Source organism: Notolepis coatsorum (genome assembly GCF_963971535.1).
Source record: "Notolepis coatsorum genome assembly, chromosome: 13".
NCBI lineage: Eukaryota > Metazoa > Chordata > Actinopteri > Aulopiformes > Paralepididae > Notolepis > Notolepis coatsorum.
Window position 1 is genome coordinate 33,773,787 of NC_140177.1, and position 144,179 is coordinate 33,917,965.

The 144,179-nt window shown below is 43.8% G+C and overlaps 1 protein-coding gene across 15 annotated transcripts; it reads left to right on the forward strand.

Moving 5' to 3' along the window:
- The first annotated feature begins 22,622 nt into the window (after positions 1–22,622).
- Positions 22,623–97,059, forward strand: asph (aspartate beta-hydroxylase). 15 transcript variants are annotated; one of them, XM_084327879.1, is made up of 19 exons: positions 22,623–22,786; positions 44,878–45,036; positions 46,233–46,277; positions 48,555–48,623; positions 69,927–70,010; positions 71,898–71,966; positions 72,735–72,862; positions 74,712–74,813; positions 77,421–77,486; positions 80,187–80,643; positions 83,161–83,190; positions 83,283–83,318; positions 83,463–83,504; positions 85,879–85,905; positions 86,469–86,504; positions 86,683–86,736; positions 88,499–88,540; positions 88,764–88,808; positions 92,130–97,059. In XM_084327879.1, exons 1-19 carry the CDS (start codon positions 22,744–22,746, stop codon positions 92,135–92,137), a joined length of 1,542 nt encoding a protein of 513 aa, XP_084184005.1. In that variant the 5' UTR covers positions 22,623–22,743; the 3' UTR covers positions 92,138–97,059. The 15 variants fall into 15 exon arrangements, with proteins under 15 accessions (XP_084184005.1, XP_084184007.1, XP_084183995.1 ...); XM_084327881.1 differs by lacking the exon at positions 22,623–22,786 and adding an exon at positions 31,162–31,223; XM_084327869.1 differs by lacking the exon at positions 22,623–22,786 and adding an exon at positions 36,649–36,771.
- Positions 97,060–144,179: the final 47,120 nt, after the last annotated feature.

Here is a 144,179-nt window from a genome sequence, read left to right on the forward strand (position 1 = left end):
CTGGTCCAGAGTACGTTGCTGCTGGTCGGGGCTGTACTGGGCCTCCTGGTCCAGAGTACGTTGCTGCTGGTTGGGGCTGTACTGGGCCTCCTGGTCCAGAGTACGTTGCTGCTGGTCGGCTTGACATTCCTCCTCTTCCTCTTCCTCTGCTAGGTCCTGGAGTCTTCTGTTCAGTCTCTCGGCGTGGTCCGGTTCTTCCCGGTTGCTGGGTCTCGTATGGACCGGCCGGGGAGGGGGTTCGGAGCCGTGGACAGGATCCTCCTGTTGGCGGGGTCCCGGGTCGCTTGGTCGGGTAGGGGAATGTGTCCTAGACCCTTGTCGTGACGATCTCCGGGAGCTCCGTGCGGAGCGGGGGGGTGTCGCCATGGCCATCAATTGTTCTACCATCTTCGCCTGCTGCCGGTCGCGCTCTGCTTCGCGCTGGGCATGGGCGGCGTCGCGCTCTGCTTCGCGGTGGGCATTGGCGGCGTCGCGTGTGCATTGGCGCTGGCATGGGCGGCGTCGCGCTGTGCATTGGCGGCGTCGCGCTGTGCATTGGCGCTGGCATGGGCGGCGTGGAGCTGTGCATTTGCGGCGTCGCGCTGTGCGTTGGCGGCGGTGTGCTGTGCATCGGCGCGGCTTCTTTCAATGTTCTCTTCCGTCTGAAGGCGTCTGGTCTCCAGTCTTATGCGGTCGTCTTCACTCCTTTGTTGCGCCTGGAAGCGCTCTCGCTCGGTTGCAGAATGTTCGCGTTCACGGAGGGCTTGCGCTTGGAGTTGCGCGTGAAGGCGCTCTCGTTGGTCTGCAGCTTGTTCGCGCTCGCTCGTCTGTTGCGCTTGAAGTCGATCGCGTTCGGTGGAGGCTGCCAGGGTGGCGATGAGTGCCTGCGCCAGCATCTTGTCCGCTTCGCTGGGGGAAGACACAGGCGGAGGTGATCGGCTTCTGGCAGTGCTCGTTGGAGATCCGTTCTCCTGTCGCGCTCCGAGGAGGTCCATCTCCTGGGTGTGCGTCTCTTCTGTTGGTGGGTCGGGCTCCGTCCCTGGAGGGCTTTCTTTATCCTGGAGCTCTCCGGGGACTGTCTCGTCGACCTTGGCGGGGGGTAAAGTCATGTCATGTCCCTCCTGGTCCCCCCTGTGAGCTTGGTCAGTTACGTTAGAACCCACTAGGGTCTCTACTGGCGGGGTCGCCTGGTCGGTAGGGTTTGACATACCTTTACTATCCGCTTTAGTTATTTTATCCGCATTTAACTTCTTATTAAAGCTAGGTATTGGACTGACAGCGTATGCCTCTAGATAGGGAGGTGGCTGACGTCTGCGCTCCGGGCGATCTAGCTTAGGAGAACCGTTTGTGGAGTGTTCATCATCGGCCATGTTAATATTAATATTATATTAATATTACGCTAATTACCCTCCGGCTCGAAGGACCAATTGTAACTGAGGGGTACAATTCCCTGACTGTATTAATAAGTATGGTATCATTAAACCACTACTGTCTTATGTACATTACTACTGGCCATACAGTACACAGGTATATCAGATGAACACTTCCCACAATGACACGGTTCCACACAAAACTGGGTTATAATAATATTTATTAGCAGCAATGATAGTATATAACAATACTTTACGTAGGGTCGCGCTTATAAGGCGAAAGAATGTGCGTGAGTAAATCAATAACGTAAGTCCATTATCATATTACGCAGGAGATAATGAATACCACCTGTATCTTAGGAATTATATCTATGGTACACTAGTAGGGCAGCGGGAGATACTAGTAGGGTCCCTCCGGTTGTAGGCCAGCAGGGGGAGGAAATGTTCGAATGCAAACTCTGGATCAACGGGGAATCAATAAGCTCCAGCTACGGGAGTCGGTACATTACTCCCTTGATCGGCAGACGAAAGCAGCAGCTGTAATCCAAGTATGCGTGCAGCATAGGTGAAAGCCGGCCAGCCTCTCCCAGAGACGGGCTCGAGTGATGTTCCTCACGGGTAAATCCCACACAGTAGTGGGTGTAGACGATTCTCTTCCGCTCCAACAGCCACAGGACCAAAGCAATATAATAATAATCCAGCCGGAAAAGGGCTCTGCATTCACCGGTGTAGATTCTCCGGTGCGCGGTACTTCACATTAACTAGGTCGAACTTGACGTTATTCCACTAAGCTCTGATACTTTTACTGTCCTATTCGCACGCGGTTATAAGTGCTCTATTTAGACGCACGGTTGCTCACTTCACTTGGTCGTTGACTCGTGATGAAGGCTTTTACGGTTGAGGGTAATGCGTTTCTAGGTTAACTTGACTTTAGGCTAAGTGCTGCTGTATCCACCTGCGACGTATTTATACGTACAGTGAATAATCTAGTACCAGCCTTATTCCTGTCTCGTATTCTTGCGCCGAACCGGGCATGTCCAGGCAAGCCTTGACGGTGACTTTGAACTAGACCTTGGGGGTATGGCTGTGGCGCCTAGTGGATCGCTATCCAATAGGAGAACGAAATATTATGGTCTGTACTAGGTAAAAGGGATATTCCGTGTATATGTACAAAGAATACACAAGGGATATCAGACGATATACAAATATTATGCAATATATATCAAGTAGTAAATATATATATTCGGTTTAATCTGATCCTTCGTAACACTTAGGTCGAAAATAGTCCTAATGAAACTGTTCACGGTCTGTGGATTATCTTCAGTAACCGTGTCGTGATTTTTGGAAAGAAACTGTTGGGTTTTTCAAATGTATCTTTTAGCGCGTGATGCACCACAAACATAATGCTGCCATTCAGCAGAAGCTATGTGCACTTATTCTGATAAACTACTGTACTCCTAGTGAACACTTATTCTGATAAACTACTGTACTCGTCTCCTAGTGAACACTTATTCTGATAAACTACTGTACTCCTAGTGAACACTTATTCTGATAAACTACTGTACTCGTCTCCTAGTGAACACTTATTCTGATAAACTACTGTACTCCTAGTGAACACTTATTCTGATAAACTACTGTACTCCTAGTGAACACTTATTCTGATAAACTACTGTACTCCTAGTGAACACTTATTCTGATAAACTACTGTACTCCTAGTGAACACTTATTCTGATAAACTACTGTACTCCTAGTGAACACTTATTCTGATAAACTACTGTACTCCTAGTGAACACTTATTCTGATAAACTACTGTACTCGTCTCCTAGTGAACACTTATTCTGATAAACTACTGTACTCCTAGTGAACACTTATTCTGATAAACTACTGTACTCCTAGTGAACACTTATTCTGATAAACTACTGTACTCCTAGTGAACACTTATTCTGATAAACTACTGTACTCCTAGTGAACACTTATTCTGATAAACTACTGTACTCCTAGTGAACACTTATTCTGATAAACTACTGTACTCGTCTCCTAGTGAACCCTTATTCTGATAAACTACTGTACTCCTAGTGAACACTTATTCTGATAAACTACTGTACTCCTAGTGAACACTTATTCTGATAAACTACTGTACTCCTAGTGAACACTTATTCTGATAAACTACTGTACTTGTCTCCTAGTGAACACTTATTCTGATAAACTACTGTACTCCTAGTGAACACTTATTCTGATAAACTACTCCTAGTGAACACTTATTCTGATAAACTACTCCTAGTGAACACTTATTCTGATAAACTGCTCCTAGTGAACACTTATTCTGATAAACTACTCCTAATAAACTCAAAACCAACATTCAAACGAAAACACAACCTTATATTATAACTGAAGGATTTTGAGTACTATTTTCACCAGACCTACTGTTTTTGAACCTTCAGCTTCTCTCAAGCCGTCACTTTTACCATAAAGCTGGGAACGAGGTTACTCGCATTACACGCATACTCAGTATGCACTCCGAAATATTGGCCGCTATGACAACCAGAGAGAACAAATGCTCTGAGTTTCGTAAAAGTCAGTCAAAGCTTACAAAAAGCACGAGCAGTGAACTCCAAGCCCACGTGACTGAACTCAAACTGGAAAGAAACAGACAAAGAAGCGACGTAAACTCCATGATCAAAACTGCAAAAAAGAACTTCATCAATGACAAAACTGAGGAAAACAAAAACAACCCACGTGAACTTTGGAAATTACTCAACAATCAACTAGGCTGCAGTAAAAAACTTAAAACCAGATTCTCAAACATAAACATAAAGACGGACAACACACTCATCACAGACAAGCTAGATGTAGCCAATTACTTAAAAAATGTCTTCACAAACATAGCCACAACACTGGTAAACAAACTACCCTCCTACTCAGGGCATTATGGGGTAGAACACATAGTAGCTTACTACAAAAACCTAGGGGTCCGCAAAGACGACTTCAAACTGGAAATGGTAACAACAGATGAGGTCCTCAAAAAACTGAGCGCCCTCCAACCTAACAAGGCCACTGGCCATGACAACATCCCCTCCAAATTCCTCAGAGACTCAGCAGCTGCCATCACCCCAGTCATCACACACATAATAAACCTCTCCATAAAACAGTGACACGTCCCCAAGGACTTCAAAATTGCGAGAGTGACCCCTCTGCACAAAAAGGGCAGTAAATTAGACCCAGGCAACTACCGCCCTGTTTCTATTCTTAGTAAGAATTTCTTACCTCCATCTCGAAAGTCATGGAAAAAATTGTCTACGAACAGGTCGAAAAGTACCTAGCGGAAAAAAATCTAATCTACGAATTCCAATCTGGCTTCAGAACATCCCACTCCACTGACACATGCCTTCTCTATTTGAACGACCACATCAAACAAGAGGTGGACGCGGGCAAATACTGCGGCATGGTCATGTCAGATAGTGCAAAGTTTAGTTTTATGTCATCTTGACTATTTCTCTGCGATGTGGTCATCTGCTCCAGGTGGTCCAGAACAGGGCAGCACGGTTGGTACTGGGCTGCTCACTAAGGTCTAATGTGAGCCGTATGCATGCCCGCCTCTCTTGGCTTAACGTTGAAAATAGATTGTCTTTTAATATACTTGTGCTGTTCAAGTTGGTCATGAGCAGTAAAACTCCTGTTTTTATACATAATCAGGTTGTTTTTAGTAATACTGTGCATGAGCATTACACTAGAGGTTCCAGTAGTGGGCAGCTTGAATTGCCAGGTCCTAGAACCAGCGCTTTGGGGAGATCTTTTATTTTTAGAGCATTAACTCTTTGGAATGGCCTGCCTCGGAACCTCTGCTGCATTTACAGTAGATTCACTTTTTAAAAGAATCATAAATTGTTTTTAAATTGTAAAACACTGTAAAGTAATTTTTTGTTTTTGTTTTAAACTAATGTAATTTTAGCTATCTTAATTGTTACAGTAGTTCAAGTTTCTTTATTAGTTGACATGCAAAGATACAGAATACCTTCACATGGAATGCTTTTTTCTGTTATGCTCCTATGAGGATCATAGGACGCTTGGATCATACACATACAGCTCATTACAGTAATATTCCACAATTATTACACTTTAGATAGTAATAATGGTACAGAGCCTTGAGACAAACATATGCATATTCACCACCGCAAACAGACTGGCAGCCGTCATAGGCAGCGCCATTTACGGAAGGAGGGGGGAGTGGGTTGGGGTTGTTACAGGGCTGTAGGGGGGGGGGGGGGGGGGTGGGAGGTGGGGGGGAGTGCACAAGCCAAGTCCTGGGTTGGGGAGGTCTCCCTCACACGAGGCAGCCGACAGTGCAGCGCCAATGCAGAGGAAGGGGGGGGGGTGGGGGGGGGGGGGGGGTGGGACTAGGGATTGGGGGTGTGGGAAGCCGCTCGCCACTCTTATCTCCCAGAGGGCCTTCGACTCCAGAGCTCTCGGTTCGACCTTGGTCCAGGAATTTGTTTTGGCTGACTGACTGGCACAATTTATCCCAGCCACGTCCCTTTAAATTTGATTTGAATAGAGTGGAATATAACTCTATTGATTTGAGTGGAGTGAGTTTTAACAACTCCGTCCAAATGACTGAATGCATTATTAGTCCAAGTGTCCAAGTGTCTTATCAGTTCATTTTGGTAGATCCTGTGTGCGGTAAACAGATCCAAAATCTTCTTATTGCAGTCCAAAAGCTTTGATAATCCAAAAATGACCACGTCTTCAAGTTGGTAACCCGATTATGATGTCCCAATAGGCAGAGAGGGTTAGCCTTATTCTGCTTCTTGAAGAAAATATGCAATCCACTGATTAGATCCATTTAGAGTTGATTTGAGTATAGTCCGGCCACCGGCACGAAGCAGGGCATAGCAGCGTCGGGCTCCATGGAGCAGTAGAGGCGGCGGTAGGAACGGCCTTGAAGGCCTAGGGAGAGAGGAAAGAAATGCGACTTGTCTCTGCAAGAGGTGGGAGGTACATCAGTAGTTTCATTATGCATTGTGTGTACTGACTTTTAATAATTTTGTTTTTGCAATAGTGATTGTTTTTGTGTGTGGACCCCAGGAAGACTAGTGGTTGCTATCGCACCAGCTAATGGGGATCCCTAATAAAATCAAATCAAATCAAATCAAATCAAATGCTGGACCTACAAAAAGCCTTCGACACTGTCAATCACTCCATTCTGATTGACAAGCTAAAAGCAATTGGTTTTGATAGTCTATCAGTGAGCTGGATGCAATCCTACCTGGAGGGGAAAGAACAGATGGTGGAGGTAAACGGCACCCTATCCCCCCCCGCCCTCACAGTGAGCTGTGGGGTTCCACAAGGAAGCATACTAGGACCGCTACTGTTCTTAATTTACGCAAATGACATGTCGTCAGCTTGTGACTGCAACTTGTTCTTGTTCGCAGACGAATCAGCCCTGCTGGTCTCTGACAAGAACAAGTTACAGGTTGAAAAAACCCTCAGCTCGGAACTAGGCTAAATCTGCATATGGCTCGCTGATAACAAACTATCATTACACATGGGCAAAACAGAGTCCATTCTCTTCGGCTCAAATAACAAACTCAGCAAGACCGACAGCTTCTCAGTTACAGTGGGTGACAATATTGTCACAAGGAAAGATGAAATTACCTACCTGGGTTCCATCCTAGAGGCTAATCTTTCCTGTGACAAAATGGCATCCAATGTAATAAAAAAAGTCAACCAACGAACTCGATTCTTGTACCGGATCTCCTCTCTGGTAAACAAGAATACCATGAAGACTCTGGCAGGAGCACTCATTCAAGAGTACTACGACTATGCTTGCACCTCATGGTACCAAAGCACCTCAAAGGCGCTAAAAACAAAATTACAAACATCTCAAAACAAACTGGTCAGACTACTGCTTGACCTTACTCCTAGAACCCACCTCACCCCTGCCCACTTTGACAACCTAGGATGGCTTAGAGTAGACGACAGAGTACAGCAACTTGCAATGGGCCTGGTCTACAAGATACACTATACGACTAAGGTACCCATGTACATGTCAAAATACTTCCCAAAGGTCAGTGAATACCACAATCACAACACCAGAGGGAGCTCCACAAATCATGTTAAACCCAGATTCGGCTCAAACAAGGGACTAAACACGTTTCGCAATTATGCCACGTCAATGTGGAACGCCCTACCCAAAGCTGTAAAGGAATGTGAATCACTACCCACTTTCAAAACCACTATCAAAGAACACCTACGGGGGACTGCAATTAGAAACTGGCCCCTGTAAATGTCCTAACCCAACCCCCTCCAATGTACAGTAAATGACCAAGTATGGTTTTGTCAATATTCCAATGTACAGTTTTGCTTGTACAGTTGTACAGTGTTCCCCACCCACCCCTCCTACCCCCCCACCCCTCCTACCCAACCCCCCCCCCCCCCCCCCACCCAACCACCTCCAATGTACAGCCCCCCCCCTACCCAACCCCCCAGCGTGAATGCCTTCTACAACAGAACTTCGTTTCCGTGTTCGAGTTTTGCGCTCTGATTGGCCACTGACCCCTCGTGACCCTACCCTATTACGCCCCCCTTATCGACGCCAGTTATGCGACGCTCTACAGCTCTTTCCGTGACTTCCTCGCAGAACAGCTGTTTCCGTATTTATAATATTAGAAACGCCGCGCTGTGAAGCACCTCTGTATTAAATGCTGACTCATCAATCAATAACAACATTAACGAGACTCTCGTTGTGTCTATTCTGCTAACGCCGACTCATCAATCAATCAATAACAACATTAACGATAACGCTAACGTTAGCATTAGGCTAACGCCAAGCTGTAATGTTACCAGTCTCGCGTCTATCTGCTAACGTTAGCATTAGGTAATAACCGGTTTAAAATGGATGGTGATTACCTCACGTTGTGTCTATTCTACTAATGTCTAACTATGAATGAACACAACACTCTAACTTAACATCTTTAGCTAATAAAGTACTCAACCTCTACTGTCTTTAACTATGAACAAACACAACACTCTAACTAACTTACCATCTTTAGATAATAAAGTACTCAACCTCTACTGTCTTTAACTATGAACAAACACAACACTCTAACTTACCATCTTTAGATAATAAAGTACTCAACCTCTACTGTCTTTAACCAGGCCCGGACTGGCCATCGGGAGCACCGGGAGTTTTCCCGGTGGCCTGGCCTGCACAGATTTAAAAAAAAATATATATATATATAAAAAAAAAAAAAAAAAAATTATTATAATTTTTTATTTATTTTTTGCCAGGCCATTGTTTCTAGTTGTGGCGGCGGCGCGGCGCGATAGTTAGATAACCTAGGTGGGTGGGGAACAACCAGGATTTCACTGTCTGCGACAGAGTTGGAGAATATCTGACTCTCTCTCCCTCACGCGGATCACACACACACACAATGGAGCCGTGCTGCCGCTTGTGATTGGTGGAGGCGGGACCAGGCGATACAACTGATTGACAGCGGAGGCGGCGAATGGAATGGCAGACGGCACTCAGATGCAGAATAACAGCCAGGCAATGAGCCAGGTAGTGAGGGACTCGGGAGAGATACAGTAGAGCGAAAGTCAATTAACGTTGATGTCAAGATAGACAGTGGAAGAAAGAGAAAGGGTGGAGGAGAGAGGGATAAAAAAAAAAAAAAAAAAAAAGGGCCCTTACAGGAGAGAGTGGTTAACTGTATTATAATAGTAAATAGAAAAATATGTTGTGCTCTTGCTTTTTTCTTTTTGAAGGTGGAGAGAGTAGCATTGCTAGTGCCACAACAGTTTTATTTGAGGTCCATAACAGTACATTGTACTAAGCAATTGTTGGCTCATTAGTTTGTGATTCACATGCACTCAAATTCACCAGAATGCAGGAAATTAAGTCTTTGTAACAAAAAAAAATCCTGGTGGGGGACCCCCAGACCCCCCGCTTAAAAAGTGGCCTGATTGGGGCTATATTTCGCGCTATATCTCCTGGTATGAATTATTTCCCCAGTCCGGCCCTGTCTTTAACTATGAACAAACACAACACTCTAACTTACCATCTTTAGATAATAAAGTACTCAACCTCTACTGTCTTTAACTATGAACAAACACAACACTCTAACTTACCATCTTTAGATAATAAAGTACTCAACCTCTACTGTCTTTAACTATGAACAAACGCAACACTCTAACTTACCATCTTTAGATAATAAAGTACTCACCCTCTACTGTCTTTAACTATGAACAAACACAACACTCTAACTTACCATCTTTAGATAATAAAGTACTCAACCTCTACTGTCTTTAACTATGAACAAACACAACACTCTAACTTACCATCTTTAGATAATAAAGTACTCAACCTCTACTGTCTTTAACTATGAACAAACACTCTAACTTACCATCTTTAGATAATAAAGTATCAACCTCTACTGTCTTTAACTATGTACAAACACAACACTCTAACTTACCATCTTTAGATAATAAAGTACTCAACCTCTACTGTCTTTAACTATGAACAAACACAACACTCTAACTTACCATCTTTAGATAATAAAGTACTCAACCTCTTCATAGTTAAAGACAGTAGATAAATATACAGCACCCCCCCCCACCTACGTCAAATGTATATACTCTCTTTGTATAACAAACAGTACTGTATTTGCAAATCTGGTATATCATAAATGTATAGATGTAGCAGTACTGTCTATCTGTATGTCATGTATGTCATATCCTGATTAATTGAAAATGGGGGACCCTGATGTAAACAAGACAAAAGTCTTTCTCTGGTCTGCATCCCCTTAACAATTGTGTGTATTGAGCTGTATTGACCCATTCTGCAATCTGTTAATAAAGTTTTCAATCAATCAATCACGCACGATAACCACAGCGTTTGAGTCCGAGCAGGGCAGCTTCTAATTGGCTGACACCGCTGTCACTCTATACAGTGTATATAATATACAATACCTTACCTACCTGGGTTCCATCCTAGAGGCAAATCTTTCCTGTGACAAAATGGCATCCAATGTAATAAAAAAAGTCAACCAACGAACTCGATTCTTGTACCGGATCTCCTCTCTGGTAAACAAGAATACCCTGAAGACTCTGGCAGGAGCACTCATTCAAGGGTACTACGACTATGCGTGCACCTCTTGGTACCAAAGCACCTCAAAGGCGCTTAAAACAAAATTACAAACATCACAAAACAAACTGGTCAGACTACTACTTGACCTGAACCCCAGAACCCACCTCACCCCTGCCCACTTTGACAACCTAGGATGGCTTAGAGTAGACAACAGAGTACAGCAACTTGCAATGGGCCTGGTCTACAAGATACACTATACGACTAAGGTACCCATGTACATGTCAAAATACTTCCCAAAGGTCAGTGAATACCACAACCACTACACGAGAGGAAGCTCAACAAATCATGTTAACCCCAGATTCGGCTCAAACAAGGGACTAAACACGTTTCGCAATTATGCCACATCAATGTGGAACGCCCTACCCAAAGCTGTAAAGGAATGTGAATCCCTACCCACATTCAAAACCGCTCTTAAAGAGCACCTACGGGAGGCTGCAATTCGAAACTGGCCACCGTAAATGCCCAAAACCCCCACCACCTCCTAATAGACAGTCTCCTCCCCACCGCATGTATATATTCCCTCCCCGCCGTATGTATATTTCTCTCCCACCCACCCACCCCCTCCTAATGTACAGTCCCCTCCCCATCATATGTATATACTCTGTCAGGATCTAGGGGTAACAGTACTGTATATTTGAATACCGTTTATGTCACAAATGTATCAGTACTAAATACCTATATGTCCCTATGCCATAAATGTCATGCATGTTGTGTATGTCATAAATGTCTATATGAATTGAAAATGGGGGACCCTGATGGAAACAAGACAAACGTCTTTCTCAGGTCTGCATCCCATTAACAATTGTGTGTATTGAGCCGTACTGTATATTGTACCCATTCTGCAATCTGTTAAATAAAGTTTTCATTCATTCATTCATTCATTCATTCATTCATTCATTCATTCATTCATTCATTCATTCATTCATTCATGGGTTTCTGCCGCTCTGCCACGTCAAGGTCAATATGATGTAAATGTCCAGTAACACCATCAGTGTGTTCGGACAACATGGGAAAATGACACCTGTGTCCTATCTGCCTGAGATAGCTGCTTTATTTAGATCTACCATGAAGACTGTTGACCGACATTTTTCTCAACAGGTTCTATGGACAGAGAATCTAGGAAATGTATTTATTCTATAGTCTACTTTAAAGGGTACGTTTATAATTCGTTTACCCTTATCCCTATTTCCTACTTCGATCAGTAGAGCTCCTTCACACTGGACACCTGCAGCTCCAGCTAGAAGTTCAGCATTTATGTCAGGGCTCATACAGACCGGAGCGTTGGCCCCATTGACGTTTCATTGGTCGCGTGGCTAAACCTTCCTCGAGTGGTATTTTCAAGTCAAGTCATCAAGGCTTCATGAGATGGCCACTGGAGGGCGTGTTTGGCTGCCAATTGAACACAGGCGCCGTGGGCTGTATCTCTGCTTGTTTTTATTCAGTTGCTTTTGTAGCTCAGAGTGAGTGAGTGAGTGAGTGAGTGAGTGAGTGAGGTCATGGAACAGAAAGAGGATTCTTCCACTCTGCACAATCATATCTTTATTTGGTAACACTTTCTATGATACCCATGTCTATAATGCATTATAAACATACTTATAATACCTCTCCATCCTACGACCCCCTACTTCCACAGTTCAACCACCCTCCTCCATCCTACCTCAGGAAACTGCTAAAAGACCGGATTAAGGTAATAATTAGCTGTCTTTTATTACAATTATTGCTTGTAGTAGAAAGATATGTTAAATGTATAAAAACTGAATATTTTCTGATACAAAAAATAAATAAATTGTAAATGGTGCATTTATATATTGCTTTTATAAGATACGATATTCCTTTATTGATCCCCTTGGGGAAATTCAAAAGCGCTTATCCAAAGCGCTTTACAATTTTGTTCCTCACATTTTACCCACTCCCTCACACATTCACACACCGACAGCGGAGGCAACCATGCAAGGTGCCAACCTGCTCATCGGGAGCAGTTAGGGCCCGGGGTTAAGTGTCTTGCTCAAGGACACTTCGACACACTGCCCGGGAGGAGCAGGAATCGAACCGGGAACCGCTAAGGGCCACTTGCGGGCGGGGGGTTACTCAAGGCTTATGCAATTCACTCACCACACCAGGTGTACAAACACTCGAACACAGCAAAACCTCCCTCTGAAACACAGCAAATGAGTGCAGAAAGGCTGATCCCAGTGCAATTAACATTATCACACTCACACGTGCAAACGGTGATGGGCAGGGCCACTACCTGTGACTGTCTTCAGATTCTGTGAAGACCCCAGCACGCACTCTGTTAACAGACAAGCCTGCTGTTTAACTTCCTGTGGCCAAGAACTGATCTCAGAGCAGTCTTGAACAGGGACCACAAAACGTCACTAGTTGGAACCCTTAACTCTATTACTTACGTACCAATGATGTGGTTGTTTGGTAGAGAACTTTTTCTGCATAATCCATGTTCCTCATACTAGCTTGGATGGTTAGCCACAAACTAATGCAAAGTCAATGGGGTCGAGCTCCTGCCTGTACAAGCTGACTGAAGACAACTGGAATCTACTTTGTGTGCCTGGTGGAGAAGGAATAGTAATGGGGAAATTCAACTTGACTGGGGAGTCAATGGAACCCCCCTCAGGACCCCTGGAGGGCCCCAGACCACACATTGAGCACCACAGGGCTAGTTAGCAAGGGGTCAATAGTGCACTGCAGTGGTATTTGTATTTCAGGTTTGACAGACTGGTGCCAAAGACAACCTACCCGAACACTAACCAGCTTTAAACTACAGCCCAGCTCAGAGAGAAGGGACCCGAACACTAACCAGCTTTAAACTACAGCCCAGCTCAGAGAGAAGGGACCCGAACACTAACCAGCTTTAAACTACAGCCCAGCTCAGAGAGAAGGGACCCGAACACTAACCAGCTTTAAACTACAGCCCAGCTCAGAGAGAAGGGACCCGAACACTAACCAGCTTTAAACTACAGCCCAGCTCAGAGAGAAGGGACCCCAACACTAACCAGCTTTAAACTACAGCCCAGCTCAGAGAGAAGGGACCCCAACACTAACCAGCTTTAAACTACAGCCCAGCTCAGAGAGAAGGGACAGTTGGTTTTACAGCTAAACTAGTGGACCTTAATAAAGGGACATGCCACCCAAATTAATTAGTTATTTCCATGGTCTAGGAAAGTTCAATGAGTATTTGAGCTACTCTCTGGCTCTCCCTTCTCTCTCTCTCTCTCTCTCTCTCTCTCTCTCTCTCTGTCTCTCTCTCTGTCTCTCTCTCTCCCTTCTCTCTCTCTCTCTCTCTCTCTCTCTCTCTCTCTCTCTCTCTCTCTCTCTCTCTCTCTCTCTCTCTCTCTCTCTCTCTCTCTCTCTCTCTCTCTCTCTCTCTCTCTCTCTCTCTCTCTCTCTGTGTGTCTCTCTCCCTCTCTCTCTCTCTCTCTCCCAAAGCCAGGAACCAGGGAGGTAAGAATCACACTCACTCACTCTCTCTCTCTCTCTCTCTCTCTCTCTCTCTCTCTCTCTCTCTCTCTCTCTCTCTCTCTCTCTCTCTCTCTCTCTCTCTCTCTCTCTCTCTCTCTCTCTCTCTCTCTCTCTCTCTCTCTCTCTCTCTCTCTCTCCCCCAAAGCCAGGAACCAGAGAGGTAAGAGTCACACTTGTGATGTAATCTGGTATAAAGTAAATGGGGGTTAAGTGTCTTGCTCAAGGACACTTCGACATGCTGCCCGGGAGGAGCAGGAATCGAACCAGGAACCTTCCGACTACCAGACGACCGACTCTACCTCCTGAGCCACTGTCACCCTCAGTCTGAAGCTGCTCCACTGACAAAACAATGAATGGGAGATTTTCTGGACCCACAGAATGTTTGTTTTCTTATTTATAACAACATTAGATGTATTCTATTGTAGTGTTCTCAGTTCTGAAACGTATCCCCATACTGTAAACTCTGGGTGCTCATCTCTACTTCCCATTTCCCCACGTGGAATGCACCTGATTGGATAAATGACATGCTGGTGTTCTAGTGCGACATCTATGAAAACTGGACTTTGAAGTCTGAAGAAGTCTTTATTTGTAGCACATTTCTACATCGTCATGCAGCTAACACACATATGCGAGATGGGTGACACACACACATGCATTTTTATTTATTTTTTATCCACTTTTTCTCCCATTTTCTATATTTTCTCCCATCCCAATTTCGTATCATCCAATTCAACCATCCCCTGTCACGAACGCTGTTTCTTTCCTCCCACAAGCCGGCTACAATGTGGACTAAGTCATACATAGCACAAGTCCCCTCCGTTACTTGAGGTAACAGCAGTCGCATCTTTTCACCTGCGCAGCTCGATCTCTCAGTGGCGAGGAGTAACGCGTGGGAGGCTCACGCTGCCCCCGACACTTCCTGATTCTACTGCGCAGGCGCACCAACCGACCTGTAGGAGTCGCTGTCCACAACGCCCGATCCCCACCCATCAGTTTCCCACCCCCTAATACGGCCAATGTGTATTAGTATGAACGACCAGCTAAACTGAAAGCAATGTGGAGCGCTGGGCTCGAACAGGCAAGCCCAGCGTCTCCGTCATTCGTGGCGAGCGCCTTGCCCACTACGCCACGTAGCCGCCCTACACACATGCATTGTTTTGGTCGCTGTTGAAATGTCCTCTCTGTGCTTGACCCATCCTGTTGTCCTTTCCCCCAAGATCAGATATGGGTTGCGGCGTGGGTCCTAGCCCGGTCGACCAGTCCAAGTGCTCCTGTCTGGCTTCGACAGCATTAGCGATCTGTTCTGCATGTTTTTCCATTGTTGTTGTTTTTAAGGGGGAAACCCTTGCGAGCACGGGGAGAACATGCAAACTCCACACAGAAAGGCCCAGGAGATACCCCACCTGGGTATCTGGCAACCCGGCAACCTGATCCCCAAGCAGGAATCAAACCCAGGACCTTCTTGCTGTGAGGCGACAGTGTTAACCACTACACCACCGTGCAGATTATAATTCTAATGGCTGAATGTTATCTATAGTACTGTTAACTCCTCTTGGAGGCATGACTTTGACCAGACAGATTGTTATCTGCTCAGAAAACTTGTCACCAGAGCACCTTTTCACATTCCTCCCCTGGAGAGGGAGAGCTTCTCTGTACTTCCCTGAAATCTGAGTAGCATGCCTGTGTGATGTCACTAAAAGGTAGAACCTCTCATAGGTAAATATGTGGTAACTTGACACCGTTAGCTTAAGCATACACAGAAAGCTGAGTAAGATAAGATATTCCTTTATTGATCCCCTTGGGGAAATGGCATGTACCTAAGAGTAGGTCTTTCAATTTGCATATTCATAGATCCTTGCATCCTCAATGAGGGTAAAGGTGTAGAGATGCTGCTGAGTCATTTTCAGTCGTTTATTGAACAATTTGGTGGGAAAAGCACATTTATACAAATTGTTATTCAATATAGAAAAGAAGGGTTTAAAACACACCCGGAGGGGATCTTTAAATTGGGCGTAGTGGTAGAATCTTAATATACCCCCGGAATCTAAAAACTGTTGGAATAACATATAGGATATATGCCCTGGATTACTGTGTAACTGAGACGCAACTAACCGCTTGAATTATGTGTTGCATGATGTCTTTCCCACAACTGCGTCCATCCTCCAACTTTGTCCTCCATCCATAAATCTTCTCCTTCTTCTCCTACGGGTGCAGAGACCTACTCATCTGGGGGTTCTTCAACACGCTCCTAACCTCGTTCCCAGTTTGATCTCCTCCGTGAGATAAAGACTGGTAAAGCACTACAATCGAAAGTGTGAATTTTCGGTGTATGTACTTCCCCTGGAAGCTGCCTCCGAACGGACCAAACTTTTCCCGAATCCTGTCAGCAAACAAGCTAGAACGTCCCGGTCATGTAGTAAATTCTTCAGGCAAAGCCGTTGCAGTGGCTTAAACGAGGAAATATTGTGCACTTCACACGTTTCTTTTTTTTGTATCCACTTTTTCTCCTCTTTTTCTATTTTTCTCCCATCCCAATTACCTGCTGTGCCAATTCTCCCATCCCCTGTCTTGAACGTTGCTCGCATATGCCCCCTACTGGCCGGTTGTAGGGAAGATAGAAGCCTTCCATCACGTGTCCCTGCCGATACACGAGGAGGCAGCCTGTCACATCTTTTCACCTGCCAGCGCGGACTCTCATTGGTGAGGTGTAACGTGTGGGAGGCTCACACTACCCCCGCCATTTCCTGTCTGTGCTGTGCAGGCGTCCCCAACCAACCTGTAGGAGTCGCTGTCCACAACGTCCAGATTACCACCCATCGACTTCCACCCGCTAACTCTGCCAATTGAGTTAGTATGCCGACTGGCCCAAGCCGGAGGCAACGCCGACAGCCGGAGTCGAACTGTAAACCTAGCTTCATCACTAAACCTAACTCAATCAGTAAACCTAGGTTCATCACTAAACTGGCTCCATCAGTAAACCTAGCTCAATCACTAAACCTAGCTCAATCACTAAACCTAGCTCAATCACTGTCTAAACCTAACTACTAACTCCATCAGTAAACCTAGGTTCATCACTAAACTGGCTCCATAATAATAATACAATAATAATGTATACTCAGTAGATAGTAAATTATAACACTACCTCATGCATACTGCACCTTATGTGACACTGTGAATAATGTGAATATTCCTCAGCTAGTCAGATAGTAAATTATATTGACCATATTGATCAAATTGTTTACACTGCCTGTGTTGTTTTTTACTACCTGTATACTGTGTTGTTTTACTACCTGTACCCCCCCTCCCCCCCATGCTGCTATGATGCCTGAATTTCCCCAAGGGGATCAATAAAGGAATATCTTATATCTTATCAGTAAACTTAGCTCTATCATCACTGATGAGCACCATATCTATCACCAGCCCGCGGGGTGGCGTCCCCGTCGCCGTGCATGGCGGTGTGAGTGGCGCGCAGGCTGTTTGTGTTTTCCTTCGGTCATGACGTGTTTTATCAGCGGGTGTGTCTTGGGGATGTGGTGGGGATTGATGTGTGGGGTGTTTGGGGACTAGCTGTTCGGAGGGGGGGGGGGGTTCACATGCTTTCGAGCAACACTGTACTTATTGTACTTATTTTATGCCTATTCTTATGTCTGCACTTTCTACATTGTACTAGTTTTATTGTCTTTTATACCCATTCTTATGTCTGCACTTTATACATTGCTTTTATTCTGTCAATTGTATGCCAATGTTCATTTTATGCTACTTGCTGTGAAGCACTCCATGTATCCATGTATGAAAGGTGCTATATAAATAAAGGTATTATTGTTATTATTATTATTATTATTATTATTATTATTATTATTATTATTATTATTATTATTATTATTATTATTATTATTATTATTATTATTATTATTATTATTATTATTATTATTATTATTATTATTATTATTATTATTATTATTATTATTATTATTATTATTATTATTATTATTATTATTATTATTATTATTATTATTATTATTATTATTATTATTATTATATCACCAGTAATAAATCAATGGTGAGCACCATATCTATCACCAGTAATAAATCAATGGTGAGCACCATATCTATCACCAGTAATAAATCAATGGTGAGCACCATATCTATCACCAGTAATAAATCAATGGTGAGCACCATATCTATCACCAGTAATAGATCTGAGAGCAGAATGTGTGTCCAGAGGTTAAGAGTGGAAGGAGCTGCATTTTTTTTTTTTTTTTTTTTTTATTATTGCAAAACAAAACTTATTAAAAGTCAGTACTCAACACACAATGTATAATGAAACTTTCAGTAAAGGTGGTTAAAATATATGCAAGTACAGAAACAGGATAAAACAAAAATAGTCAATAATAACATTTTAACCGTATACAGTGTATATCCAGCGAAGTTACAATTATATAAATGTTAGTATATAATATACCCCTAATACCTATTTTCTAAAACCCTACACACATATGCTCAGCCTCCAGCTCAAACCCCCCCCTCCCGGACCCCCTCTTGGATAGTACCTCCATTATCCCTCACTCCTAACCAGACACTACCATTATAGGCTAGCTTTTATTCTCTCCACCACTTCTAACCACATTGACATTTTGGATTCATTGAGCCCCAGAATTCTTGCTGTAGATATTTCTTGATATATCACATCGAGATATGTAAGAAACCACACTTTCCGGCACATTTTTTCCGGTTGAAACCAACGTGATGCGATCAGTTTTTTTAGCTACTGTGATACCCGATAAAACCAATCTTTTTAGTTGTGGATTCACTGCAAACTCAAAAACATCATTCAATAGCAATACGGAGCTGCATTTCTATAAATTACATCTCAAACTGCTTCAACCATTCCTTCATAGCTGGTTCTGTTTCTGTAAAATAAACCAATTTTCTGTCACAGTTTGTTGGCAAGATTGTTGCTTTACAACTCATGCCTCACATTCATTCACACACCGATGGCAGAGGCAACCATGTAAGGTGGCCGACCTGTTCATCAGGAGCAGTTAGGGCTCTTAAGTGTCTTGCTTAAAGACACTTCAACATGCTGCCTGCGAGGAGCCTGGAACCTTCCGATGACCGGTCTACCTCCTGAGACACTGTCGCCCCATATATGGTATTTATATATGGTGTACGACCTTTCTTTGTTAGTGATGGTCCAACAATAAAAAATACAACCTTGAGTTTCTCTCTCTAACCCTCTTTGCCTCTCTCTAACCCTCCTCTCTGTCTCTCTAACCCTCCTCTCTGTCTCTCTCTAACCCTCCTCTGTGTCTGTCTGTCTCTCTAACCCTCCTCTCTGTCTCTCTCTAACCCTCCTCTGTGTCTGCCTGTCTCTCTCTAACCCTCCTCTCCTCTAACCCTCCTCTGTGTCTGTCTCTCCTCTAACCCTCCTGTGTCTGCCTGTCTCTCTCTAACCCTCCTCTCCTCTCTGTCTCTAACCCTCCTCTCTTTTCTCTAACCCTCCTCTGTGTCTGTCTCTCTAACCCTCCTCTCTGTCTCTCTAACCCTCCTCTCTGTCTCTCTCTAACCCTCCTCTGTGTCTGCCTGTCTCTCTCTAACCCTCCTCTCCTCTAACCCTCCTCTGTGTCTGTCTCTCCTCTAACCCTCCTGTGTCTGTCTGTCTCTCTCTAACCCTCCTCTCCTCTCCTCTCTGTCTCTAACCCTCCTCTCCTCTCTCTAACCCTCCGGTGTCTGCCTGTCTCTCTCTAACCCTCCTCTCTGTCTGTCTCTAACCCCCCTCTCCTCTCTAACCCTCATCTCCTATGTCTGTCTCTCTAACCCTCCCCTCTGTCTGTCTCTCTAACCCTCCTCTCTGTCTGTCTCTCTAACCCTCCTCTCTGTCTGTCTCTCTAACCCTCCCCTCTGTCTGTCTCTCTAACCCTCCCCTCTGTCTGTCTCTCTAACCCTCCTCTCTGTCTGTCTCTCTAACCCTCCTCTCTGCCTGTCTCTAACCCTCCCCTCCTCTCTGTCTCTCTAACCCTCCTCTGTGTCTGTCTGTCTCTCTAACCCTCCTCTCTGTCTCTCTCTAACCCTCCTCTTTGCCTGTCTGTCTCTCTCTAACCCTCCTATCTGTCTCTCTCTAACCCTCCTCTGTGTCTGTCTCTCTCTAACCCTCCTCTGTGTCTGTCTCTCTCTAACCCTCCTATCTGTCTCTCTCTAACCCTCCTCTGTGTCTGTCTCTCTCTAACCCTCCTCTGTGTCTCTCTCTAACCCTCCTCTGTGTCTCTCTCTAACCCTCCTCTCTTCTCTCTAACCCTCCTGTGTCTGCCTGTCTCTCTAACCCTCCTCTCCTCTCCTCTCTCTAACCCTCCTCTGTGCCTGTCTCTCTCTAACCCTCCTCTCCTCTCTGTCTCTAACCCTCCTCTCCTCTCTGTCTCTAACCCTCCTCTCCTCTCTCTAACCCTCCTGTGTCTGCCTGTCTCTCTCTAACCCTCCTCTCCTCTCTGTCTCTCTCTAACCCTCCCCTCCTCTCTGTCTGTCTCTCTCAAATATATATATATAATATATATAAACATGGATATTGGATGCCAAACTTATTTTCGTTGTACTGTACTTGTACTGTATAATGACAATACATTTGAATCCAATCTAATCTATTTCTCTATGAGGGTGTAAATGTGAATGAATGAATGAATGAATGAATGAAAACTTTATTTAACAGATTGCAGAATGGGTACAATACAGTACGGCTCAATACACACAATTGTTAAGGGGATGCAGACCAGAGAAAGACGTTTGTCTTGTTTACATCAGGGTCCGCCATTTAAATGTAAATGTGGTTCGATTGTTCTGTAGAAATCCAATGAGTCTTTTTCTCAGGATGTTGTGATCACTGAGAAGATGGAATAGAAGAAGAAGTCTTTATTTGTCATGCAGATCAACACACACATGCGAGATGGGCGACACACAGGAACACACACACATAGGGTCGCCAATGAAATGGCTCTCTGTGCTTGACCCATCCCGTCGTCCTTCCCCCCCAAGGGCAGCCGGGAGCAGACATGAGTTGCGGTTGTGGGGCCGTGCTGCGAGGACCAATCCAAGTGCTCCTGTCCGTCTTCATCAGGGACACGACAGCGTTCGTGATCTGTTCTGCATGTTTTTCTGTTGGGTTTATCTTATTGGGAGGGGAAAACCTTATGAGCACGGGGAGAACTTGCAAACTCCACACAGAAAGGCCCGGGAGATACCCTCACCTGGGTACCTGGCAACCTGGTCCCCAAGGGGGAATTGAACACAGGACCTTCTTGCTGTGAGCCGACGGTGTTAACCGCCCAGAAGGCGCTGTGATCTATTGTTGATAATTGAGCAGAACATCTTCCCCAGGTTGCTGCCGACACATATTCCTCTATAATCGTCAGGGTTAAATCTATCCCCGTTTTTAAAGATGGGTTTTATTAGTCCTTGGTTTCCAGATGTCATGGAAACAGCCCACGCTCAACACCATGTTGAATAGTTTCAACAACGCAGTTTGGAACTTTTTGCCGACATATTTAAACAATCGATTAAAAAAGTTCCAATTTGTTGTATATTGTGTCTTTTTGTGTGACATTTATCGAATCTCTCTCTCTCTAGTCATAAAGTTCTAAGTGACATTTTGTATCCAATAGGAGAGCAGTGTGTACTTAAACTATGTGGGTGTTGGCTGTTCCAGTCCGGTGTGGTTTGGTGTACTCTGGCAGAGTTAAGATGATGTGGCCTTCTGTGGGGTGGGGGAGGGGCAGAGGGAATGTATGGAACCCATAGGGTCTGTTGTAGAATACACTCTCTCCCTCTGACTGTGAGTGTATGTGTGTGAGAGAGAGAGATGGAGAGTATGTCCACTAGCATATAAGTAGAAATACAAGATCAGCAACAGTGATATTGGAATATTGGTGGCATTACCACATTTCTTTGTTGTGGTGCCTTGCAGCCTTATAGTGCCACCCTGACTTGCAGGAATACATTCGCAGCTCAGAAAGAGGTATATGCGCAAAAGATACCCAAACGGTTGTTGTGTTCTGCAGAATAATTTGTTTTAATGTATTTTTAATGTTTAATAGTTTAGAGTGGCACACCGACTCCAGGTCGGAATAGTGTGTCGTCATGGCTTCGGTTACTACACCGTCCAGTGCGCACTGCGCAGGCGCGCAAACACTCGGGCAGAAAGTCCTGCTGCAGCTCGTTTGACTGTTGTGGACAGTTCGTTTTATTAAACACATCCGTTCCACACTGCGTTGTTAAGACTTAAGACAACACGTGCCGACGTTTCCCCGTGTCGTGCGCCTTTAAAATACAGTTTAAAAAAAAGCACATAGACCAGTTCGGAGATTACAGAGTTATGTAATAGTGGCGAGCTATTACAGTCCTCTGACGGAAAAACAGCCATATAACATCTCGCGATGCCTAAAAACATCTACCATCTTGCCACGTTCCAGAGCCGAGAGAGGGGAGGGGCCGTGGGGCGGGTCCAATCCAAGGCCGTCCACACGATTGAATAAGGCAACCACCTCTCCGCTCCCATTGGACCCAATGTCCCTTCTCCCGCCCACTCCGCGAGAGCGAGACTCTCGTTGGCGGTGGGAGCCGTCGGTCATAACGCGGACAGGGTTGCTACGGGCTCGAGCTTTATGAGACAGGAGGGCAGATTTTGATTTGTACCGGAGACCGCCTCGCGCTGCTAGAAATACAGACTCCAGCTCGCCGTTTTCTCCTTTCCGCACGGCTCACAGTCAGCTAAACCCAGCAGCGCTCGCCATGGCTCCCAAGAAAAACGCCAGAGGACACGTAAAAGCCAAGGGTGCGTTGGTTTTCCTTTCTGTCTGTATCTTGCAGCAGCGGTGGGGTGATGATGCTGTGCGGCAGCGGGGCCTTTCAGAGTTAAGCTGCTGTTCGTTCATCATCCTCCATAACGGCCGCTGAGCTGTTACAATACGCTGCTGTTGACATGTCGGGCTCTTTACGCGTCGTGCGTAGAGCTGGTTCAGGGCCTTCGGTTCCGCGTCTGATGTATTATTAACCCAGGGCTGTGTGTTTACCAAGCGCTATGTTCACTAAACTACTCGTGTTTATTGTTAATCAGACTCGCCTCTTGTTGTTTTTACGACGGTTGCATGTCGTTGATATGATGCATTGGCCCGTTACGCACGGCGCGTTATAATCTCGTTCCAGACCTCCAGTCTGCGACATAGTTGTGCTTTTTGTGGTGCTAATAATAATAATAAATACAGGGTCGAACGTAGTGTTCCCTTTGTTGGTTGCATAACGGACGTTTTGATATATTGATGTTGCAGCCGCTTCTGTCGCTGCTGGACGCAACAGTTTGTCCTTCTACCTACTCGCTGCGAGCCGTTAAACCCGGGGGTTGTGTCCGTGCCGGTGGTCGGCCTGGCGGTGCATTATAGGCCTAACTGTGAACCGTACGGTTCCGTGTGATGCGAGTGTTAATAAGTAGCGCATAGTAGTAGTAGTAGTAGGCCTAATGCACGGTCAGCGTTTACGCAGCAGCGTCAAGAAGAGGGGCTCCGGGGTCTCGGTACAGCCCCCCCCTCTTTAAGCCCAGTCACTTCTCCATATTATGCTCACGTGTCAATACTGTGAGAGAGAGAGACGAGAGAGAGGGGGGAGTCTGCCGTGGGAGGGGTTCCACGTGGCTCCCGTGCAGGTCGCAGTTCTTTAATTGTAGATCAAAGCAAGATACTATGAAGAGACAATGTCTTCATAAAACATAGTTGTTGCTATAGTGACCAGGTAGACTGTCTGCATGCATGGCCATGGTTTCTCTCTCTCTCTCCATTGGGCTGTCTCTCTCTCTCTCCATTGGGATGTCTCTCTCTCTCCTCTCCATTGGGATGTCTCTCTCTCTCTCTCTCCATTGGGATGTCAGATGTATGGCTCCAGGGGGGCTGGGTTCAGACCATTCCTGTCCCACAGTGACACGTGGCTTTATGGATAGTATGGCTGTGGGGTTGAGATTCCTGTGTTGGTGGTAAATACACGTTCAGGGGGAGAAGGAACATGTTGTTCCAAATACCTCTTTCCACCGTCATTCACCACAATGCACTTAAAATGGCTTCTATAATATATATATATATATATATAGTTGCCTACTGGTGGAATCTTGCCGCGCCAATTTCCCCACATAGTTTACATGATTACATTTTTATCAGACCCATTTATTATTTATCAGATCCATATCCACTACTTTGTTTGATCAACTGTAGCGCGCATTCTTTTTCGTGCGCACGTGGACCTGAACCTGGGCTCGGAGCTCGAGCTCACTTCAAACTTTTTGAATTCGAGCCCAGGAGAGAGCGTGCGCACGAAAGACTCCGAAGTGTACACTGTTATAGCGAAGCTATAAACTTAAATGTTTTATTCCAGTGATTGCACATGAAATCAGAGAGTGTTGTAAGTTTGTTCTGACTGATTACCCAGAGGTGTGACGATAGGAAAGGTCTAAAGAACAAAATGTTCAGATCTTATCGTTCCTCTCTCAACTCTGGCCACGCCCCCTATAGCATATACAGGGATATGGATGTTGACCGTTGCTCGGGATAATAAGCCCCCCCCCAAATACATACCCGCCCTCTATATCTTTTGTGTCTGGTGGTTTCCAGGCCTCCAGCTATTTCTTAAATTTTTCTATTTGAATGCTGTCAAGTTGTTTCCTCATCTGTCCCACATTATCCAGCCTGCTACTATGTGTATGTCTGATTACTGATGTCTATTACTGATGTCTACTATGTCTGCTGGCTTTGAGAGGTTTCAGTCATGTGGCATCAACTTTTAGTTAGTCCATTACATTTGTTGCATTATGAAGTATTAACTTGCGATACCAGTGCTACATGATCATATTAAAAGTTAAAATTATACTTCTTTTAACTGGGGACAGTGTTTCAGGGACTTCCTAGGGAACTAAAATGGTCATAGGATTTTGTCGACTAATTGATTATTACGGTTGTTGATTTAATGGACATCTCAAATTGCGTTTCCCACAAGGACTGCTTTAAAACTTATCAGAGATGGGCTCATCATTTTAAATCTAGTGCTGACCAGAGATGTGATATACTTTTCAGGTATTAACTTATTTACCCAGGGGGTGGGTGTCTAGTGTCTACAGACACAATCTTGGCCTAAAGCCGACTTTAGACCAAACCAGCAGATCAAGGGACTGACTGAAGGGGCCGTCCTGATAACTTGCTGTTTCAGCCTCACTCGTTCATACTGTATGTTTTTCACACACGCATGCACACACAGAGACAAACAAAAAGTTTCATACTTTTGGTTTAATTGGCAGCGGCCTGTTGGCGTTAGCAATGTTGATCCAAGTTGACGTGGTTTGAAACATTACCCTTAAAATAGCTTTAGTAGGAAGGAATAGGAATAAGTACTACGACTGACTTTGGTTCAGTTTTGAGATCAGGCCTACGGTTTCTAAAGTTTTCAGGGATAAAATGTTCTGGTGTGATAACTTTGTGAACCGCCAATTTACGAGCAACCCAAATTGGTTAAATTACATGCACCCAGAGAGACTCGAGAGGCGACATTACTGATTATATAATGTGTATATATAAAGGAAATATCTGTTAAGCACAACATAAGGCATACTGTAGCCTGTCAATCACTCGGGAGCATGAAAGTTAAACTAAGGACATGATTATTTTTATTATAAACATTAGGGGTGGGAATCACCAGTTTCATCACGATACGATATAGATTATTTGGACAACGATACGATATTTGTCGATATCACAGTCTGCTACGATACGACCAAATAGGCAGACTATGTCTGGAGCTGTGCTGTAACGTCTACAAACACAGAGCTAGTGCTGTTAGGCGGATATGAGACTCGTCACGGGATTTTCAATATAAGAGTATTGATATGAACCGATCTTTTTACGTTTCATTGATCCTATTGGATCATTGATAATTAGATCGATGTATCGATCTGGATTGGTGTATCGTCCCACCCCTAATAAACATACAGGCAGCTAAATGTTGTCCCATAGGCCTAGAGTATTTATTTTAAGTAGATTGTGTTATCAAACAGTTTATGTTGGCTTATCAAATATTTATTTGGGCAATAGTCCTAAATCATACTGGACATGAATCGCAAGAATATTTGAACGGTCAGCTATGACTGGTAAGTAAAGAATTATTCTGCGCTTTATATCTGGTATTTATCATACGTTGATTGAATCACAGAGGTTATTGATGAGGTGTATTGATAAGGACTAGTTTCTGTTAAGTCTTTCTCTCCTTTCTCCACTGTGCTTTTTGTCATCAGATGGATTCCTGTCAAATCACTCACTGTTAGTGTTTACCACAAGAGTCCTATCATTGGCTAGAGGGCATTTCACTCAGTCCTATCATTGGCTAGAGGGCATTTCACTGAGTCCTACTGTATTATTGATTGATTAGTGGGCATTTCCTTTCTAAGTATTCTCTGTTTCACAGGCATATATTTTAAGGCAAATACTGTTGCGTATGAGTTAGTGTTGTCACGATACTGGAATTTCGATTTCGATACGATACCTTGAAAAGTATCGATACTTTCAATACCAAAAAAAAAAAAAGTATAATAATTTTTATTTTTATTTTTTTTTTTTATTTTTTTAGCAAATTTTGCTTTTGTTGCTCATTGATTCTCCTCAGCTTCTCTCTGGTACTATACGAGAAGATAAATACACTTTTAAAACCCTTTGTTTATCTTTAGATCGGAGAGAGAGAGAAAGAGAGAGTGGCTGCTGGAGATTTTAGGTCTACTGAGCGCACCTTCCTAGTTATGACGAGCGAGAGAGAGAGCGAGAGAGAGAGCGAGAGAGAGAGAGAGAGATTTCTCCGGAGCTATGCTCGGAGCATTTATTAACGTTACGCGTGTACTGGTGTAGGATGGGCTCCGGCTCCGCTCGACCGAACGTTGGCAACGGGGTAGTTGTGTCGAGTTCATGCGTGTACTGGTGTAGTGGGCTCGGCTTGACGTTACTCCGTTTCCATGAAGTAATAGGTGGCCAGCTAGCTAGCATTAAGCTAACGGAGGAACGACGGCTAACGTTAGCTAATAATAGCGTTGTTTACAAACTGAAGACGGGGCTGCCTGCCCGGCTGTGAGGGGGAGGAGGAAGAGAGAGAGAGAGAGAGAGAGAGAGATTTCTCCGGAGCTATGCTCGGAGCATTTATTAACGTTACATAGCATAGCATAGCTCCGGAGAAATCTCTCTCTCTCTCTCTCTCTTCCTCCTCCCCCTCACAGCCGGGCAGGCAGCCCTGTCTTCAGTTTGTAAACAACGCTATTATTAGCTAACGTTAGCTGTCGTTCCTCCGTTAGCTTAATGCTAGCTAGCTGGCCACCTATTACTTCATGGAAACGGAGTAACGTCAAGCCGAGCCCACTACACCAGTACACGCATGAACTCGACACAACTACCCCGTTTCCAACGAGGAGGCTGCAGCAGCTTGTGTCTGTTGCTCTGAGCGAGGAGGCGGAAGGGCAAGGCTCTGGCAGCGCGTCTGTCTGTCAACAACTTGCGGGAGCAAGCCAGCTGGTACCGATACTGCAGAAAGTATCGGTACTTCGGGAAATGAGTATTGAAGCCGTTTTAAATATTCAGTATCGATATGTATCGATACTTCGATATTTTTGACAACACTAGTATGAGTGTATATTTTCATTTGTTTATCTATCCAGTGTTTTATAGCTGTTTGAGCTGCTTCAGGCTGTACTACAGTGGTTAAAGCTGTTTGTCCTGCTGGCTCTACTAGTGTTTTAAAGCTGCTTCAGGCTATATTACAATGTTGTAATGCTGTTTTAGCTGCTTCAGGCTATATTACAATGTTGTAATTAGGGGTGGGAATCATCAGTTTCATCACGATACGATACGATATCGATTCTTTGGACAACGATACGATATTTGCCGATATCACAAAGTCTGCCACGATACGATACGATACGATTCAATTCAGGTGTCTGCGATCGATATGAGGCGATATTATGTGCCCATTTAACACAATCAGTCACATTTAGATCAACTAAAAAAAGGCTACGGAAATATCAATTGATGTATTTATTTTTGAGCTCTTCCAGACATTTAAATGAAAAACAATCTATTGTTTTTAATACAAATAGACCTCCTGTTCACTTTTGTTTTTATATATTGAGCTTTAACACACACACACACAGACACACACACACACACACACACACACACACACACACAGTCCCCCACAGCCCCCACCCCTCCTCCTTCCAAGTCCCCTTTCCACTCTCCTGTTCTCTCTCACGGTTAGCTGCTTAGCTTTTAGCAGCCAACGCGACGTTCATTTAGATATTTAACGCGACGTTGGCATAAAGGAATGGCGACGATGCAACGCCTGTTATATGCATTTGACCCGTTGCGGGGAAAAAACTGCACAGACTTATATCGGCTCGCAAAATAGACGCTCTGTAGTGCTTTACAGCAGACGCAAACACTGCTGTAATTTCTACACGGAGTTTCACAATACTGGGCGCCGGCGGATATGACTCGCGGGGATTTTCAAAATAAGAGTATCGCAATATGAATCGATCTTTTTACGTTGCGTCGATCCTATTTGATTATTGATAATAGATCGATATATCGATCTGGATCGATGTATTGTCCCACCCCTAGTTGTAATGCTGTTTGAGCTGTAGGCTCTAATAGAGTGTTTTAGTGCCGTTTGAGCTGTAACAGGCTCTAATACAGTGTTTTAGTGCTGTTTGAGCTGTGTCAGGCTCCCAGTGTTTTTGAGCTGTGTCTATTACAGTGTTTTTGAGCTGTGTCAGGCTCTTAATACAGTGTTTTAGTGCTGTTTGAGCTGTGTCAGGCTCTAATACAGTGTTTTAGTGCTGTTTATCTACTCTCTCAAAGAAAAAGTTACTCAATGTTTAAACTGCCAATCCAAACATAGACTAATGGGTGGTAGCCCTGCCTTCCCTCAAAACCAAAATCTGCTAGTACTGGAGTCATTTTCTTTTATTCTCAAAAAGCACTCTGTGATTTGTTTGTAATAAACATTGGAGTGAAACAGACCTGTTAAAACCCCAACCAGCATATTTTCATCTATTGAGTCAAACTCATATACATACTGCAGTGCACACCACAAATTATAAAGTCAAATGTGCTTTTATACCTTCTAACTTTTGTCTCTTACCATTTACAATTCTTACTTTATCAAGTACATTTTCTTAACTTTTCTTCATCATAGATTCTTTCCACTCGGGTTCCTCCACTTCTTCCTCCTTTACAACCTCAGGTGCTGACTAGTAGAGCCATATGAAATCCGCGATCACGGAATCGCGGAATTGAGCAATAAAAATGGAATCAACTGTAAATAAAAAAGAAATATATAAATTTTTTTTTTCTTTAATGTGAGACTTGTACAGCACTTTGTTCAACTTAGTCAGTGCTATAAAGTTTAAACCTTTTTAAATCTTAGACAAACAAAACACTTTGCTTTCATGAAATATTGTAAGCCGTCATTTGAGGCTTTATAAAAGCAGCACAATGAACACAAATCTGTCAGTGCCGAGTCCGACCTCATCTTAAATAACAAACAGCATTGCTTGTTGTAATTAACAAAGAGAGGCAGAGTTGATTTAGCAAAAAAAAATATATATCATTTATATTTTTTAATAATCAAAATTTATTTTCATATTCGAATCCCATGCCCATCGTACGAAGCTTCGAAGTATTTAAGACAGCCCTATTAAATGGACTGTTATATCTTATTAAATTGTGGACATTTATTCATTCCCACTTATTAGACACTATTTCTGATGGTAAAATGAGTGTACAAAGCAAAATGCAGAATTCTGAAATATTAAAACGGAAAAAACGGAATTTGGAAAAAAATAAAATGGAATTTGGAAAAAAATAAAACTGATTTTATATGGCTCTATGACTAGCCGATGCCAAGTCCGTCTTCTAGAGATGGTAACGACCTTCCCGGTCCGCATTGAGGCTGCTGCCCTTTCTGCCATACTGCTGCTGTGTCCAAGCAAACTAAACACTGCTGTTGAGGTGGCAGCATCTAACCTTGCTTTCTGGTGTGTGTGTTGGGTCCCTAGGCCTTGATGCTCGTGTTGCGTGGTGCTGTTGGTTCTGTCTGTCGTTGAAGGCCACAGGAGAGTCTGAGGGATAGAACAAGTTACTAACTCACCAGTACTCTTAGTGTAGAATCTCTACAATAACAGGGTTGGTTAATACAGAAATACTAGTCCCAAACCAGGGAAAATCTCCTGCTACTATTATTTGTTTTGAAAGTCCCACTCTTCAGGACCTGTGAACATGCTGAAGCTGTAAAAACGGCTGTTTTTCTATTTTCTGGGTGTGTTGCTGTGCTAGAACACAGGCACCTAGTCTGCTCACGTTTGACTAGTTTAAATAGAGCTCACGTTTAATTAGAGCTCACGTTTGACTAGTTTAATTAGAGCTCACGTTTGACGAGTTTAATTAGAGCTCACGTTTGACTAGTTTAATTAGAGCTCATGTTTGACTAGTGTAATTAGAGCTCATGTTTGACTAGTTTAATTGGAGCTCATGTTTGACTAGTTTAATCACTGATAACATAGTGGGATTGAACTAATAACACAGTGGGCTACAACTAATAAGACAGTGAGATAGAACTAATAACATAGTCTGATAGAACTAATAACATGGTGAGAGAACTAATAACATAGTGGGCTACAACTAATAACACAGTGAGATAGAACTAATAACATAGTGGGATATAACTAATAACATAGTGACGTATGAGTATAACCCCTTGTTGTTTTTGAGATAAGTAAACTTAGTTTATAATAAAAAAAACACATACAAAATAAGGCAGGATATGTGTATAGAACAGTTTGTTAGCAGTCTGTGATCATCAGGGTCATGTCTTTTGATGTGGTTTTGAAGGAAGTCACAGAGCCAGTAGAGAAGACATTATATAATGCTGAGTAGAGGCACACTGAACAATATGTACTAGAGAGATGTAGTGAACAAGAGGGGGCCAACAGAAGAGAGAGGTAGTGAACAGAAGAGGTGAACAAAGTAGAGAGAAAAGAGAGAAGGGGAGTGACTGAAAGATTGATTGGGGGGGTGTCAGAGAGAGGGAGTGATTTGAAGGATGGGGGAGTGAGAGAGGGAGAGAACATTTTCTCTAGTTTGGAAAAGAGAGGGGTGTGTGAATCAACTAGCCTGCCGCACTCATGGAATTCACAGGAGCATATGGTACGTAATTACATATGTATTTAATGTGTGTGCATTTGTTTGTGTTTGATGGTGGGGTGCCACCATTTTCCGCGTGTCAGACTGCGGCTCAGTAGCGTGCTCGGACGTGTACTGTGTCCCGTACCACGCCTGTACTGTAGTTGGCTTTAAACACTACCATGCCTGTACTGTATATAGCTTTAAACAATAGCATGCCTTTACAGTAGTTGGCTTGAAACAATACCACGCCTGTACTGTAGTTGGCTTGAAATAATACTATGCCTGTACTGTTGTTGGCTTTAAACAATACCACACCTGTACTGTAGTTAGCTTTAAACAACACCACGCCTGTACTGTAGTTAGCTTTAACTGAGTAGCAGCTAGCTAGTTCCTGCTCAGTTCACACACATGGGACTAAACAATGCCACATTGCTTTTGGATCAGGGGTGTAGCCATCTCAATACAGAATAGAACATTTTAAGAATTGTGTTCATTACAGTGTATTGATATTCAAAACTGTATAGATGATTCTCCTTCTCTGGTTCTCCTTTCTTCTCTCTGTTTAACTGGTGGTACAGTATAGCTAGCTAACTGCTATTAGCATAATGTTCAAGACTCATTCTCAATCTTCCTGAGCCAAACAAAGCTGTATAGTGTTTATGTACAGTATTGGAACTCTCTAGTATGAATACATTTTAACGTATTTAAGACCTGAAAATCGGAAAAACCTGAAACTATGCATAGAATCTGAATGTGTATCGTCGCCCTTGTCATGTATTTTGGACGTGTTCATATGGACAGTGGGATGTTCTGTTGCTGGGAACTCGATGTACTGGAAACCTAGTATTTTCTATGTATATATTGTGTTTATCATACGTTATGCTCTTGCTAGAGACCCGGGCTTGGAATTCCAACCGGCCCTAGCTTTGTGAAACGGGACTTTGTGAAATTGCAGCTCTACTGGTAAATCCCTCTTTAATATTTGTACGACTGGTAAAACATTGTTCACACAAACTATTTCAGTAGAACTCTATTCATATTTTGACAGTCTGAAACCCCTCCCTAATAACAAATGGCGGCATTGTAAACTAACCAGTCGGGTCTCGTCTTCTAATATCATGCATCGTCCACCATGTCTCTCGTTGATGACATCACAGCTGAGGAGCGATGCATGCTGTGTGATTACTGCTGGTTGTCGTGTGTATATATATTATATTTACTAAAACTAGTGTAGTCTCACCATGTGATCATAGGAAACTTAGTTCATTGCTGAGTCACCCCCTCCCCCCACTACCCCCCAGGCCAGTTACATTAATGCAAATTCTTATCTGATTATATGATTTGAAAACAGGACGACATTAGTCAGGGTTCTCCAGCTGACATAGAAGAGAAGCTAGCCAGGCAAACCTTGTTACCGATTTATATCGAGTTTTCTAATGTCTAGGCTTGAGGGGTGTGTGAGAGCGAACGAGAGAGAGAGATACTGGACAAGCAACTTTTGATTGATGTGTGTCTACTCCAAACACTGCCTGCCTGCCTACACCCCATTCATACAATGAATATACTGCACACACAGTCCCCCTGCCATAGAATCTATAGTGCCGGATGGAAATCCGAAGGGTCAAACGTAGTTTCAGAAGCCTAGAGAAGACTTGTCTTAACCTGTCATCATGAGTGATGCAGGTGAAATAGGAATGTGTAGCTATAGCTGTTATCTTGAGAGCTGGCTATCCGAACTGGTTGAAAACCGGTTAGTTGTCTATTCGATTTTCTTTTGCACATTCTGCCAATTTCACATTCTCCCTCTCTCCCTTCCCCCCTCTCTCTAAAAAATAGCAAATATAGGTATAGCTTAACAATGAATATGAAATCGACTGCTATTAATTGAGGCTGGGTGATTTATTGAATTTAAGATTTTGGCTTCCCACGATTATGAAAACAACGGCGCATGCCTTGTTGTTCTCATTTTGACTTGTGTTGTAAATGCAACGGACCCTTCCCTCACATCTGGTATTGAGAGGGAGGAGCCACGTTTCTCCAGTTGGTAACTTGTAGAAGGTGACAGCAAGGCAGCCTTTGGTCGAGAAGAAAGCTAAAACAAATTCAGTCGTCATATGATGTTCTCAAATCAACGAGTAATCATGTTTAATAATGGTGATTTCAATATCGATCAAAATAATAGATTTTTGCAATAATGAAGCAGCCCTACTATGAATGCTCTGGCCTATAGATATTGAATATGTTTCATTTAGACGTGGCATGTCTCCATGCCAGCGTTGCTAGTTATCAACTATATATTTCACTTAGCATTGTATCTTAATGTACTGTTACGCTGAATGTACTAAGATTCCAGAATGCTGGTATTCTGTATAAAAGCACACTGGTGTCTGTCTCTCTCTTGTCTGTCTATCTCTCTTATCTGTGTCTTCTATCTATCTCTCTTATCTGTGTCTTCTATCTATCACTCTATCAGTCCGTCTCTCTCTATCTATGTATCTATCGATCTCTGTCTGTCTCTATATATCACTCTTATCTGTCTATATCTCTTATCTGTCCTCCTATCCATCTCTCCATTGTCTGTCTCTATTAGGGATGCCCCGATCTAGGGGTGGACGGTATGGTCTAAAATTTATATCACGGTATAATTTGAAGCATAGACGGTAACGGTATATATCACGGTATCAGTGTTTCCGTTAGAATATTTTTTTTGCCTGATAGGCAGGCTATATAAAGAATGACATCCTCAAGGCATGTAGATTTATAATATTTTAACTTAAAACTAGGCTACTTTTGCGTATAAAGTCATTATATTCCAAATAAAATAAGTCCCGAGTCGAGACTCCGTGCTGCTCCCATTGCAAACAGCGAGGCTGGATGCTGGATTTTGCTAGAAGCATATGTAGCTGCAGAGCCGCAGAACCATGGGCGCTTTCAGGAGCCATTGGCAATTCAGCCGTTGGGTGGGGGGGCGCTGTTGAGCGGGCCTGTGACCAGACCTAAAAGCGCCCATGGTTCTGCAGCTACATGCTATTCGCAACTCCACTGCTGCAGCCTTCCTCCCGCTGCAGCCGTCGTTATCATAACACTACATACATATCATAATGTTTACAGCAAACTGTAGTTGATCACCAGGTATGTTTTATTAACGTAGAATAATTCATATAAGAAAAACGATAGGGAAATCCCTTACCTTTCTCCACTGGTTAAAAATGCCAGGAACTGAAATAGAAACTTGCTGTGCGCGCGGTGATATGTGTTTATTATGAAATGACAATTGCGTGTTGACACGCCCACTGCGCGAAGCCTCCTAAATAAATTTTCCAGTTTGCACATATCTATTATCTATGACTAATTCTATCAATTTTTAGGGGCAAATGCGATTGAAATAGTCGCGCTGTGGTTCCATGACGTCATTGCTAGGGATGCCCCGATCACGTTTTTTGTCACCGATCACCGATCGTCGTGAGCCATATCGGCCGATACCGATCCGATACCGATCGTTTTTGATTAAAAAGAAATTAAAAATTATTTTATAATTTTTTTTTTTTAATAAAATATATATATTATATAATTAGACTTGTACTTGTATTATCTGCGAGACATCGCCACCACGCAACAAGTCAAAATGCTCGCTATCTGCAAACAGCTCCACTGTCTGTGTGTACTCCAGCTACCAAAAAGGATTCTCCGGCGCTGCAGCGGGACCCTATTGGTAACGTTATGCTTTGGTCATTTCACATTCAGCAAGCCCTCAGCTCGAATACGCATTCAATCAATGTTATAAGACATTGATATCAGGAGCTATCTGTAGCTACTGCTAGCCGGCTAGATGACGTTAAGACAACTATTTAGTTCAATCGGACATTTCGTTTTGAACAGTGAATTAACGTCAGCTAACGCGAGCTAACGGAGGTATCAACATGCACTACAAGACTTGCTGGAGCATTTGTTGATATCAGGAGCTATCGGTAGCTAGCCGGCTAAATACCGTTAGACAATGCCTACTAAAAGTGAATAGTTGACTGGGTAATTTTGTTTAAACAGTAACGATAGCTAGGTAGCTAACGTTAGCTCAGGTCGAATGCACTATCTAGACTCAGCAGAGGAGGTCCGCCTCCTCTGTGTTTACAAACTCTACACGGGTACGGGCGGGGCTAGGGAGGAGGAGCAGTTTGCAGGTCCTGTGCGTCTGAGACAAGCGAGTGAGATATCCACTTGATCAGTTTCCGCGATCGGCGAATATGACTAATTATCGGAATTCCCCGATCGCATATTTATACTAATTATCGGCCGATAACGATCGGTGGCCGATCGATCGGGGCATCCCTAGTCATTGCTCTTTTAGAGCTGCTCTACCGGTTACACGGTATAGTCAAAATCCATACCGTAGAGCAAATTCATACCGTTTATACCGTATACCGTTTATACCGTCCACCCCTACCCCGATCACGTTTTTTGCCACCGATACCGATCCGATACCGATCGTTTTTGATTAAAAAAAATAAAAAATTATTTTATATAATTTTTTTTATTTTATATAAAATATATATATTATATAATTAGACTTGTACTTGTATTATCTGCGAGACATCGCCACCACGCAACAAGCTCCACTGTCTGTGTGTACTCTAGTAGCCTCGAGCTACGGCCAGGATTCTCCGGAGCTGCAGCTGGACCCTATTGGTATAACGTTACTGTTCTCAGCAAGCCCTCAACTCGAATACGCGTCGAATCAGGGTTATAAGACATTGATATCAGGAGCTATCTGTAGCTACTGCTAGCCGGATATATAACGTTGATACAGCGCCTCAGTGAATTATTTAGTTCAATGGGACATTTCGTTTTGAACAGTGAACTAACTTGCGCTAACGTGAGCTAACAGAGTATCATACACGTCTCTACTAGACTATTGCTGGAGCATTTGTTGATATCAGGAGCTATCGGTAGCTGGCCGGCTAGATACCGTTCGGTTAGACAATGCCTCATCATGTATTAAACTAAAAGTGAATAGTTGACTGGGTAATTTTGGAACGGTAGCAGCTAACGTTAGCTCAGGGAGACGCCGTCCTCCCATCCCACTAGACTAGACCTGTGTTTACATGCGTGCAGGAGGGGCTGGAGGGAGAAGCAGGCGAGTGAGATCGGTTTTGACGATCGGCGAAAATAAAGCATTATCACCGATCGCATATTTATACTGATTATCGGCCGATAACGATCGGTGGCCGATCGATCGGGGCATCCCTAGTCTCTCTATCTATCTATCTCTGTGTGTGTGTGTTGGGACCAGCTGGAGAGTCAGTACTATAAATAGTTCTATTGGACCGCTGGACCCATATCTGGATCAGAGGCAGGGAGAGAGGGGGGGGGGAGTGGGAGTAACGTAGGACAGTGAGAGAGGAGAGGGACGTTGGAGCAGTCATTGTTCTTGTGGTCAGTCTTTGGGTCAGTCATTAGTTTGCTCGGTCCATCGGTTGGCCGGCAGGGATGGGTGACCCGGTGAGCCTGGTGGAATCCACCGCCGCTCCCATCGTCACGGCGACCCCCACAGTGATCACTGCCGAAATTCAAGGTGAGGTTGTTAGCTAGTTGGTGCATAGCTTGACATTTTGAACTCGTTAGCTTGGGGCTAGCTTTAGCTATTGGTTTGAACGGCAAGTGCCAACAATAACACAAAGTTGTTTTTGGTTACCTAAAGTGCCCAAACGTCTCCCAACCCAGTGAAAATGGATAATAGAGTGAAAATGTCAAGAGTAACTTTAATGACCATTGGGATGACGAGGAGCTTTAACATCTGGTTTGCCTGGAGACGGGTGCCTTTCGTATGGAAATGGGGGCTGTGAGTCCTTAGGCTAGTATACTAGAGCAGTATCTCTCTGTAACTTAAGGGTTCTTAGGCTTGTATACTAGGGCTGAACAGGGCTTGTTGGATGACCAGTAGCAGTAATTGGGAGCGTGTGCTTTCAATAGAAATCACCTCTGAAGTTGATCAGACCATGTGTAAATATACTTGTTATAACATACATATATGGTGTGACGTCTTTCTTTATGGTGAAAATACTTTCTGAATTATTCGTTTTGTATATAGATGCTGTAGGTTTGGCAGACAGAGTTGTAAACCTGTCATGTTGAGTTTGAATGACTACATACTAGTATATACTCTACATCTTATATAATCGTAATTACTCTACATAGTATTATGGTCTTAATGGTATATACTCTATATGGTATAAAGCCTTAATGATATACTCTACATCGTATAAAGCCTTAATGGTATACTCTACATCGTCTATAGTCTATATAGGCCATGTGAGTGGTTTGAACTGTGATCTTTGTGTGTGTGTATGTGTGACCTAGTGTTGCGTAGCGGTCGTCCCCAACACCTGTTCATTCTCTACGCCTGTGAATACCACACAATTTCTACCCACAATGCACTGGGTGGTGTCAACAACACCCGGGAATAACCCAGCCAGCCATCCCTCTCCTCCTCTCCTCTTCTATTCAGCTTGGGAAGATTGATTATGAAGAGACGATGGATGATGGATGGATGGTCTCTATCACAGTCCGTCTTGCCTCTAGTCTTGACAGACATATTCTCCAGCTTACTGTAGACGAGAGAAGAGAAAACATTATTCTGTCTCCAATCATCATGTCCCAAGTTGACCAGCCTGTCCGCTCTTATTTAACCCATTAATGACTTAACCACTATATTTAGTTTGTTGAGGAAAAGACCCACAGAATATTTTCTGTTGGAGGTAGTAACACAACATATGCTGTGAGAACTGATGTATGAAACCCATAGACAACCCATACAAAAATAGACATCAACACCATAGCCTCATATGTTGAAGGTTCTAACTAATGTCTTGCCTCCACTAGCCAGGGGTTACCCGTGCTGTGGCCTTGCATCCACTAACCAAGGTTTAGCCGTGCTGTGGCCTTGCCTCCACTAGCCAGGGTTTAGCCGCTCTGTGGACTGTCTGGCGCACAGTGAGAGTCTCCATTGTCTTTAGAACCTGGCTGGACCTTCGCTGAGACAGCCACCTTTCACAACCTGGCCAAAGCTGGCTGGGACATTTGTATCATCATGGTTTAGCTTGTGTACCACAGTTGTTGGTGTGAATTTTGAAAGGTTGCCTGGCAACCAGAGAGCTGACAAGAAACGCAATGGCCCTAGCCAGACTGAACACTAATGGAGACGAGGCATAACTGATCCAGAAATGAAGTCTCTACAAGGTTTCTACAACTACTAACTTAACTAACACCAGTTCCTATACACCAGGATAACAACTAGCTAACACTAGTTCCAACACACCAGGATAACAACTAGCTAGCTCACACTAGGTCTTATACACCAGGATAACAACTAGCTAACACTAGTTCCAACACACCAGATAACAACTAGCTAACACTAGTTCCAACCAGGGTTTCCGTTAGAAAAAATTGTTGCCGGTCTCCGTGTTGCCGGTCTCCGTGTCCTGCAAGATTTCAATCTACCGGACAAATGGGATCAATTCCGGTCAGAGTTTATTGAGCTTAAAAACAATTGATAGGCAGGCTATATAAAGAATGACATCCTCAAGGCATGTAGATTTATAATATTTTAACTTAAAACGAGGCTACTTTTGCGTATAGTCATTATATTCCAAATCAAATAAGTCCAGAGACTCCGTGCTGCTGCTGACTTTAAATCAAATAGGTGTCTCTGGGCAGTCTGCCCGACATTAAATACAGCAGTGTGTTATCACGTTTTTATGAGCTAACGAATTCCGTTATATTGGACATTTGTATTAATTATATCAAGCGAATAACTGAGAAATTTGGCAGAGAGAGACTGCAACATTATCGTGAAATATAAACGTTGCGTGATGACTATTATATCTCCGCCTCCCAGTCCCAACGAAGAACATACCAATAGTATGCAACTGCAGAGCCAGCGGCGCTCTCGGGTCCGGTCTGGGGACCGCTCAGCAGCGCCACCCACCCAACAGCTGAATTGCCAATGGCTGAATTGGGAGTATTGCACTGTGCGCGCCAGGGTTTCCGTTAGAATTTTTTTTTGCAGGTCTGAGTGTCCGGTAGATTTCAATCTACCGGACAAATGGGATAAATTCCGGTCAGAGTTTATTGAGCTTAAAAACAATTGATATGCCTATATAAAGAATGACATCATCAAGGCATTTATAATATTTTAACTTAAAACTAGGCTACTTTTGCGTATATACAGTCATTAATATATTCCAAATAAAATAAGTCCCTCGAGACTTCGTGCTGCTGCCGACTTGAGGTGTCGGTGGGCAGTCTGCCCGACCTTAATAAACAGCAGTCTGTTATAATCACATTTTTATGAGCTAACGAATTCCGTTATATTGGACATTTATATTAATTATATCAAGCGAAGAACTGAACATTATCGTGGGTTTGCGTGATTTATATCTCCACCTCCCAACGACTTGGTGCTGGTCATAATGTCCGGTGAAAATAATTCCCTCTAAACACAATTTGTATTAAAATAGGCTAAAATTAAATAGCCTATGCGATGAACAAAACAATCATTTGTTTCATCGTTGCTTCACCAAGCAGCCGGTCTAATAATGACATTCTGTTGTCAGCGCGAGCTGGCTGCTGATATATTTACGTGAAGCATGGAGCAGCAGTGTTTTTAGGTCCGGTCTGGAAACCGCTCAGCAGCGCCCCCACCCAACAGCTGAATTGCCAATGGCTGAATTGGAGTACTGCACCCTGCCGGCCGGCAGATGGATGCTTCTCGCAAATATATCAGCAGCCAGCTCGCGCTGACAAGACAATGTCATTATTAGACCGGCTGCTTAATGATTGTTTGTTTCGTTCATCGCATAGGCTATTTAATTTTAGCCTATTTTAATACAATTCAAATAATCTAATTGTGTTTAGAGGGAATTATTTTCACCGGACATTATGACCGGAGAGATTAAATATGTCGGACTTCAACAGATTTTGCCGGTCAAAAACCGGTAATTACCGGCTAACGGAAACGCTGGTGCGCGCACAACTGTCAACTCTGCGGCTCTGCAGTTGCATGCTTCTCGCAAATCTAGCTCCCGCTGCCAAACCAAATTAATCTCGACATCGCTTCACCAATAGTAGTTATCGGAACACTACACACATATCATAATAGAACACACATCGTTGTCATTATTAGACCTGCTTGGTGAAGCAACAATGAAACAAATGTAACTATTTTAATACAATTCAAATTGTGCTTAGAGGGAATTATTTTCACTGGACATTATGACCGGAGAGATTTAAATATGTCGGACTTCAACAGATTTTGCCGGTCAAAAACCGGTAATTACCGGACAACGGAAACCCTGGTTCCAACACACCAGATAACAACTAGCTAACACTAGTTCCAACACACCAGATAACTAACTAACACTAGGGGCTAGATCCACAAAGAATGGATTGCACGGAGCAAGTTGCACCCTTACTTACAATTCATTATGAATTGAAAATGGGGGACCCTGATGTAAACAAGACGAAAGTCTTTCCCTGGTCTGCATCCCCTTAACAATTGTGTGTATTGAGCCGTACTGTATTATACCCATTCTGCAATCTGGTAATAAAATTTTCAATCAATCACCGTGCAGATTGATTGATTGAAAGTTTTATTAACAGATTGCAGAATGCGTACAATACAGTACGGCCCAATACACACTTGTTAAGGGGATGCAGACCAGAGAAAGACTTTCGTCTTGTTTACATCAGGGTCCCCCATTTTCAATTCATAATGAATTGTAAGTAAGGGTGCAACTTGCTCCGTGCAATCCATTCTTTGTGGATCTAGCCCTAGGTCTTATACACCAGGATAACAACTAGCTAGCTAATAGGGATGGGTACCTTTCACATTTGAACCGGTACCTGTGAATCGATACCGGTACCCAACGGTACCTATTTTCGGTACTTTAGTCTCAAGAAATTTAATTTACCTACCTCAGTCGTAAAAAAAATATCCAAACTTCAAATAACTACAATTTCGACAATTTTTGGCTTGTCATTGCTCCGACTGCTTTGTTGTTGAATCAAGTCAAATCCTAGGTAAGCATATATTGTGCGTGTGAACGTTGACATGGAAAAAAAAAGTAAAAAAGTAAAAAAAAAATTAATCGCTTTTTTTTTTTTTTTTTTTTCTCTCCGGTTTCTCACTTGATTCGATACTCGGTAGTACCGACGTGTTTCGGTTTGGTACCTCAAAAGTACCGAATTCGGTACCCATCCCTACTAGCTAACACTAGGTCGTATACACCAGGATAACAACTAGCTAACACTAGTTCCTATACACCAGGATAACAACTAACACTAGTTCATATACACCAGGATAACAACTAGCTAACACTAGTTCCTATACACCAGGATAACAATTGGCTAACACTAGTTCCTATACACCAGGATAACATTTGCTTAGCTAACACACTAGTTCCAACACACAGGTATAACTAGGGCTGGGCGATATGACTATATTATATAAATATCGGGTACAGTTCATTAACGATACACTTTTTAAACGTATCGTGGATATCGTGATGTTTTGCCCAAGAGGCTTGTGTTGCGTCAATCTGGTCCACACGTTGACACTTTTGAACAGCGCCGCCCCACACACACTACTGCATCAAAAGTTACTACTTATGATAACAAAGGCATTCGTTTTGTGGCATTGACGTTATATAGTTACACTTTCAATAACATCAGCGTATTTACATAGCAACGACCGAGGTCGACCTAGATATAGCAAGCATTAGCCGTTCATATCTCAGCCCGTGCTGACTCCGTTGTGCCCATTCTGCGGTCTGTTAATAACGTTTTCAATCAGACAGATGTATGGAAATGCTTTTATTATAACATCCGTTACAGTAAAATCATTATGCCTCCAGTCGTTTAGTCATTCTGCAGAGCTAAAAGGTAAAAGTCGGCGCGGTGAGCTACCGCTGCCATTGTTGTTTTCATTGAGCTCTCCAATAGCGGAAGTAAAAATTTAATACGCGCTTGCCGATTGGTGCTAAGAACAGCAGGGCGGGTGCAAGCGATGTGACGTAATTGGCAGACGCGACTGTCAATCAAACTGATTCTGTTTGCCGACTGAATGAATATAAACGTTATTAACAGATTGCAGCATAGGTACAATACAGTACAGCTCAATACAACAACAGTCAACAGTGGACTGGAGGATGCAGACCAGAGAAAGACTTTCGTCTTGTTTACATCAGGGTCCCCCATTTTCAATAGAGTTGTTCCGATACCGATACGAGTATCGGAAAAGCCGCCGATACTGGCTAAAATGCTGGTATCGGTATCGGCGAGTACCCTCTAATACTGCGCTCCGATACCATATGACGTAATTTATCAACAACACTGTGGTCTGTTGAGTAAGCATTATAAAACAAACGTGTGCTTAATCGATTAAAGTGTCAATGCCATTTGTCATTTTAACAGCAGATACTTTCTTAAATGTCATCGTCCCGACAGAGCGGTGTTGACGGAGAGCTCATGGGTTCGCTTGGTGGCTGGTGTTATTACTATTAGCATTGAACAGCTAACCGAAAGCTAGCTTTAACATTACCTTGGCTAAAGTTGGGGCTATTCATATAATCCAGCAATAATGGCTGCAGACCTGCAAGCAAAGTACAGCAAGTTGGCAAAGGAGTATTCCAAGTTAAATCACAATGTCACCAGTAACGTTACAGTCTTCTATGGTCTTCCCATATACCGGTAGCTCATGCTAGCTAACGGTAACGTTGTCATTGCACAATTGCACGTCGCGTACACAATTAATGACATGTTGCGGACAGCCATATCGGCGACAATGTTTAGCTTTTAGTGCCAAATGATAAGAGTCTGAGGCGGAGTCTCAAAAGAGAATGTTGAATATTTATTGTGCAAAAATCACAACAGATGCGACTGCTACTGAACGGAGCCTTGTAGACAGACTGAGTAGGGTATATCTGCAGAGCCAGTGGGTAGCGAGTGCAGCAACGTATAATGTCCGTGTGGATCATTGGAGTAGGGTATATCTGCAGTGCTGAAGCCCCATACTCATTGATTAATGATACTAATACAAATCTATACAATCACCTGTTGTTGAATAAATACCATTACTTTCTAGTTATGACTAAAAAACAGTATATATAAAACAGTATTTGTTTAAAAAAAAAAAAAAAATTATATTTATAAAAAATTTATATAATATCGTTTTTTTTTTTTTTTATGTATGCACTGGTATCGGATAAATATCGGTATCGGCCGATACCCAAAGCTTAGGTATCGGAATCGGATCGGAAAGGAAAAAATGGTATCGGAACATCTCTAATTTTCAATTCATCATATTTCGTATCTAAATCATATAATATCTCATTGCTAAATATATGCAATATATAATCTAATAATCCAATAATCTAAATCTAATATATAATATAAAAATGCTAAATGCATGGGTATTTTATTTTGTCTTTAATGTTAGCTTGCAAACTCAAATACTGTCTTGGTAAGCCTCATAATGAATTGTTTGGGGGAAAAAAAGAAAAACATCGTGATGCGTATCGTGTATCGCCGAAAGGTCAGAAAATATCGTGATATCATATTTAGGCCATATCGCCCAGCCCTAGGTATAACGGTTTAGCTAATGCTAGTTCCTATACACCAGGTTAACAACGGTTTAGCTAACACTGTAGGACTTGCTACTGGACACTAAATGATACAGGAAACCGAATTGTTTCTCCTTATTGCTCCGTTTTATAGGGGCTATTCGTTCATGTTGTACAGACTGGTATGCCAAAGCAGTCTTGTCAGCTAATGCATACTATAGAAGAGACCTGATTCATTAGTGTCTGACAGAAGAGGCCAAATTACTGAATAAATGACTGAACATGACAACTTCCACCTTGTCCTTCACACTCTTTGGAGAAATTGGCGAATAACGACTTTGGCTTCCCACGATCATGAAAACAAGGTAATCGAGATAAAAACGATTATTGTGCCACATGCCGTGTTGCTCTCATTGTCACCAGCTTGGCTGGCCGTTCACTTCACACTAATACAATTGGCAGTATTAGAGGGTGGGAGAAGCTGGCGGGGTGGGTCCGGGTCGTTGTAAACAGCGACTCCTACAGTTCGGTCGGGGCGCCTGCTAAGCGCGGATAGGATCTAAGGGGGGTAGTGTGATCCTTCCACACGTTACACGTTAAAGAAGCGGTTGATTGGCTAGACGTGGAAGCATGTGATATTGATAGCCTCCACTCTCCCAGACCGACTGTGGGGGGTAAGTGCGCAGCGACCAGGAAGGGGATTGGGAATTGGCATAACGACTAACATTGGGATGGGAGAAAATCGGAGGAAAAAGGAGGGGGAAAATATCAATAAAAAACAATAAAAAAAAAAAATGGGTAAAGTGCTTCAGGAAGGGGATGCTGACGAGGCCTCCAACGGGCCTGATGGAGTTCCTGTTGAACTGGTTTCAGTGCCGCAGGTCAGGAGACACTGGGATCCAGCGGGGATTGTTGACTTTGGAAACTTGAATTACAAACATGAAACCAGTTCATTGCTGGTTTACCAGATTCTTCGGCAGATGAGGATGAAAATGAGCACATGGCCTACCTTATACCTAACTCACTCTCTCTCTCTCTCTTTGTCTCTGTCTCTCTATCAGATGCCAAGCCCCCGGTGGCCAGTAAGAATGGGAAGAAGTCGGAGTCCGCTGCTGGAGGCGGTAGTTTCTTCACCTGGTTCATGGTCCTGGCCCTGCTGGGAGTCTGGACCTCCGTAGCTGTGGTCTACTTCGACCTGGTTGACTACCAGGGGGTCCTTGGTGAGTCACACAGATAAATGCACACACATACCTTTGAGGTTGTGTTGTATGTCTTTTATAGGTAAATGTCGACTTAATTGAGAGGACACTCGCACTCATACTCGCACGCGTGAGCGCACACACACACACACACACACACACACACACACACACACACACACACACACACACACACACACACAGACAACGCAGTCATACACACCATCTGTCCTGGAGGTGAAGTTTAGCCCTGATCTGGGGGTCAGTTTCTCCCCACTAACCCTGCTCTAGCCCACTGATATACAGGTAACCGCTGACCTGAGGTCAGTCTCTACTAACTCTGGTCTCTGATGAAACAGCTGACCTTATGTCAGTCTCTCTACTAACTCTACTCTGATATAGCAGCTGACCTTAGGTCAGTCTCTACTAACTCTGCTCTGATATAACAGCTGACCTTAGGTCAGTCTCTACTAACTAAGTCTACTGATGATCTTGATCAGTAACCCTAGTCTACTGATATAACAGTTGACCTGAGGTCGGCCTCTATTAACTCTAGTCTACTGATAGAACAGCTGACCTCAGGTCAGTCTTTGTGTCCAGGCTGCTTTCACGTCTGCCATTTTATGTCCCAAGTGTTTGAATCCAAATGCTTACAGGACAAAATCAAAATGTCTGCCACTCGATGTGAAAACAAGGGATTCTCTGCTTTTATTATAAAGACCAGCGTACAGTCTGTCTGTGTGAGCGTCTAATCTGTCCCTTGGATGCACTTTAAACATGAAGGAAGACTTTAAGTCCCTCTGCATCCTTCATATCATAAACATTGAGGCAGCAGTTCACGTCAAGTGAATCAAATTTGAGTTATTTTGTTGTGTGACTATAACACAAATGTTGTTTCATACACTGTACATGGTGTATGTTAATGGATTAAAAACTAGATGCAAATGGTTGCTTTTTGTGTTAAGTTCAATATATTAACTTGTATCCGTTTTTTTTTTTTATGTGTAAATCTGCCTCAGTGACTAGTAGTTCTGTTCGCTGCATGTGTGTGTGTGTGTTGGGATCTGAATCACCAATCGACACACCCATCAATTAATCTGGAATGTTGTTTCTGATTTAGCAATTTATTAACCTGTCTTGTTATCAGTTTAATTTGCTGTCAATTCCAATATGACTGTATGTTTTGTGTTTTCTCTCTCTGCGAATGCTGCATGCAGACAAGGCTAAGGATTTACAGATTAACCTGTCTGAAGCCTTGCAAGGTAAACGAATCTGGCCTTATCATTCCTAGGCCCAATAATAACATAACCACAGCAGTATAATCATAAACTTCATCCTCATTATTAAGTCCGCCTCGCCAACCCCTTCCCAGAGCCCTGTAACTAACATAGTTCTGCCACCAACCCCTTCCAGAATCCTGTAGCTAGCAGAGCTCTGCCACTAAAATAATCTGTGCCACGGTCCCTCAGTGTCACTGCCAGGGGAGAACTACTATAACAAATATCTTGAATCAAATCTGTATCTTTCCCTCTCTTTTCAAAATCTGACTGTTTACTATCCAGTTGGTCTCATTTGTTTTAGTTGCAAGGCTCTGAACCTCGTTTCCTGAATGATCATTTCACCTCCTTCTCCCCTCTGTGGTCTACTCACTCAGTAGTCGATAGGGAGCTCGAAAACTCTGACATAAGAGACAGGGAAGGAATCATAATCTGTATTGTAGCCAGTTAGCTAAGATGCTAGCATCTGGACAAATTAATAATAATATACATTGCAGCCAGATAGCTAAGATGCTAGCATCTGGACAAATTAATAATAATATACATTGCAGCCAGTTAGCTAAGATGCTAGCATCTGGACAAATTAATAATAATATACATTGCAGCCAGATAGCTAAGATGCTAGCATCTGGACAAATTAATAATATACATTGCAGTCAGTTAGCTAAGATGCTAGCATCTGGACACATTAATAATATATATTGCAGCCAGTTAGCTAAAATGCTTGCATCTGGACAAATTAATAATACTCTATATTGTAGCCAGTTAGCTAAGATGCTAGCATCTGGATGAATTAATAATATATATTGTAGCCAGTTAGCTAATATGCTAGCATCATTGTAGCTAACCCTCTTAGGCCGATGTTTTGACTTTATTAATAGTGGATAATCTGGGCTGTGATGCTGACACCAGACCAGTCAACCCTGTGTCTTATCCCCATGTCCCTCACCATACGTTAGCCCATAGCCAATCACAACCCTGTATTTTATCTTCATGTCCTCCACCTACACAACCCCATAATGTTACTGTTTAAATGTCCCTGTTTACCAGGTATCCCACACAACCCCATAATGTTACTGTTTAAATGTCCCCGTTTACCAGGTATCCCACACAACCCCATAATGTTACTGTTTAAATGTCCCTGTTTACCAGGTATCCCACACAACCCCATAATGTTACTGTTTAAATGTCCCTGGTCCCTGTTTACCAGGTATCCCACACAACCCCATAATGTTACTGTTTAAATGTCCCTGTTTACCAGGTATCCCACACAACCCCATAATGTTACTGTTTAAATGTCCCTGTTTACCAGGTATCCCACACAACCCCATAATGTTACTGTTTAAATGTCCCTGTTTACCAGGTATCCCACACAACCCCATAATGTTACTGTTTAAATGTCCCTGTTTACCAGGTATCCCACACAACCCCATAATGTTACTGTTTAAATGTCCCTGTTTACCAGGTATCCCACACAACCCCATAATGTTACTGTTTAAATGTCCCTGTTTACCAGGTATCCCACACAACCCCATAATATTACTGTTTAAATGTCCCTGTTTACCAGGTATCCCACACAACCCCATAATATTACCGTTTAAATCCCATATTACTATCTTATTAATATCTCATATTACTAACATTAATATCTAATATTACTATCATTAATATCCCATATTACTATCATTAATATCCCATATTACTATCTTATTAATATCCCATATTACTAACATTAATATCTAATATTATTATCCCATATTACTATCTTTAATATCTCATTAATTCCCCATATTACTATCTCATTAATTCCCCATATTACTATCATTAATATCCCATATTACTATCATTAATATCCAATATTACTATCATTAATATATCATTAATTCCCCATATTACTATCATTACTATCCCATATTACTATCATTAATATCTCATATTACAATCATTAATATCCCATATTACTATCCAATGTTACTGTCATTACTATCCCATATTACTATCATTAATATCTCATATTACTATCATTAATATCCCATATTACTATCATTACTATCTCATGTTACTATCATTAATGTCCCATATTACTATCTCATATGACTAAACAATGACCCTAATAGTGTTACAAGCATATGATACATACATGTATGGGATACATGTCATATCCCATATATACCCCCCCTCCCCTCCCCATTGCTGAAGGTAAATGTTTTACTGGCTACTGTTAAAGCTAAATATTAAATGTCCCTGACTGCCCTGCTGTAGGTAAACTGGTGTCCTACGATACAGACGGCGATGGTGATTTTGATGTGGAAGACGCTAAAGTTCTGCTAGGCAAGTTTTGATTAATCTAGAAAATGATTGTTCCTACTATGCCTCAGTGTACCACAGACCTGAGGTCTCCAGAAAAACGCACGTATTTTTCTGATTGGCCTATTTCAATATGACGTTACTATGGAAACAGAATGCCACAACAGCAGCAGCTGCATTTAAATGAGCTTTTCTGAAAATGATATACAAGATCTTCATTTCAGTTGCAATTTGTGAAATTGGGCTTATTGACTAACAATACACAACATCATCTCGTCTTTGACCAAAAAGCTGTTTCAAGAGCTAAAAGATGGCAAAAAAAATCCTTCCACAAGTCATACTGTTTACATAGCAACGTGATGTAGGTCCATTTTAAAGTGATGTTTGACTTTAGCAGAACTATTTCTAAAGTCATCTACATCTAAGCTAGTGACCACTGGTGTCCCTGTTGTCCGCTGTCAACACCACCATTCCTTCCAGGTGTCTGTTTCCTCATTCACTTTTAAGGACCAAGTCTAAATATGATACTTCTGAAGTATAAACAAACTATACAGCAATATTATTCTGTGTAATATATATTTCTCTGTCAAAGGTACTTTTTTTTAAGCTACTGTAGTCATTTTCAAATAGTCGGTAAAGGAACTATTGCTCACTTGAGGTGTAGTTTGACTGTAGTAGAATTTTTCTTCTAGGTAACCGTGGTAACCACTCCCTGAACATTTCATGCAAGGCTAAGCTACACGGAGCACTCCAACCTACAACATATTGAAATAAATATGTGAAGACACGTCAAATGCCAAAACAAACGCGTCCATTTGACTCAGAATTGTCGTGTTTTATTGAAATATGCGCCACAGTAATTTGTTTATACTTCAAATGTACAATATTTACACTAGGTCCCCAAAAGTGAATGAGGAAGGAATGGCGGTGTTGACCCCAGACGGCAGTTTACTTGTAGATGATTTTGGATAGAGTTAAGACTGCAGAAAAAAGACAAGTTATACTCAAGTGAAATATCCCTTAAAGGAGCTGTAAGTGGTATTATTTTAGTTAAAATAAGTGGTCTACAGGTACATGCTAAAATAATAGCTCTACATTCTAACAGTTATCGCAGATATAGTGTCTGGTCAGTAACATGGGTCTCCCAGTCCCTCCGCTCTGCAGTAAACACAAAATGCATTTCCTGGTATCGGTAAAGAAGATAAAAACTAGTTTTAAGCAAATATGGGCTTGAAACCAAGTAAAATAATCGACCAGTGCAGTAAGAGTGGGCGGACTGGGAGACCCATGTTACTAACCGAACACTCGCTATTTAACACTTATTTTAACAAGAATATACCTCTTACTGCCCCTTTAGTAAAGTCAGATGGGAGGTCTCTCACTGATGCTGTGTTTTGACTGTTTATTGATCATAACAGACTGTGGGTTTTCTTTTGCATGAATAATTTAGCAATTTCTCTTGTTAAGTTGACTGCAACCTGAGAACCAATTTAAGTTAATTCACCTGAACCAACGAACCAAACCTCGAGTTGAGCCCCCAAAAACCTCAAGAGAAAAGAGACGTTGCTAGGGTGTAAAGAGACACCTACAGTGTCAGAAGAGAACTTTTATAACCTTGATTCACTCTTAAAGTCAATTAATTCAACCCTTCGAGTGAATTGATTGAGTTGAAAGTGAAAGCTTTTCTTTTTCTCAGTTATTCTAATGTCACATCTTCTATTTTATGTCATCTATTTATTTAGAGGTTTTTGGGGCAGCTCTGGTGTGTGTGTGTGTGTGAAGCCAATTAATTGGAGGTGCTGCATGCTGCATGGTCGTGATGTGGGGTCCGTTCCATTTCTGTCTCGTCTGAGGTCCACTACTCTCACTCTGAGGGTGTGAAGTACACTAGCCCTGGTCTACAGGTTGGAACACAGCCACGGGGTCCAGTTGTGCCAACATAAACTGAGCTGCGAGGAATTTAGCAGATTAAGAAGTTCTAATATAGAACATAAAAGGATTGCATTGCTCCTAACGGATGATGAGCGTCTAATATAGAACATCAATGATTCCTTTGCTCCTAACAGGACATTTTGTTTTACCAAATCAAAGAGCTCAGGGTTTACTCTGTTTCATGGCAGACTTATCCAAAGCTCTGGGCTGCTCTGCTTTTATTGCAGTCGTCTACAGCTCTGGGCTGCTCTGTTTTTATTGCAGTCATCTACAGCTCTGGGCTGCTCTGTTTTTATTGCAGTCGTCTAAAGCTCTGGGCTGCTCTGTTTTTATTGCAGTCGTCTAAAGCTCTGGGCTGCTCTGTTTTTATTGCAGTCTAAAGCTCTGGGCTGCTCTGTTTTATTACAGTCGTCTACAGCTCTGGGCTGCTCTGATTTATTGCAGTCATCTACAGCTCTGGGCTCTGTTTTCTGATCCCAGGGCGCCACGCCAAAGCAGTTGACACGGTTGCACCGGTGTGCGGGGGCTCCGTAGATACAATGGGAATCGCCTCAATGGAAGAACGTCTTGGCACAGCGGTGCAGTGTGCAGGGGGGCTTGAAGGGGTCGCCCATTAAAGTTATGTGGGGACTGGGGACCCCTGCCAAAATGGGACTGTGAACCCTGTCTTAGAGGCAGTCTGTAGTCTGTCTTGGAGTCCGTCTTGGGCTCCAATTGTCTGGTAATAAAACATTTGTCTGTTGTATTGCGATGTCCTTTCCAAACAATTGGATTATGGGTCGTTTTACGGTGCTGCACGTCGGTTTTCTCTAGAGAAGCCCTTTCTTTGTCACTATTCCCCTCCCCCACTCTTTCTCTCTCTCCTCTCTGCCATGCTCAGTTGCTCTGCAGTAATGAACGTAGTTTAGAGTAGTTGGTCCTGTCAGCTAGATGTTTGGGCAGACCGCTCTGCTGCTGCTAACTAGGATCTGTAGTCTCATCGTTCCTCTGCATGCATCACCTCTCTGTCGCTTTGTCTCCTCTGTTCCCTTTATCTCTCTCTGTCTCATTTTTAAAGGGATAGTCCATCTGGTTTATCAGTCTGTCCAAAACCCATTGCTACCAGTGTTGTGGTTTTATAGATGTTGGGAGGAAGGAAATGTGTGTTAGCATCATGTTAAACACACTAGTGTAATGTGTTAGCATCATGCTAAACATGCTAGTGCAATGTGTGTTAGCATCATGCTAAACATGCTAGTGCAATGTGTGTTAGCATCATGCTAAACATGCTAGTGCAATGTGTGTTAGTATCATGCTAAACATGCTAGTGGAACGTGTGTTAGCATCATGCTAAACATGCTAGTGTAATGTGTGTTGACATGCTAAACATGCTAGTGGAACGTATGTTAGCATCATGCTAAACATGCTAGTTTGATTAGATTAAAATATATTGTTATCATACAGCATAAGTACAGTACAACGAAAAGTACATCCAACCAGAGTGCAAATGTAACGGTAAAGTGCAACAGTAATATACAATGTACAGGTGATTTATGTGGATATAAAATATATAAATTCGTACTACTGAGTAATAGTGCTAATCAGATGTATGTACAGAGGTAGTATTAATATGTACAGTGATACAGGTATAAAGACACTATGGTAGTAAGTAAGTCATACTGGCCAGCCAACTAGTAACAGTAGGTAAGGGATGTATAGATATATAGTATCTACAGAAAAGGATTACATGCAGGTATGTACAGACAGATGTGGATATACATATATATCCTTATATACGGTAAGAATAAGTGTATATATAGCATTATTGTGCATGCTATCATGCAGAATTGTATGGGTTATATGCAGGTGTATAAGTAGGTGCTAATGTTTGTTAACATGCTAAACATGCTAGTGGAATGTGTGTTAGCATCGTGCTAAACATGCTAGTGAAATGTGTGTTAGCATCGTGCTAAACATGCTAGTGGAATGTGTGTTAGCATCATGCTAAACATGCTAGTGGAATGTGTGTTAGCATCGTGCTAAACATGCTAGTGGAATGTGTGTTAGCATCGTGCTAAACATGCTAGTGGAAGTCAGTGGGGGACATGAATCATTCTATATTTTACCATTTATATTCTCGCTAAGCAATAATGCTGCTTCATGTCTCATTGACTTCTACTAGCATGTTTAGCATTACGCTAACGCTATGCATGAACCACAACATTGGTACCAGTGTGTACAGGACTCCGTGTTTTACAAACCAGATGGACTTCTTAAAAAATTATTAGGGATGCCCCGATCGATCGGCCAGCGATCGGTATCGGCCGATATTCAGTATAAAACCGATTGGAAAAACATGATCCAATTCTTAGCAGAGATCTCACTCGCTGAGTTCTCTCTCAGACACACAGAGCTGCTTGCAGTGTACGGCCCCTCCTCCTCCCCAGCTCCTCCCGCACCCATGTAAACAAGAGGCTCCTAATGCCTCGCAGTCTGCTAGGGCTGACCCCTATTAATCGATTAGTCGACTAATCGGTCGAAAGGAGCCGTAGTCGACTGACCAACCTTAGTCGAATATAATAATTTTTTTTTTATCATTCTTTCCAAAAGAAAAGAGGCCTAGAAGCGTGGCTAACGCTAATGGCACGCATACCAGAGGCTAACTGCCTACAAAAACAGGCACAGAGGCTCTGAAAGAGGATTTCACCCATCTAATGAACACACTAGACTAGACAAATATCAAGATGTATCCATCAGTGGACCAATTGCATGCTTTTGCAGAGCACAAGAAGCCTTCAGTCGACTCCTTCAGACATTAAGCACCCCCACAGCCCAAATGGAATGATAAAAAAAAATAAAAAATAAAAAAAAATATTGTACTTTTTTTTAGGTCGACCAATAGTCGACTAACGGCAGATTTTGGCCAATCCTAGTCGACCATCCAAATAGTCGGGGACAGCCCTACAGTCTGCTATAGTCTGGTGCATGCGACGTGAGCTAACGTTGGCTACCTACCGAGCTAACGTTACTGTTTAAACTAAATGACCCAGTGACTACATGAGGCATTGTCTAACGTTATCTAGCTGGCTAGCTACTGATGGCTGCTGATATCAACAAATGCTCCAGCAATAGTCGAGTGCATGATAAGTTACCTCCTTAGCTCACGTTAGCTCTAAACTAAATAGTTCACTGAGGCGTTGTCTTAACGTTATCTAGCCGGCTAGCAGTAGCTACAGATAGCTCCTGATATCAATGTCTTATAACATTGATTCGATGCGTATTCGAGCTCAGGGCATGTAATGCTGCCATGTTAAGAGCTACAGGCTGTCTCCATCTATCTCAATCACCTACTCGAGATAGAAGCCTGTGGCCGCTCGATATCCCCCAGCGAGGTGCTAAACTCAGTTCTCGAGTCAATTACTATTTCTGTCAAGCTTACTTCATAGTCACTGGTTTAGTTATATCCAGTTGATATGAAATGTAAGCATAGAAGAGTTGTTAACCTTTTCTTGTTTGTAATAATGTATGTCTAGGAGAACTCTTATTGAGGGCGGAGCCCTCTTGTCCATATACATGGAAGTGGGAGCAGGCAGTGTTCGGCCTGTTTCTATGAGGCATGGTGCATTCAGGATCTGTCCCTGATGTTGACCAACTCCTGGGTCTTGACCGTGTTCCTGTGCTACCCCCATCTGGGTGTGTCTTGCACAGGTGGAGTGGAGCCCAGGGCTTTCAGGGTTAGTGAAACCCCCTGAGCCATCTTTCTCCGGGCTTGGAGGCCGAGTATCTGGTGTTTCCTCATATATCCTTCCTTGTCCTGACCGCTGTCCTGTAGTCCTGTAATGCTGAATGTGATTTATACCAATAGGGTCCAGCTGCAGCGCCGGAGAATCCTGGCCGTAGCTGGAGGCTACTCGAGTACACACAGACAGTGGAGCTGTTTGCAGATAGCGAGCATTTTGACTTGTTGCGTGGTGGCAATGTCTCGCAGATAATACAAGTACAAGTCTAATTATATAATATATACATTTTATTAAAAAAATATATATAGTATAAAACATTTTTTTTTAAATCAAACTATCGGCATCGGCCGATATGGCTCAAGACGATCGGTGATCGGTATCGGTGGCAAAAAACGTGATCGGGGCATCCCTAATATATATACAAAAAAAAGGGGGGGGGGGTGCGATATCTCGTCTGTTTCTCTTGCTGACTCCTTCAAATAGTATTTGCACATAGCACTAAATGATGTTTGTTTTAACCTACTTTTAGTGCCAGATGGGTGGGGTTTACCATATAGTACATTACAACAGTTTAGAGTCTGTTCAGTAAATGTTACACCGCCCACCCCAAACTAAGTTATTTACCAATAAATACTATTTACCCTCCTCAGTCTCTCGCTCTCGCTAACAGTTCATATAGCGGATGTCTTCCCTCGCTGCCTAACCTTGGCTTAAAACTTCCATCTTTTCTTTTCCTCTTCTCCCTTCTGCTCTCTTTCATCCCTCACTAATTCCATCTCTTCCTCTGCCCATTGCATTACATCCACCTTTCATTTAATCTTACTACCACGCCCTCTACTTCATCCTCCCTTTTTGTCATATTCTTCTACTCTTCTTTTCTCTATCTCTACCTTCTCTTTCTCTCCCCTTCCTCTCTTTTTGTCTTCACCCCTCCCCCCCCCCCCCCCCCCCCCCCCCCCCTGTCTGCGTAGGCCTTAGTGGGGGCGGAGCTCAGGCTGGGTCGGAGGTTCTGGATTGGTTAGCCGAGGTGGAGGAGGGCAGCTCTGATTGGCTAAACGGCTTCTTCACTTTCCTGTACGGTCTGATAAACCCTCTGGATCCCCTAGAGGAGGAGCGCGGTACAGCAAGAGGAGGCGCTCTGGAGGATGAGGATGATGAGGATGATGATGAAGACGAGCAGGCGGCGAGGCTGAGGAGAGCGAAGGAGAGCGGAGATCAGGGGCAGAAGATCGTCATAGTGGGTCTCCACAACCAGTAGCCTCCAGAGTCCTGTAGGTCCTCTAGTTCGACTCGGGGGCCACTCTGGGTTCTGGATACATTAACCCCTCCTCTCAGGGCACAGTGCTGACGGCTAGGACCAGGAATGTGTCTGTCCATCTATGGCTGAAGACCCCCCCCCCCCCTGACGATGCACATTAATATTCATATATCATTTATGATACTCTACTATTCCACGCTTACTCCCATGGTAATGATCAGAATGTGTGGATCTACTCTCTGGATGTCGGCTAATGTCCCTGGAGTGGTTTACATGGATACGAGGTTTGACTAATATCATTTTAAATATTAATATTAAAACATAAACTGACTGTAAAACCCAGCAGTAAACAGTATCGTGTGTGTGTGCAGTTCTAGTCGGGATATGACCCTATCCTGGCTGTTGTAAATGGGATGTGCCATCGACACAATGGGAATAGTGGAGTCTCACAGATAATGTAGTGCAGGTGAACTCGTTGGTTGACTTGCTTGACCTCAACGAAGCTCTCGATGAACGTGTTTCTGACCGTTTTTAAAACCACATTCTGATACTAGAGGAGTTACTGCTGGACAAAATCTTAAATGAGGAGAAATCCACCAGTTCTGGAGGGAAATGGAAACCGCAAGGACGTCTCGGAGATGCCACCTTGGACAGACGTCTCCTTTGTTGGGACAAATACTTTCCCCTCAGGAGATGTCCTTTTTCTTAAAATAGTTTATTCTTTAACTGTTGTGACCAACATTATACAAAGACCAGCATCACTGGGACAATGGCTTGGCTTCCTGTCTTCTCTTTGTCTACTCCTGTCCTCTCTTTGTCTACTCCTGTCCTCTCTTTGTCTACTCCTGTCCTCTCTTTGTCTACTCCTGTCCTCTCTCTGTCTACTCCTGTCCTCTCTCTGTCTACTCCTGTCCTCTCTCTGTCTACTCCTGTCCTCTCTCTGTCTACTCATGTCCTCTCTCTGTCTACTCCTGTCCTCTGTCTACTCGTGTCCTCTTTTAGTCTACTCTGCTGCATGTCTTAAAAGCTCATCTTTGAAATGCACACTGTACAACTGGAATATCGGCATGTATTTGTACTTTTTTAAGAAAAAACTGACATTTAGAATTAGTTTGTCCACTGGACTCTTGTTGCATCACGGGGGAAGGCATGTCTAAATGAGTTCTTCGGCGCTGTTAGAAATGGATTAGCGCTGTTAGCATGTCAGTGTCTGTGTCATGTCATTAACTTAAGTGCCAAATACGGAAACATCTCCCCAGATGTGACGAGGTCATGTTGAAGATAACCGCAGACTGAACATATCAGTGTTATGGTTGGCTGTCGTTTTATAATAAATAATATCTTGACATTCATAAACTGCTAGAATCGTTTGTTTCTAAACTTTTTTTTAAATGGGTTTGCAGGTTTTGTGCATTCCGGGTTGTTAGTGACTCGAGGTACTAACCTCCTTTCATCTTTATTGTTTATTGCTTGTATTAATATTATTCCTCAGTTGGTAGAAGTTGATGTTCATTTTCCATCACAGCTTCTTCATCTCTACTCCACCTTTAACCCCTTCATCTCCACCTTTAACTCCTTCATCTCCACCTTAACTCCTTCATCTCCACCTTTAACTCCTTCATCTCCACCTTTAACTCCTTCATCTCCACCTTTAACTCTTTCATCTCCACCTTAACTCCTTCATCTCCACCTTAACTCCTTCATCTCCACCTTTACTTACTTACTTAGGCCCATCGCTCCCAATGGAGCATAGGCCATCTACGACTTTTCTCCATCCAACACGGCTTTGGGCTGTCCTTTCTGCCTCCCCCCAGCTAGTTCCTTGTCTCTTGAGCTCCGCCTCAGTGTCCCGCCTCCAGGTGTTCTTAGGCCGCCCTCTCTTCCGTTTCCCCTGGGGATTCCAAGTCTGTCGTGTAGTACTGGTAGCCGGTTTCCTCAAAGTGTCCATCCTATCCATCCCCACTTTTGTCTCAGGATCTGCTTCTCCACTGGTTCCTGTCTTCCTTTCAGCCATAGTTCCTCATTCTTGATTTTGTTTGGCCACCGGATCCCAAAGATGCGTTTCAGACGGCTGTTTATAAAGCATCTCCACCTTTAACTCTACCTTAACTCCTTCATCTCCACCTTTTACTCTACCTTAACTCCTTCATCTCCACCTTTTACTCCTTCATCTCCACCTTTAACTCTACCTTAACTCCTTCATCTCCACCTTTTACTCCTTCATCTCCACCTTTAACTCTACCATAACTCCTTCATCTCCACCTTTAACTCCTTCATCTCCACCTTTAACTCTACCTTAACTCCTTCATCTCCACCTTTTACTCCTTCATCTCCACCTTTAACTCCTTCATCTCCATCTTTAACTCTACCTTAACTCCTTCATCTCCACCTTTTACTCCTTCATCTCCACCTTTAACTCCTTCATCTCCACCTTTAACTCCTTCATCTCCACCTTTTACTCCTTCATCTCCACCTTTAACTCCTTCATCTCCACCTTTAACTCTACCTTAACTCCTTCATCTCCACCTTTTACTCCTTCATCTCCACCTTTTACTCCTTCATCTCCACCTTTAACTCTACCTTTTACTCCTTCATCTCCACCTTTAACTCTACCTTAACTCCTTCATCTCCACCTTAACTCCTTCATCTCCACCTTTAACTCCTTCATCTCCACCTTTAACTCTACCTTTAACTCCTTCATCTCCACCTTTAACTCCTTCATCTCCACCTTTAACTCTACCTTAACTCCTTCATCTCCACCTTTAACTCCTTCATCTCCACCTTTAACTCTACCTTTAACTCCTTCATCTCCACCTTTAACTCCTTCATCTCCACCTTTAACTCCTTCATCTCCACCTTTAACTCTACCTTAACTCCTTCATCTCCACCTTTTACTCCTTCATCTCCACCTTTTACTCCTTCATCTCCACCTTTAACTCTACCTTTTACTCCTTCATCTCCACCTTTAACTCTACCTTAACTCCTTCATCTCCACCTTTAACTCCTTCATCTCCACCTTTAACTCTACCTTAACTCCTTCATCTCCACCTTTAACTCCTTCATCTCCACCTTTAACTCTACCTTAACTCCTTCATCTCCACCTTTTACTCCTTCATCTCCACCTTTAACTCTACCTTAACTCCTTCATCTCCACCTTTTACTCCTTCATCTCCACCTTTAACTCTACCTTAACTCCTTCATCTCCACCTTTAACTCTACCTTAACTCCTTCATCTCCACCTTTAACTCCTTCATCTCCACCTTTAACTCTACCTTTAACTCCTTCATCTCCACCTTTAACTCCTTCATCTCCACCTTTAACTCTACCTTTAACTCCTTCATCTCCACCTTTAACTCCTTCATCTCCACCTTTAACTCTACCTTAACTCCTTCATCTCCACCTTTTACTCCTTCATCTCCACCTTTAACTCTACCTTAACTCCTTCATCTCCACCTTTAACTCCTTCATCTCCACCTTTAACTCTACCTTAACTCCTTCATCTCCACCTTTTACTCCTTCATCTCCACCTTTTACTCCTTCATCTCCACCTTTAACTCTACCTTTTACTCCTTCATCTCCACCTTTAACTCTACCTTAACTCCTTCATCTCCACCTTTAACTCCTTCATCTCCACCTTTAACTCTACCTTTAACTCCTTCATCTCCACCTTTAACTCTACCTTAACTCCTTCATCTCCACCTTTTACTCCTTCATCTCCACCTTTTACTCCTTCATCTCCACCTTTAACTCTACCTTTTACTCCTTCATCTCCACCTTTAACTCTACCTTAACTCCTTCATCTCCACCTTTAACTCCTTCATCTCCACCTTTAACTCTACCTTAACTCCTTCATCTCCACCTTTAACTCCTTCATCTCCACCTTTAACTCTACCTTAACTCCTTCATCTCCACCTTTTACTCCTTCATCTCCACCTTTAACTCTACCTTAACTCCTTCATCTCCACCTTTAACTCCTTCATCTCCACCTTTAACTCTACCTTTAACTCCTTCATCTCCACCTTTAACTCCTTCATCTCCACCTTTAACTCTACCTTTAACTCCTTCATCTCCACCTTTAACTCCTTCATCTCCACCTTTAACTCTACCTTAACTCCTTCATCTCCACCTTTTACTCCTTCATCTCCACCTTTAACTCTACCTTAACTCCTTCATCTCCACCTTTAACTCCTTCATCTCCACCTTTAACTCTACCTTAACTCCTTCATCTCCACCTTTTACTCCTTCATCTCCACCTTTTACTCCTTCATCTCCACCTTTAACTCTACCTTTTACTCCTTCATCTCCACCTTTAACTCTACCTTAACTCCTTCATCTCCACCTTTAACTCCTTCATCTCCACCTTTAACTCTACCTTTTACTCCTTCATCTCCACCTTTAACTCTACCTTAACTCCTTCATCTCCACCTTTAACTCTACCTTAACTCCTTCATCTCCACCTTTAACTCCTTCATCTCCACCTTTAACTCTACCTTAACTCCTTCATCTCCACCTTTTACTCCTTCATCTCCACCTTTAACTCTACCTTTTACTCCTTCATCTCCACCTTTAACTCTACCTTAACTCCTTCATCTCCACCTTTAACTCCTTCATCTCCACCTTTAACTCTACCTTAACTCCTTCATCTCCACCTTTTACTCCTTCATCTCCACCTTTAACTCTACCTTTTACTCCTTCATCTCCACCTTTAACTCTACCTTAACTCCTTCATCTCCACCTTAACTCCTTCATCTCCACCTTTAACTCCTTCATCTCCACCTTTAACTCTACCTTAACTCCTTCATCTCCACCTTTTACTCCTTCATCTCCACCTTTAACTCTACCTTAACTCCTTCATCTCCACCTTAACTCCTTCATCTCCACCTTTAACTCTACCTTAACTCCTTCATCTCCACCTTTTACTCCTTCATCTCCACCTTTAACTCTACCTTAACTCCTTCATCTCCACCTTAACTCCTTCATCTCCACCTTTAACTCCTTCATCTCCACCTTTAACTCTACCTTAACTCCTTCATCTCCACCTTTTACTCCTTCATCTCCACCTTTAACTACCTTAACTCCTTCATCTCCACCTTTTACTCCTTCATCTCCACCTTTAACTACCTTAACTCCTTCATCTCCACCTTTAACTCTACCTTTAACTCCTTCATCTCTACCTTTTACTCCTTCATCTCCACCTTTAACTCTACCTTAACTCCTTCATCTCCACCTTTAAGGTGAGGCTAAAACTTATATTTTTTTCATTTCTTAAATGACAATTTGACAAGCCTGTGTGTATATTATATTTGTTTGTGTATTTTCAGTCTAAACTAAGCCCTCGCTGTGAGAGCAGAAAGCCTTTCATGACTTAAGAAAATGCAGGTTACTGGTTAGCTCTAGATGACTGAAGGATGACACATAGGTGTGTGTTTGTGTAGGAACCGGCCAGGCTTGCCTGCGGCTGGATCACATTCCAGTTCTTATTACAGGAGAGAGACTTTAAACCTTCATACGGTAGCTTGACTTACAGTGACCGTACAACATACATACTGCTAGTGTACACATCTAGAATACTGCTAGTACACATCTAGAATACTGCTAGTCTACACAACTACTCCACAGCTAGTCTACACAACTACTCCATAGCTAGTCTACACAACTATATGAATCTCCCTCTGCCCCCCGTCAGGTTCTTTCTTTGTCTTATCCGTTGGTCAATTGCCTCTCTTTTGCCCCGTTTCCCTTTCTCTCTACTTCTGTTACACTCCTCTCTGTCGGTATGTGTAGAATCAGGTCATAGGTCAGGGTGTAGAATCAGGTCGTAGGTCAGAGTAGTGAACCCAGCAGGACCAGCTGAGTCATCCTCCCTCCTTCTCCAGTCAGGTTGACTAGCAGTACGAGATGTCGGTGTGTTTATATTCTTATTACATGTTGAGGTTCCCACACAGTTAAAAGCAGCCCAGAGCTGCTGCAGGTTGTTGGGCTTGATGGACCATGAGCAGAGCCATCCTGACTGAGTGTTGATGGTATTTCAGCTCAGGGGAGCGATGAGCCAAATGGTTACTTGACACCTTTTTTATTATTATTTTTAAATGTCCCTTACATTTACATGTATGGTTTTAGTTGATTGCATCTATTCAGAGCAGCTTTACACCAAGCACACCGGTAACTAACTACTGACCTAGAGTCAGTAACCACTTAGTCTCACCTAGCCACATCTCTCTCCACACACACCACATCAGCACTGTGCAACTACTGACCTAGAGTCAGTAACCACTTAGTCTCACGTAGCCACATCTCTCTCCACACACCACATCAGCACTGTGCAACTACTGACCTAGAGTCGGTAACCACTTAGTCTCACGTAGCCACATCTCTCTCCACACACCACATCAGCACTGTGCAACTACTGACCTAGAGTCAGTAACCACTTAGTCTCACGTAGCCACATCTCTCCACACACCACATCACCGCTGTGCCAGCACCGCAGATAGGTCTGGCTGAACCGGTTATCATTCCAGCTCTGCCTTGTTTGTGTTTCTTTAAACCAATCACAATCATAAGATTGCTAAGCTGTATAATGTAGAACCAGAGGAAGAAGCCTTTTAACAGGAAATCTTAAGGCACATGTTTGGTTTCTCCTATCACTATAGGTGTCACAACTCTCTGTGATACGGTGACCATATGCATTACTAAAGTCATCATAATTGCATCCTGGGTGCAGTACAGTGGGAGAGGGCGGGGCTACTGTTGATGGTAGAGGGCGGGGCTACTGTCGATGGGAGAGGGCGGGGCTACTGTCGATGGGAGAGGGCAGGGCTACTGTCGATGGGAGGGGCGAGGCTCCTGTCGATGGGAGGGGGCGAGGCTACTGTCGATGGGAGGGGGCGAGGCTACTGTTGATGGGAGGGGCGGGGCTACTGTCGATGGGAGAGGGGCGGGGCTACTGTCGATGGGAAAGGGGGCGTGGCTACTGTCGATGGGAGAAGGCGGGGCTCTTCTCGATGGCACGTTGTGTACTCTGACATTTAACAGGCATGTGTTATGAGACTTTTCCCTCTTCATTCTGATTGAGGTGATGATCGGGTGTCTTTGATTTCTAACTGGGAATGGGCATATTTTGCAATGTACACCGGCTGCAAAGATGCCTGTGTACATTCCCCCGTTAATCCAGTGTTTCGAATTTTGAGTTTGAGATGACTGGTTTGGATTTTCATTCTAACTGAAAAATTGTTTGGTTTGGTGTTTTGCACTTATTTCTTGCATATTATGGAATGTCAGTTGTTGGTTTTTTGATGGTGATGGATGTTGGTGTTCGTTTGGAATCAGTTGGGGATATGGGGGTGTTTGGTGTTTCTGAACCCCCCCTGTCTGTCTGGTGTAACCATCATAGTGGTCTGCTCTGCCTGAAGTGTCTGATTTCTCTAAGTGTTGTCTCCACTCTTTATTGTAGGAGGATAATCAGCCTCTCAGCTAGTTCAGACATTTGGAGTCATCTTCAAACAACCGTTTCCTGGTGTGTATCCAAGCTAGAGATGTTCAGCAAATAAAACCGTGGATGACGGATTCCTGGCTCTTAGCTCTACACTGTCTGGAATTATAGCATGCTAGCTGCTACAGGGCAGATGGGCTATATTTTCACTTGAGGACATGGGCTTCTATAAGCCTTTCCTCAGAAGAGAGGCCATAATTCTAACTGTCTTGCTTTAAATAGTGCCGTCACAACAATGGAGCAGCCAATGTGTCAGTACAGCCGCATGGCTAGCTAGCAGGTCCTCTTATATCTCTGTTACATGGCTAGCTAGCAGGTCCTCTTATATCTCTGTTACATGGCTAGCTAGTAGGTCCTCCTATATCTCTGTTGCATGGCTAGCTAGCAGGCCCTCCTACAGTATATCTCTGTTACATGGCTAGCTAGCAGGCTCCCCTATATCAGTAGCTAAATGCTATGAGACAAGCAGTTGCAAGCAACATATCATTGTGATTGTTCTGACCTCGTTTAAAAAAAAAAAAGAGAAAAAAAAATATATATATATATATATTTTTTTTTAATCTTTCTTCCCCTCCTTTTTCCCGATTTTTCTCCCATCCCACCCTTCCTGGTTGTTGCGTACTTTCCCCTACTGTTGGTCCGGGAGACCGGAGACTGTCGCATGCTTTCCTCCGACGCATGTGCAGCCTGGGGCAGGCCAACCTGGCCGCGCAGGTTCTCACCGGGGAGAGTGTAGCGTGTGGGAGGCCACACTATCTCTCCTCAGATCCAACCCTCGCTGAGCAGGCGCCCCGACCGAACTGTAGGGGTCGCTGTCCACAACGCCCAGGACCCACCCTTCAGCTTCCCACCCCCTGATACAGCCAATTGTATCAGCGTGAGAGGACAGCCAAGCTGATAGCAACGCCGGGAGCTGGATTCGAACAGGCGAATCCTAGTGTCTCCCGGTGTTGGTGACGAACGTAATCTCCGTGCGCCACCTGCCCCCCATATATATATATTTTACATAAATGTATTTAAATGTTTTTGTATGGCTAGCTACCTTTTTATGTCCAGTGATCCTCTATTTACATCAACCCCCATGTATTGTGTAAATATGTCTTCCTCCCCAGTCGACTCAGATTCTCCAGGGTATAGGTTGAGGAGGAGAGGCCAGCTATTAAGACCAGCAGCACCGGAGGTCTTCCTGGCAGCCATGAGAGCAGCTGCTCTGGACCTGTGTAGGTGGGCTGGTCTGGCACACTAGCTACTGTCACTGCTGTGTAAATGGTCTGTAGTACGCTAGCTTCATACATGTGAGAAATGACCAGAGCTGTCTTGACGGGGCTGGTCTGTTAGTTGCTGTGGTAGCTTTAAGCTGTAATTTGTTTGTTTGCTTTAAATGTAATTTTAAAAGATCTGGCATCATTTATCCCTAGTAGGAAAACCACTTTCTGTTCTGGCTGTCTATTTGTCTGTCTGCTAGTTTGCATAGCTAGCTAGTTGGTTACCAATGGAGCTTGTATGCTATACAAATGGTCTGTCTGCTAAGTTGTTTAGCTAGCTAACATTAGTTGGCCACAACTGGAGCATGTCTCCTATACAAATTATCTGTCTGCTAAGTTGTTTAGCTAACATTGGTTGGCTACAACTGAAGCATGTCTCTATACAAATGGCCTGTCTGCTAAGTTGTTTAGCTAGCTAACATTAGTTTGCTACAACTGGAGCATGTCTCCTATAGAGGTGGGTCTATTTGCTACCTTTGATGTTGGCCATTTCACTCACCTGGTACAGGGAGTGGCCATAGCTTTGCCTTGAAATGCTGTGATTCTGTGGATGGATATGATGTGGTTTTGTGAGTGGATGAATGGATACTCTTTAGTGTAGTTCCAGTGTGTTAACTGTTCTGTCTCTGTAACATCAGATGAGAAGCCGACCGAGGCGTCGAGGAAAGCAGCTACGCCAGGTACCGGTCTGCCTGCTGCATGGCCCAGTGATCTAGGCTTAATCCATCGCCAGGGAAATGTTGCTCATGGTGTAAAGTTCACTATATACTTCAACTAATAAGGTTGAGGTATTATTGACTAAAGAGTTAACAAAGTAAATGTATTTGGTTTGACGTGAAGAGGTTGTTTGGCTTCAGTCATGCTTTGGGTTGTAGTGGGATAAATATTAAAATGTATTCTAATGGCACATCCTATTAGAAGTAATATGAATGGTTTCAAGTCATAATAATTTATTCTGTTCGGTCTGTGTGAATAACGCTGGTGTTGACTAACAGACGGACATTAACAGAAATATAGACTAGACTATTATATGTGATAATTCATGGCTAATTCATATTGTTTTATAAAATTTTAGGCACTGCAGAACACTAATGTGAGGATGAGAATGTGTGATTTCTGAGAACATGGTACTAAAGCTTTGCTGTGTGGTGAGTTACTGTAGTACATATAGGTTACTCAGTTTAATCACCTGGACCACCTTGCGTAGCTTGCATATTGCGTGAGTCTTTAGGCTGAGATATGCTTCAACGTCGGCTGTCACCGATCATTTGCGCGTGGGAGCTAGACCGACATACTTCCACATCAGTTCAATGTGTGGGTCGCTGTACACCGCCGAACCACTAGGTGGCTGCGTTTCGTTGTACAAAAAGCTATATTTTGGGACTTCCTCTGCCAATCTTTCTTCGGTTTGGTCCATGTTTGTAATGTAGTTAATCACGATCGATGATGGAATGCTCCGACCGAGCTCCTGAGATGATTAATAGTAAATACGGAAGTACGTCAGAGGAACGCGTACACGGCCCAGGGCAGCGGCCAATCACAGCTCTGTGCTGTCCACGCCAGCTCACCAGCTGCATGTAGGCGTCGTCGATAGGCTCACCGCAACCTTCGCAACCACTTTGGCGTCTTGAGTATAAATGAGGTATTATCAAGCTCCTTCCTCGGGAGATTATAAAATCCAAAGTGTGTCCTTCTTAGGCCGCTTGCCTTCGTTGAAGATGAAGCTGGCTTAACGTAGTTTAGCTACTTATCGTCCTCCACCGCCTGTCTGCGCCCCCTGGTCATAAATAAGCCACGTATACTCGTCCACTGTACGTCTTGCTCACGGCAAACGGGTCTATCCAGAAACAGGCCTGGTAACATAGCGCCATCTGTAGGATTTAGAGCTAAATGATTTCTAGTAGGGATGGGCATCCATTTTAGAATATTCGTTAGATATATTTCTTTTAACACGGCCGTCCCGGGTTCGCCTCCCGCTCCCGGTGACATTTGTCGCATGTCTTCCCCGCCTCTTCTCCTGTTCAACCTCTCCTCCTCTGTCGGTCATGTCTGATCATGAAAAGCAATACATGCTAAAAATAATCTAAAAAAAGAAAATTATATATATATATATTTTTTTAGATCTTAATAGTTTTTATGTGCAAGTTGTCTCAAAAAATATATTTCCCCTTGTTTTTACCGGCGACTACACTGTGTAGTGTATCGAGAGGGGACCCTATCAACTGTTGGCTGAACAGCATGCTGCGTACAGCTCGCTACCTAGCCAGGTAGCATAACAATCTCGTTACACGGTAGCAGCAATGTTTTGTACGTTTGCCATGTTTCACTAAGCGCATACATTTCAAGCATCAGTGATGTAATGTTCAGAATGAATGCTTTTGTTTCCCGGAAATACACTAGCCTGGTCCGCTAGCGTTAGCTGTTGGCAATGACGGCAGCCACTTGGCTCGTTTGTTGGATTATCTCTCGTTTGCTATTAAGTAAAAACAAACCCATACGTTGACGTGGATTTTCGATTAGTATTCGAATAGTTCCCACCAGTGACTATCCCTAATTTATCGTTTTTAGGCCAGACAAAATTCAAAACAAACGTTATTATTACGTGACTGAAACACTTGAATATGAATCGATTTTGAGAATTGGTAGAACATGTGTATGGATCCCCCCCCCCCCCCATACTCCTACTAAATATCCCCTTAACTGCCTGGAGCTTAGAGTTGCATGGCCTTCCTCCCACTAAACCGGTCTGAACTGACTTAAAGCGGTCTAAAACCAAACTGTCCATCCACACCAGACCCTCTGACCAAAGACGTGGGCTGGAAACTCCGGGAGGCCCTGAAGCAGCAGCTGACTATCATCCATGAACGCGTGGAGGCCAAGAAGATCGCCAAGCTGGCCCTGGCCGAGGTCAGACTCATCCTGGCCAGGGAGGAGGACGAGAAGGCCCTGGGGCTGAGGAGAGAGGAGGTGGCAGCCAGGGCTAAGGAGAGGGTAGCCGCCAGGATGAGGGAGGAGGAGGAGCAAATGGAGAGGGAGGAGATGGAGAAAGCCCTGGAGAAACTCAGGAAGAAGAAGGAGAAGGAGAAACGAGAGAAGGAGGAGGAGGAGGATGCGGAAGGGGAGGAGGAGGGAGGGAAGAAAGAGGAGAAAAAGGAGGGGGAGGGGAAGAAAGAGGAGAAAAAGGAGGGGGAGGGGAAGAAAGAGGAGAAAAAGGAGGGGGAGGGGAAGAAAGGGGAGAAAAAAGAGGGGGAGGGAAAGAGAGGAGAGAAGGAGGACAAGGGGAGGGAGAGGGGTAGAAGAGGAAGGGAGAAACCAGACAAATCGGGCAGGAAATGAGGTCATGGGTCATACCTGTACTTGATGATGTAACAACCCTGGTCACGCAGGAAGTGAAAGATCATTCCCCCCCTCCCCAGGGAGCGGGGGTCCTCTGAGCTGCCCCTGGCTGCTGGGGTGGGAAACCCCTCTAAGAGGGGCAGGGAAGCCATTTTCAGCCCATTCGAAACCATAGTACATACATATGTAAACCAACTCCTGTGTCTCACATGAAATGGATTCTATTCTGGAAAAGGTATGAATGCAGAGGAGAGATGAGGAGGGGGGAGGGATGAGAGGAGAGATGGGGAGGGGGGAGGGAGGAGAGTTGGGGAGAGGGTGATCATGCAAGATGTCCACAAGCTTTGAAGTATTTAAGGTGTGTTGTACAGTACTGTTGTAATTCAGATTTGACTGGACTGGAAGAACCAGCCGCCGTAGGTTCTAGCGTTCTTTGTGGTGTGATGTACGACTCGTTCTGTAGGGAGACGTGACAAAAGAGATTCTCTCGGGTCTCCGCGACACTATGACTGTGTGTACCGTTCCTCCTTTGTCAATAAATTTGCTGGATCCTTGTAGGTTTCCTGTTTTTTAAGTGTGCACGTAATTTTCACTGGCTTATGAGATCAGATTGTGTGGGTGGGGGGGTACATGAGAGAACTTTATTTCAAATTAATTTGCGCTCTTCCTTCTAGGATCAATGTTCTAGTAGATGTTCTATCCATCCTGCAATGATAAACGAATATGAGGCACGAAGGAGAAGAAACGCACAACATTTCTCCTTCACCTGTTCCTCTCACCCTCTGTCTCTAAGCTTTCTGTCTCTGAGCTCTCTCTGTCGCCCTCTCCGTCGCCCTCTCCGTCTCTGTCTCTCTCTCCGTCTCTGTCTCTGAGCTCTGTCTCTCTCTCAGTCTCCGAGCTCTCTCTCTGTCTCTCTCTGTCTCTGAGCACTCTCTGTCTCTCTCTCTCCATCTGTCTCTGAGCTCTCTCTTTTGTCTCTGTCTCCAAGCTCTGTCTCTCTGTCTCTGAGCTTTCTCTCTGTCCGTCTCCCCCTCTGTCGCCGTCTCCTGAGGTCGGGCCACGGCCACAGATCTCACTAATGTCCTGTTTGCTAATAAAACCAAGCTTACAGTAAGGCTGTGTTTCTACACCGAGCAGAGGGGCAGTTATTCTGCCTTCCTGTGTAAAAGCAGCCTTTTAGCCAAACTAGACCGAACCGAACCAGGACAACTGCCTCCATAACATCCACCTGAACGAGTCCAACAGCAAAAGAAAACCCACGTCTGTTTCTGTCATTTCTGTGTCCATGTTTTGTTGTGAAACATGTATTATTATTGTTATTATTATTATACTGTGTTCTCAACTGCTATTTCCTACACTTATGTTCCGCTGGACTGCATCTTCAAGGCTGAACACAGATCATTATTATTACATACGGTTTTATCGCGACCACAACAAATTAGTATCTGCAGCCAATTGCTGCAGTTTGTTTTAAACTGCTTTAACCCTTTCACTACCACACTACAGAAGGTTAACCTTTCACTACCACACAGGTTAACCCTTTGTCGTGTCGCAGTGAAACGGTTAACCATTTGGTAGTGTGGTAGTGAAAGGGTTAAGTAGCAGACGGGTGGGGTTTAGGTTCAGACGGGTGGGGTTTAGGACACTTGGTTGTGTTGACTATATTTAAAGATGAAAGGAGCTGTGAGTGGTATTGTTCTTGTTAAATGTTAAAATAATAACTACATTCTGACAGCCATCACTGATATAGAGTGTGCGTGTGGTCAGTAACATGGGTCTCTCAGTCCCTCCGCTCTGCAGTAAACACAAAATACATTTCCTGGTATCCTCTACACTGCAAAAAAAGGTTTCAAGCAAATGTGTCCTTGAAACAAGTAAGATAATCTACCAGTGCAGTAAGCAAGTTTGGCTTGGCAAGATTTATTGAAATAAGTAAAAAATATCTAGGGTTCTCTCTCCTGATTGGATAAAGTGGGAAGGGATACCAGCAAATGTATTTTGTGTTTACTGCAGAGCGGAGGGACTGGGAGACTCATGTTACTGGCCAGACACTGTGCATCAGTGATGGCTGTCGAAATGTAGAGCTACTGAACGCTTATTCTAACACAAGAATACCACTTACAGCACCTTAATACTCATTATGGAATCCGTATTGGCGATGGTGTGTCCCTATAGTCCAAGCTAACGTAGTAAACCCCGCCCGGCTACAGCTGACCGTTGTTACTGGCCAGTTACTTCTCCCACGGTGCCTTGCTCCTACCGAGGCCCGGTAGCTTCCTGGTTGTTGTGTGTTGTCATGCCAACGAGCGTGTGCGTGGTTCCGTGTAGGACTGAAGGAGAAGGCCACGGTGGTGGTTCCGCCCAGAGACGCCGCTACCCCCCTGGAGGAGGTCTTCGAGCCCGTGGAGGAAGGTAACTCACTCACACACATGCATGCTCGCTCACACACACATGGGTGCATTTGAATGATTTAATCATAATTACAGAGATATAAACTGACTATAAAGTCAGTCAGATATTCAGAGACCTTCAGTTTCATATGAGCTCAACTGACAACCAGATTGGTCTATAAAACAATGATTAATTATAATAACATAATAACATACAACCAGGTTGGTTTATAAAACATAATGATACATTATAATAACATTAGGGCTGTCTTAAATACTTCGAAGCTTCGGAGCTTCGTTCGATGGGCATGGGATCGAATTTTTTTAATTTTTTGCTAAATCAACTCTGCCTCTCTTTGTTAACTACAACAAGCAATGCTGTTTGTTATTTAAGATGAGGTCGGACTCGGCACTGACAGATTTGTGTTCATTGTGCTGCTTTTATAAAGCCTCAAATGACTGCTTACAATATTTCATGGAAGCAAAGTGTTTAGTTTGTCTAAGATTTAAAAAGGTTTAAACTTTACAGCACTGACAAAGTTGAACAAAATGCTGTACAAGTCCCACAACATAAAAAAAAAATTATTAAACTTTTTTTTATTAATTTTTAATTTTTAATTTCGAAGCTTCGAATTAAAAACGAATCTCTGCCCAGAAGCTTCGAATTCCAAAAAAAATCGAAGGTCAGCCCTAAATAACATACAACCAGGTTGGTCTATAAAACAGACATTATAATAACATATAACCAGGTTGGTCTATAAAACATAATGATACATTATAATAACATACAACCAGGTTGGTCTATAAAACATGATACATTATAATATTTATAATAACATACAACCAGGTTGGTCTATAAAACACAATGATGCATTATAACATTTATAATAACATACAACAAGGTTGGTCTATAAAACATGAGACAGACGTCACAATAACAAAGTATGAGTCAGACACACATTTAAGGAGAGCACAGGCAGTTGTACATTAGCTAATGAGGTTGACAGTATTTTTGTGCAGGAAATGGGTCAGGCAAAAAGTGTAGAATATTCCCCTTAATATTGGACGGGTTGAAAAGGAATCCCAACCTAAGCATGACATAAGAACAAAATGGCTGCCTTGTGAATATGGCCAAATTACTAGCTGTGAGCAGGCTAGCTAGCCCTTGCTATCTATATCCATGGTTAAACATTACATACATACTAGCTGTGAGAAAGCTAGCTAGCCCTTGCTATCTATATCTATGGTTAAACATTACATACATACTAGCTGTGAGCAAGCTAGCTAGCCCTTGCTATCTATATCCATGGTTAAACATTACATATTAGCTGTGAGCAAGCTAGCTAGCCCTTGCTATCTATATCCATGGTTAAATATTACATGCATACTAGCTGTGAGCAAGCTAGCTAGCCATTGCTATCTATAGGCCTGGTTAAACATTACATAGCAAGGACATACAGAATACTCACAGCTGGATGACTCTGCCACCAGCCCTCGTATGCTGACTAGAAGGGCTGCCATTGGCCAGTCAGAAATTGCAACTAGGCTACTATTGGTTAGTGTCAGACATGTAGGAGATGATCCATATAGCTCAAAATGATTGTGGCCAATCAGAAAAGACTTCTATCATACAGTGATGGGTTGGTGGGGCTTAAACCATCATGTAACTTACCATCTGACACGTGTGGATGTCTGTGCAGCATAGTAAAATTATTGTATAATAATTGAGTTATTGTGTAATAATAGTCAAATTATTATAGATTGATACATTTATTTAGCAGGTAAATACTTCATGTAGCTGAAGAATCAGTCTGTGTTCAGATTCATCAGCCTCAGTCTTGCACGCACACACACACACACACACACACACACTCTTTGGCTTTTGCTCAAGTGTCTTCTCTCTCTCTAGAAGAGCCAGCTGTATTTGAGGAAGTGATTGAAGCAGCTGTAGCAGAAGAGGAAGCTGCCCCACCACCAGGTCCGTCTGCCTGCCTGTCTGTCTGTCTGTTCCTCTGTCTGCCTGTCTGTCTGTTCCTCTGTCTGCCTGCCTCCATCTGTTCCTCTATATGTCTGTTCCTCTGTCTGCCTGTCTGTCTGTTCCTCTGTCTGCCTGCCTCCATCTGTTCCTCTATCTGCCTGTTCCTCTGTCTGCCTGCCTCCATCTGTTTGTCTGCCTGCCTCCATCTGTTCCTCTGTCTGCCTGCCTATCGGTCTGTTCCTCTGTCTGCCTGCCTGTCTGTTCCTCTGTCTGCCTGCCTGTCTGTCTGTTCCTCTATCTGTCTGTTCCTCTGTCTGCCTGCCTGTCTGTCTGTTCCTCTGTCTGCCTGCCTGTCTGTCTGTTCCTCTGTCTGCCTGCCTGTCTGTCTGTTCCTCTGTCTGTCTGTTCCTCTGTCTGCCTGCCTGTCTGTCTGTTCCTCTGTCTGTATGTTCCTCTGTCTGCCTGCCTGCCTGTCTGTACCTCTGTTTATCTGTCTATCCATCTGTCTGCCTGCCTGTCTGTCTCTCTGTTCCTCTGTTTATCTGTCTATCCATCTGTCTGCCTGCCTGTCTGTCTCTCTGTTCCTCTGTTCATCTGTTTACCTGTCTGTCTGCCCTTATTTGCCTGTCTCTATTTGTCTGTCCACCCTTATCTGTCTCTTACCCTCTGTCTGTCTCTGTCTGCCTGTCTGTATGTCCGTCTGTCATTAGTGTTTTTTGATATGTTGAATATGGCTCTTGGGGAAATGATGGTCTGTGTCTCCTCCAGAACTTGAGCCTGAACCCGAGCCTGAGGTGGTTGAGCCTGAGCCAGAGCCTGAGGTGGTTGAGCCTGAGCCTGAGGTGGTTGAACCTGAGCCTGAGGTCGATGAGCCAGAGCCTGAGCCTGAAGTAGAGGTGGGTTGACGGTAGAGACGGAGAGACCACACTACTTACTTACTTATCCTCTTCGTCCCGGTTGGGGCATAAGGCCGCAATCATACACTGCCACTGAATCCTGTCTCGTGCTTTGGCCTGCGCTTCGTCCCAGGAAAGACCCATCTCCTTTAGCTCCATCATCACTGTTCTTCGCCAGGTGTTCTTTGGTCTACCCCTCTTTCTCTTCCCAACTGGGGTCCATCTCAAGGCAACTTTGGGTAACCTTTCATTGGGCATCCTCAATACATGGCCGAGCCATCTTAACCTCCGTCTCCTTATCTCAAGAGACCACACTAAGGACAACCTAAAGACTCTACCACTGTCTTCAGTCTATGTAGGGATTCAGACGTGAGAAGAAGTGCTTTAACGGTGAGAGGAGCTGGTTTAACTGAGAGGAGCTGGTTTAACAGTGAGAGTTTTGATTGATTGATAAACTTTATTAACAGATTGCAGAATGGGTACAGTACAGCTCAATACACACAATTGTTAAGGGGATGCAGACCAGAGAAAGACTTTCGTCTTATTTACATCAGGGTCCCCCATTTTCAATTCATCATAACATATATGACATACATGACATACATGACATACAGATAGACAGTACTGCTACATCTATACATTTATGACATACCAGATTTGCAAATACAGTACTGTTTGTGATACAACAAGAGTCCAGAAAAGGGAGTATATACATTTGACGTAAAAACTGTACATTGGAGGAGGTTGGGTGGGGTTGGGTTGGGGGGGGGGGAAACACTGTACAACTGTACAAGCAAAACTGTACATTGGAATATTGACAACCATACTAGGTAAATTACTGTACATTGGAGGGGGTTGGGTTAGGACATTTACAGGGGCCAGTTTAGAATTGCAGTCTCCCGTAGGTGTTCTTTGAGAGTGGTTTTGAAAGTGGGTAGTGATTCACATTCCTTTACAGCTTTGGGTAGGGCGTTCCACATTGATGTGGCATAATAGCGAAACATATTTAGTCCCTTGTTTGAGCCGAATCTGGGTTTGACATGATGTGTGGAGCTCCCTCTGGTGTTGTGATCGTGGTATTCACTGACCTTTGGGAAGTATTTTGACATGTACATGGGTACCTTGGTCGTGTAGTGTATCTTGTAGACCAGGCCCATTGCAAGTTGCTGTACTCCGTCGTCTACTCTAAGCCATCCTAGGTTGTCAAAGTGGGCAGGGGTGAGGTGGGTTCTAGGAGTAAGGTCAAGCAGTAGTCTGGCCAGGAGCTGGTTTAACAGTGAGAGGGGCTGGTTTAACAGTGAGAGGAGCTGGTTTAACAGTGAGAGGAGCTGGTTTAACAGTAAGAGGAGCTGGTTTAACAGTAAGAGGAGCTGGTTTAACAGTGAGGAGGAGCTGGTTTAACAGTGAGAGGAGGAGCTGGTTTAACAGTGAGAGGAGGAGCTGGTTTAACAGTGAGAGGAGGAGCAGCTGGTTTAACAGTGAGAGGAGCTGGTTTAACAGTGAGAGGAGGAGCTGGTTTAACAGTGAGAGGAGCAGCTGGTTTAACAGTGAGAGGAGGAGCTGGTTTAACAGTGAGAGGAGGAGCTGGTTTAACAGTGAGAGGAGGAGCAGCTGGTTTAACAGTGAGAGGAGCTGGTTTAACAGTGAGAGGAGCAGCTGGTTTAACAGTGAGAGGAGGAGCTGGTTTAACAGTGAGGTGCTGGTTTAACAGTGGGATGGGTGTTGTGAATATTGATAACATTGGTGTTATCAACACTTTAATGCAACACATACGTTCTTGAGGTACTGGACGTTACTGTGACAAGAGATTAAAGATGAGATTAAGATACACTCTGTGCTTCCTCTGCAGGTGATCGAGGAGGAGCCAGAGGTCCTGGAGGAGGAAGAGGCAGCCCCAGTAGAGGAGGCTCCCGTTGAAGAGGAGGTGTTCGCTGAGGAGGTGGAGGAGGAGGTCAGTTGTTTGTCAGACGTAGGAACAAAGAGTTGTGGAAGGAAAGCCTGATCAGGGCAATTCAAGTCTTTAAAGGTAGAATCTGTAATGCTGTCAAACGGCAACCTCTTTATAATAATAAACTTTATTTGTATAGCACCTTTCATACAGAAACTGCAGCTCAAAGTGCTTCACAACAGAAAAAAGACAGGCATAAAATGAGCACATAAAGTGCAGACATATAAAATCACAGTTTTTCACATTAGGATCTAACATCCCAACAGGCCACCCTGTTTATGGTTTGATTCAGTTTTAAATAGACAATACTAAAAAGAGTAAGATAAAATAGACTGAGTATAATAGTGCAATAGTGCAGTGCAATAAAATTGTAGAATAGATTAAAAAAAAATATATATTTTATAGTGCAATAAAATAGTTCTGGATTACTGTCCAACAGTTCAAAGTCGTCTTTACCTTCTCTGTTTGGTATCCACAGTTTAAAACTTGACAGTCTTCCCTCCTGTTTTATACCCACTTTGACCCTTTGAATCTCCCACCCAGGGCAAACCTCCCTCTCAGGGTGCAGTTCCCTCTCTTGAGGGCTTTTCTCACTCACCAATCGGGATCGAATCAGCGCCCCCGGGGACGGGGGGGGAGTGTTCTCACTTAGACGGACACACCCCTTTTGGGTTCGAAGCGGCGCTGATTCGTACTACCCCCCCGCTGAACCTGGGACGCTTGAAATGGGTGGTCTCGGGTGCGGGCCAGTGGGAGCGGGGGGCGTGACACACACACCGTCGTTACTGTAATGCTTTTCATGCTTGCTTGAATTTTGGGCAGATAAAACCACACAGCAACAACTGGACAATACCCAAAAAAACTATATTTATGGGCAATTTGAGAGTTCAGACCTCAACCAAAAACAAGCATGTGGGGCCTCACAGCTCAGTGGATGAAAACATGAAGCCGCGTTACAAAGCACAGCACTTCCCTGGCTCGCATTAGGCATGGCAATTTTGTTTGCCATGCTGTCTATACATTGGTTTCTTGTTCGAATGCATTTATTTCTATTAGACCAGTGGTGCCCAACCAGTCGGCCGTGGTCGACCAGTAGATCAATGACATGCAATATAATTGCCACGAGCGATGGGATAATGTTAGCTGCTGAACAGGCTAAGCTAACTAGCGTTAGCAGTTAGCTTAGCGTTTGCCACAATGCTATACTATTATACTGGCATATTCCATTCACGTTAGCATGTAAGCTAACAAAATCAGCGCCTATGAGACTAAACTCCGCTTTTGGTGTTCAATTGGGTTGATGTTAGTTTTGTTTCATCAACAAATGAGAGGCAGAACACACAGTGAATGTATCCGTTTTGTTTATTGCACGTTCTTTGCTGAAAAATAAGTGCTACAGTGGCTATACTAGACTAGTACTAGGCTAAGCTAACTAGCATTAGCTTAGCGTTAGCCCTGGGAAACGCTCAAAAGCGAACTCTACAACACCATCCATTTGTGAGAAAAGGGTGTGGGTTATATTGACAAGGCTTGACAACAGAGGTTCAAATATAACTTCATTTTATTGGTTATTTGTTTATTTTATATCTGCATCCAGCCTCCACCGTGTGTTAAACTCTTCCTGTTTAAATTTTTGAGCGTGACATCATCGCCTACGGCAAGCTTACAAGCTCAAAACGCAAACCGTAAACAAAACCCAGAGCGCACCAAGACTGAGTGTGTACACAAACTAGAGGGGGGAGAGGGGGGGGGGGGGGGAGTTCGCATCAGATCTCAGAACGGAATGGAACGGAACCGATTGGGGTGAGTGAGAAAGGCCCCTCAGGGTGCAGTTCTAGGCCCTGGGTTCTACAGTTTTAAAGCCTGACAGTATCTTGTTTGATACCCACACCGTTTAATACCAGACCGTTTTGAACCTGTAATAAAAAGCAATAGAGTAAAATAATACAGTGCAATAATAGAATAGTAGAATAGAATAGATAGTAAAATTATGCAATAGAATGGACAGAGTAAAATAGTGCTACAGTACAATCAACAGCGGGGTGTATTATATTGCACTTTGTTTACATTTCTTGTTTTGGTCTGATGTGAGTGGATAGGGGAGGGGTTGCTACTGCTGGCCACACCCCAGGCTCTGCCAAATGAGATCTGGAGAAATCCACACTAGAATAAGTTATATAGTTCTAACATGTTTTTTAAGTTATTACAGTATCTGGTGTTATGACATTTCCCGATGTGACAGGGCCAATATGAAAACATAGACTAATCCAACATGTTTAACATTTTTGGTATATATTTTTATTATTATTATTATTATTTTTTTTAATAATGAACGTATAAAGCCCTCCAATCATTAATCAAGTTAAGTTAGTCAAAGTTCACCATTCTGTCTATGCTTGACTATGTCAGGGGGTCAAAGTTCATCATTCTGTCTATGCTTGACTATGTCGGGGGGTACTACTGTTTTACAGTTTGGCTCAGCACCAAGGAATGGAGGATGTGCGTTATTTATTTGTCTGAGGGGTTCAAAGTTCACCATTCTGTCTATGCTTGACTATGTCAGTATAGTTGTATGTATCGGCTCTAAATGAGTGTTCTGTTCTCTCTCAGGCTGCTCCCGTAGAAGAGGAGGCCGCTGAAGAGGTCCTGGAGGAGGCTGCTCCTGTAGAAGAGGAGGTGAGAGACACAGTAGATATGAGGAGGAGGTGTGTGTGTGGAGGGGGCGGGGCTATACAGCCGGATCGAGGTTAAAGGGGAAACGCAAGTAAAATAATCAAGTCACAGGCCGCTCTGTGTAAGAGTGTGTTTCAGGCTGCGTGACGTACAGGCAGCTCTGAAGGAGTGTGTTTCAGGCTGTGTGATGTACAGGCAGCTCTGAAAGAGTGTTTCAGGCTGTTTGACGTACAGGCAGCTCTGTGTAGGAGTGTGTTTCAGGCTGCGTGACGTACAGGCAGCTCTGAAAGAGTGTTTCAGGCTGTTTGACGTACAGGCAGCTCTGTGTAGGAGTGTGTTTCAGGCTGTTTGACGTACAGGCAGCTCTGAAGGAGTGTGTTTCAGGCTGTGTGATGTACAGGCAGCTCTGTGTAGGAGTGTGTTTCAGGCTGTTTGACGTACAGGCAGCTCTGAAGGAGTGTGTTTCAGGCTGTGTGATGTACAGGCAGCTCTGAAGGTGTGTTTCAGGCTGTGTGATGTACAGGCAGCAGGGTTTCCGTTAGAAAAAATTGTTGCCGGTCTCAGGGTCCGGTAGATTTTTATCTACCGGTCAAATCAGAGAAATTCCGGTCAGAGTTTATTGAGCTTAAAAACAACAGGCTATATAAAGAATGACATCCTCAAGGCATGTAGATTTATAATATTTTAACTTAAAGCTAGGCTACTTTTGCGTATACAGTCATTATATTCCAAATAAAATAAGTCCAGAGACTCCGTGCTGCTGCCGACTTTAAATCAAATAGACCTGTGTCTGTGGGCAGTCGGCCCGACATTAATAAACAGCAGTCTGTTATAATCACATTTATGAGCTAACGAATTCCGTTATATTGGACATTTGTATTAATTATATCAAGCGAAGAACTGAGAAATTTGGCAGAGAGACGGCAACATTATCGTGGGTTTGCGTGATGTATATCTCCACCTAGTCCCAACGACTTGGTGCTGGTCATAATGTCCGGTGAAAACAACTCCCTCCAAGCACAACTTGACCACCCGAACCGTACCAAAACAGGCCAAAATTAAATAGCCCATGCGACGAACGATTCATTACATTAGTTTCATCGTTGCTCCACCAAGCAGCCGGTCCAACAATATCAGCGCGAGCGCCGCAGTTAGTTTGCAAGAAGCATCCAGCTGCAGACCCGCAGAGCAGCTTTCCAGGTCTGGGGACCGCACTGTGCCAGCAAAGCTGGTGGGTTCTGTGGGTCTGCAGCTGCATGCCTTCCGCAAATCCAGCAGCAAGCTCTCGCTGAGCGAAGCAACGACAACAAACGCAATGATTGTTTCGTTCATCGCATAGGCCACCCAACTCCAGCCCATCCAAATACAATTCAAATAATCAAACTGTGCCCAGAGGGAACTATTTTCACCGGACACTATGACCGGAGAGATTAAATTTGTCGGACTTCAACAGATTTTGCCAGTCAAATACCGGTAATTACCGGCTAACGGAAACGCTGACAGGCAGCTCTGTGTAGTAGTGTGTTTCAGGCTGCGTGACGTGCAGGCAGCTCTGAAGGAGTGTTTCAGGCTGTGTGATGTAGGGCTGTCGCGATAACCGCATCACCGCAATCCCGCGGTGTGTCAAGTCACCCGCGGTTGGGGAACAGACAACCGTGAGATCTGCGGGTAAAATAAAAGGGGCGTCATCATTTTTAACTTCATTTAGGGGGCTTTCTCACTAACCATTCGGGGTTGAATCACAGCCCGATCGCACCAGAAAAGGGTGTGTCCGTCCTACTGAGAACGCCCCCCCGTCCCCGGGGACGCTGATTCGCTCCAAACCTTGACCGCTGAAATAGGTGGTTCCGGGTGCGCGCCAGTGGGAGCGGGGGGCGTGGTGTACGAGCTTGTACCAAAACACGGGAGAGGCTTGCTGTATCAACTTGCTGACGCACAACGTCATTACTGTAATGCTTTCATGCTTGCTTGAATTTTGGGCAGATAAAAACATACAGCAACAACTGGACAATGCCCACAAAAACTATATTTATGGGCAATTTGGCGAGTTCAGACCTCAACCAAACAAGCATGTTGAGCCTCACGGCTCAGTGGATGAAAACATGAAGCCACGTTACAAGCACAAGACTTCCTAGCCCCTTCCGTGACTGCGATGTGCAAGTCAGGGGCTTTTGAATACGCAGTCACTCGCAGCTCCATAGTAGCCAGGCTAATTTGGACCACCAAACACTGCTTAAAAGCTCGGGGTGGGTCCGAAATATATCGGATATAAAGCCCCTGGCTTGCACATCGCAGTCACGGAAGGGGCTAAAGACTTCCCTGGCTCGCATTAGGCCTGGCAACTTTTTTTGCCATTGCTATGTCTACTATACATTGGTTTCTTGTTCGAATGCTTAAAACTACGTTATAACCGAACAATACACACATGCCCGTACCGCGGAGGTCGTATATAACGGTGTACGGTTAGAATACGTATTGTTCCACCCCTAGTGCAGACTGGTTCAGAGAGTTTCTGACCAGTTTAGACTGGTTCAGACTTCAGAGAGTTTCTGACCAGTTTAGACTGGTTCAGACCAGTTCAACCTGGTTCAAAGAGGTTCAGACCAGTTCAACCTGACAAGTCATTCTGACCATTATTTCTATGATATGAATGCAGCATCTGACAGTTGATTAAATAATTAACTGATTGATTTATTGATTCAGGCTCAAGTGGAGGAGGCTGTGGAGGAGGAGTCTGCTCCTGCTGAGGAGGAGGAGGTGCAAGCTGACGAGGCTCCCGCTGAAGAAGAGGAGGTGCAAGCTGACGAGGCTCCCGCTGAAGAAGAAGAGGTGCAAGCTGACGAGGCTCCCGCTGAAGAAGAGGAGGTGCAAGCTGACGAGGCTCCCGCTGAGGTGGAGGAGCAGGAGGCTGTGGAAGCAGAAGCTGCACTTGTAGAGGAGGAGGTGGAGGCACCAGCAGCAGAGGAGGAAGAGGAGGCACCACCAGCAGCAGAGGAGGAGGAAGAAGAGGCAGCAGCAACGGAGGAGGAAGAGGAGGCAGCAGAGGAGGAGGAGGAAGAGGCAACAGAGGAGGAAGAAGAGGCACCAGCAACAGAGGAGGAAGAGGAGGCAGCAGAGGAAGAGGAGGCAGCAGCAGAGGAGGAGGAGGCAGCAGCAGAAGGTGAGGAGGAGGAGAAGAGTTGAGCCCAAGTTTGACCTTTGAACCCTCAGGTGTACGATTACACCAGTTAGAACTGAACATTGTGATGATGTCACAGGGCCTATATGCAGGGTATTAACACATTGGCGGCCACTGGGATGAGTCTAATATCACTAGAGACGATCAGCATTTGTAAACAGACTTGGGGCTGTTTGTAGAGCTAAATCTATACTTTATAGTATTGCTATCTGTCCATTCTCATTGTCAATTGAGTCCATAAACCATCAATACGTTCTCATTTTATAGCGCCGTGAATATAAGCGTTATACGGCATTTGGTCTAGTATATTTCCTGGAAGGCTAGATAAAGGGCTAATAGCTACTAACGTTATATCCAATGGCATTTCCGTTATACATAAGCTACAGTTAAAACTCAAACTGCATATGATCGGCAAGCATGTATGCATGAAGGGGGGCGGGGGACGTCGTTTCTTATGATTGATTACCAATAACCGTGTTCGTCTAAGTAGCCACATACGCTGATCGTATCGTATCGATCGGGCTGTAATTTACGTGAAAAAGATCTTACCATGAGCCGGTTGGATCCCCCAAGCATTTCCCCGTTATCGATCACCATCTGGTAGATCGATATGTCCATTGGCTGATGATAACCCTTATTGCATAGTGAAATCCACGATCCAAAACGTATTCCGTGCAACAGACAATAGCGCTCGCTTCAGGTGAGTAGAAAACTACATTAGAGACAAAAAAAAAAAAAGACAACTTCGGCCACAGGGAACACTGCATTATCGCGATAGCGCCCCTAAGAGGATCTGGCCGGTAATGCACTTTCTCGAATTCAAAGAGTAGGGTACATCTGCAGTGCAGCTCGGCGACCTTGAATAGGTTATTAAAATGGAATAAAAGCCAAAACATCTTGCCACGGATATATCCGTCCTTCGGTCCTTTAAGCATGGATTCGAAAGCCGGATATATCCGTGCTTGGGCGCCATTGTGTTAACATTTCTTAAATTCATCATTCTCAATTTAAGGCCTTAAAAAGTATATATAAGTATAAGTAAATATAATTTGCACAGGCACTTAGGGTTGGGCACCGAAAACCGGTTCTAATAGGAACCGGTTCCTAACTTCCGGTTCTGGAACCGGAAGTAACATAATCTGCATTTAGATTCTTAAAAAAAAAAAAATTGTACTTTGTTAATTAATACCCTAGTTACAGTACAGAAACCAAATAAAACTGTATCAAGTCAACTGAAAATGTGAATAGGATGAAAAAAAATTAAATGTTTAAAAAAATATATATATTCTCCTGCGAAATAAGCTGTGACCTGCACCTCAAACAGTGGTGCAGTCCTAATATGGGAACTGCCCAAACGCCACGTGCACGCGCGCGCACGTGCATACATGTTCCCTCGGTTGCGCACAGAACATATTATTATTATGCATAACAATGTTTTAAATGTAATTGTAGTTACAATTTCTTTAATTGAATTAACTTAAACTAGAAAAGTAAATACAAACTAAATTAACAATGTAACTTAGAGTTAGTTTACAGAAGGACAGTTTCCTTCAGACTGAAGCACAACTCTCATCCTTCCAGTCGGGACCATAGATCAAGCAACCCCCCACCAATTGGTACAGGGCTTGTATTTTGGTTTGGCTCTTCTCGTTGTTATGCTATCGGTATCCTATTATTATGCAAAGTCTAGGTGATAAGTGCCGGCCGGGTACTTGCCGCACGGCGCAACGAGTCCAGTGACAATTGTGAACGCATTTTTGTGTGCACACGTGCACATCCGTGCGCACTTCTGCCTCAGTGATCTACTACAACGGCGTGTAACCGCGTGTGTGCACGACTGCATCGCTGACCTAAAATAATCGGAATCGAGAATCGTTCAAATCCAAACGATGCCCAACCCTACAGGCACTACGTTTTGGCACTACTACGTCTTGCAGGGCTACCGGGAGCTCTGTGTTAATTATTTTTAATTATTTTTGCTAGTATGGTCGTGAAATTGGCATTACGTTTTGCTCTAAGTGGTATTAAAAAGTCTTAAATTGAACTTGTTGAAACCTGCAGAGACCCGGGTAGAGTGGTAGAACTGTTGAAACCTGCAGAGACCCGGGTAGAGTGGTAGAACTGTTGAAACCTGCAGAGACCCGGGTAGAGTGGTAGAACTGTTGAAACCTGCAGAGACCCGGGTAGAGTGGTAGAACTGTTGAAACCTGCAGAGACCCGGGTAGAGTGGTAGAACTGTTGAAACCTGCAGAGACCCGGGTAGAGTGGTAGAACTGTAAGAGAATTTATATTTCCCAAAAACTCAAACTGCTATTTTTTACCCGAGTGTTTTAAAGGGATATTATTACACATCAGTACAACATTTTAATTCTGTAGACATTCTTGGTGTGTGTGTGTATATATGTATGTGTACCCACTTCAACAGTGTATACTAAAATGCTGTACTTTCAGTATATACAGTACATTTAAACTGGTCATATGTTTCATATTTATCTCCAGAAGAGACACAAGAGACGGAAGAGACGGAAGGTGAGTGCACACACACACACGCACACAATCAATCTTAATCCTATCATTGTGATGATGATGATGTAATAATGCAATATTTTCTTCATCTCCAGAAGCAGCACCAGAAGTAGAGGAGACACAGGAAGCAGGTTTGTCCACACACACACACGCCACTCTCTCCCTCCCCCTCCTCCCCGTCTCGTCTAACTACATTGATCGTTGTAATTGTCAGTCTTGTCGATGTGTTGTCAGTAACTGTACGTCTTCGTGCTCCTCTTCCTCATCATCATCAGTAGAACCAGAAGCAGAGGTAGCAGAAGAGACAGAGGAGTCAGGTGTGTAGACATTACAATGTTAACGTGTCACGAAACAAGGTCAGACTGATCTCTGATCCGTTTTTTGTATTGTTTTCCAATGAAGAGCATCCGTTTGTGTTCTTTGTTGACAAGCCTGACCACCAGATTTGTGTCCGTTTTGACAGACCGTAAAGTTCATCTTCTCTTCCTGGTCCACATCTGTATCAATCAGAGTTGATGAGTAGCTAGCTCAAAGGTGTAGTATAGGAAAGCTAATGCTAACGGTTTCATGTAAGTGAATGGAAAATGCTAAAACATGTAGACGGGAGGTCTAGTTAAATAAAAACACAGATTTGGATGGTCTAACCTAGTTTACTAGTTAGTAGATCAGTTAAGGTTTCAAACCAGAAGGGTCCATTTGATAGATTTGTTAGTTTATTCCATGGCAGAAGAAAAAAGACCATGAGAAAAGGTGTGTGCAGGCAGCCCAGTGAGCGGTTTCTGACCTGGGTTTTATAGTAGTTATAAACATCCTCTTTATTAACCCTAACCCAATGAGCTGTTTCTGACCTGAAATGTTGGTGGATGCTGAGATAAGTCGCTTTGGATAAAAGCTTCAGCTAAATTACTAAATCTATATATTATATATTTCAGTCGAGGGTCAGCAAAAGGAGGATGAACTTTGGTCTGTCACTATGACAACATGTTGGTCTGTCACCATGACAACATGTTGGTCTGTCACCATGACAACACGTTGGTCCGTCACTATGACAACACGTTGGTCCGTCACTATGACAACACGTTGGTCCGTCACTATGACAACATGTTGGTCCGTCACCATGACAACACGTTGGTCCGTCACCGTGACATGTTGGTCCGTCACTATGACAACATGTTGGTCCGTCACTATGACAACATGTTGGTCCGTCACTATGACAACATGTTGGTCCGTCACTATGACAACATGTTGGTCCGTCACTATGACAACATGTTGGTCCGTCACTATGACAACATGTTGGTCAGTCACCATGACACCATGTTGGTCCGTCACCATGACAACATGTTGGTCCGTCACTATGACAACACGTTGGTCCGTTATCATGACAACATGTTGGTCCGTCACCATGACAACATGTTGGTCCGTCACCATGACAACATGTTGGTCCGTCACCATGACAACATGTTGGTCCGTCACCATGACAACACGTTGGTCCGTCACCATGACAACACGTTGGTCCGTCACTATGACAACACGTTGGTCCGTCACTATGACAACACGTTGGTCCGTCACTATGACAACATGTTGGTCCGTCACTATGACAACACGTTGGTCCGTCACTATGACAACATGTTGGTCCGTCACTATGACAACACGTTGGTCCGTTACTATGACAACACGTTGGTCCGTCACTATGACAACAAGTTGGTCCGTCACCGTGACAACACGTTGGTCCGTCACCGTGACAACATGTTGGTCCGTCACTATGACAACATGTTGGTCCGTCACTATGACAACACGTTGGTCCGTCACCATGACAACATGTTGGTCCGTCACCGTGACAACATGTTGGTCCGTCACTATGACAACATGTTGGTCCGTCACCATGACAACACGTTGGTCCGTCACCATGACAACACGTTGGTCCGTCACCATGACAACACGTTGGTCCGTCACTATGACAACATGTCACTATGACAACATGTTGGTCCGTCACTATGACAACATGTTGGTCCGTCACTATGACAACATGTTGGTCCGTCACTATGACAACACGTTGGTCCGTCACTATGACAACACGTTGGTCCGTCACTATGACAACACGTTGGTCCGTCACTATGACAACACGTTGGTCCGTCACTATGACAACACGTTGGTCCGTCACTATGACAACACGTTGGTCCGTCACTATGACAACACGTTGGTCCGTCACTATGACAACACGTTGGTCCGTCACTATGACAACACGTTGGTCCGTCACTATGACAACATGTTGGTCCGTCACCATGACAACATGTTGGTCCGTCACTATGACAACATGTTGGTCCGTCACCATGACAACATGTTGGTCCGTCACCATGACATGTTGGTCCGTCACTATGACAACACGTTGGTCCGTCACTATGACAACACGTTGGTCCGTCACCATGACAACACGTTGGTCCGTCACTATGACAACACGTTGGTCCGTCACAGTGACAACATGTTGGTCCGTCACCATGACAACACGTTGGTCTGTCACAGTGACATGCATATAGGGAATTAAATTGGATGTGAATATAAGAAATAAACTGTACTTTAAACAAAGGTGCAGATGAGGGTCTGTATGCCCTATCGTTATATTATGTTACAATAAATATAGGTAATTCAATTAAAATTTTATTCAATATCATTCTTCCACTTCATCTTCATCAGAACCAGTAGAGGAGTCGGTGGAAGCAGGTACACAGACCGTCGATCTTTCTCTCTCCTCCTCCTCTCTCCTCTTCCTCCTTTTCTCTCTCCTATTCCTCCTCTTTCTCTCTCTTCCTCTCTCCTCCTTTCTCTATCCTCTTTTTATCTTCTTTCTCCCTCTTCCTCTCCTTTCTCTCCTCTTCCTCCTCTTTCTCTCCTCTTCCTCCATCGCTCCATTCCTTCCTCTCCTCTCTTCTTACTCCCTCCTTCCTGTCCTCTCTTTCCCTCTTGCATCCTAATCAGTAGACGCAATGTCACCAGCATGTGTAATCACACATTCCTCGTCTTCCTCTTAATCTTCTTCATCCACATCGTCCTCCGCATCCTATATCATTTTCCTCTTCATCATTGCCACCATCTTCGTTGCCACTTGACTTCTCACCACATCTTCATCATCTCACCCGTCTTCGTCACCACCTCATCTTCAATTTCATCGTCTTGATCATATTCATCATTGTCTTGATCATATTCATCATCATCATCTTCCGCATCTTGTTCTTCGTCGTCGTCGTCGCCATCATAATAAATTCCATCTTCATCATCATCTCCAGAAGCAGCACCAGAAGTAGAGGAGACAGAGGAGGAAGGTGTGTAGATGGACAGACAGACAGACACACACACACACACACACACACACACACACACACACACACACCCCTATTCATAATCGCCAAACTCATTGTCTTCACTGTGTCCTCTGTCAACCCCCTTCCCTCCCTATCTTCATCTTCATCGTCACTAACATCCCCCTCTTCGTCGCCCCAGCTCCAGAAGTAGAGGCTGAGACGCTAGAGGAGGCTCTGTCTGAGGAGCCTGCAGGTTGGTGTGTGTGTGTGTGAGGCAGTACTGACCTGTTTGACAGCCATGTCCATTGAGACGACCAATGAAACTATAAAAGAAGGAAGGGTCACCACGTCACTGTGTAGCTCGTGAACACACATTGGTGCGGAAGTGTCAACACCTTCAGTTCAGCCGACATTGAGTTGAATGGGATCAGCCGTCTCCTCGTTTATGACCTTTTAAACGGGTCATCACCTCGGATGTCAGAATCATCTGCAATTTGTTGCACTAGCTAACGTTTGATATATTGGTTGATGTATATTTCCTCAAACGGCTTGTATATTTTGCTTCTCTGTGCATCTCCAACAATCTTCAATGGAACAGGCACCAAAGTCTGGCACCAAGCAGAGCATAGAACTAGTTTCCTTGGATACGACCAGGCTGAGCTCTAGGGCTCTAGCTACAGAAGCATGTCAATGTGCTATTCATATTTTGTGACGGAGAGTAGAGAAAAGACTGGCCAGTCTAAAGACCGTCTCATAGTCCAGACATAGACAGACCGGTGTCCGCTAGGCTCTGTGTCCACTAGGCTCTGTATCAATATAGTTGACCTGTCCTCAGCAGACGTCCTCATAGGCATGTCCACTCACCAGTTATTTTGTCTGCATGTACCTAGTGTTCTCCTACTAGCATACCTAGCATTCACCTACTATCATACCCAGCATTTTTCTTCTAGCATACCTAGCATTCACCTACTAGCATACCTAGCATTTATATATTGGCATACCTAGCATATAGCATACCTAGCATTTATATATTAGCACACCTAGCATGTATCTACTAGTATACCTAGCATGTATCTATTAGCATACCTAGCATTTACCTACTAACATACCTAGCATTTACCTACTAACATACTTAGCATTTATCCATTAGCATACCTAGCATTTATATATTAGCATATCTAGCATTTATCTATTAGCATACCTAGTATTTACCTACTAACATACCTAGCATTTACCTACTAACATACCTAGCATTTATATATTAGCATACCTAGCATTTATCTATTAGCATACCTAGTAGGGGGGTCACTGGTACCTCGGGGTGTTTGTCTGTACATTTCTACACTTTCTGTACTTTAAGACTGTCTGCACCTTGAGCCATACTGTGCAGAAAGTGAAGTACATGGTAAAATGGACGTAAACTGTACTGCGGACAGCTGCTATTAAACAGACACTAAAAGGCTGACGGTGTGACATGTCACTCACCTCCTGAATGTTATGTTACGGACACTCGTACTGTCATACTGTGATTTGGGTGAAATGCCCAACCTTGCCATCGATTTACTAGTGGTTTCACTTTGGTTGTAGCTGTAAGCTAACATGTTTATACACAGAGGATAGGGGAAATATTGGCAGAGCAAATGAACCCAAACAGTTGGGAGCTTGGCATGTTTTGTTACCATAGAGATGACCCTTTGAGAAATCAACACTTGGATTTCTGTTGAACGACAGTTGTCAAAAGTGTAGAGTTCCCTTAGCATAAGTTCGCCTGGTTCAAAGTATGGGATAATTATGGACATACAAAATAAATAAAATGTATTTCAGAGCTGGCTAAAAAGTTAATTTTAGTGTGGAGTCATGAGTACAGGTGAATAGAATATCTTCCCAAACTCTGTTTGAAAATCATCAATACCGTGTTCATTGTTGATCATGATGTCTTCCTTTGTCTCTCCATCCCTCCCCTTCAACCCTCCATTTCTCCCTCTCTCTGTCTGTCCCTCCATCCATTGTGACAGAAGAGACAGTATCAGATGATGAGTCCGCCGAGGAGACCACAGGTTTGTAGAAAGAACACATTTTAAAGAGTAATAAAAGACTCCTAATGAAACACTGCTAATGAACCACTGCTAAAGAAACGCTGCTAAAGAAACGCTGCTAATGAAACGCTGCTAATGAAACACTGCTAATGAAATACAGCGAATGAAACACTGCTAATGAAACACTACTGATGAAAGAGCTAATGAAGTGTGTGTGTGTGTGTGTGTGTGTTTGTTCCAACAGAAGAGGTTGAGCAGACAGAGGAACAGTTTCAGGATGAGCCCACAGGTGAATATAGCTTTATTATTCTTGTCAAGGTTAAAGGGCTGGATTCCACCAGGGTGACCGTGCTGATCTCTATATATACATGTAGTGGTGTTGTTGGGCCTGTCGTGTAACATTACTGTATCAGAGTCAACACTATCATTACTGTACAGAGCGTCACACAGGGTGATGTCAGACAGGGTGATGTCACAGAGCGTCACACAGGGTGATGTCAGACAGGGTGATGTCACAGAGCTGTACTACAGTCCTGGTTCCGTGGAGATCTTTAAAAAGGATTTCTCTCGGCTACAAATGAAACCTATGATCAGAATGGTCTCTTTTAGACTTGGATTAGATTTAAATGTTTTGTCGTCATGCAGCACAAGTACACCTTCTGTTACTAGATATTATGCAGCCTTTTGCTGAACAGTCAGATATTCAGTTCTGTGACTAGCTGGGATTGTAGGCTTTGGCACCAGTAGCCTTGGATAACCATTTAATCTTCAAATGACCCATTCTATCTCCAGGCCATCAGGATGCTTAATGACTATGTAACATCAAGCCATCTAGACGCAGAACACCCACCTCCAAACACGATTAAATATTGTTTAAAATAAAAAGCTAATTACTATTTGTGTGTCATGTTCCCAAATGAGATTGGTCACAACGAAATGCTTTCTAGCTTCAATTTGTTGGTTAGAATAGATTGAAACTTCACTGAGAGCGAGATTGATCACGGAGGACTCGCTCTCAGTGAAGTTTCAAGTCCGCTTAGTCTATTATTCTACATTGCATGGGGGTGTTTCATTACCATATATGGTTAATTAGGGGCGGTTCAGTATGCAAATGCTTACAATCATGCACGAGCATAGACTATAAGAACATTGGTATTTATCAACACGGAGTGTGTGTACGACCTGTGCACGCACGGTTGATAAATCCCGAATTTTCTGTGCGTAGAGACATTATAAATTCCGTGCTTAGGAACGAAAATAGAACACTTTCTACGCATTATTGATAAATGAGGGCCCTGGACTTTGAAGAGTTACGTCTGCAGCCCTACTGTCCCTGTGGACTGTTGTGTACACTGATAAGGTGTCCTTACCTTTGAAACCGGCTAGAACATGCCTGTGTGCTCCAACATACATGTGTTTTTAAAGGGTTATATTTAACCATTTAATTCACTAGCTAGAAGTCAGTCCGATGAGAGAAGGATTGTGATCATATGTTTCATTGTCTCCATTGTCATCTCCCCGCCTACAGTATAGATAGTTATGTTGTTCATTACTTAAAGGTGCTATAGGTAACAGTAGAGACTTAAATGTGCTATAGGTAACAGTAGAGACTTAAATGTGCTATAGGTAACAGACTTACAGGTGCTATAGGTAACAGTAGAGACTTAAATGTGCTATAGGTAACAGTAGAGACTTACAGGTGCTATAGGTAACAGTAGAGACTTACAGGTGCTATAGGTAACAGTAGAGACTTACAGGTGCTATAGGTAACAGTAGAGACTGAACATGAGGTACCTCTGTAAACAGCATAGGCTACATGGAAGGCAAGGCAGTATAGCGCTCCCTCTAGTGGAGGAATGAGGAATCTCAGCACACAAAATGGCCCTCATTCACAGTGCACTGGCTACTGTGTCTCTGACTAATGTGTCCTCTGGCTACTGTGTCTCTGGTTAGTGTGTCCTCTGGCTAATGTGTCTGACTAGTGTGTCTCTGGAGCAGTGGTTGCACTTCTCATGTTCAGGGTCCATAGACTGATACACATCTGAGAAGGTATTGGTTTCAAGTTCAAGTTTCTTTAATAGTTGTCATACAGAAGTACAGAATACTTTTATACAAAATGCTTCTTACTGTTTCGCTCCAGAGACTGTGTTAGACAAGATAAGTATGAAATAAAATAGTATAGCATGTAAAATAGAAGTAAAAATAGAGGTCACAGTGTTCAGTATAGACATATGTACAATGTTCGATGCAGAATAGAAGTAACTGAGTTACCATACAATATACTATGCAATGTACTAATATACAATACTATATAGTGCAGAAATGGGATGAGGTACAATTTAGGTACAATTTACAGTAAGGTGTACGAGTTGTAGTGCAAATCCTTTACCAATAAATATAAAGTGTAAAGTGTGTTTAGGTGTTCTAAAGTGTGTAAAGTGGGTGCTGCAGTGAGTTGTTTGTTTAAAGTGAGTGTGTGCGTGTGGATGTGTGTGCTGTGTGCATTTGATGGTTGTTGCATAGTGTTTATTGTTCGTTGAGCAGCCTGATGGCCTGGGGATAGAAGCTTCTTCTGAGTCTTTCTGTGCTCGCCTTAAGACTCCGGTATCGCTTGCCTGACCGCAGCAGTTCAAAGAGGCAGTTGTTCGGGTGGCTGGAGTCCTTGATGATTCTCTTAGCCTTCCCTGGTTGTTAGATATGACTTGGTTCAGAATTATATTTACTGTATATATATATATATATCCACACACATACATACCTGCATATATTCCCATTTACATACCTGTGTAGATACTATATCTGTTTATTACATGGCGTTTTAACATTCGCCAAAATGCTTGATTGTGATTGGTCAATAGCGCTCGGTTGCCCCTAACAGCCGTAAATTATTTCTCGATAATTCACCGCTGTCAGGGGCAACGCGCAATAATGACCACTGTTAGGGGCAACAGAGCGCTATTGACCAATCACAATCAAGCATTTTGATCGCAGTCACGAAAGCTAAGCTTTACCATTACGCACAGCTGCACTACATCAGGTGCTATCAAGTCCACACACCTGCCGGCGAGGAGCAACAGAACAACTGCGTCTGCATTTGATCTCGTCTTGTCGATGGTGTAAAATGAATTACGTATATTGTTAGTAAGTTAGCCCTGTAATAAGCGGGATAATGTATAGCTATACTCGGTCATTGTCACAAAATAATTGACCTTCACTGCGTTTAGAACACAGTGTCGGTCAATTTATCCGTAGCTATACATTATCCCTTACATACATCCCTACCTACTCTTACTAGTTATACCACTGGCCAGTATGGCTACTACCATAGTGTAATGTAGAAAAAGAAAATAATTACAAAGATAATTTGCTGTGAAAAGAGAAAAATTTATAATGTAAGATAAAATAATAAACAAAACAGTCTCTTGTCCGAAAAGGAATATAAAGAAGCAAGATGCTCGGGTCCAAACCCTTTATATATATTCCAGTCTAATCACTTGTACATTGTATATGTTATGAAACTGAAGGATAAATATTGCGTTGGAGAAAACATTTCTGCCATATAAAAACAAACAAAATTCTAACAACGTCACTGTTTGTGTGGTCTCCATAGAAACGTAGAGCCTGCGGTCGTCGCGGTGACGGGGTGAGGACCCACCCTCATCGCATCATCATCCCACTGAGCGCGCTCAAGAGTGGCACGCCTCTCCACCTCCAGAGAAGCGACGATCGTCACGACAACGCTCGTCTCTCTCTCTCTCCGTTTTCACACTCTCTCTCGTTTCTCTACCTTTCTGTTCCAGTGTAATGCTGTCAGATCCTTGTTTTATTAATAATTCTGTTTTGTTTTAGTTTTTTTTCTTTTTGTCTTTACTCATTTTTTTTTCTTGGTTTGATTTTGTTTTTTGATTTATTTAGTTTTTATTTTTTTATTTTCAAAAAGGAGAAAACCATTTACATTCTATCTGTGCTGACTGATCTAGGTGGTCTAGATCGGAGTCTCGTCACTAGGTGTCCAGGCCATAGAAACACTATCTGCTTCATGTCTACGCCCCCACACACACGCACACACCCACTCGTGCACACACTCGTGCACACACTCGCGCGCGCCAGAGCCGCCTATCTAAGGGAGTCGGGACAGTAAGGGAAATCCAGGACTGAGTTTTTGAGCCACCAGTGGTGCAGCTTGTACCTGGAAATGTATTAGTTGTCCATGAGCATATTAAACACTCTGTCTAGAATGCTACCACCAGGATGGGTCAGTGTCGTCATAACACCGCTGGGAAATGTCCTCTCCTTCTACCTCTGGGAGACGCACAGTGCTGTGGGGCTGTGACCCATCCTCGTCATATCATTCTAACGTTCCGTTGGGAAGTGTCAGTGATGTCATCGGTACGAGGTGCGCAGTCCGAACTGAGCTCTTCAGTGTCGAGGTCTCCTCTCGGCTTCGAAAGTCTTCTCATTAGATTTTCTGAATCTTCACGTCTGGTTTTAGAACTGACCCAGAGACTGAGTCATGGGGCTGCCATCAAAGAACCTGGTTGATAAACTCCTCTAGAACTGTAGAATGGACTGTTGGTAGTGATGTCTAGCGCCTGGTCATCTCCTCTCCCCTGTAGGTCTCCACCCCAAACTTCACCATGACGCCTTTCTGAGGCCAGTGGATTGTAGCAGAGTAAGCAGGCTGTGTGTGTTCTTGTGTGCATCTGTGTGTGTAATATGTACCCTTAGTTCTGTCCTGTGTACATGCGTGTATGAATGTATGTATATACATTGTGTGTGTGTGTTAACATATTTTCTAGCTACACCACCCTGCTACGAGCCTTGGTCGCCATATTGAAGTTTGCGGTCGTCAACCTGACGGTTTCTTCTCTCTCAGTACCTCTGACTTCCCTAGAACCTCTGTGTTCTACAGAACATGTTCTAGAACCCTCCCGATGTGGTCTACACAACCTGTTCTAGAACACCCCCTATGTTCTATAGAACATGTTCTAGAACATTCACCCTGTGTTCTACAGAACCTGTTCTAGAACACCCCCTCTGTTCTATAGAACCTCCCCCTGTCTTGTATAGAACTTGTTCTAGAACATCCCCTCTGTGTTCTACGGAACCTGTTCTAGAACCTTCGCTCTGTGTTCAGTAGTTCAGTGTTCAGTTTTTAATATTCCCTCATACCGAGGACCACATAAACTAGCAGAAGAAATACTCAAACTCAAGTTTTCAACGTAAAGCTTAAGGTGTAAACTTTTAATTTACACTTTCTTTTGTAAACTTTGAGTTTGTAAAGTTGTAATGTTTCTAAACTTGTACTGTGATGTAAAAAGAAAAGCAGTGACATCTTAAAAAGCCAATGATAGTCCACCATTGTCCCACTGTGCTGTGAAGCCCCTTTTAAAATAAACACCAGCAGGCATGCTGTCTAGCAGCCCCATGCTTTATAGCAGCCCTGTCCGCAGCCCCATGCTGTCTGCAGCCCCATGCTGTCTGCAGCCCCTTGCTGTCTGCAGCCCCTTGCTGTCTGCAGCCCCATGCTGTCTGCAGCCCCATGCTGTCTAGCAGCCCCATGCTGTCTAGCAGCCCCATGCTGTATAGCAGCCCCATGCTGTATAGCAGCCCTGTCCACAGCCCCATGCTGTATAGCAGCCCTGTCCACAGCCCCATGCTTTATAGCAGCCCATTGCTGTGTACAGAGACCTCGCTAGCTGACCAGTATTGTAGCCCTGCTAGCAAGCTAACCCAAGGGAACCGTGACTTGGGTCAAGCGTTAAAATCTCAACCAGAAATGACGTTCTCCACTTTGACTCGTCTTTTAATGTTGTTGTTTGTTGTCAGGGTTGGTTTTATTGTCGAGGGCGACGTTACAGCACTTCGCTCTCTCTCTCTCTCTCTCTCTGGAGAAGAGATGGGGATAGTTTCTCTGAAGGATCCTCAGTGGTGTGTTTTTTTTTTTTTTTAGTGTGTGTTCCCCCTCCTCTCCGTGATCTCAGAATCTCTTCTGTGGTTTGTGTTTTTAACCTTTTCATAGTAGCAGGGAGCCTGGCTTCCCCCAGAAAACATCTAGGCTCAGACATCACCTCTCGACCGGAGACATGCGATGGACACTCTGGCTGAACTCGCAAAGATGTGATTTTCTTTTTTTGTTCTTTTTTTATGAGTCTTTATGGCCCCAGTTTGGATCTCTTGTCTGCACAGGATAAATGGTTTCAACCAGACACGATGAAGACCACATCTGGATCACAAAGGGTTAAAAGAGAAAAAGAAAAGTGAGTTCACGTCTCCGTGTCCCGTCGACTTCAAGCGGCAGAGAGGTGATGTTTGCGTTGAGACCGTTTTGGATCTGTAGTTTTTTCTATATTGTGGTTCTCTATCGGGACCCTGATGGACTTGTGTGATGGACGTGTAAGAATCAACTGTAACAGAAATAGGGACAAAATGGATGAATCGGGGTCGGGCGTCGATCCACCTTCCGGTTCAGACATGTAGTCCGAACTGCGTTAATCTCCAACGGCATTAGGCTCAATGAGCAGGTTCCTTACTGGTTGGATGTTAGGACCTTTTTTATAAAAAAAAAAAGTATTTTTTTCTTTTGTTTGGTTATTCAACGTTTTGAAATTCCTGAATCCTCCCTAACGGCGGCCATTTTGTGCCTCTGCTCGTAAAACAACATTAATTTGTTCATTCAGTTGGACAAAATGGTGCCAGTCAAGGTAGATTTGACCCCCGAACCCTGTCATCCACTTAGCTAACGGTTGTTTCTGGATACGGCACATGTTCCAGCGGTTTTGCAGTAGGTTGGTTTATCGACGTCTTTCTTTTCTATAACACTACTAGACCATGGTATTTTCTACTTTCCCTAACACTTTGGAAGTCAATGTGAATTTTTAAAAAAGAAAAAAAAAACCTTGTGTTCTAATTTTACAGATTACAAACCTTTGCAACGATAGAGATCTTCTAGATTTTTTAAAATAATTAAAACAAAAAAACTACTTTTTAGGAGAATAACAGAAAAAATACATTTATCATTGTTTGAAAATTCTTTAAAAGACGTGTTCTTATTATTTCTTTTAAGCCATAAACTGTTTGCCAGGCAGGCGTTTGGGGCTGTGCTGGTTTTGGGATGGACTTAGTTTTTTCCAGGAGAAAAGAAGACTACAACACAACTAGCAATACAAACAAATCAAACCACGGCGACCTGAAGAAACGGGTTATGTTTATTTTTTTTTATTATTTTTTATTGCAGTCCAGGTTTGAACAGAAGTCCTTTACATAATGTACAAGGCCGTGGTGCAAAGCGCTCGAAAGATCTGAGAATTAGTACGCCAGTCAGACACATCGGATAGATTTAACTATTATTTTGACGTTTGATTTGAATCTGTTGACCCTTGTGTGGTGTTCTGGTCTGGGACCCATTTTCAATGTTTACTAAATAGAAATGCAGTGAATTGTATTTTTATTAATTTTTTACCTGAGACTCATTGGCCTTCGGCCAATATCTTTATTATTTGAAAGTCCACCAGTCACAAAAACACCACAAGGGTTAAACTGAATGGGAATAATAGGTTTAGGAACATGATTCAGTTATACACATTGATAATTGTTAATTATTAATTATGGACTTATTCAATGGTATTTTTGGAAAGTCCTCTATAGCTACCTGCGTACTCTGACCTGGTCCCCTCTCTTGTGCCGATCTTCTCATGTCAGTCTGTAGAAGGAGAAATCACAGGAGATGTAACGTCTGTTCAGATCACATCTCTGGTCAATTATTTACAAATAAATCTTGGCGTTTATTTATTTTTTTGCCTACTGCGGTACCAGAGGGGTGGGGTCTAGAGTGAACGTCGGATAATACATTTTAGTGTAGGCCACTTTTCTGAGCCCGACAACTTAGCCGATACAGAGGAGAAGTGGTCAACTCCACCCACCTGGTACTACAAGAAGGATGGAAACAAACTAACCAGTACTGTGGTTCAGACTGCCATGAGAAGATATTGGACCACCAAGAGCTCTGTATCTGTGTAAACTGAGCTTTTATTTTGAAGGGAGGCGAGAGAACCTGGTGTAGCAGTCCCTCAGGTTAAAGGAGCTCACGTAGTCTCAGAGTACCAGGCACTACGCAGACGGCCACTAGTCCTTCTCACACCGCCCTCGATCCCCCCCCGCGTGGACATACGCAGAGGTCCTACACCACGGGCATCTAGGGACACAATGTGGACCGTCCGTCCGGGTAGTGTCTGCGCCCGTACTGTGAGACCGCGCGAGAGCCTTAATGCTGCCTCCATCAGGGTTCGGGTGTTGGAAGCAGAATGTGATAGACGGCGGCATGTGACGGACTAAGGCGGCGTGCCCCTTCGCTCACAGCGGTTGCTGTACATCACGCCCTGTGCCACGGTCTGGAGATGTGAGCTGTGAACTCTTGACTACAGCCGAGTAAATTATTATGACATGATAATGATATGGATTGTGTAGGAGTTTTGGACTGTCACAGTGCTGTGTAAATGTTCTGTTCTGGGAGCTGCAATAAATAAAGGTTTGGGACAACACATCCAAGACTCCTGATTCTATGTTCTGGTAGACGACGCACCTAGGACTCCTGATTCTATGTTCTGGTAGACGACACATCTAGGACTCCTGATTCTATGTTCTGGTAGATGACTCATCTAGGACTCCTGATTCTATGTTCTGGTAGACGACACATCTAGGACTCCTGATTCTATGTTCTGGTAGACTACTCATCTAGGACTCCTAGTTCTATGTTTTGGAGTGAATGTAATGCATCACCAGAAAGTACCTCTCCTGTCTCTAACTATGAATGAACACAACACTATCTTACCATCTACCAAAATTTTTTGCTATACAAATATCAGTGTGGTTGACGACGCACAACATGATGTGGAATATGCAGATAATTCAGTATACGTGGTCAACATTCCACACAGTCTGGCAGTGAGAACCAGGGCCTCGGCAAGCAGGGGACTGACTACCAGGGCTCCATGTTGGGAGAGGACCCCCAGTTTAACGGACTACCAGGGCTCCATATTGGGAGAGGGACCCCAATTTAACTGACTACCAGGGCATGTTGGGAGAGGGCCCCCAGTTTAACTGACTACCAGGGCTCCATGTTGGGAGAGGGCCCCCAGTTTCAAGAGATTTATTCGTCGCATACATAGGCCTACACGAGACATGTAGTGAAATGAAGGTGGCCATGCCCGCCTTGATTGTGCAAAATGTTTTAAAGGGCACATGCATTGCTATTCCTAGCACTATTTGGGCAACTTTACACAATTCCTGTGAGTCTATGGAAGACATCTGTAAGGTTTATTTAAAAAAAAAATTGTTTTATATTTCTAATAGAGTACTCAAAAGCATCATTTTCCAGCCTCAGGATTTTAGCCTGTTCTTAAAGGGGACATGGATTGCTATTCCTAGTACTATTTGGGCAATTTTACACAATTCCTGTGAGTCTATGGAAGACATCTGTAAGGTTTATAAAAAAAAAAATTATATTTCTAATGGAGTACTCAAAAGCATCATTTTCCAGCCTCAGGATTTTAGCCTGTTATTGGCTGGGCTCCGCCCATAAGCACTTTCAGTGACCGTCACCCACACAGTGTGATACGAGAGAGAGGGAGAGAGATATATATAGAGAGAGAGATGTAAACAGGGCTGCATCTGAGATTAGCAGGTCCCCTTGTCTCTCCCTCCCGTTTCAGGAAGATTTGCACTGTGCCGCGCGCTATAGACAGGGCGTTAGTTATGCTCCCGAATCGAGAGAGAGAGATGTAAACAGGGCAGCGTCTGTGAGATTAGCAGGTCCCCTTGTCTCTCTCCCGTTTCAGGAAGTGTTGCACTGTGCCGCGCACTATAGACAGGGCGTTAGTTATGCTCCCGAATCGAGAGAGAGAGAGCACTGTGTAAACAGGGCTGCATGTGTGAGATTAGCAGGTCCCCTTGTCTCTCTTTCCCTGACAGTGCGACACGCACGCGTGTGTGTATGTGTGCTCTGTCGCGAGGGTGTAGTTCTCCCTCACTCTCGTTCGCTCGCGCTACAACCACATAACCCATAACTATCTGCTCGATCCTCGCCACGTGACGTCACCATGCGAGTCAAATCAGAATGACCAGATTTTTTCCACCAGGAAATGGTCTGAGCTGAATGAGAGCAATTCGCCAATATGGTATTTAGAGACACAGACACATTGATAATAACTACTATTAGTAATAATACAATGCTAGACACTGAAAAAATACATTTATAATAAAATAGATTAGTACTAAGATACAATACAATGCTAAGCTTAAAGTGGTCCGCACACGGCGGGCGATTTTTTAAGCGAGGCGACCGACAGAATTCTATCGCCTCCATTGTTATGAATTTAGAGAACCCACACGGCAGGAGATTTTGAAGCGACGGTCGCGCAGCAATTTCTGTCACCTGGCAAAAAATCGCCTCAATCCTATTTTTTGAGGCGACGGCAGGCGACACAGCAAGGACAATGAGAAAATAACATGACTTTTCTACAGTAGAAGTAGTACAGAAGTTCTACTGGTGTATCATTTGTACACCATTAATGTATCAACCACCCCACCCAACCTCCTCCAATGTACAGTTTCTATGTCAAATATATATGCTCTCTTTTTGTATCACAAACATTACTGTATTTGCAAATCTGGTATGTCATAAATGTATAGATGTAGCAGTACTGTATCTGTATGTCGTGTATGTCATATATATTATGATGAATTTAAAATGGGGGACCCTGATGTAAACAAGACGAAAGTCTTTCTCTGGTCTGCATCCCCTTAACAATTGGAAGGCTTGGGCTGCATTTTTCGCCGAACATATAAATGAGAGAATTAAAGTGCTGTTTGTTGCCGTTCGAAGGCAACATCACTCGACAAAATCCGTCCCTCGGTTCTCGAGTTACATGCCGATATGTCGGGTGTGTGACTTTTTACGTGCGCGCATCAGATTATCACCCCGGACTCCCGAGGCTCCAGAAGTCATTCATCCGCCGATTGCGAAAATGATTGGTCAGCGTTGTAACTTGTAGCAAACAATGGGTCTCATTCCCGAACATTTTTCAAAGATATATTCTGGAAGACTTATCTTGGAACCACTGAGACATAATCTATGACAAGTACACTCTGAGTCCTGAACGTGCTGGAGATATGTCTTAAGTGGCTGAAACGGTCGCAGAAATTATATGATCTGATATCTGCTTGGAGAATGGCATTATGTCTTAAACTCCAAAGCGCGTTCCCGTTCAGCTCATTTGCATACAAACCACGCCCCCGACAGTCCTTATAAAGCAACTGTTGACGCAGCTGTGTGAAATGGAATGGCGGAAGTGCTTTGAGAGCCGCGTGATTACGAAACCTAGCGTCAGTCAGTGCCAATCAGAGAGCGTCTCCGAGAAATGCGGCTAGGTTTCATAATCACGCTTGCGCCCATCAAAACTAGATTAGATTAATGTATTGGCATCATATACAGCTTGCGGTACACACCTGCCGCAGCGCGCGCGCACACACACACACACGCGCGCAGTACTGTATATGAATGAATGACATATAATATATATAGCCTACGGGCCGGCGGGCGTAATGAATGAAGCAGTATGGCTTATTATTCCATAAGCCTATTACTGTTCATTCGTAGGCGCACACAAGACTTGTTATGGAATATTAATGCAGTCTATTTCCACCGATTAGCTTTAGCTCTTATTTATTTATCCACTGTCATTTCAGTGTTGGTGTATAGGCTATATAGTGTATTTCAATATAAGTTTAATTGATATATTCGAAGGAATGCAGGTTTATAGCTATATCAACCCCCTCCAATGTACAGTAAATGACCAAGTATGGTTTTGTCAATATTCCAATGTACAGTTTTACTTGTACAGTGTAAGTCTACCACCCCTCCAACCTCCTCCAACAGTCGTCAAATGTACTCTCTTTTCTGGACTCTTTTTGTATCACAAACAGTACTGTATTTGCAAATCTGGTATGTCATAAATGTATAGATGAATTGAAAATGGGGGACCCTGATGTAAACAAGACGAAATTCTTTCTCTGGTCTGCATCCCCTTATGTAATTGAGCTGTACTGTACTGTACCCATTCTGCAATCTGTTAATAAAGTTTTCAATCAATACCAATCAATGGGATACATTGCATGTTTACCTGCATTCTTTCAAATGTATATAATTAATCATTAAAACAGATGTGTAACAAATAAGAAATGCAAATTCCACAGAAGGCATTAAATTATTATTATTTTCAATCATTTCACAATAATTGCATAATTGTGTTTGAATATCTGAGTAATTAAAGTAATTATACATTTGTCCAAAATAGCTGGTTCAGATATGGTTAATCCAGCTGCCCTGTGATCAGATGAATCAATTTTTTTTTATTTTTTTTATCAAATGCGTAATTTCTTATCATACAAATATTGTCATATTTATTTTAATTATGATCAAGTAATTAATTCCAAGGAGGCCTGTAGCGTTAACATGAAGGACTCACTATGAGAACACAGTCTGTCAAGTTGTAATAAAGTTTTAAATTAGTCAATCAATCATGAGATTTGATCGTGGGCTGAGAGCATATTTAAGTGTGCTCCTCAGCACTCTTAGATCTGCTCTCAAATAAGATCTCAGGAAAATTTGGGGACTCCCACTCCCAGCCCTAATATGTCTTAAATGGGCCAAAATCTGGCTAAGACGAAATATTTTGTCGTAACTTCGTTAGAGAATGAGACCCAATGAGTATAGCTTTCCAGTGATATCTTTCCTGTGCGAATCAGGGATATAGGTGAAAATTGACAAGCGAAGACGACGGAAGTGATACAAATTCCGAATGAATTTACTTGGATGAGGAAATGGAGAGATGGAGAGCTTTTTTCTTGGCACACGGTTTAGCCGGACGGATTTTTATAAAATTTGGACCTGTACTACATAAGACTTCAGGCTATGGATTTGTGGTGTTTTCCAGCTTATACAAAAAAAATATAGCCTATATATTCTTTTGGAATATTGCAACTAGGCCTACTAAACAAAAACGTGAGTACACAAGTTCAAATCAAGTTCAGCCCTATGTTACTCATTACCACTAAAAGTGATTTGTCTTTATTGTGTCAGAAACTTCAGAATGTTATCTTTCAAAAGAGACCAGGCTTATGCATGTGCTATAAGCATAAAGTATAAATATAAGCTTTGCAAAAAAAGTATGCAGTCCTCAAGTTCAAGTAAAGAAATGTCCACTTTTCTGGGCGCATGTTATGTGGTTAAATTTGGCATATTGCAACCACTACAGAAAAATGTGAGTACACAAGTTCAACTCAAGTTCAGACCCATGCTACTCTATTTCATGAGCACTAAATGTGATTTTCCTTTTTTGCATTAGTAACTTCAGAAGGTTATCTTTCAAGGGAACATATAAAGATAAGCTTTGCAAAAAAGTGTGCAGTCCTCAAGTTCAAAAAAAAAAAAAAAAACTTTTCTGGGTGCATGTTAAGAGGTTAAAACAATAAGGCATCTTTGAATAAACTTTGAGTAGAGATTCAAGATTCAAGAGGTTTATTTATCACATACATACACAAGACGACAGTGGCTCAGGAGGTAGAGCAGTCGTCTGGCAATCCGGAGGTTCCCGGTTCGATTCCCGCTCCTCCTGAGCAGCGTGTCGATGTGTCCTTGAGCAAGACACTTAACCCCTAATTGCTCCCGATGAGCAGGTTGGCACCTTGCATGGTCGCCTCCGCCATCGGTGTGTGAGTGGGTAATATGTAAGTAACAAATTGTAAAGCGCTTTGGATAAAAGCGCTATATAAAAAAGCAGCCATTTACCATTTAGTGAAATGAAGGTGGCCATGCCCGCTTCTATTGTGCAAAGTATCATCGAGGCTGGGGCCAGCATGTCCTCTTTTTTGGAAATCAAAATATGGTCACCCTACATTAACTAATAAATGAACAATGCGCCACGATGCATTGATTGATTGATTGATTGAAACGTTTATTAACAGATTGCAGAATGGGTACAGTACAGTACAGCTCAATACATACAATTGTTAAGGGGATGCAGACCAGAGAAAGACTTTCGTCTTGTTTACATCAGGGTCCCCCATTTTCAATTCATCATATGACACACACGACATACAGATAGACAGTACTGCTACATCTATACATGCACCTACTAGTGTTTTTATACTCGGGTAACAAAAGAAGTTGTGGATGTTGACAGAGTTTAATGTCCAGGCTGCAGCTGATGTGGTTTATAAGGTTTATTGTCCAAAGTGAATGATGGTTGAGAACAGAACAGTTAGTGTCTTCAGTGAAAAAACATCCTCTCAGCAGGTGCATAACAATACTTGTCCAATCGGTGGTAATGAACATATTGTAGCGATCAGTGACTCATGCAGTAATGTCAGGAAGAATGAGGAGAGCTTGTATTCGTATAGGTGGTTTAATTCCAGCTCAATATGGGTTTAGTTCCCTCGTAATGCACAACACAGCTACCTGCTAATACGCTCGCTTTACAACAACCTAACGTCCGGTCCGTCCTGGGCAAACACATGGGCAAAACAGAGTCCATTCTCTTCGGTTCAAATAACAAACTCAGCAAGACCGACGGCTTCTCAGTTACAGTGGGTGACAATATTGTCACAAGGAAAGAAGATATTACCTACCTGCGTTCCATCCTAGAGGCAAATCTTTCCTGTGACAAAATGGCATCCAATGTAATAAAAAAAAGTCAACCAACGAACTCGATTCTTGTACCGGATCTCCTCACTGGTAAACAAGAATACCCTGAAGACTCTAGCAGGAGCACTCATTCAAGGGTACTACGACTATGCTTGCACCTCATGGTACCAAAGCACCTCAAAGGCGCTAAAAACAAAATTACAAACATCTCAAAACAAACTGGTCAGACTACTGCTTGACCTTACTCCTAGAACCCACCTCACCCCTGCCCACTTTGACAACCTAGGATGGCTTAGAGTAGACGACAGAGTACAGCAACTTGCAATGGGCCTGGTCTACAAGATACACTACACGACCAAGGTACCCATGTACATGACAAAATACTTCCCAAAGGTCAGTGAATACCACGATCACAACACCAGAGGGAGCTCCACAAATCATGTTAAACCCAGATTCGGCTCAAACAAGGGACTAAACACGTTTCGCAATTATGCCACATCAATGTGGAACGCCCTACCCAAAGCTGTAAAGGAATGTGAATCACTAGCCACTTTCAAAAACACTCTCAAAAAACACCTAAGGGAGACTGCAACTCGAAACTGGCCCCTGTAAATGTCTGAACACAACCCCCTCCAATGTACAGTAAATTACCAAGTATGGTCTTGTCAATAATCCAATGTACAGTTTTGTTTGTACAGTTGTACAGTGTCCCCCTCCTACCCAACCCCCCCCCCCCCCCCCCCCCCACCTCCAATGTACAGTCCCCCCCCACCCCCACCTACCCAATCCAATGTACAGTTTCTACGTCAAATGTATATACTCTTTTTTTTCTGGACTCTTTTTGTATCACAAACAGTACTGTAATTGCAAATCTGGTATGTCATAAATGTATAGATGTAGCAGTACTGTCTATCTGTATGTCATGTATGTCATATATGTTACGATGAATTGAAAATGGGGGACCCTGATGTAAACAAGACGAAAGTCTTTCTCTGGTCTGCATCCCCTTAACAATTGTATGTATTGAGCTGTACTGTACTGTACCCATTCTGCAATCTGTTAATAAAGTTTTCAATCAATCAATCAAACTCCCATATCTCCCTCCGGGGGGAAACAATAGTCTATTTGCCATCCCATAGAGCCCCATTGTGAACCCGGAAATTTCGGAACCACCAAAGTTTTATGATGGATATGGATAGTGCGTATCGCCTGAATACTTTCCACAACAAAGTCGTGTTTCCGCGTCTCTGATTGGCCAGGTCATGTGACATGTACGCCCAATCGTGGGACTGCAAGTTTTTGGATGGTTAAGCTCAGGCGGTCTTTCGAACGCCTGCCCTGATTCCAAACTCTAACCTTAATCCTAAGTGATAAACTAGGCGTTAGGTAGTTTGCAGGCTGTTCGACCCAGAAATAGGCGCAGAACTTGCCGTCCCATGATTGGCGCACATGTCACATGACCTGGCCAATCAGAGCGCAAAACTCGAACGCGGAAACACAAATTTGTTGTGGAAAGTATAGACGCGTACGGATCCCCAGCACTCAGAAACTGCCGGATGCTAAGTTGTAAATGTTGGGCAACTTTTTGTATTTGCATAATTAGCATACATTTGCATAATCGCCTAAATGGACAAATCTCAGAAACTACTTGATCAATTTCAACAATGTTGGAGTTGTTTTGTGGGTTATTCGGGATGCTGAATCCATTTATGATACTTAACACATTGGCGCCCGGGCACGGAGAGCTCCGTGTTTCGAGTCCATGCGTTGTGGACAGAGGCAAGGATATATCCGTGGGAAGTTGTTTCCATTTTAATAACCTATTCAAGGTCACCGAGCGGCACTGCAGATTTTCCCTACTCTATGAATTCGACAAGGTGCAATACCGGCCAGATCCTCTTAGGGGCGCTATCGCGCTACTGCAGTGTGCCCTGTGGCTGAACGGATCAGTCTTATTTTTTTCTTTCAATGGAGATTTCAGTAGCAGGATTCTGGATGTGCATCATGTAGCTTGGATTACGTTTCAGATCGCAGATTTCACCATGCAATAAGGGGATTTATCATCAGCCAATGGACATATCGATCTACCAGATGGTATGGTATAACGGGGAAATGCTCGGGGGGGATCAGCCCGGACCACAGTAAGATCTTTTTCACGTAAATTACAGCCCGATCAGGCATTTTTTTTATAGCCATCCAGGCGTTTGGCCTATGTGGCTAGTTAGACGAACACGGTTATTGGTAATCAATAATAATAAACGACGTCCCCCGCCCCCCCCCCTTTCATGCATACATGCTTTGGGATCGTGTCAATCATATGCAGTTTGAGTTATTTCTGTAGCATCTGTAAAACGGAAATGCCATTGGATATAACGTTAGCAGCTATTAGCCCTATAACTAGCCTTCCAGAAAATATACTAGACCAAATCCGGTATAAAGCTTATATTCACGGTGCTATAAAATGAGAACCTATTGATGATTTTTTTTTTCTTTAAGCCATTTTGAAGGGACGGTTTATGGACTCAATTGACAATGAGAATGGACAGATAGCAATACTATAAAGTATAGATTTAGCTCTACAAAAAGCCCCACGTTTGTTTACATTTGCTGGCCCTCTACCATTATATTAGACGGGCCCCAATGGCCATCAATGTGTTAAGAGAAGAAAAAAGTTTCAAAATTGCTATATTTACTGGAATTTACCAAATTTCTACTCATTTTGGTGCAATTTTTTATGAATTTTCAGTTTATAAATGTTTCAGAAGATGCAGAATTTATAGATAATTTTCATGGAATGTTCAATTGTAAACAGAATGATAATAATAATAATAACTTTAATTTGTAGAGCGCCTAATGGGGTACTCTAGGCGTTTATGCTTGGTTACTGGGGTAACTGCTGCAGTTGAGCTCTGCCATGAGTCCACGTGGCAGCAGAGCAGTTTGCTGCCACAACTAGAAACTATTCTATTGGATTTTTGTATGTGACTGTTACCTTATAAAATGTTCTCAGAACCCCAGTTCCTAGCCTTGACTGAGACGTCAGTGCGCTAATCGTTAACGCAAAACTTCCAAGTGAGTAGTGGCTAATTTGCACCGTGATGTCATTCCTACTGTGGCAACGAGCAACTGCAGCTGCAGCAAATACAGACTCCTGATTTTCAAGGATTGTTGTTTCAATGCAAGTAAGTTAAGAAAATAGAAACAGATACACAAACTGTGGTTTTATTACTATCCAATAACAAACACTGAATAATATAATCACAAGCTGTAGTAAGCTAGCTCTTAGGGTTAACGTTAGCCATCTGATGGTAACTAATGTTAATGCATAGCTAGTTAGCTATGTTAGCAATGTATGTCATGATATGAATGTGTGATTATTACCTGTTATTACCTAGCCTCGCATCACCAGGCTCTATCCCTCGTCACACAGAGAAGCATCAAGTTTGATTCTAAATATTGTATAGAGTATTCATGTGGTACTTTTGCTCTCCTTAATGTAGAATTGTGTGATAGAAGATCTGAGGCACTGAGGCAGAGAAAGAGACCCAAAAGTTAATGCAAATACCAGTCAAGTTCATGTAGGATACCAATAACATGGAAAATACATGTTTTCATTGGAATAGTGAACAGCCCGTCCGAAATGTACATCCTGGCAATGTATCCATATTGCTCTGTAATGTAGAGTGTGTGGTAGTGCAGAGACGGAGGATACAAATAGTGCATTCTTCTTTTGTTAATTTCAGATTGACATGTCAAGGAAGAAATGCCTATTCGAGCCCTGTGACGGCAAGGACAATGACTTCAAGACATCTGGACCAAAAGGCATTACAGCTTTGCTTCAGAGGAGTGAAGAGCTTGACGATTCAGCTACAACTGAGACTTTATCGAACATCATTGCTACCCATGGTGTGTCAGCCTCTGTAGTTTGTCACAAATCATGTTATAGCTCATATACCTCTAAGTCTAGAAATGCAATCAAACCCAAGCTCAACTCAGCTAGGGAAACGTATGTCTTGTTCTCATGCCTTTGAGTTTTCTAAACAATGTCTGTTTTGTGGTATCATTTGCGAACCCAAAGACACCAAACACCCTGATAGATGGAAGCCAGTGAAACAATGCCGGACTGTTGAGAGACCAGGAATGCCATCCTTCAAAAACATTTGTCAGAGTTACATGATATATATGTAGCCAACTCTGGGCACCTCTCTGCAGTAAGCAGATACTTGTGTGGCTTTTATGGTGATGCTGTAGCTGTCATGAGGGTGGAAGGGTGCCAGACTATTGTTGGATTTAGACATTCCATGAGTAAGTCACTCAAACTGGTAAAACGAGATAAAACCACTGCCGCTGATGAAGTTATCACCAAGCTTGTGTAATGGAGGTCCGTGAGTAATATCCACAGTCACGATGAACGTGTGTGTTGTGAAGTGACTGTGGCAGTAAGCGGGCTGCAAGGTAAACTCACTTCCCCATAACAGGGTTAATAGACACATAGATACAGTACCCAGGAGTGAATTCACCTCTGGGAGACCCGGGTTCGAAACTCCCTCGGGCATCGACATTTAACACAACGCAGAAGGAGTAACATACGATCGGTCACATTTGTGAAGAGAGTGCAAGCTGAGGTGCAGAATATTCCCTTGCTCCGTGAATATGACCTTGGCAGCTGGAAGCATACAAGCCACAAGTCCATCCCTTTTGAAGTTTGTCTCCTGTCTGGTATCAAAGGAAGGAAAAGTGACCAAACCATCACTTACACTCGCTCAGTGCATCCAGCAGCACATCAGTGGGAGCTGGAATCAGACAACCCTGGGGCTTGCCGTAAGACTCCACCATAAATATGGTAGCGCAGAGCTGGTCAAGAATCTTAACGAGCATGGCATTGTCACCACCTACGATGAAGTCATACGGTTCCGGAAGTCAGCTGCCAAATATGCTTCAGAGGACCCAGAGAAGTATCTGCGCACAGTTGGCTTGGAGAGGCAGATTGGCCCCATCCACAGTTGGGGTGACCATTTTGATCTTGTGGTCTTCACACCGAACGGTCGGCGCATGACTCATGCCATGGCCACTCAGTTTGTGCAGAATCCTGCAGGTATTCTGTTCCCTGGAGGAGCCACTCCTGGTGGTGGGGTCATGTCACTAAAACGACCTCGTTTGACAAAGCTTGACGCCAACTACTGCTTCTGCAAAGGCAATGACAGCACATGTTGCAACTCACTGACACACTCGCAGGAAAAAGAAGATGACATTGAAGTAAATTCAGAGGAAGATGAAGACAGTGGGGAGGAGTTTGATGATGTGGATTCAGAGTTCTGAACACGGTAGCCACTTTCTGAGTGAGAAGTTTCAGGAAGACTTACAATCCAAAACAAGTAATTATCTACTACTATGCAGTAAGAAGAAGTGCATATTGTTATGTTGTGGCCTATATGCTTGAGTAATGTAAATACCTTTCTTTAGTTATTTCTGTTTTATTAAGCTATGTTATTGTATTAAGGAACACAGTTTGACCAGTTTTAGTGTTTTTCCAATTTGCTGTGACGTTACAGGTAGTAAATAAAAGAGCGGATGCCCTTCACATCTGAGTATTTTTCTTGACAACGCAGATCTTTATACACCTGCCTATCTACTGTACTATGACAAAATGACATTACCATAGGAACTATTTGGGGTCAGTAGAGATATTGTGAATACATAATGTCTGTGCTGTCCAAATGTAATCATATCAATGTCCTCTAAAACTTTCTAATTGACTGAAAATGCACCAAAAATTGCACCAGAATTAGTTGATATTTGGTAAATTCCAGTAAATATTGCAATTTCGAAACTCTTGAGTATCATAAACGGGTTTAGCATCCGGAATAACCCCCAAAACCACTCTAACATTGTTGAAATTGATCAAGTAGTTTCCGAGATTTGTCCATTTAGGTCAGTGGTCACCAACCCGTCGATCGCAATCGACTGGTCAATCTTTGAGACTTTCCCTGTAGATCTACCTGGAAGAGGTCAAGGTCCTGGCGGGATGGTGCCAGGAAAACAGCCTCTCCCTGAACGTCAGCAAAACAAAGGAGATTATTGTGGACTTCAGGAGGTCGGGGGTCAAGGACTACAGCCCCCTCAGCATCGACGGGGCACCGGTTGAGAGAGTCAACAGCTTTAAGTACCTCGGAGCCTACATATCCGAGGACTTGACATGGACCACACACATTGACAGTGTTGTGAAGAAGGCACGACAACGCCTCTACTTCCTCAGGCGCCTAAGGAAGTTCCAAGTCAGTCAGAAGATCCTTAAGAACTTCTACTCATGTACAATAGAGAGCATCTTGACTGGCAACATCACCTCCTGGTTTGGGAATAGCACTGCACAAGACCGAAACAGACTACAAAGAGTGACACGTTCAGCCGAACGCACAATTGGAGGGGGGCTCCCCACCCTCCAGAACATTTACAACAAGCGTTGCAAGGGCAAGGCTAAGAGAATCATTAAAGACTCCAGTCACCCGAACAACTGCCTCTTTGAACTGCTGCGGTCAGGCAAGCGATACCGGAGTCTCAAGGCGAGCACAGAAAGACTCAGAAGAAGCTTCTATCCCCAGGCCATCAGGCTGCTAAACGAACAATGAACACTACACAACAACAACCACCAAACGCACATAGCACACACATCCACACGCACACACTCACTTTAAACAAACACACTGTAGCACCCACTCCACACACTTTATAGCACACACCCACTTTAAACAAACACACTGTAGCACCCACTCCCCACACTTTATATTTATTGATGAAGGATTGCACTACAACTCGTACACCTTACTGTAAATTGTACCTAAATTGTACCTCATCCCATTTCTGCTTTGCACTATATAGTACTGTACATTAGTACACTGCATAGTATTGTATATTATATGGTAACTCAGTTACGTCTATTCTGCATCGAACATTGTACATATGTCTATACCGAACACTGTGATCTCATTTTCTTCTTCTAAATTACATGCTATACTATGTTATTTGATACTATCTTGTCTAGCACAGTCTCTGGAGCGTAACAGTAAGAAGCATTTTGTATGAAAGTATTCTGTACTTCTGTATGACAACTATTAAAGAAACTTGAACTTGATCTTTCACTGAAAAGAAATATATAATAATATTTTTAATTTAAATTTTTTTTATCTTTCCCTGATAGTCCACATTACAGTTCTACTTTTGTTTTGATGTGAAAAGTGATGCTGCATAAGATGACTGCACTTAGCACTGACTGAGAAAGTACATAAAAATTACAGTTCTACTTTGACAAACATATTTACAATTAGCATTTTATAATGTTAATAATATGAGAGTCCACATTACAGTTCTACTTTTGTTTTGATGTGAAAAGTGATGCTGCATAAGATGACTGCACTTAGCACTGACTGAGAAAGTACATATTACAGTTCTACTTTATAAAATGCTAATTGTAAATATGTTTGGCAATGTTAATAATATGAGAAAGTCCACATTACAGTTATACTTTTGTTTTGATGTGAAAAGTGATGCTGCATAAGATGACTGCACTTAGCACTAACTGAGAAAGTACATATTACAGTTCTACTTTGACGTTTTAATGTTGGACCAAAGCATTGCATGTAATTAGAATACAGGCAAATAAAAGTAATTTAGTTTAAAGTACAATCTTGGCTGTCTTTTTCTCTCAACGCTTCAATAGGTAGATCTTGCCTTCACCAAAAAAAATGATTTTGGGCTTAAAAAGGTTGGTGACCACTGATTTGGGTGATTATGCAAATGTATTCTAATTATGCAAATAAAAAAAGTTGCCCAACATGTACAACTTAGAATCCGGCATTTTCTAAGTGCTGGTGACCCATACTATCCATATCTATCATAAAAGTTTCGTCGTTCCAAAATGTCCGGGTTCATTGTGTTGGCAAATAGACAATCCCACCGTCTGGGCGGGGCTTCGTGGCTTGGACTAGGTTTGACTGTGCGTGGGCGGGGCGTCGTGGCTTGTACCTTGTTTTGCACTACAGCGGAAGGGGGGGGGGGGGGCTCGCTCGCTCTCTCTCTCTCTCTCTCTCTCTCTCTCTCTCTCTCTCTCTCTCTCTCTCTCTCTCTCTCTCGCTCTCGCTCTCGCTCTCGCTCTCGCTCTCGCTCTCTCTCTCTCTCTCTCTCTCTCCTTGTTTACGACATACACAACATCGTCTTGTGTTACATTTGTGATTGATTGATTGAAAACTTTATTAACAGATTGCAGAATGGGTACAATACAGTACAGCTCAATACACACAATTGTTAAGGTGATGCAGACCAGAGAAAGACTCAGTGGCGAATCCTCATGGAAGCCAACGGAAGCCAGGCCTCCCTATAAAAATATGAATTAATATCAAATATGAAATATGAAAGAAAAAAAAATTATATATAGTTTACAATAATAATAAAACATCATTATTTTTCATCTGTGTTATAATTTTTTTTTTTAAATGTCTCCCTCTTCTCCTTCTCACTCTCTCTAACACACTGTCAGACTCACTGCAGCAGAGGAGACTGGAGAGGAGGCAGGGGGAGGTGTCTTTCTCCAGCCTCCCCATGTATGTGGACTCCAAAACCAACACTAGCCAATCAGATTTGAGCTGACTAAAGCCCTGCCCACACCTTAAAACGGGCCTGTCAGCAGACTAAGGGGCCTTTCTCACTTACCTATTGGGATCGAATCACTGCTCCCGGGAACGGGGGGGAGTGTTCTCACTCAGACGGACACACCCCTTTTTGGGATCGAACCGCGCTGATTCGTTTTACCCCCCGCTGAACCTGGGACAGTTGGATTAGGTGGTTTCGGAATCGGGCCAGTGGGAGCGGGGGGCGTGACACACACAACGTCGTTACTGTCACGCTTGCTTGAATTTTGGGCAGATAAAACCACACTGGACAATAACGACAAAAACGATATATTAAAGTTTTTTTGGGAGTTCAGACCTCAACCAAAAACAAGCATGTGGAACCTCACAGCTCAGTGGATGAAAACATGAAGCCACGTTACAAAGCACAGCACTTCTGGCTCGCATTAGGCCTGGCAATTTTTGTTTGCCATGCTATTTCTATACATTAGTTTCTTGTTTGAATGCATTTATTTCTATTAGACCAGTGGTGCCCAACCAGTCGGCCGTGGTCGACCAGTAGATCAATGACATGTAATATAATTGCCACGAGCGATGGGATAATGTTAGCTGCTGGACAGGCTAAGCTAACTAGCGTTAGCCATTAGCTTAGCGTTAGCCATTGCTGTATACTATACTTTCTTGTTCGAATGCATTTATTTCTATTAGACCAGTGATGCCCAACCAGTCGGCCGTGGTCGACCAGTAGATCAATGACATTCAATATAATCGATGCAGCAATGTTACTAGTAAAAGGCTAAGCTAACTAGCGTTAGCCGTTAGCTTAGCGTTATCGTTAAGCCTGCAAAACGCTCAAAAGCGGACTCTACAACACCATCCATTCGTGATAAAATGGGGTGGGTTATATTGACAAGGCTTGACAACAGAGGTTCAAATATAACTTCATATTTATTGGTTATTTGTTCATTTTATATCAGTCTCCGCCGTCGTGTTAAGACACTGCCTGTTTACATTTTCGAACGTGACATCATTGCCTACGGCAAGCGTAAACGCTCAAAAGGCAAACCGTAAACAGAACCCGGAGCGAACCAAGACTAGTGTGTACACAAACTAGAGGGGGGAGAGGGAGGGGGGAAGTTCGCATTAGATCTCGGAACGGGCTAGAACGGAATGGAATGGAAACGAATATAATAAGTGAGAAAGGCCCCTAAGTAGTCTGGCCTCCCCTCTGCACATTTGAAAATCTTATTAACCTGTGACTGCTCCTACGGGCCGAATATTGCCCCGATCCTCGTGAGATTAAATCCACGGGTACCTCTCAGCGTGCCGAAGCTTTTCCTAAATCACTTCCATCATCGAAAACGAGGGGAAAAGGTCGGCTCGCGACCCTGAAAATGTTTGTTCCACCCCAGGTGAAAATCTGCATAAAATGTATACCTAAGTAAATGGAATATTGCTCCACTTCTACAAGGGCTATTTGCATATTCTTGGTATCTAGGAACATCTATGGACCTCAATGAATGTATTCTCAGTGTCAGAAATATTGTGTCTATTACTAGGCTTGCTTAAATTGTGATGAAACAAAGGAAAATATGAATTATGATTTTTCTTTTCATCTTTGACAGTGAATAAAACCATGATAATAATGACCAAACTTAAAAAACTGCCACTGAGCTCATTCAGTACCCTCTTGAGATCATGTGTACAAAAGATCTAAGGAAATTGATAAAGGGAAGATGATCAAACTGAAGGTTCTGTATATACAGTACTGAATTCTCCCATCCGGACCAATGCAATTTGAAATATTATTATAGAATATAGAATATATGCTTATACATTACCTTCGCACATTTATATATATATACATATAGTATCTTTCAAATGGCCAAGTTCAATTTGGATATAGTATCACCAGGCTTGCATAATAACAGATACTGATATTTACTGTAATCGACTGTACTATTTTATTTCCCCCACAGTGTAACCATTTTGAAACTAATTTCAGATCTAATTCTTCCTACATGATAACAATAGTGTGGAGAAACTGACTGCGTTTCAATATTTGTCAAAAATGTTACCTTTTGTAGCTTATTATCGCGAATCATAACAAATTAAATCTATTATTATTATTATTATTAATTATTGATATGATTCATTCAGAACTCTGAACTTTGAACCACCATAGTATGTGACAGGAAGTGTAGATCGGAGAAATTCCAACGCAGGCCGATAGCTAGCGATCTCCTCTACAAAATGGCAACAAAAAAACTACAATTCCGATGGTTCAACATTTCCATTTCCGGTTCCGGGTCAAATAGACGATCGCAAATAGAAAACATAAAATTATATAAGTACACTTTTAACCTATTGCTAAACTATTGCCAACCTAACGTTTTACATTCTACATGTATTTGTGACATAGTAGTGATATTAATACTTGAAAACGGTTGATTTTAAAATCACAAATTATTTTGCATCTTCATAAAAATATGCCTATAATTTAATAAGGTCAAAAGGGGTCGGTACCGACCCCGTCGAGTGGAACAGGTTAAGTGAGCCTATTATGGGCTCCACGCGAGCTTTCTATCGTGGGAACATCTGGGCGTCCCGCAACTTTTATTCATTCACATGTAGCCCCGAAAATTCTTAGAAAAGGAAAGCCGAGGAGTTGGGCGGAGCTAGGCGATCATGGAGTAGACGTGTTTCACGTGAGCTCCCTTCTACCGTGCGGAATATACGTTTCTCCCCATTAGTCTTTATTTTATTTTTATTTGTTTTTTGTCTGCTTGTTAAGTCGTCGTGTTTCAACTACTGTCGTCGACTTTTTTCGACTTTCTGTGATGTCGGTGGTGGAAACCAGATCCATGAGCGCCCCAGCCAGCAAACTACCACCGGGCCTGGCCGCACCATCGCCCGGTGTCGGTGAGATAAGCGAAGCTGTGCTCTCGGTCATGACCAAGCTCCATGCAGAATCTGAGACACGCTGGCTGAAGTTGTCAAACTACAGTCGGTAATTGTGGAAATACAGTCCCGGGAGAGACGCTACAACATCAGGATTGTTGGAGTACCGGAGGGCAACGGGGAAGGCCGTCTCTCTGAGACCATGCCGGAATTGCTGCAAGAAATACTGGGGAATGACGTCCTCCCCACCCCTCCCGTCTGTGAATTGGCCTACAGAGCGGGCAGGACCACTCCTGGTGTGAACAAGGAGCCGAGGCCCATCATTGTCAAGCTGAACAGGCTTCAGCAGAGGGAACTCATCATGCGGTCGGCTCGTGCCAGAAGGGGTAATCTAAGGCTTGGCGATCACAAAGTGGCCATTTTCGAAGACTTTACACCGGAGGTTCAAGCACAGAGAGGCGAATACAAAGTGGTCATGAACAGGCTATGGAAACTAGGCCTGAGGCCCACGCTATTCGCTCCCGCGAAATTATCTGTGTTGGATAAGGTCGATGGTCGGCGTTCATTTTGGTCATTGGCTAAAGCGAAGGAATATCTCGAGGGGATACCCGAGACTGTAGCTTGATAACTATATCGGGTGAGTGACTTGGCGATGTGGGCCTGAATACATTGATAGGGCCGGCTATTCACAAATACTTGCTGTCATGCCCAGACATGCTAACTGCCCACTGCCCATCCAACTAGCGGGGCTTCCCAATGACTTCTGTTACTTGCTAATGCTGACCTCATGGTCGTACTTGTGTGTCACCTCTATGGAAGCTAGCGAGCTAGCTGAACAATGTACATAACAGACTCTAACGTGCTATCCGGATTCATCACTAGCTTACGCGCTAGCCTCGGGCTAGCTAGCGGGCTGCGTCTATCGCCTGCACATTCGAGACCCGTTAATATTTACACACTTTGGTTGTTGTTGCTGTTTAAGTGTAATCGGTTCGCACAATTCAACGGTGATCGGGTCCTTAACTAACTTCTTGTATGCTTTTATTTTTATATCCAGGCTGTTTTGAGCTTTGGGCTCAGGTAGGAGAAGATCGGTTGAATATATATATAAACAATATATGATAACAGGTTGTGTCAGGTATTGCTTATTACCATCCCCGGGTTAATGAATGTGTTTAATTCTATTCTTACATAGGTTATGTCATTCCAGCCATGGTGCCTGATCAGAGGGGCACTTACAGGTGTGCACTTTGATCATAACCCCCTTTTTCCCTTTCTTATCATTGTCGTTGTTTAAATGACATCTGTTTGCACAATTTACCTGTGATCCGATCCTACCTTAGACTATCTGCTGGTATGCTTTAATTTAATTTTGTTTTGAATTTTCCTTTATCCATTTGTGCTATAACATTGCGACGTTGATGCGCAGACTCGAAAATAGATGGTTGCAGGGTTGATGTTGAGTTATTATATAATAATGACTATTTTTCCATTATAGTTATCTCATGTTAGGGCCAAGGCTCACGGTGGTTTTCGACCGATATCTTTATTGAATTTAATTTTAATTTTAATTTGTGTTTATTGGACTAGTGGGGGTTTAATCAGGGGTTTATCTAGAGGGGGGTCGGAGTGGAGAGCGTCTTATTGGATCCATAACTCCAGTGGGAAATGATAGGAAGATGACCATCCTTAGTGGATGGGGCATAGGGAGGGGATTGGAGAGTGGGTATAGGAGGGTTAATAATAGGATGGGTGGGTTAGGGTTTAGAGTAGAAGGAGGGGGGGTTGTAACTGGGGTGATATTTTTCTGTGTTTTATGTACTGTTGTCTTATATGTGTGTAATTGTTCCTCCTCTGAACTCCTGGGATTGACCGTCTGGGCCCGCCTGGATCAGCGCCTCTGTACTCAGCCTGGCTGCACTGGTATGTTCTCTACGCATTTAGACAAACTCGACCATGGCTAAATTGAATATTTTAATTTGGAATGCAGGGGGTCTTAACGCCCCACACAAGCGTGCCAGTGTCCTTTGGTTATTGAAGAGAAGAAATATTGACATTGCTCTCTGTAACTGAGGGGTACAATTCCCTGACTGTATTACTAGATATGATACTTACTACCACTACCTTTGTACTTAATATTCGGCCACCCAGTACACGGCATAAATATATTATCATGAACACTCTCACGTAGATGAAACGGATCCAACACAAATGTACGAATTAGAAACAAGTCTTTATTGCCTACACAGCGATGGTGTGTAGACTAAACACTTAATCACTTAATTACATTTATGAATTGTAATAGTATGCACTTTTATGGCAAGGAGTATTCGTCGGTATATCAATAGATAATGTCCAATCTCTGAAGGCGCAGGTGGTAAATATACGACCTGGAATAGTTAAGGAATAACAGCAATGATACTTTAATGATTATAGGCTGGATACACTAGAGGGGGTTAATCCGGTCGCTTGTAAGCCGACAGGAGTAGGAGGGGGGGGGGGGGGGGGTAGAATCCAGCTGCCTCGTCCGGCCAAGGGTATCCCAGGAGAACCCACTGTAGTGCCGTTCAATGCGCCGGCGATCCTTGGACCACAGATGAAAGCAGGTGGACTCTTTGTGGGCCGGCTCTCTCCGGTCCACGGGGGAGAGATGTGGAGAGACCTCGTCTTGCAGAGCGTCTCCTCACCTTGTGTCCTCTCCAGGGGGGGGGTTCCAACACACGGTAGTGTCGGGGGTCTTTATCCATAGAATAATCAAAGTATCCAAAGCATAATCCGTGCCTGGGAAGGCGGGCTGTCGTCGGTAGAATAATCCGGTATACAGGTCCACTCGCTCGTCGGCTCTGGGGCTCCTCGGGTGCAGCTTCACATAGGGTCAACCACCCTGGGTAAGCAGCCAGTTCTCTGCCCGAAACGATGGGGTACTGACTACGGTAGTATTCTCACCGCACGAAGCACTATATATTAACAGACTATTATTAGCTTAATAGACTACGTCCAACTCGACGATATAGTGCCAAATATGACTATTCAAATATTAATATACACGATGTCTCAATACCGATGGTAGGCGAACTTGGCCTTACTCCCACACGTGGCATCGCGGGGAGGCTTTACGTCTGTGACTCTATTGGAGGGTAAGAAACTGGACTGAAAAGAAAGTCCTACTTTAGTAGCGCAGTATATATACGCACTATGAACAAATAGTCCCATTAGTGGTGCGGTAGCCAAATTCCTACGCGGAACTAGGACTTGTTCGTACATGTCGAGCGGTACGTTTGAACTGGGTCTGAGGGGTATGGCAGCCTGGCACCAAGGTCTCGACCAATAGTAGAATGGAGACTATTATGGGATGTTCAGTAGGCTAGAATGGATATATCCCTTGTACAAAGAATATACAAGGGATATCAGGGAATATTAGAGAATATACAAATACAATTAAATATATATATATAAATAAATATATATATTCGGTTTAATCTGGCCCTTCACAACAGCCACCCCCAGACCTAATCAGTTAAACAAAGACAGATTAATCGCGTTGTCTATTTACACATAAGGGTTTGCTGTAGGGGTCAGTCAACTTCACAAAGTCATAGGGTTGTAGGGTCATGGTCATCATCGATTGTGTCTGGGAGTCGAGGCAGTTCTATGAGCCTTGCCACGGGACGGGTGTAAGTGCGACCCTGGACGAGCACTTCAGCTGCTCGGACCTTGCCGTCGGCACCGGTGATCACTCTGCTTACGCGGCCGGCCGGCCACACAGCTCTGGGCAGTGATTGATCAATAATCATGACGACTGCTCCTTCTGTCAAATTGTCTCTCTCCCTTACCCACTTCTGGCGGGTCTGTAGAGACGGTAGGCAGTGCAGTAGGAAACTGTTCCAAAACTTGTCGGCTAATACTTGGCTGTACCTCCACATTCGTCGGCCGTTCGCTTCTTCAGGCCGGCACATTGTCTGGGGCAATGTGGGATCCAGCCGCCCCATCAGGAGTGTGTTGGGGGTAACTGGGTCGACATCCGCCACATCACTGGAGACATATCCGAGGGGCTTCGAGTTAAGTACTCCCTCAATCTCCGTGAGGACTGTCATTAGGACTTCTTCCGCCACAGTCCGGGCCCCAAGTACTGCGTACAGGGCTGTCTTTATGGAGCGCACTTCTCGTTCCCAAGTGCCACCGAAGTGGGGTGCGCCTGGGGGGCTGAATTGGAAATCAACCTGTGCTGGAGCGAGGTGGGTCTTAAGTTCTGGGCCCATAGCTTGGAAGCTCTCTCTCAGCTCTCCTTCGCCGCCTTTGAAGCTTGTCCCATGATCGGACAACAGGGCAGACGGTCTTCCTTTCCGTGATGTGAATCTACGGAAGGCCATAAGGAATGAGTCTGTGCTCATGGTCGGGAGAAGCTCGATGTGTATCGCTCTGGTGGTCATGCATTTGAATACAATACCCCACCGCTTCTCGGTTCCTCTTCCTTTCTTTATGTGCAGCGGGCCAAAGCAGTCCATACCCGTTGAGTGGAATGGCTTGTCACCGATTCGGAGGCGACATGGAGGAAGGTCAGCCATCCTTGGTATGCTGGGCTGCGCGCGCCACTTGCGGCAGTCTAGACATGTTCGTTGGAAGCGTCGTACCGCCTCTCTTCCTTGTAGGATCCAGTAACGACGTCTGATTTCCGCGAAGACTCTTTCTGCTCCTGCGTGATGTACATCCTCATCGTATTTCTTTATAATCAGCTCTGTGACCTTGTGTCGGCTGTTCAATACGATCGGGTATTTAATGTCATCCGGTAGATTGGGGGCTCTGCGTAGGCGACCACCCACTCTGATGAGGGTGTGAGCGTCGCTCTCGGGGGCCAGGTGAATTAATCTGCTGTCGGATGGGACGGGCTTTCCTCCCTGTAGACAGGCCAATTCATCGGGGAACGAGTCTCTCTGGGCTCGCTGCAGTAGAAGCAATTCTGCTTCCTCGTAGTTAGCTGCTGACATATCAGCGGGGGACTTGCACTCCGGGTGGTACCGCAGGAATGTTCTTTGTTGTGCACTCTCTATGGACGTGCAATCGTTTATGTTAGGGTCGGTGGAGGCTACGGTGCTCAATCCACAGAACACAGACTTCTTAATTTCCACCTCCTCTGGACTTGCTTCCCTCGGGATAGGCTTGGGCCACTGTCCTTCCGGGAGTCTTAGGAATGCGGGGCCGTCACTGTAGACATTGCGACGGGTGAGGTCATCCAGCGGGATCCCCCGGGTGATGACGTCAGCTGGGTTCTGTTTTGTATCAACGTAGCGCCACTCTGTTTCTCCGGTTAACTCTTCGGTTAAGTCTTGAATCTCGGTGACTCTGACTCCCACGAAGACTTTGTACTTGCATGAGTCCGATTTGATCCAGGCGAGTACCGTCGTGGAATCTGACCACAGGATTGTTCTAGACACCGGTATGGTGAGCTCACGTTGGATGAGCGTGGCTAGGTGCGCTCCGGCTAGGGCTGCGCAGAGCTCTAGACGTGGGATAGATTGTTGCTTGCGTGGGGCTACTCTCGAGCGGGCGAGGACAAATGCTGTGTAGATCTCTCCCCCCTGGTCTTGGGCCCGCAAGTAGGCTACTGATCCGTATGCGACCTCTGAGGCGTCACTGAAGACGTGTAAGTCCATTTTACATGTCTCTGGCCTCACCGTGGGTGGGAAGTAGCTTCGGCGCATATTAACGCCTGGGAGTGAGTGGAGCTCCATCTCCCACTCTCTCCAGGTGGATGCAAGGTGTGCGGGAATGGGGTCGTCCCAGCCCTGGTCCTTGTCCCACAATGCTCGTACAATCATTTTTGCCCTGGTGGTGTACGGTAGAATACATCCCAGCGGGTCATATTGTCGGGCGAGTGCTGTGTACACACTCCGTCCGGTGGTCGGCGCCGCCGCCGGCCTTCCCTGCTCCGTAGTCAGGGGCTCGTGTCTGCAGTGAAGCGAATCTGTTTTGAATCGCCACACCAATCCCAGGGTCATCTCCTGGGCTTCTCCCGGGATTGTAGCCATCCAGGTCTCGCTGCTGGCCGCCCTGTCCTCGGAGGAGAGGCTGCGCAGTACCTGCGGATCGCTGCTGGCCCACTGCCTGAGATCAAAGCCGCCTTTGATCAATGAGGCGCGGAGTTTAATCAGGAGAGCCTCGGCTTCTTCCTGGGTTGAAAGGCTTTGTAGACAGTTGTCTACGTAGAAGCTGTTCTTTACGCTGTGTCGGACCTCTTCGTCCGCTGCTGGGTCCTCTGCTACATGTTTCTGTAGTGCAAATGTCGCACAGCAGGGGCTGCACGTCGTTCCGAAGGGGAGGACTTCCCATTGGTAGATGGCTGGGTGCTCATCTCCTGGCTTCTCTCTCCATAGGAACCGTAACAGGGGCTTGTCCGCCTCTACTAATCTCACCTGCAGGAACATTCCTTTAATGTCCCCGCTGATGGCCACCTTTTCCTGGCGGAAGCGGAGTAGAACGCCGAGTAGGGAGGGGCCGAGTGTGGGACCGGGCAGTAACTCTTTATTCAGATTTTGGGATCCGATCTGGTAGCTGCAGTTAAATACTATGCGGTCTTTACCGTTGTGATGGACCTTGTGGTGGGGCACGTACCACGATTCAGTGGTCTGGTCAGCCTCTTTAATGTCCATCTTTGTGACGTGTCCAGCTGTGATGAGCTTCTCAATCTCAGCGCGGTATACACTCTCTTGGGCGGGGTTCTTGGCTAAGCGCCGCTCCGTGTTCAGCAGGTACCGTTCTATGGCGTCTGTCTTGGCGTGGAAAGTAGGCATTCCTTCTCGCCGCAGGAGTGGCGTGGCGTATCTCAACACGCCGTTGACCGGGACTCTCTTGGTCCCTGTCTCGAGGAGGTGAATGGCGTAAATGTCATTTTTAGAGCGAATGTCTTTCTTTCCATTCTTAAAGGGCATTTGTTCCAAGCTCCATAGCCGCTCTACGTGTTGCAGGAGTGCGGTTTCTCCCTCTGTGACTCGGGAGTGGAGACATCTAGTGGCTGTACTTCGGTTGAGAGATTTGGCGAGCGGGCCTTGGAGAGTCCATCCCAAACGGGTCTCGACTGCTGCAGGACAGCCTCGGGGTCCGGTATGAACCCGGTCTATCGGGACAATGAGGTCTGCATGGTCGGAGCCTATCAACAGGGTCGGCATAGCATTGTCTATGAGCGGGATCGGTAACTTGCGCAGATGTGCATATTTCTCCATCAGCTTGGCGACGGGGTATGTGTACCGCGACAGTCCTATTTCTTGGCTGGTGAAAGCGTCTGCAATCTGGTACCGTCGCTCAGGCTGGCCGCTTGCTGCGATAGAGAATGAGACATTCTCGCCCTTTATCGTCTTCAAATCTCGTCTTATTGTCCGAATTGTCATTTGGGTTTCGCTTCCCCGCAGCCCTAGCTGGGCCGCAGCGGAGGCGAGCAGCAGGGTCTTCTCTGACCCGTCATCGAGGACGGCGTAAGTGTCCAGGACTTTATTCTGGTAGCTTAGTGTCACACGCACTACTTTTAGGAGTACTCGGGCTCCACTGCTGCTGGCGGGATCGATGTACATGACGCTCGCTTTGCGGCTGGATGGTGCAGGTGAAGGGCGCCGTCTGTTACTGTCGTGAAGTATGTCCAGATGGGCTCCATCGCACTTGGTGCACCTTTTCTTTAAGCGGCATTCGGCTGCCATGTGTGAGCGCGCACAGCGAAAACAGCGCTTGTTGGACTTTATCCATTGACCTGCTTCCTCCGCGTTCAGCTTGGGGAAGGAGTCACATTGCGCTAGCCAGTGTTCTTTCTCACAGTAGGGGCACACTATCTTCCACTTCTCCGTTCTGGAGGGGGTACTGTGGCTCCTGCTGCTCGGTACTGACTCCGATTGGTGCATCACAGTCACCGATCTTCTTCCATCATTTAGCCGTCTGGTTCCTTCTCTGGAGCCAGGGGTGCTCCGTCCGAATGTATCTAGCCGTAGGCTGCTGACTTCTCTCGCCAGGAAGTCTGCTAGATCGAGGAGGTTCGGTTCGGGGCCATTCGGGTCTCTGTGGTCCCTCTGCCGCCTAATGCGCTCCTGACGAGCGGGCGGCAGCTTCTCCAGGATCCTTTCCACATTTGAGTTGGCGTAAAGTTCATGCTTCCCCTTCTCTCTTTGCGCTCCCAACATCCCTACCAGGGACTGCACTCTGATGGACAGGTCGTCCAGTGCTCGATTGTCTATTGCTGGGGGTAAGCGGTCGATGTGTCGGATCTCCTGGATCACGTAATCCCATATGCGCCCATACCTCTGGTCCAATGCTACCAGCGCTGCTGTGTATGGGGTGGTGGAAGTCGCGTAGGCGAGCGCTATATTATGTGCGCGGGGCACCTTTAAGTGCTGCAGTAGGATGGCGTATTTGTGGCGTTCATCCAATACATCCACCAACATGGTCTCCAGACACATGCGGAGTTCTGTATACTGGGCCCGGTTCTCTTGGGTGAAGTCGGGTACCATAGGCGTGCCAATGTATGACGCTGACTGTGGATACATCGGCGAGCGTTGGGGGGGAGGCCTCCTAGGCGAGTCTCCTCCCGCTCCTTGGTATGGGCTGGTACCGGCAGTGTACCATGGCCCGCTTGTCCAGGTGCTGTTCCTCGGTGCGGGTCGTGCGTCGTGCTCACCCGTGTATAGAGTCGGGGGTCTGTAGCGCAGCTCCGCGGGAGTATAGTCTGGGCTGTACCGGACCTCCTGGTCCGGTAGAGTACTGTGCTGTCTTCGGGCGTGGTTCTCCTCCTCTTCCTCTTCGTCTTCAGTTAGGTCATCCAGTGCCCGTAGTCTCCGGTTTAGCCTCTCCACAGGATATGCTGCTCCTTCCCGGTTGCTAGGTCTCGCCTGGACCGGTGGGGGGAGGTGGTCTGTGGGGGGTATAGACCTCGTCTGTTGGTCAAGTTCAGGGTTGTCTACTCGGCTAGGGGATGCCGCCCTGGAGGTGTGTCTAGACGAGTTCCTGGAGCCTCTGGCGGAGGGAGAGGGTGTTGTCCGTCTGATCAGCTGTTCTATTAGTTGCGCTTGCTGTCTGTCGCGCTCTGCGTCCCGTAGAGCACCAGCAGCTGCTCGCTGGCTGTCTGCTCGGTCTCGGGCCACATTCTCTTCCATCTGAATGCGTCTTATTTCCAGGCGTATGTGCTCTTCTTCGCTCCGTTGCTGTATCTGCAATCGATCGCGTTCACCCTGGAGTCTATCGCGTTCAGTAGAGGCTTTCAGGCTGACGAGGAATGCCTGCTGTAGGGTCCTCTCTGCCTCGCTGGGAGAAGGCGGTTGTATAGGGGAGCCTTCCCTCGGGGTACTCCTTGCGGAGCCTTGGAGCTCTATCTCCACGGTGCTCTCCCCGTCTTCTTCCGTGCCGAGTTCTCTCTCGGTAGCGTTGTATTCCTCCCGGGACTCATCGGGGACTACTTCTTCAGTACTGACGGGGTGTGAAGTCATGTCTGGTTCCCACTGGTCCCCACCGTGAACTTGGTCAGTTACATTAGAGCCCGTAGGGGCCTCTATGGTCGGGGTAGTCTGGGCGTTGGGGTTAGACATACTTTTACTTTCTAGTTTTACCGCGTTTACTGTTAGTAGAAGACTAGGTTGTTGACTGACAGCGTAAGCCTCTAAGTACTGAGGGAGCCGTCGTTCGCGCTGCGGGCGTTGGTTAGGAGGATCGTTTCGTGGAGTGTTCATAATAGGCCATTTCAATATTAATAACACTATATTAATATTACACTAATTACCATCCGGCTCGAAGGACCAATTGTAACTGAGGGGTACAATTCCCTGACTGTATTACTAGATATGATACTTACTACCACTACCTTTGTACTTAATATTCGGCCACCCAGTACACGGCATAAATATATTATCATGAACACTCTCACGTAGATGAAACGGATCCAACACAAATGTACGAATTAGAAACAAGTCTTTATTGCCTACACAGCGATGGTGTGTAGACTAAACACTTAATCACTTAATTACATTTATGAATTGAAATAGTATGCACTTTTATGGCAAGGAGTATTCGTCGGTATATCAATAGATAATGTCCAATCTCTGAAGGCGCAGGTGGTAAATATACGACCTGGAATAGTTAAGGAATAACAGCAATGATACTTTAATGATTATAGGCTGGATACACTAGAGGGGGTTAATCCGGTCGCTTGTAAGCCGACAGGAGTAGGAGGGGGGGGGGGGTAGAATCCAGCTGCCTCGTCCGGCCAAGGGTATCCCAGGAGAACCCACTGTAGTGCCGTTCAATGCGCCGGCGATCCTTGGACCACAGATGAAAGCAGGTGGACTCTTTGTGGGCCGGCTCTCTCCGGTCCACGGGGGAGAGATGTGGAGAGACCTCGTCTTGCAGAGCGTCTCCTCACCTTGTGTCCTCTCCAGGGGGGGGGTTCCAACACACGGTAGTGTCGGGGGTCTTTATCCATAGAATAATCAAAGTATCCAAAGCATAATCCGTGCCTGGGAAGGCGGGCTGTCGTCGGTAGAATAATCCGGTATACAGGTCCACTCGCTCGTCGGCTCTGGGGCTCCTCGGGTGCAGCTTCACATAGGGTCAACCACCCTGGGTAAGCAGCCAGTTCTCTGCCCGAAACGATGGGGTACTGACTACGGTAGTATTCTCACCGCACGAAGCACTATATATTAACAGACTATTATTAGCTTAATAGACTACGTCCAACTCGACGATATAGTGCCAAATATGACTATTCAAATATTAATATACACGATGTCTCAATACCGATGGTAGGCGAACTTGGCCTTACTCCCACACGTGGCATCGCGGGGAGGCTTTACGTCTGTGACTCTATTGGAGGGTAAGAAACTGGACTGAAAAGAAAGTCCTACTTTAGTAGCGCAGTATATATACGCACTATGAACAAATAGTCCCATTAGTGGTGCGGTAGCCAAATTCCTACGCGGAACTAGGACTTGTTCGTACATGTCGAGCGGTACGTTTGAACTGGGTCTGAGGGGTATGGCAGCCTGGCACCAAGGTCTCGACCAATAGTAGAATGGAGACTATTATGGGATGTTCAGTAGGCTAGAATGGATATTCAATGCATATTGTACAAAGAATATACAAGGGATATCAGGGAATATTAGAGAATATACAAATACAATTAAATATATATATATAAATAAATATATATATTCGGTTTAATCTGGCCCTTCACAACACTCTCCTTAGTGAGACGCATTTATTGGTGGGTGATGTGTCGAGGCTAGCAAATCGACAATATCACGTTATCTCCTCATCCTCAGCCGATGATAAGACGAAAGGAGTCGTCATAGTTACAAGACGTAACCTTGATATCAAAGTCCTGGATGTGTGGTCGGACACGGAGGGAAGGATTACTATAGCAAAAGTTGAGTTCTCTCATAGGAAGATGGCAATAATAGCTTTGTATGCCCCTAACACATTTGATTTAGCGTTCTATAATACAATCACGAAGAATATGTTGGAACTTACTGGATACGCTCTCATTGTGGGTGGTGATTTTAATGCGTGCTGGGATGCGGAGATGGATAGGTCCGGGTCCTCTGAAACAAGCGACCAAAAATGGTCCTCTAAGGCCCTCAGGATGTGGGCCCAGGACACTGGGCTCGCAGACCTATGGCGCTTATCCAATCCCACCCTCAAGGATTACTCTCACCTGTCTGCCAGACACAAAACCTTCTCTCGAATAGATTATGCATTCGCATCCCCTAATTTGTTTGATAGTTTCGACGTCTCATTGGTTCCCCTGGCTCTCTCGGACCACAAGGGGATTTTCCTTGTGGCAACCTTTGGCAGGCTCTCCACGAGAGCTCCCAGGTGGCGTTTTAACTCAACCTTATTAAAGAACGATGATTTCTGCTCTGAGTTCAGGAGTAAACTAGCTGAATTCTTGCAGATCAATGTTGGCACGGTCGATGACCCCAGGGTCCTATGGAACGCATTGAAAGGATTTATCAGGGGTCATGTCACACTTTTCGCCTCCAACTTACGTAAATCCCGGTCAAAAAAACTAGAAGGACTGGAAACATTATATGCGGATCTATACGCATCTTTGCAAACTAACTATAGTGAACGACTAAACACACAACGTAAGATAGTCAAGAAGGAAATAAGCTCCATACTTAAACAACAGTCTGAGTTCTTGATACATAGGACAAGGCAAAATTACTACTTTCACGGCTCCAGGCCTAGCCATCTATTGGCAATGAAAATACGCTTGAATGATCATTTCTCGGATATCCCCTCGATCAAGACGCGACAGGGTACAATCACTACTGATTCGAAAAAGATCAACGACACTTTTAAAGAGTTTTACTCACAGTTATATAGCTCAGAGGTTAATCTCGACGACTCTAAATTTGAATCGTTCATTGGCGGGCTTGAGATACCCCACATTTCTGAGGAAGAGGCTAAGGAACTGGGGAAACCGATCACCCTTAATGAACTAAGGGAGACGATTGCTGAAATGCAGAGGGGTAAGGCACCAGGCTGGGATGGTATTCCACCCAAGGTGTATTTAGCTTTCTGGGACCAACTGGGTCCATTGATGCTCGATATGATCAATTACGCTATCGAACAAGGGGAGTTCTCAAGAGATGTCAACATGGCGCTGATTTCTTTGTTTTGTCTGTCTTGTCTTTTGTCTTGTCCTCTTGAGTTTAGCTGGGGATTTTATGGGGGGGGCAGCTATTTAACTATTTCTTCACTGTTTGGTCACTTTTACACGGTCTCTGTGAGTCTATGGAACACCTCTACAGGTTTTTGTTTTTTCATGAAGGTTCATTGCTCTGTTTTCGGGTCGTGTTCTCAAAAAATGGTCCTTGTGGTGAATTGGAGATGTACGTTTTATTAATATAGGGTCACACAGCCGGGAATCGGGGCTGAACACTGGGAAAGACCATTTATTAGATAGTACCCCTTGGAATTAAAATTTAGAAGGTTGAACTTTTCTCTTTGTCTGTATAAATTGTTATTCTGTATTATTATTGTTTTTGTTATTTTCTTGTGAAGTTCTATGTATTGTGATTGTGTTTAATGTGTTGTCTTGTTTCATGTGAATAATAATAAAAAAATTTGATAAAAAAAAAGAAAAGGAAAGCCGAAAGCGTGGAATAAACTCGCCGAAACGGAAAAGTGTCCCACTGGCGCGCCGTGATTCCGATCCGCGTGAAAATATTCACGGCCATAGAGGAGACCGTGGGACACCTTTTTGCAACCGAATATGTGTCTCGAATCTGCTCCGACGCGGCGCGCAAAATCGTGCAAGGAAAAATTCGACCAAAAATGAACCAATGCTCCAGCAGTATTAATGACCCTGATGTAAACAAGACAAACGTCTTTCTCTGGTCTGCAACCCCTTATAACATTGTGTGTATTGAGCCGTACTGTATTGTACCCATTCTGCAATCTGTTAAATAAATAAAAAGAAAGTTTGACTGGCCGCCGAGCCATACTGTAGTGTACATAGTGTGACTGCTTGACTTAAAAAAAAAGAAAAAAAGAAAAAAAAAAAAAGATTAATAAAAATATTTAATAAACGTTTTTTTAATAAATTTTGTTATTTTACCCACGCGACGCCACTGGAAAGACTTTCGTCTTGTTTACATCAGGGTCCCCCATTTTCAATTCATCATGACATACATGACATACAGATAGACAATACTGCTACATCTATACATTTATGACATACCAGATCTACAAATATACAGCACTGTTTGTGATACAAAAATAGTCTAAAAAGAGAGTATATACATTTGAGGGGGAAGAAACTGTACATTGGAAGAGGTTGGGTAGGTGGGGAAAACTGTACATTGGAGGGGGTTGGGTGGGGGGGACTGTGCATTGGAGGGGGTTGGGTTTGGACATTTAAGTTTGTGACATACAAGATATGCAAATATGGTTAGAGTTACATTGATGGAGAGACTGTTAATTAACTGGTTAGAGTTACATCAGAATCAGTAAATAAGAGGTTGAATAAAGTTATATGGGATATAAACTAAATTAAATATAGCACATATATAAAAATAAAATAGGAATAGGCCAGGGCTGTACAACTGGGCAGATGTGGTCAAATATATACACTAATTAGAATGAGTAACAATGCAGTGGGCAAGTATATAGTCCAGTAGGGTGTGTTAATGTAACACAGTGGGGGGTGTCAGTGAGGGTCCAGAGCCTTGTTGATGAGGCTCACTGCAGAGGGGAAGAAACTGTCCTCAAAAAAACAAAAAACAAAACAAACGTCTTTGATAGCTTCTTTGCAACGGGGAAATACCAACTGATGAGCCAGAAGAGGAGCCTACGACCTATAAAGCTTATATAAAGGCGGTATACGCCCCAAATTTGTACGAAGTTGGTTTCTTCACTACACTTACCAAAGCAATGTTAGACCTTCCCGATTACTCATTTATAATTGGTGCGGATTTTAATGCCATTTGGAATCCAAGGATGGACAAATCAAACCCCTCCTTTTCCAACGAACAAAAAAATTCATCTAATGCATTAAAGGATTGGTCGAAGATTACAGGTGTAAATGACCTATGGCGATCACTTAACCCCACAACCCTGAAGTACTCTTGTCGATCTGCGAGACATAACACATTATCCAGAATAGGTTATGTTTTTGCATCCCCGAGACTATTTGATAAATATGATGTGGAAATGATACCCAATGCATTATCAGATCACTGTTATTTACTCCTAAAAGGAACATTTGGTATACTATCTTCCCGAGCCCCGAGATGGCGATTTAACTCGATGCTGCTTAATAACAAGGAATTCATTACACAACTCAAAGAAGCTCTTACAGTATTCCTACGGAGGAATGCAAACTCGGTGCAGGACCCCAGAATATTAGGGATGTCGGTAAAGGGAATGATCAAGGATTTCACTGATAGCTTTTCCTCCAAAATGCGCAAGAATCGATGCTCAAAACTGGCTGAACTGGAAACGCTTTACTCAACGTTATTTAATTCTTTAAAATACAACAACTCGATTAGACTGGAAAATCAAGTCAATGTACTAAAAAAGAGATCAATGCCATATACAGACAACAATCGGAAATACAAATACGCAGCACAAGACAACAACAGTACTCTCAAGGTTCTAAACCAAGTCACCTATTAGCTATGCGATTAAGAGTTAATGCAAAATTTGCAGATATAACTACCATTAGAGCACAACAAGTACTTGTTACAGACCCAGAAGAAATAAACGCGACATTCAAAGAATTCTACACCAACTTGTATAAATCAGAAACGACCTTCGATCAAAACAAAATGGACACATATCTTAATCAAATTAATCTCCCTAATATTTCAGAGGATGACGCTAAACAGTTAGAAACTCCGATCACACTAGAGGAACTCAAGAAGGCCATATCCGAAATGCAAAGTGGTAAGGCTCCTGGAAGAGACGGTATCCCACCAGAAATGTACCTCTCTTGTTGGGACATAATTGGACCCTTATTACTAAATATGATTTTATACTCAGTCAAGGAGGGGAACTTCCATAAGAATGACAATATTGCACTCATAACAGTCCTCCTTAAAAAAGACAAAGACCCCACAGAGTGCGGTAGTTATAGACCCTTAAGCCTCCTCGGAACCGATATCAAATTGTACTCTAAAGTATTAGCCATCAGATTACAAAAGCATATGACGTCTTTAGTTCATCCGGACCAAACTGGCCTCATAAGAGGCCGATTGATCACTGATAACATAAGACGAATACTGCACGTACTAGATGCTGACAAGGATGACACCATACCTAAGGCGATGTTGTCCCTGGATGCAATGAAAGCTTTTGACAGGCTGGAATGGTCGTATCTATGGGCAGTATTAAAAAGGATGGGGTTAGGTAAAGGTTTCATTGATATGATTAAAGTTGTATACAAAGACCCATCGGCCATGATTACAACAGGTATAATCACCTCCGGAATCTTTCCGGTATCACGCTCAGCTAGACAGGGTTGCCCTCTTAGTCCCGGACTATTCGATCTATCATTAGAGCCTTTAGCACAATATATAAGACAATCCCAATCCATAGAACCAATCGTAATCAAGGGCACACAACATAAAATTAGTTTATATGCGGACGACGTAATACTGTTCATGCAAAACCCCAACACCACATTGCCTCATCTGCTCGAGTTGATTGAGGACTTTGGAGATTTATCGGGATTTAAGATAAATTGGCCGAAGTCGGCTTTCCTTCCACTTAACGCCCCTGCAAAAAAAAATATAACCCTCCCAGTAGAGATACCTATGGTAAAACACTTTAGATGCTTGGGAGTGGAAATATTCCCCACCATAAGACAAACGGTGAAGCACAATTACATAAAAATCCAAAACAAAATCAAAGACGACCTTGATAGGTGGTCAAAACTTAAAAACTCAGTATAGGCACGGATATCAATAGTTAAGATGGACGTACTACCTAGAATCAACTTCTTCAGCTCAATGCTACCGTTACCCCCTCCAGAGGGTTACTGGAAAAAATTACACTCCTCCACATACAAATTTATTTGGAATAACAAACCACCACGTATAAAAAGATCCACCGCACAGAGAAACAAAGCAGACGGTGGTATGGCATTTCCAGATTTTTTCCACTATTTTAAGGCGTACACTTTAAGACCATTGACAACATGGTTTGATCCCCAAGCATTAGTATCCTGGAGAAAATTAGAAGAAAATATAGTAGCCCCACATAGACTGAAGGACATAGCATACACTAAATTATCAATTAAGCAATGCGAACAGAAATTTGGCCCCATAATTACTCATGCGATCCGGATATGGCGTGAAACACAAAAAAAACATTCTGATCCACATAAATGGCATAATCATACTCCCTTATTCAATAACAATGCACTCTTGATTGGAAAACGACCTATAAGATTCCCTATATGGGAAAAGCAAGGCATACACTCATTAGGTGATGTTTTTAACAAACAGGGTTTCTGTAGCTATGAAGAAATACGTCCTCATATGAAACCCTCCACCTAGACTCCGTCTGGAGGAGGGATATACCAGACCTGGAAAGCGATTTTGATTGGCAAGAAGCCTGGGCAAATATTCGATTTACATCAAGGAACCCGGACCATCAACAAATAAATCTTAACTATATTCACAGGACATACTTGACTCCTATAAGACTGAAAAAAATGGGTCTTAAACAAGACTCCAAATGCTCCTTATGTACAAATGGGGACGAGGGGACATTTATGCACATGTACTGGGACTGCCCACCAGTTAAAATATTCTGGAAAGAGGTGACCCAGCAATTATCAAATCTCTTAACTCTGAATATACCTGTACACCCCTCTGTACTACTGCTGAATGATGTTTTTGAGTATGCAGTAAATCCACAGCTAAAGAGATTGGTTTTATCGGGTATCACAGTGGCTAAAAAGCTGATAGCATCACGATGGTTCCAACCGGAAAAAATTTGCCGAAAGGTCTGGATTATTACATATCTCGATGTGATTTATCAAGAAATATCTACAGCTAGAATTTTGGGTCTCAATGAATCCAAAATGACAATGTGGTTAGAAGTGGTGGAGATAATAAAAGCTAGCATATAATGGTAGTGTCTGGTTAGGAGCGAGGTATAATGGATGGATTATCCAATGGGGGGTCTGGGAGGGGGGGGTACGAGCTAGAACATATGTGTGTAGGGTATTAGATAGCAGGTATTGGGGGTATATCCGGTATAAGACATTTAACTATAAGGTGATTTCATTGGATGTGCACTGTTAATAATGCTTGTATATCTTATCGTGTGTTGTCATGTTTGTCTATATGTTTGTTTAAAAAATTATAAAAAAATAAAACACAAAAAAAGCTTCTTTTAATAAACAGGAGTCATACTTAAAATATGGGTTTATCGCAACAGGTGACTCTCGCGTGTTGACATGGCAACACGAGGTAATGACGCAACTGTGTTCAAGTCGCAGAAGATAAAGTAGTTGCATTCAACGCGAGTGGACATTTGACATGTTTCAAAGTTGGGATTTTGGAGGATCCGAAACAATGGTGAGTTGTGTTTTAATAATAATAATACATTCGATTTATAATACACCCGCCGAGGTGCTGCAAATCAAATGCCCACCCTACTGATCTGTTCATGTGTTATAATAATAATAATACATTCGATTTATAATGCGAGCACCTGCATTAAAATCAAATGACTGATCTGTTCATGTGTTATGCACCCGAGAGGCACTTTATAATAGAAAAAAGACAGTGCAAACATGTATATGTCGCTTACAGTTTATTATGCCTATGCAGCTCGTTTATTTTGACAGAGTTAAACATTTTTCACTATCATTATATTAAATTAGCGGACGTGGAGCCGGACAAGCCCTGGCTCCACGATGACCACCTCTTACAAGAGGCGCCACCGCCTGGGAAAATGCGTATTGCACACCTGGTATTAGAAAAAAATAATTAAGTAGGGGGGGGGGGGGGCCCCCCTACCCCCCCCCCCCCTGCGACGTCACTGACCACGCCCCCTAATCTGTCCCCCGCACCACTAGCAACAGAGTTACGCCACTGCTGGTGAGGGACTATTTTTTGTTACAAACTGTGTTTATTCACTGTATATGTTGGGGATACAATGTGTGAACCCCCGCCTAGCTGTGGGGTTGTTTAGGAGAGCAGGACTGTTTTCTTGTAAATCGTTCTGGTCGCTATATATATGTGTGCTTGGCAAGGCCTGTGGCTAGCACTCGGTCGAAAGACTTTTCTTTCCTCATCCTGAAGAAATATGTTTCTTCTTGTAGTGGTAATTTTTACCGTTGTCTGAGGGGGTTGTGTGTATTCTGTTACATTGGAAACGATGGCATCGAGTCCACAACTTTGTTGGAGTGTTAGCCTACAGAAGTGCTTGTGTGTGTAGCTTGTACCGAGGTCTTGACCCTCTCTTTTCTTTTATCTACTTTTTCTCCCATTTTCAATTTTTCTCCCATCCCAATTTCGTATCGTCCAATTCTACCCTCCCCTGTCTCGAACGCTGTTAGGCCATGCCTCCCACAAGCCGGCTGCAATGTGGACGAAGTCTTACATCACGTGTCCCCTCCGGTACTCGAGGAAGCAGCCGTCGCATCTTTTCACCTGCACAGCGCGATCTCTCAGCGGCGGGGGTCTGCGTGGGAGGCACACGCCGCCCCCGTCGCTTCCTGATTCTGCTGTGCAGGCGCACCAACCGACCTGTAGGAGTCGCTGTCCACAACGTCCGATCCCCACCCATCAGCTTTCCCACCCCTAACACTGCCAATTGTGTTAGTATGAACGACCAGCCAAGCTGATAACAATGCGGAGAGCTGGGCTCGAACCCAGCGTCTCCTGCATTGGTGGCGAGTGCCTTGCCCACTACACCACCTAGCCGCCCCGGTCTTGACCCTCTCTTAAACTTCTGTGTTTTTCTTAAAAACATGAAACACGGGTGCCGTGTTCGCACATAAGCCTACGGCCTTGTTTATAAACCCCATTCGCAGACGAATTGTCGTCTGTGGCTGGCGTGCGTTGGTTTAGCTTATCCTGGTAGGATATACGTTTTTTTTTTTTTTTTTTGATTGGTCAGCGCGGCACGGGGTAGGGAGAGGGGGGTGGGCTAGGGAGTTCCCTGTTTCCACGCCTGGTGGGTCACGGAATTCCCCCCGCCATAGAGTACGTCACTGGGCGCGTTTCTATTGGTTGGAGACCTCCGTGAGTTCTTTTCAGGCTCCATGTGGTGGACCTCTGTTGTTGTCAAGATGGGTGTTGCGGTGCATGTGAACGTAAGTGTTCTGCTCTGCGCTTTGTTACATATGTCTTGAGCTTTTGGTCACGTGGCTCAATGTTACATATATCTTTTCAATTTGTTGCTCACGTGGGAAGTCTCTCTGGGGGTTCCCCGTCCCCTCTCTTTTATAGAGCGGGTTGACAGGGGTGTTGTTTTTCCCTCGGACACGTCATTTGGGATCCATGTCCGTATTTTTTGGCGGCTTCTTGCCATTCTCCCAGGCGGCTTGAAGGAACGTTATCTGGGTTCTTGTTAGAATTACCATTGATATGTTTTGGGTCTCGACGTGTACATAGTGCTGGCCCTGGGTGCTTCTGTGTGGAACCACGCATGGGCTTGCGTGCCTTGGTTGCTCATCATTGAAACAGCGTTTTTATGGGGCAACTGGGATGGAGTTTTGTCTCTTCCGAACAATCGAAAGTAGTAACGTTACGTTAGCATAACTAAATATTATGTTTAATGTAAATATACGTACTGGATATGAACAGCAGTATTATAGGCCTACAACAGTATTGTACAGCAGTATTGTACAGCCAGCAATATTATACATTATTATACATGACTATTCTATGCAAGTAGGCTATGTCTAAGCTATTTTACAATATTATACATGAACTATGTGCAATTATGCATAAGACACTACATATGTAGGCGGCTGTTAACTTCATTCATCGAGGATGCTCACAACGAGACCGCACAATTTGACATCATGCCATATCACTATGTCTACAGACGGTATGAATTAATGTTGCTGAATTAAAGAATTAATCATTAAAACGTGCCCGACACGCCTGCTTTTTGTTCATTCATTGGAGGAGATCCGCAAAGCTCGAGTTACATTCAGTTATTTTACAGCTGGTGACTTCATTCACGCTACAACGTCAGACTATGAATTAATGTGGCTGAATTAAAGAATGAATAAGTAAAACGTGTCAAATCACATTTGTTTACCAACGATTTTGTTATTTGTGTACTATAAGATGAAGAAATTCTAAATGTGTTTTGTGTGGTAGATCGTGGCGCAGCGGCAGTATCCTTGTCTCTGAAACACAAACGTTCCAAAAAGCTGGTTAGATTCCTGATAATTATTTTTTTATCATTTTATTTTTCAAACGTATTCAAGAATAAACATCATAACTATCACAACAGTAGTTATAATGTATATTATCATCAATACGTTAGTTTAATTTTATTAAATGTCCTTTGGTCGATAACAGTGATAGGATGTCAACATTGTCACGAGAGAGAGTGCGAGAGAGAGAGAGCGAGAGAGAGACAGTGCAATACTCCAATTCAGCCATTGGGTGGGTGGCGCTGCTGAGCGGCCCTGAGAGCGTCGGTCCTGAGAGTGGCAGTCCTGAGAGTGCCGCTCTGCCGCAGCCGTCAGAGCGCGGCCCTGAGAGCGCCGCTCTGCAGCTGGATACTATTGAGCTAGACAGAGCGACGGTCGGCTCTGGTGTGGGGGGCCAAGCGATTGTCGTTAAGTGACAGACGATCGCATCGCCAGGCGACGTCGCTCGCCCGCCGTGTGCGGACCACTTATTAAAGGTAGTGTGAGTCCTATATACAATACTATACAATATACAGTTATACTACAGTATATATAACTATACTATACTATACAAAAACATAGTTATGGGCGCCCCAGTGGCGAACCACATAGCACGCTCAGCCGCGACACGGCCGACACGGGTTCGACTCCCGAACCCGTCGTTATTTGCCGAATGTCTTCCCCCCGCTCTGTCTCCCATTCCTCCTCTGTTTCTCTCTACTGGACTGCCCAGTAGCAATAAAGCGATAAAACGCCAAAAAATAAAAATAAAAAAATAAATCTTTAAAAAAACAAAAACATAGTTATGTTTTTTAATTAACAATCGCCCCCAAAAGTGGCCATTTTAGTTTTCGTTTTTGAGGACTGCATACCTTTTTTGCAAACCAAAATACTATACTTTATACTTATAGCACATGCATGAGCCTGGTCTCTTTTGAACGATGACATTCTGAAGTTTCTGATACAATAAAGATAATTCACTTTTAGTGCTAATGAAATAGAGTAACATAGGTCTGAACTTGAGTTGTAGAAAAACTTGTTACTCTTACTTTTTCTGTAGTAGTTAGTAGTCCAGAAGTATGGCTGAAAAAACACCATGGGTCCATAGCCTGAAGTCTTGTGTAGTACATGTCCAAATCCGTTCAGGAATGAGTGATTAGAAGCGGTTTTGGTAAAAAGTGAGAGAGCTCAGAAAACTTCTCTTGAAGTCTCATAAACTTCAATGCATTCGACAGAGAATTCTCTTCCTGTTTTGACTCGTGACTTTTCACCTAGATCCCTGATTCACTCATTCCCACAAGTACCATTGGAAAGACATACTCATTGGTTACAATCTTGTCCAATAATTTTCGAGATCGCCAAATGATTGACGGAGGTAGAGGCTCGAGAGTCAGGAGTGGTATTTGAACAAATTTAAAGGCTGCCGTGTACTTCGGCACACGCCTCACATATCGGCATGTAACTCGAGAACCGCTGAACGGATTTTGTCGCCTGAAACGGCTATCGACAGGCAACAAGTAGGGCTATATATAATTATATATATATATATTGTATTAAAAATATGCACACCCAAGCCACTAGAGGTCGCCAAAGTGCCGGTGGGCAAATCGTCCTCAAGAGGGCCCACATGTGGGCCGTTGCATGCTAAGAGGCTAAAGTGACCTGTAGTGTGTGAGAGAGTGCAGGATGTGTGGTGTGTGTGGAGAGATCAGTGTTCAGTGTTCTGATGGCCTGTGGGAAGAAGCTGAGTCGGAGTCTCTCTGTTCTTGCTACATGTATGCAGAGGCGCTTGCCTGACGCAGCAGCTTGAACAGGCTATTGTCGGGGTGGTGAGGGTCCTTTATTATTCTGCAGGCTCTCGATTTGCACCTCCTGTTGTATAAGTCCTGCAGGGGTGGTAGTGCAATACTCGTAGTACACTCTGCTGAGCGCACTACTCTCTGTAGAGCAGTGGCGGCGCCAGATAATTGGCATTGGGGGAGCTCTGGGGGGGCTGGATTGTTTATAGCAGGTGCTAATGAATTTTAATGCAACAAACAATAACAAACAAAATAACGGCTAATATAGGCTACATCATTGAAAATGCACGTTACTAAATGTTTAGCGTTATACACCAATGCAAGCACCCAATAACCCAATAAAGCTCGACGTGTGTGTGTGTGTGTGTGTGTGTGTGTGTGTGTGTGTGTGTGTGTGTGTGTGTGTGTGTGTGTGCGTGCGTGTGTGTCAACAAAGACTGCATGGCAGGGTTTCCGTTAGCCGGTAATTACCGGTTTTTGACCGGAAAAATCTGTTGAAGTCCGACATATTAAATCTCTCCGGTCATAATGTCCGGTGAAAATAATTCCCTCTAAGCACAATTTGATTATTTGAATTGTATTAAAATAGGCTAAAATTAAATAGCCTATGCGATGAACGAAACAATCATTACATTTGTTTCATCGTTGCTTCACCAAGCAGGTCTAATAATGACAATGATGTTGTCAGCGGGAGCTTCTGGATTTGCGAGAAGCATGCAGCTGCAGAGCCACAGAACCCACCAGCTGTGCCGGCACAGTGCAATACTCCAATTCAGCCATTGGCAATTCAGCTGTTGGGTGGGGGGCGCTGTTGAGCGGTCCCCAGACCGGACCTGAAAACACAGCTGGTCTGCGGCTCTGCAGCTACATGCTCTCGCAAATAAGTCGTTGGGAGGTGGAGATACTCATCACGCAAACCCACGATAATGTTGCCGTCTCTCTCTGCCAAATTTCTCAGTTCTTCGCTTGATATAATTAATACAAATGTCCAATATAACGGAATTCGTAATGTATTTTATATATAAATAAAATAAAAAACATAACTGGGAGGGGGGGCTTAGAGGGGGCTAAGCCTTTTTCAGAGGGAGCTTAACCCCTGCTAGCCCCTCCCCCCCGCCGCCACTGCTGTAGAGCCTTCCTGTCCTGGGCAGTGCAGTTGCCAAACCAGGCAGTGATGTTCCCAGTCAGGATGCTCTCCAGAGTAGAAGGACTGGAGTATCTTCCCTGATACTCTGAATATCCTGAGATGTCTCAGGTGGTAGAGGTGCTGCTTCGCCTTTCTTAACACAGTGTGTGTGTTGTCCATGTCAGGTCCTCTGTGATGTGGACTTCCAAGTACTTGAAACTGCTCACCCTGTCCACGGTAGCCTCATTAATCCACAGCGGCGTGTGTGACTCCTGCTGTATTCTCCTAAAATCCACGACCAACCTCCTCCCGGTAGGCCTTCTCGTCATTGTTAGAAAACAGGCCAGACAGACTTCCGGTTTGCGACGTTCTGGTGAGCAGCCACATGAAAGAGCTCCCGGTCAATGAATATCAAAAAAAGGAAGTAAAACAATTCAAAACGAAATAAAAAGTGAAGATTCGAGGACAAAAGAAAGAAGGAAGAATGAACACTAGGACAAATGAAAGAAAAGCAACCCCAGATGAAGTAAATACACCCATGGAAAAGACTCAACACAAGGCAATAATGCAACAGGTAGAACAAGCTAGCTGGATGCTGAATTTCAATGCAGAGAAGCTACAGGCTAACATACAAACTAGCTTACAAGCTAACAGAGGCTAACCAGGCCACCACGCAGATTGGATTAGGAGCAATGTGGAGCATACAATGTAACACTGAAAAATCCAACAGAGGTGGCAATGAAGCGTCGGAGCTATGTAGAAATAAAGAAAATTAAATGAACTTTAGGAGTAAAGAAATAATCATTTATATCAGGCATCTATGCGGGCAGCACAGGAGGGCTTGACTGGTTTACCGGCTGGCATCTATGGGGGCAGCCCCAGAGGATTTGCATTGAAAACCCCAGCTCATTTTCAGGTAGTGCATTGTGCTCAGTGAGTTGGCTGCAATCAGACCAGGAATGTGATAGCCCAATGGTTTACATTCACCTTCCCTGCTTGCTTTATGTGCATGTGCCCTGCTTGCTTTATGTTTATGTGCTATGCTTGCGCTATGTTCATGTGCTTTGCTTGCTTATTTGTGCTTTGCTTATGTTAGCTGTTAGCAGGGGCGTAGCTGGGGGGGGGGGGGGGGGTAGCTTAGGATGATTCCAAGGGCCCAGCACTGGGGGGGGGGGCCCAAAAATTTTTTTGTATTGTTTTTTTTACTAGACATCACTCAGGTGTATTATTGATGCTCTCATTGATACTATGTTTGTTTCTGAAGTGTGTGTGTGTGTGTGTGTGTGTGTGTGTGTGTGTGTGTGTGTGTGTGTGTGTGTGTGTGTGTGTGTGTGTGTGTGTGTGTGTGTGTGTGTGTGTGTGTGTGTGTGTGTGTGTGAGATATATAGAGAAAGAGGGGGGGCTTTGGTAGACTATTGCATTGGTCCATTCATTGAAGATGAACGCAATGCGACATCCTTTACTAGGCTCACCCACCAACAGTGCAGGTGCTGAACTGCTGATCCGAATGTATAGGTAAAAACCATATTATGCGTTTTCATCAATAAAAAAAGGGCAAAAAAAATTCCGCTTACGCGCGCTCGCATTCACTGGGGGCCTACAAATACATTCTTTCATGGGGCCCAGAATCTGGAGCTACACCCCTGGCTGTTAGCTCCCTAGCATATTAACTAGCATGTTAGCTCTGCTCAACATGAAATGTTTGTAGCATGTTAGCTCTGCTCAGCTTGGAATGTTTGACATGCGGCCCCGGTGCACCCTATATATAATAATAAATAAAAAGAATAAATAATAATAATACAAAATGTAAAATGTATTGGTAAATTCTGAATGAATGTTCTTAATCAAAATGCATTTGGTAATTGTTTATTTGAATGAACTGATATAATATAGGCTAAATGTATTAATGTTAATTATAATTTATGATATTATTATAGCCTATGTATTATGTTGATGTTGAAACATTTCCTTTCATACCCTTTCAGGTTTATAACCTGCTATTGTGACTGCTATTGTGACAACCATTTGCCAATCAAAATAAATGACAAACTAAGGTCAAAGAAGTCACAGTTATATCCTTCCTTTATCACGTTGCCTGAGCCCTTCAAGTGGGGAAAACAAGAACAAACCTGACAATGAGAATAGATACAACAGAGGAAAGATAATTGAACAGTTACCCCAAGTAGTATAAAACTATAACATCAGAATTTAGAATAATTAACACGATTTACAATACACACGTTATAGACCAGGGGTCGGCAACCCTAGGAACGCATGCCCGCATTGGCACGCGGGAGCATTTTCATTGGCGCAGAGGGCAGCATTAAATGTTATCTTTTTTTTTTACTTTGCTTTGAAATATTATAGTGAAATATTTTGCACTGTTGTCGCATTTATCTTGTTGAAATCCTCCCACAGGTTCTTTTTTGTAAGTCGTAAGTTTTGCACACCCCTATGACAGCTATACAGCTGTTCCCATGGTGCTCAGCTGTCAGCAGTCAGCTGGCCTCCCGCAACCATGTGTAGCAGGTATATAAAATATACTAATGTTGTATTCCACAAAGATCCCTCCCTAACGTTATTACTTTAATTTGTTTATTATTATCTTTTACTCTCATAGTCTTTTATTTTGAAGCCGTCGTCACTTCCTGCCGAAGTGACGTACTTACTTTGTCGCCCGCCTCCTTCCGTTCAGTCTGGCTGAGTAAGGAAGGAGGTAAGAGCTGTCCCATGTCCCCAGAACTTATTAATGGTTTAAAAGAACGTACTATTGTAAATAATTTACCGGGCAATGAACCGGAGTTGTATATATTGGTAACTGTGTTAATGCGAACAATTCTGCACTTTTTGTAATATGGTTTAGCTGTGGTGGCGAACTATTGTATGACACATGCTGACTGAGTTTGTGGTAATGGCTGAACAATGCGTGTAGGCCTCGTTCTGACTGCGTGACATATTTCTCCCCCCTTGTAGCCTAGGCAAGTTATTGACGCCATCTGCTGGCCAAGTGTTGATATGTACCTGTGGAATGTCTTCTCCAGGTAATTGGAGATATCTTATTGGTTATTTTGTATTATTTCATTGTGTTGTTTTATTTTAATGGATATTTCAATGTATCATTCAAAATGAGCAGTCTGGCTGAGTAAGGAAGGAGCCTAGGCAAGTTATTGACGCCATCTGCTGGCCAAGTGTTGATATGTACCTGTGGAATGTCTTCTCCAGGTGAAATAAAACACACTGAATTGCCACAACTGAGTCTTCACTTCCACTACACGACGACGACACAGAGGGGTGACCTTAGACCAGTTACAGTGGTACCGTTGACCCGGATCGGAAGCATCAACACCAGCTTGATCACCGGAGGTTGCTGCGGACGTCAGAATCACAGAAGAAAAGGAGCTGAGTCATTGGAAAAATGCTGTGATCACTATAAATTTTTTTTGCAATGAGGATCAAGACTAGCTTGATTACCGGAGGTCGGAGGAGGAAGAGGAAGAAGAAGAAAAAAAAGTTCCCTTGGGAGGGTTGTGTCGAAGTGACTGTGTCACAGTTGAAAGGACATTGTGTTCTTTCTGAAAAAAGGGGACATTGTGTTCTTTCTGAAAAAAGGGGACATTGTGTTCTTTCTGAAAAAAGTGGACATTGTGTTCTTTCTGAAAAAGAAGAGGATGTCCAGTGAATGTCCATTTTTCTGTCTCTGTTCTAGAGGACAGTGGAGGTTATTGAAGAGGACTGGTGATCAGTTTTTGTTTTTCTGTTTTTGTTAGAGGTGCTGAAGCATTTGGAGATTTTTTTTTGTGATTAATGGGACATGTATAATTTTTTTTCCCTTCTTTCCTGATAGCTCGTTTTGTGGTGAGAGAAGGAAGATGGATCCCTATGTCGTAGAGGGGAGTTCATACATTTTTTTTGATATTGGTTTATATACATGTACATAGTATAATTGGGAATATGGTTATATGGCAGTGAGCAGAGCCTGGAATTTTGTTGTCATGTCACTGGAACTCTCTGCTTTGGTGCAGAGCTGGTGCCCTACAGTACAGAGTCGGGAACTCTCTGTCATGTCACAGGGATTCTGTGTTTTGTGCAGTGGCCAATTATTTTTTTTAATTTTTCACGCTCCTTGATTTCCGCGTCCTGTGTTTGTATCTTACGTGTTTAGGTTGGAGGGCAGGTTGCCGTAGTTGCTGCAGTTAGCTCACACCGTGTGGTCAAGGGGCAGTATACTATAGTGACTGCGGTTAGCCTTTGCAGGGCAGTGTGCTGTAGCGGCTGCAGTTAGCTCACACCGTGGAAACCGACGTTGTCTAGGTCAATGGGCAGTATACTGTAGTTGCTGTAGTCGGTGCATATTTGTTTAGTTTGTGTACACTTTATCTTGCACTGTGACACTGTAAGTGGCATATTTACCACATGTGTTCACAGATGAGGTATGGGATTCGAGTGGGCCGGGTAGGTTTGGTGTATAAGGCACCAAGCGATTCTAGGAGGAACATAGGACTGTACACCCTTTTGTTTTCTCTGAACCTGTTTGACAGGTAGCTTCTAGCTGATTCTGAAGATACGTTTCTTCATGTAAACCCGTGCCGGTTCTGATGTGTGTTGGAGGTCCCTGTTGGTGTGTGTCATGTCTGTCGGTTCTGACGTAGTGTTGGAGGTCCCAGTTAGTGTGTCCTGTAGGTTCGGGATTTTAGCGGAATTCAGGGGGGGAGTATGTAGCAGGTATATAAAATATACTAATGTTGTATTCCACAAAGATCCCTCCCTAACGTTATTACTTTAATTTGTTTATTATTATCTTTTACTCTCATAGTCTTTTATTTTGAAGCCGTCGTCACTTCCTGCCGAAGTGACGTACTTACTTTGTCGCCCGCCTCCTTCCGTTCAGTCTGGCTGAGTAAGGAAGGAGGTAAGAGCTGTCCCATGTCCCCAGAACTTATTAATGGTTTAAAAGAACGTACTATTGTAAATAATTTACCGGGCAATGAACCGGAGTTGTATATATTGGTAACTGTGTTAATGCGAACAATTCTGCACTTTTTGTAATATGGTTTAGCTGTGGTGGCGAACTATTGTATGACACATGCTGACTGAGTTTGTGGTAATGGCTGAACAATGCGTGTAGGCCTCGTTCTGACTGCGTGACATATTTCTCCCCCCTTGTAGCCTAGGCAAGTTATTGACGCCATCTGCTGGCCAAGTGTTGATATGTACCTGTGGAATGTCTTCTCCAGGTAATTGGAGATATCTTATTGGTTATTTTGTATTATTTCATTGTGTTGTTTTATTTTAATGGATATTTCAATGTATCATTCAAAATGAGCAGTCTGGCTGAGTAAGGAAGGAGCCTAGGCAAGTTATTGACGCCATCTGCTGGCCAAGTGTTGATATGTACCTGTGGAATGTCTTCTCCAGGTGAAATAAAACACACTGAATTGCCACAACTGAGTCTTCACTTCCACTACACGACGACGACACAGAGGGGTGACCTTAGACCAGTTACACATGCGCAGTTCCCAGGTAACACAGTGCCGCGGTTGCATTCTGTATGTGCCGTCTTTCATGATGGCAACCCCCTCTAAGAAAGTTAAAGCAAAGGAAATTTGGGCATTCCAGCCCTCATGGACAGACGACTACAGGTTTGTGTGTCAG

Bases quoted from the DNA above. Each gene is read 5' to 3' on its own strand.
- asph (XM_084327869.1), top strand. From the start codon at position 36,687: ATGGGTGACCCGGTGAGCCTGGTGGAATCCACCGCCGCTCCCATCGTC. The intron at 72,863-74,711 runs GTGGGTTGACGG...CTTCCTCTGCAG, and splicing joins AGCCTGAGCCTGAAGTAGAG to GTGATCGAGGAGGAGCCAGA. The intron at 86,505-86,682 runs GTGTGTAGATGG...TCGTCGCCCCAG, and splicing joins AGAGGAGACAGAGGAGGAAG to CTCCAGAAGTAGAGGCTGAG.